The sequence below is a fragment of the Chrysoperla carnea genome, chromosome X (genome assembly GCF_905475395.1).
Source record: "Chrysoperla carnea chromosome X, inChrCarn1.1, whole genome shotgun sequence".
Classification (NCBI taxonomy): domain Eukaryota; kingdom Metazoa; phylum Arthropoda; class Insecta; order Neuroptera; family Chrysopidae; genus Chrysoperla; species Chrysoperla carnea.
In genome coordinates this window covers 6,259,484-6,403,662 of record NC_058342.1, presented here as the reverse complement: position 1 = coordinate 6,403,662, position 144,179 = coordinate 6,259,484, and the positions used below count along the sequence as shown (strand labels likewise).

The 144,179-nt window shown below is 33.0% G+C and overlaps 2 protein-coding genes, 1 long non-coding RNA gene and 1 pseudogene across 3 annotated transcripts; 2 read left to right on the top strand and 2 right to left on the bottom strand.

Moving 5' to 3' along the window:
• Positions 1-44,792: 44,792 nt before the first annotated feature.
• LOC123302115 lies at positions 44,793-67,552 on the bottom strand. Its single transcript, XR_006535489.1, has 3 exons — positions 67,540-67,552; positions 48,102-48,107; positions 44,793-45,044 (listed from the first exon to the last, which is right to left on the bottom strand). It is a non-coding gene; the product is annotated as an uncharacterized LOC123302115 (long non-coding RNA).
• A 5,521-nt stretch (positions 67,553-73,073) lies between these two features.
• On the bottom strand, positions 73,074-74,323 carry LOC123302101 (annotated as a pseudogene).
• A 5,077-nt stretch (positions 74,324-79,400) lies between these two features.
• Positions 79,401-80,342, top strand: LOC123302824 (NADH-ubiquinone oxidoreductase chain 5-like; the record flags this gene model as incomplete). Its single annotated transcript, XM_044885914.1, is given in 2 exon segments — positions 79,401-79,930; positions 79,932-80,342. Coding segments are annotated over 2 exon segments (819 nt in total), but the record flags the coding sequence as incomplete, so codon positions are not given.
• Positions 80,343-82,601: 2,259 nt separating this feature from the next.
• Positions 82,602-118,605, top strand: LOC123302823 (mucin-2-like). The gene is made up of 2 exons (XM_044885913.1): positions 82,602-83,053; positions 117,945-118,605. The coding sequence occupies exons 1-2, from the start codon at positions 82,602-82,604 to the stop codon at positions 118,603-118,605; spliced, it is 1,113 nt and encodes a 370-aa protein (XP_044741848.1).
• The last annotated feature ends 25,574 nt before the right edge of the window (positions 118,606-144,179 follow it).

Sequence of the window (144,179 nt, the reverse complement as noted above, 5' to 3'; positions counted from 1 at the left end):
AAAAGTCAGATTCTGCGTACGCCAATCATCCGAATCCAAATCTGGAAATACTACACACAATAAGCACAGGATCCAAACTAAGAAATGGGACTTCACAATATTCGCAAAATGAAAAAAAGACCTAGAATTACAATTGTTAACTGAACGGACACAAGAAGTTAACTGAACGGACACAAATTTAAAACTGTTTTCTTTAATATTATTAAAAAACAAAACAAAAATTTGAACCATACCGAATTTATCCATATTTTTTCTATCCCTTATATTTTGAAATCAATTTTATATTATTAGAAATACTTTTTACCCCGTTGACTGCGCAACGTAGTATATTGTATACATGTATTAATAATATATTTGTTGGTTCTTGTTTTTAATATTTTTTATGTTTTTGACATTGAAATTCCTTAATTGTTTTAATATATTGGCACATACAAAATTTATAATTTTGTTGGATAAAAATTAGTGTATAAGAAACAAAAAATTTGTTTGAAAATGGATTCAACACCCGAAGCATATTATTTTAATAATAAAAAATGTATTGCAAAAAAAATATTTGAAAACAAAATATATATTTATTTAATTTCCTTAAAATAAAAAAGTATAGACTGACTACAATTTCAGTGCGAAATAGAAGATAGCACTCAATGTTTTATAATTTAGACAATAAAATGAAAACTTTCTCTCAGAACAATACTTCAGCATAATTCAGATTATCTGACAGAAGTAAATATATTAAAAAATGCAAAATATAAGTTGGATAATAATGAAACTTAAAATATGAAAAGAAATTTATCTGTTAATTTAAATTCTCTATAGTATAAAATCATTATCAAATGAAAATAGAGTAATCAAATCGAAATTTATAGATAACTCTAACATTGTCTTTACCTATTCACAGCTCTAAAATTTACAACTTTTGTAAATTTGAAGGGAATTATATAGAGGATTGTGCCAAAAAAAGCTAAATGATAATTTAAGAAACTCTTCTCTAGCGATTCAAGACAACAAAAGCAAATACAAACGTTATTTTCGGAAACGGTCAATTTTACTAGATACTAGTGCAAATGTACAGGAAATTAAAGGAAAAGTCGGAAGACAAATTAATATTTTAGGAAAATTTCTTCTACTGTGAAAAGAAAGTGCAATTCAATTTTCAAAAGGAAATGCACAAGCAAATACATATACATATACATTTTTTCTAAGTAGTCAAAAACTTGTACTTTCATATTTTTGATGGCGTTTTAGGAATCAAGTCTATAAATGACCTTAACTTGAACAATACTTATTTAAAAAATAAAATTTCTAAATATTTAAAAAATAAAATATTTTATAGTCAATATATTTATAACCTAAGAAATGGGTGGAACCGCACTTTTACATCATAACCTGAGATTTTTACTATAATCTACATTATATGATTATAATAACAACCAATAAACAAAATTTTTCTCCGTTAAAATAAACGATAGATGCATTTATTTGCACGATATTTGTTATTCTTAGTCCCTTTGGCCTCTACCAGAAACGTATTTTAAAAGTGAAGAGGTGAATCTATAGCTGCAAGATTTATTGATCATTTGAAAAATGAAAAAAGATCATCGTTTTTACTGGGGTACTTTCAGTAAGCGCCTGTTTAATCAAAAGTATCATATTCGAGATTTGTTATAGCCTTGCAATTTTTCGCTCTCAAGATATGAGTATTTTTGTAGGGGTTGGCAAAATATGATTCTTACAGAATGTAGGATTCGTGCTTCGAGTATCCTCATCGCGAGAAAGGAAAATTATACAATTTTAAAACGCAAATCACCTTAGAGAGTAAAAATACTGCTTTCTAAAGAAATTTATACTAATTTTCATTTTTCAAAAAATCCTGTAGTTCCATTTTTGATCCAAGACTATATTTCAGCAGAATATTATCAAATTTAATTGGTATAAAATGATACCATTTAGACCGCTTACCAATTGGTAGATTTCTACCTTTTATAATTTCGAAGACAACATCTTAAAATTAAACTACACTATTTACTGGCCTGCAATTTTCAGAGCTTTTTCCGAAATTATTAAAGACAGAATAGTCCCGTTGGATTAGTTAGTTCCAAGCTTATTAGCTTACTGTGTATGATATCGTACCAAACCCATATGATAATATAAAGTGATAGTTATTTTTCTGAGAAATATAATTTTACTCTTACACTCACTGAAAAATAAGGCACTATAGACGGATAACTCGATGTAACGTGTAAATTTTCAATTTTCTTTCTCTTTTAGTTTTGAAAATAGCTCTGGAAATTTGCTTGCGAATGATATACGGCAGAATGAAATTTTTGAATTTTTTTGCATTTTTTCAATCTATGTACTCTAGAATTTTGGGAAGCATGAAATATTGTTTCCTGTCTTCAGTATACAATTTATCTTTATTTGCCATTTTTCTTCAACTATCCAAAAATGAGAATAGAAGCTAATGAGCCGAAAAAGGACCAAGCATAACGTTTTGTATTTTTAACGAAAAAAAAACTGTATTTTCTTTTCAAGGTATTAAATAATTGATACAAACCATCATTACACGTATAAATTATAACTGAATTTAAATTATTTTGTTTAAATACGTTTGATATTTTAAAAACAGTTTCGATGAACGTAGTATTTGTTACATCAAACATTAGAAATAATAATAAAACGAAAACGAGTACACTAGTAATGGTATTCATATTGTTTTGTTTAGTATACTTCAAATGTTAATAATCTTTATTTGTTCGTTGATTTCTATTTTATAGGTAAACATTCATTAATAATTGAATACTGTTATTACTAAAACAAACATCTTATCAAAATATTACCTATTTAAGTATTGAAATCAAATTATGTTCCAATTTTATTGTGAATCAGTTTGCATCTTTTATTCTATTTACACTACCACTATGACATACGCCGAACAAAGGTACTTCGCTTCGTATCTGAGTTGCATAATATCAAAGGTACCTTTATTTTTCAATAAATTGAAAACAACGTTTTTTAGTTTACAACTAGTATCTAATTCTGGTCTTTTTACTTAGTACAGTTAATGAATATAAAGTCAGGGTCCAACTTGTTTTTTTTCTTTATAATGAACCGATTTTGATCTTACACGGCTTATTTTGTTTGGTATTCAATCACAGCAAATTCTTCACGTTTATTAGACAATTTGTTCGTAAAGTTCAGTGCCTATACTGATGGTTGTCACTTTTTCGACCACGATGCAATTATTTTAAAAATAAAACAATGAAATCACAAGAAACTAAGGCAGAAATAATTGGAAAACGTCATGTAAATGTAGAAAATCTTGAATACGCACTTATCATTGGAAGATTGGGAGTTAGTATATCAAAGTAGGGATATTGATAACAAACTTAATTGTTTTATTAATATTTTCACCATTATTATATTTTGACGTATCCTTCCTCTTTGATTAAAATAAATAATTACTGTAGACCGGAATGGATCACTACAGACATGATTAAGTCATCTCAAAATCTTAAATTATTGAATATACGTAAAAAGAGTTCATGTGATGCTAGTTTTACCGCCTATGCTAGGAAATGCAAAATTATTTATGAAAAAGTCATTATTTTGGCTAATATCGATAGCCAAAAAATTATGTAAGATAAAAAGTAATCCGAAAGATATATGGAATCTCATTATGGATGAAACATCCAATAAAGATAAGAGCAAGTATAAATCTGAATAGAAATGAAATAAGTTAGTCTTACTCTATCGTACATAAACTTAGTGAAAATTTCATTGTCGTTGGAAGTGGTATTAAAAAAGGTAATTGTTATTGTTTATAACATGGACGAGATTTGGAATATGGATAGAAATTATTATGATTTCATTTACTTGATGTAAATGAAATAATAATAATTATTTCTACCCATATAATCCGGGGAATGAAGCTGAAAATAGAGTACAACCTCCGAAATCCAAGTAACTGAAGCTCTACATACCACTCTCTTCAAAGTCTACCCTATGCCGATATATATATATATATATATATATATATATATATATATATATATATATATATATATATATATATATATATATATATATATATATGTATATATATATATATATAAATGTGTGTGTGTGTGTGAGCTTGTGTGTGAGCACATGCTGTGTGTTATATGAGTATTATATACGTTTTGTCATCATATAGGTATATATTATATATATACAATATATATTTATATATATTATATATTTACTTATATAAATTTACTTTGCTCCAAAAAGCTTAAAATATTTTTGTTTGTTTTTGCGAGTTAACTTCCGTAATTTTTCATCGATTTTGATTTCTCAAAAAGGATTTTGAAGGAAATTTTAAGGACTTTGTCATCTTTAAGTTTCATGTTTTTATATCCCTTAGTTTTAAAAAGGTGAAGGGTCAAAGGGCTCAAAACATGGAGTGCTCACGCGGGTATGCGGGCTTAGAACGTTAATATCTCCGTTAAATTTCATCTTAGAAAAAAAAAAACATATGAAAATGTCTGTTAAAAACAGGCCTACATTTTTGTTGCAGAGTATGTTTTTCGTATCTGCAGTAGTTTTTAAGTTATTTCGAACAAACCCAGTGTAACTTCTTGATCACATATACGAGACTCCAATGAAGTGAACTGCGCAAGGAAATTGATTTATTACAATTTAAGTGGAAATGGTACCCACGCTGTGTGAGATTTTTCTTTTAAAAATTTGAATAGCCCACGTTATTTCAACTGTAACTCACTCAATTTTTGTCCGATCGACTTTTAATACACCTCTTTTTGAAGGTATTTTCAAGCACTACAAAAAACCATTTGCCTATAAAGCTGTAAAATTTCATTTACCCGTTTTTAAACGTCAAACAACAAAAAAAAAAAAAAATAATAATCAATAAAAAAAAAAAGATTTTTTGATACGGTAGTACTTACTGGTCGTTGTATTTAATAAATCGATTAAGACTCATTCTCTTTGTTTTTTTATTGGCTACAATTTTGTTCATGAAAACTATGCTAAAAAAACGCCCAGTTTTTCAGTGATTCACGAAAAACCAACTGAAAACATGCTTTTTTTATGTCAAATCTGCGCGCTTTCTATTGCAAATAGCTCAAAAAGTATTTGGTTAATAACTAAGTGTATATGACATTTTTTGCTCAAAATTGGTCACTCTATCGATTCCAGGGATTATTTTGACCAAAACTATTTTCACCCCCGAGAAGGATTGGCAACCACCCCCAGGAAGGAAGCGCCTTTCGGCGGGATATAGATTTTGAATAGGGTGGTAAGTAGAGCCTATTCCCAAAATTTCAACAAAATCGATTCATATACTTGGATTTTGGATGTTAAAACCTTCATTCCCTGGATCTCCTATCTTTACTCATCATTGAAACTTTCCATCAATTTCTATTACACTTTATAAAGATATTTACAACAATTTTTATAAACTGGAAATAATAAGTTACCAGTTACTGAATTCTTGCGAATGCAACTATTAATAATTACTATTTTTATGCATATTTTATATGTTCATTTATTTTTGTAATAATTGAGACTCTCTGTGTGAATCTTTTATCCTTGGATTATGAAAACATTTTTTTTTTTAGTTGAAGGATGTTTTTCGTGAAAATTTGTATACGCGGATAACATACATAATATTTATAATGGAAATAAATGACAATAAACTCTTGTCCTTAATTAGAAAATTGGTTTATACGTTACTTTTATACCTGATTTACCTCCGAATACAATGTAGAGTGTCATGGTATCTTGAATGACATCACCACGTTCATAGTTGTTTGTGTATGCATTCTATTAAAATGTAACGTGACTGAATGTCTAATTTAACTGCAATTTTTTATTACAATAATAATAATCCTAATGTTTTATGAAAAATAATGTGTTTCAACTTATTTATTCCTATTAAAACCTATTTCTTTGTAGATTTTTTTTCGCAATAATACTTAATTTTGTGTTTATTTACTTTTTAAAGAAAATGCACTTTCCGCATGGACCTTTGATCGCCGGAATAAGAAATTTATTTATTTATTATCTTATTTTAAAGGAAAATTTTTATGAACTGGTAATTAAAGAAGATATTTGAATTGAATTTTTGACACTTCCCGCGTAGATTTTTAACCGCCGGAATAAGAACTTTTTGTTGATATATTTAGTATATCTTTTTTTTTTTACTTTATATTATGTTCCGTTTGTTATTTTTCTTCGTGGTTTTCCTGTAAACTATCAAACAAATGTTGGATTATTTTTTTCTTGAACCAAATGTTTAAAGCTGGCCACAATTAAAAGTGAAATACGATGTAAAATTGTTTTATTTGAATAAAGATTATTATTATTATAACAAATTATATTGAAAACAAAATTTTACCTTATTTTCAAACAGCTACATTCCTGCGAAAAATTATCGAATTGGGAAGCGCAATAGCTTGTTTAAAAACTATATCTTTAGTTTTCGAATCAATTGCTCCAAATGCTTATCTTCTCTTGCCGCTTTACACGGAGGGTTCAAAGGGTCAGAAATGTTATCCTGAAATTTTTAATAAAGATTAGAAGCCTACCAAAATTTTAAAAATTATTTTACAACTAATTTGTTATGACTTCTCGAAAGTTGGCCACATATTGATCCAAAAAGCTTGTTTGGGAATTTTATATAGCTCATTTTCAAGAGAAATTAACAAACTTTGAAGTAGATTCGGATAGAAGAACAAAATAACATATATGGCTGCATAATTAAAAAGAAAAAACTAGGAATGGTAACACAAGTTTAAATAAAAATTGTGTTGAAAAATTATTATTAGTTAAGAAATTATATATAGTAAAAACAAATTTTTCAAATATGAATGAACGAAATGAAATACTTAAGTACATCAACAAGGATTCGAAATAAACATTAGTCGTTAAATTTTGTATACCTTTATTTCAGAATTCAGTAAAAAGTAACGAAACTAACTTCTTGCTGCATTTTCCTACCCAATAAGAAAAACAAAACTTCTACATTTGCTAGTACGTATGTGCATTGAGCTCAAATCGTTAACGAGTAATAATTCAAACTAAATGCGTATACTATAAGAATCTACATTTGAAATTTTCTAAATACTTTACATTATCCAGAATAAATTTAAACTGATAACAAACGAAATTAAACAATTGACTGAGTTAACTGTTGAAATACCATGTATAGACAGTGTTGATTTCTCTGTCTCATAATTCATTTATAAATTGTCTTTTAAGGTAGTACCAGCATGAAATCACTTTTCGACAGATTTGGTCGAATTTTTTTTCTCGGGTTTATAATAGCTTTATTTATGAATTCCTAAAATTTCATAATTTTTGACCGTTTAGATCGCGAGATATTTAAAGACAAAGTTCGCGATTTTGAGGGTCATGTCCCATTTAAAGCATGTAAAATGTCCGGTCTCTCCAACTATTTTTTATGATATTATTATATATTGAAGAAAAAGTAGAAAAAATGTTTATACAATACAATTCTAAAAAAAAAATTTAGAAATTAATTTTCACTTTCGAGATATTAATTTTGACGTAAATTGATCGAAATTGGGACGTTGGCATAATTATTTCCCATTTTAAACGGTCAAAATTTCTGAAACTTTGGGAATTAATAGTAAGCATTATTAAATTCTTAAATTTAATTTTTCGTTAAATTCTGTCGAAAAAAAAATTGTACCATTGCTTTAACATAGAAACTGCAAATACCATGCTGGAACATCGTTAAGGCAAACAATACATTGCCTTTTGCCTTTTTTTTTAAATAAGTCCAATAACAGAAATATACATTTCATATGTATGTGCAAATCAATTTAAGTTATGTATTATGTATTGACACAGGAATATGTTATACAAATGTACAATAACAAAGAAAAGTAACAGTTATGGACAAAATGAATTTTCGCTAACTACTTCAGAAATTTTTATGCTAATAAAATTTTTTAAATGGCACATTGTAGCAAAACCATAGCACAATATTACCAACTTTTTTTTTTCGGAAAAACCAAATCAATTTGCTGACAAAAAAAAAAAAAAAATTGTTGGCTCCCATTTCTGTATTTTTTCGAATTTTTCAATTTTCTCGACGGCACATTGTAGCACAACTCTAGCACATTATAGCATAACTTTTGATTTTTTAAAATTCGAAAATCACCCTGCTAAGTTCCACCAAAAAAAATTTATTTTTGGATGCCATTTCTGTATTTTTCCGAATTTTCGAATTTTCTCGACGGCACATTGTAGCACAATTCTATCCAATTCTAGCACTTTATCCAATATTTTTTTTTCGAAAAAACGAAATCACCCTGCTGACAAAAAATTTATTTTTGGCTGCCATTTCTGTATTTTTTCGAATTTTCCAATTTTCTCGACGGCACAATGCAGCACAACTCTAGCATAATTTTATCCAATATTTATTTTTTCGAAAAAACGAAATCACCCTGCTGACATAAAAAATATTTTTGGCTGTCATTCCTGTATTTTTCCGAATTTTTCAATTTTCTCGACAGCACATTGCAGCACAACTCTAGCACAATTTTATCCAATTTTTTTTTTTCGAAAAAACAAAATCACCCTGCTGACGAAAAATTTAATTTTTGGCCGCCATTTCTCTATTTTTCTGAATTTTTCAATTTTCACAACTTTTCTTTTTTTTAAATTCGAAAATCACCCTGCTAAGTTCCACCACATCCATATAATACTACAATTTACGCATAATATGTGCTCTCACAGGTAAATAGTGATGTTTACGAAAAAAATTTTCGAACAAAAATTGTTTATTTTTTTTTAAGAAAAAATTTTTTTTATTTAAACTTTTGTTCTATCTCTAACGGTTCACAAGATGGGTCATACGAACCCAAGACCCAATTGACCTATGTTGCTCATTTACGAACTCGATCTCACTTTTTACGTCCTCAGAACGCTATAAAAATTTCAGCTTGATATCACTTTTCGTTTTTGAGTAATGACAGACGACAGACAGACAACCGGAAATGGACTAGTTAGGTGATTTTATGAACACCTATACCAAAATGTTGTTCACAGCATCAAGCGTTACAAACTTGGGACCAAACTTAGTATAGCTTGGTATATTTGATATACATGGTATACAAATTAATTAACGTTAAAAATAAGTAACTGGGTGGATATTTAAGATGTTGTGTCGTACCATATCCATTAAGAAAAGATTACATTCATATTTTCAATGAAGTGAAAAATAAAGAATCTTCCAATACAATAAAACATAAATTTGTTTGATTTCAGTAAAAATTAGTAAAGTTTCACAATTTAGGAAGAATAAGAAAAATTAATTTTTGTTATAATACGCAATTCAAGAAAACTCCGTAAGTCATTTTTAAATCACTAAAGAAATGGTTCAAAGAAAATATCATCCATCCTTTATAATATGAATGATGTCAAATTTTCCCAAACCTAAGTAGGCTGCCCTCGAGCATCCATACAATTTCAAAAAATGAATTTAGGCCAAAACTATTGTTAACAATCAATCGTGTGTATTATTCCAAATAATAAATGAAGTGATGGTATTAACTGGTTAGTAAGCAGATGTTTCGTGGTGATCAGGAGTTTTTTAAGACTGACTTAACAGTTGAGACTGACTGCTGTCCACTTTCTAACTGAATACTGTCGACGGTTACTATTACTTATACAGTTATACATACCTTTACGTTATAGAATTTCTTTTTATATATAATTTTATAATTAATAAAATCATTTAATTACAGGAAGATGAACATAAGTTGTTTTTTTATTTTAAAGTATAATAAAAAAACAATGTCTTTTTTATTTCGGGGATTAAAACAAACTTGTATATAATAAAAATGATGCCATCTATACTTGATGTTAATAATTACATAATTTTAAATATATTGTTAAAAGTTGCGCGAATTATAATTACAAAATTTTAAATATATTGTTAAAAGGTAGGATATTTCGCGTCACCTACCCGGCGATAAAAAAGAACGAATGTTAGTCAGCTTTTTTTATGTGGCTTATGTGAGTTTTGCTCAACTTATTTGTCTTTGGATTTAAAAGTTCCACTGACACTGGAGTACGTACATTTATGGTCTTCTTCAAAGGTTGATATTGGTGGTGGCATTTTAACACGAACCAACTATTCAACTCTAAATTTTACTTCTTGATGTGATTGTTTTAATCTTACGTTGCGCAATAACACTGATTTTTTAAGTGTATCACCGTATCTGAACTAGGAGGTTTTCCAAGTTGATGATGTCTGTTGTGTTAAGAATAAAGTCGATTGGTTTTCGACATTGCCTTCGCATAAATATCAATGAAGATGTATTATTTACTTATGATGAATGATGTGTTATTGCTTTACGCACTCCACTTTGAAATAAAAAGTTTGTATACTTTTCTGCTTTGAAGGCTTGGGCATGGTCCGAGCATATCCATATGATAAAAATAGATTTTCCAAAATTTTGATAACAACAACTGGTGTGGCTCTCCTACTTAGATAGACTAAGCAGAACTTGGAGTAAGCATCTGAAATTACGATAACATATTTGAAGGAATTCATGGACAAAAACAGGTCATATAAAGTTTATCTTATACTTTTGTTTCTTACACTGACGAGTTAGGAGCATATATTTAAGTGTTATTTGGTTTAGAAATGTGACACACGTCACACTTTTTTGTATAATTAATAACAGTCTTATATAAGTTTGGACTATAAAATCTCTTAGCTATTTTTATGAAAGTCTCCATAGCACTATTGTGACAACCCTGTAATAATCTATGAAAATAATCCAGTACTTAATGTAAAAGTAAATCAGTAAGGACAAAACGCACGTTAGAAATTGCAAAGTTTGATACATTTAAACCCAATTTGATCGTATCGTAAATATGTCTTAATTCATTAGAAGCTTTCTGCGCTTGTTTAATATCCTAGGTTCTATAAATTTGTCATGTACTGTCTCGTCATTACAGTCCTTATCCCATTGTAAACAATCTACAAAGTCAATCGGCTACATTGCTGTTATTCACATAACAATAGATTTAAAACCAGACAATTTATTAAATTTTTAGTGGCGAGTTGAATAAGTACATTATCGCATTGTAATATGTTCTTAAAATAAACTTACGATCCTATATACAGAGTTTTATTGTTCGGCACTGTTAAGTTTTCTACAGCAAAATTCTATAGAATGTAAACCGTCTTGAAATTTTGGATATGATGACACAGCCCAACACTTAACATTTATGCGTGAGTTTTTATGATAAAAGGGTGTTCGTCATAAAAAATTGGGAAATCTTAAAACTGGTGCAGAGGTCAAGGCTCCTTTAAATTCTTTAATAGCATTTATATGGACTTCTTCGATTTTAAATTTGACATCCGACTTCTTTAAAGCATTCAAAGGAGCAACGATAGTACTAAAATTTTTAATATATCGTGCAAAAAGGCTGTCATCCCAATAAAGACTATTGCAATTGTTTTAAACTACAAAGAATACGCATGGCGGTTATAGCCTGAATCTTCTCGATATTTGGCAAACGCCCCGTAGAGGATACAATATGCCCAATAATTTTTAGACGCTACATAGAAAATTTTGCTTCCTTGGAATTAACAGTTAAATTTATCTTTTTAAAGCGTGCTAAAAAAGTTTCTTTATGTGAACAATGATCATTAATTTACTTCGAGAAAACATCATCGTAATAAATAGCACATTTTTCTATTAACCCGCAAACTCTTAAATCTAAGCGGAAAAGTGCCTATGAGGATATAGACATTCCGAAAAAAAATAAAGTTAAATCGATATGTACCAAATTGGATTACGATAGCTGTACAATCGTTGCTTGACTCTGCCAAATATATTTCCTAAAATGGCTTAATTTGGTTAATTGAGATATTTAAAATTGGATCAAACACAATAATAAAACAATAATAAAAATGCTAATAATAAAACAATAAACCTTTACCATTCGATAACCTTGATCCTTTTTTCCTCCCAAAATATAAATAAAAAACTGGCGCAGAATATGCATTAATATAAGGTCAAAGAATATCTAAATCAATCAATTCTTGTGTATGTTCGCTTAGTATATTAATTTTGCCTGGTGGTAAAAAATTTCAAATTTGTTAAGTTTTAATGATATAAATTTTATTTAAAAGAAGTTAACATATTTTAAATTTAAAACAAAATGAATATTTTCTTTTAAAGAAAGGAAAAATTTTATTTAAACAATATAAAGAAGCTATCGTTTTAAATAATTATTATTGTAAACATTATTTATACAATTTTTAAAATAAGAATTATTTTGAAGCAAATGCAAAATTTGAATTTTAATATAAAGAACGTAATGGACAAGAAATATATATAAGTAACATAAATACTTACGTTAAAAGTTATCATAGTAATTTTGCAAAATGATGAATAACAAAAGTGACTATAACTTCAGTATTACTAATTTGTACGTATATTTGTATCTATCGTGTTCACCAACATTATGTACCCAACAAAATCATGGTTCGAATTCTTTTTGAAACAATTAAGGGACCACTAAGGTCCGCCAACCAATTCATGAAAAAAAAAACACATCATAGTAATAGACGATATTGGTTAACCGTAATTATTCCAAACAAGGCGGCACATGTCATGTGTAAACCAAAGCACCCAACGTAGCTGGTATCCGTTTCAAATTTATTATCATAACGAAACTCTGCGGTACAGAAAGTTTAACGCGACAAATCATTAACAATAAAGTTAAACAAACGTATGAGGTATAATGTTATGATTAGTTTAAAAACGTGAGCTACGCATATTTCAAATTAAGAAAACTGAATGATAACAGGAATCGAATCTCCTATTATCAAAATAAAAATCGTTCCAATCATTCAAGATGATTGAAGTATAATGTAGATTCCATTAATAAAATTTTCATCCTCTACTTACAGATTTGATTATATTTTATACAAAGTAAAAAGCAGATATCGAAATGGTTTCCTTAACCACATGCATTCGTTAGAAGTTTCAACATGATGAAAATTTAAATATGATGCATCCAAAGTACTATCCCAGAAAGTTTTACTTTCCTTAGGATTAAATACTTTACCTATAATTAGCTGATGATAGGTCTTTTCTTTATTTTTAATTAATTTGTTATACTTGGTTTTTAATTAACATGCTACTGTTTAACAGTAACATGTTCTAGTCCAATATTTGGTTCAAATTTTAATTTCTTGTACTGTTTAAACGTGACTTTCAAATGGCGTTTAGCCAGATTACTTTCTTTGTCAAAAAAATTACAACGATATGTAAGTTCTTGGGTAAATGTGGCACAAGTGTGGCACATTTCCAATTAGATTAGATTGTACCAAATTCTCGTAGATGTTATCACAATCGAAATAAGCCCAGTTTGTTCCAGTAAGTCAGAATCATGGTCAGTATCATGGTTTCACAATAGCTAACCGCTTTGTGTGGATCCTAATTGACACATGAAGAAAGAGTTGACGGTTTTTCTTCCTACACTGTCTGCCTCGAGTTGTACGATAAACGTGACCTATATAGGAAAGGGATCGGATAACGAAACAGTATTAGTGACATGAAAGTCATCGATAAGTTGCAAACCATTGAAATTACACCATTTACATTAAGTTGTTAATACTTTTTCCACTTTTAGTACGATATGTTAATTGAGTCGGTCGATCATTAGTAGTTTTACCATTTTCAAGTACAAAATTATGTTTTACGAAGAAGCTTCTTTTCGTCCTTTAAAATTACAGATCAGGTCTTACGATGTGTGGTTAGGCAATAACTGTGTACCGATGCTTTTTTCAGGAGGGACTTATTTTAACTTACCTACTCTAGAATTAAATTCACCATCAATAAAAAAAATCAGGATTATGCATTATTATATTGAAAGGAGGCATTTCCAGCATTTCCAAAACATAATGAATATCGACATCAGACTAAAAGTATACTACACAAATTATTAACTCGAAAGACACAGAGGATGTTAACTACAATCCAGCATATTCTTGACTGAACATGAAAAAGTATACTTATAATAGATATTAAGAGTAGTAGACCAGGTGAAATTACTTTGATGAACCCAAGTTTCACTAATACACCACACAACAACATTCTTATTATTCATATTCTGAATCTCTTTCATGTTATCAAAAATACAATTTTAATCTTACTTGGGAACTTGGACAATTAAAATAATGTATATGTTATCTTTAAAATTTTGCAACGTTTTGTTGGCCTTTATTTCCAACCTCGTCAAGCAAGCCACAGTTATTTGAGAACACAACTAATTACATTTAATTAAAATTTATGAAATGGAAATAAAAATATAGTTACTTTTGAGAGCACATCATCATTAAAATTTAATTAAAAAATTATTATTGAACTGGTATAATGAACTAAAGATTTAATTTTATGATGATGTAGTATCAAAAATAATTATATTTTTATTTTAATATCTGAAACTTTAATTAAATGTAATTAGTTTTGTTCTTAAATAATTGTAGCTTGCTTGAAGAAGTTCAAAATAAATTCCAACGAAGCGTTGCCAAATTTTAAATATACCATACACATTATTTTAATTGTCCAAGTTCCCAAGAAAGATTATAATTTTTATTCTTATTTTTCCACAAACGTCTATCAATTTCGCAAATTATTTCACATTTAAAAATCAATTTATTAAAGGACGTTTTCTTCTCTTTGGAGCGAAGGTTTTTTCAGGGTTGCGATTATTTTCGATAATAGTCTGTGTGTGGGAAGTGTTCGTTTCAAATTGAGCGTTTGGAGACAATAAAGTGGGCATCGTAATAGTTCCATATGAATGCCATAGGTTATGTAGCGTTGCCTGATGGCGTGTCGTTTTTTCTTTCTGTTCTTTGTTTCATTACTATAGAGTTGGACCTAGAAGATTCACTATCCGGAGGATGAAGCACATGTGGAAGGTAAAACGATGTTAGAAGCATCCAGTTCGATAGTAAATGATGTACTGGGAAACAAATGCCCAAGTAAACAATTCGATTATGTTTCACGATAGCGTTTAAACCACCCTGACTTCCCAGGTTCTCCTGCTTGTCTTTTTGTCGCTGGACACGAATATGTTTTAGAAAATCTTTTTATCCCCTTTTTAGCCCCTATCATCGATCCCAAGTACCATGGTCGCTGATGAACCAATAAATTTAGTTCATCGCAAACATCTATTGGATGCTATTGTACGATCCTATTGGAAGCGATGGCACAGGGAATATTTGTCGGGGCTCCAATTACGTCAAAAATGGAACAGTTCTGTCAACCCAGTTAAGACAGGATATGTAGTCATCATATTAGAAGATAATACTCCCCCTCTTCATTGGCCGTTGGGTGTCATAGAGGAAGTGTTTGAGGGAACCGATGGCATTGTAAGAGTGGCCAAGGTACGCACTAAATTAGGCGTGTATACACGACCTGTTGTCCGCCTTTGTCCGCTGCCGACTCAATAAGAGTCAAACTTTAATTGTAAATTAAAATAATTTTCCGTCGTTTTGTCCGTTAAAATTATGAATAATTGTATATAATTATATAATAATAATAAAATATATTTGTTTATAATCTTACAGCGATTGTAATAAATAGAGTTCAGTTTGTAATTAACAAAATTGTAATGTCTTTTAACATGTATCAAAAAATTGACACAAAACAAAACTGGTTGACGTTTTGCTAATACTAATTAAAGTTTAATTACTCGTCCAGTACAAATGCACGGAACCGAAAAGCCGACACTGTAAATCTAAAAATGTCATTAATTCTTTCAACACACTCAATATTAAATAGGTGATACAGATCATTAGTATTGGAAATTTCACTTAGGTATTTGTCCAAATATTGTAATCTATAACTTGTATATAAAGGACAACGAACAAAGAAGTGGTTTAAGTCATCCGGCTCTTGTAGATTACAAATTGGGCAATTTTGAGCACTGTTCAGTTCGTATTTGAGACCATTAACCAGCAAACGGAAACCGGCTCGCAGTCCTAATTTGGCAAATTGTTCTGAGCTGGACGATGGGGCAACGAAACTCAAGCAACGAGTGTGTATTGCAGTTGAATAAATGTCGATACATGCTGCTGTAATTGGATGAATTCATTGAAATTAAATCATTTTCATGAAGCTTTCGTTTGTAGCCTTCCAGTACAGTATTCATCGATCTTAAGATATCATCGATAATTATATATATATATATATATATATATATATTTTTTTTTTTTTTTTTTTTACTCATTCTCATTAAGATAATTTGGTTCAATATAGGAATTTAGCTTTAATTTTTGCGTTAGTGTCGTGGCGTTTTCATTATTCCTACAGTAATGGTTTAAAAGACCTGATCCTTTAAAGGCTGGGGGAATGGTGACGCCACTGATCCATTATTCAAATCAATTATATCGATCATTTTTAATAATCGATCTTGTTTACAGATTTATATCTATTTTTAATAAAAAATAACAGATTATGCAATTTGAATAAGCAAGTTCGAGACACTCAGTTTTTGACCTCCATGAGGACAAGATATATAGTTTTTGCGCTGCTTGAGAACACATCCGTCGTTGTGAACTCAAAATTTTCTATAAAATTTAATAAGTTCCGTATATGTGTATAAAGTTTAAAAATTTCTGTAAAAATTTCTGACTTTAAGTGATAAGTGCTCCTACGCATATCTTTTAACCGTCACCACTCCTTAAAATTATCCTGTATTTCCCTAATTTTATAGAGGCGGTTAATTATTGAAGCCACGTGGAGAAAATAAACCGGTAAGTGTTTTTACATCCTGCTATTTTTTTATTTTGTGCACATTTTGTGGAACTGTTGCTTCCGCTGCACAGTCCACTTGCTCAGCATTTTCGAAGTCGAATTTAATCGACTTATTGCTAGAAGATTGTCGGCTTCACCACCATGAGTCTCCCTACTCCGTTGAAGACTACTTCACGATATTCGCCCGAATTGAAGCGATGTTAAATAGTCGCCCATTATGCGACCTGCCTGCTGATCCCTCCGAGGCATCCTCGTATTTAACAAAGTTTATGGAGACGTTGGTCTCGTGAGTATTTAAACACTTTAATTCAACGAAACAAATGGAAGATACCTGACGCCAACCCCGAAGTTGGGAATGTCATACTTATCAAAGGGGATCTAACTCAGTTTCTTGGCCTATAAGTCCTATAATCAGACTCTATATGTCTGCCGACGGTATATATATACGGTTTTTTTGAGAATTTTGGCACAACTTCGAACATCAGGGTTTAGGTTGATTCGCCTGGTCATCAACAATATATCTTATGTTATTGACTGCGAAATGACGTGTACAGTATGTAATTCAAAAGAAAAAGAAAACTTGAAGCATATTCTCTTGGATTGCCCGGTCTACTCTTTTGTCAGAACTGAACTCCAAAGATATGTGGGAGCTGATCTTGATTTGCCGACTCTGCTATCTGATACTTTGGAAATATCTCGACTTAAAAAGATTTTCTGTTTTATGAAAACTATTTTGTGTACTAGAGCATTTATTTTAAACGAATAACTAATCATTGTTAACTAATTGTATAACCTATTCTTTTATTTTATTTATTTGTGTTATATATTATTATTATATATATTAGAGTTATTTACTTCTTTATTTATTCATTTATTTAATATTATTATTATATTTATTTCAACTTTTTTTTTTCTTTTAATGCATCTGCATCAAGTATCATAAAATTTATTTTTTAGTGTCAGTTTGTTTTCTCTCGAAATTTTAGGTTTTCGTTTAGTTCTATATAAGGATTAATATTTTTGTTTTATTTATTTATTTATTTTTTTTTTTTTTCATTTATGTATAAATTTCGATTGTTGTACCAAACCTGTATAAAAGTTGTATTACTTAAAAACACAATAAAGAATATTATTATTATTATTATATACGGTCGCAAGGCTGCTGCCCCTGCGTGAGTCGCTTGAATGATTTATAACGTCATTCGCTCCCCCCCTTACCCTTGTTTCTGTCTCACCCATGGGTGTTTCGAATTATTTTTATTTATTTTTTGTTCTCAGTTTCCTTTTTCAATTTTTCAATAAAATTAAAGTTTCTGTTAGTAGGCTCAAATTCTATCGAATTTGGGGCGGCGATTTATGTTTGAGCCATTTCAAAATACGCGGTATTATTTTATATCTAATAGTATTTTTCGTTGTTATTACATTGGTAGTGAATATCACTGACCATGTATAAACACATCTAGCTCCGGCCTGCATTAAACACCGACGCATTTTTACTTATGTAACCGAACGAACATCCGATCGCTTGGTTCCTTCATAATGTAATTAATTTAATCGTATTCAATCTTTAATTTCTGGAGAAGAAATTTTACGATTTTTTTGTAATGATATTTGAGTGCTAACACGTGCCGAACGGGGTTATTTTTAGTGTTTCAACATTAAATTCAATTTTAAATAATCAGTGTAACAAACTTAATGTAATGTGCTGTTTGGATTTTCTTCGTAATGTTTTTGGATTTTCTTGGCAAATTTTGAGTGCATGGTTTTTTGTATGGTCGAAGTTATCAACGTGGTGCCGTGTATAACGTGCACAAAGCATGAGGTTCATTGACCCTGAAATTCCCCTTTATTCCAACTCATTTTCCCAACCAAACGTCATCGTACTTCGTACTTAATCATTTAGCCATCAAAAACACGTGAGTATAAATTTCATTTTTTTTACAGTCCATTAAGTTCGTCCGTCTCATTTTTGTTCGGGCTTTGCCCCTACACTATACCAATAATACAAAGTATCACAAATTATGCTTTAGCATACACACACTACATTTATTGATTCGAAATTGTTATTTTCATTTTTGTTGATGTACATGTTACACAATTTTCAATTAATAATAAGATGAGAAAAAAAAATTTAAACTCTTTTTATGGGAAAAAACAATAAGGAAATTAAATAATTTATAATAATAAGGTGAACCAAAAAATTTGTTAATGTCATTGCACTACATTTTAAATATTTCGAAGTAAATTACTGCTATAAATCCCTCAACAACTACTAATTAGTTTGGAATACTACTTGTCGACTTCAAGTTTAATGTAACAATCCCCAACGATCGATATGTATAATTATATGAAAACAATTTGCAATACCGTATTATGAATGCTCTTTGTTTACCCCAGTGTATACCATTACAACGAATATAAGGTATAAAAAGGAATGAATTATTCATGCAACGGGTTATTACGTTGCGTACAAGAAGAATGAAATTGTGTATTGCCTACGATACTTTCATTTACACTTTTCAGTATCTTATATTTTGTGGTTTAAGAAAAAACTGGTTTTCATCACAAAAGCCAGTTAATGGGCGACTTTGAAAGGTATAATTTTTTGAAATGCGATCTGCATTAACGTCCATGACTTGCTCACACCCGGAAACACCTTTACTCGCAATTATCTCTTGTTAAGGCCGAAAACAAATGGAGAGAGGTTATAATATTATTCTCCCCGAGACCCTTTCCGAGTGACACAAGGGCTAAAAACTGTAAATTGTTGTATGAAGAAGCCACGGAAGTTGAAAAAAAGTAGCTACTGTCAAATGATCCAGACTCCGATAACATACACTAAAACCGGCCTAGGAATTAAACCGAGCTTGACCCTTAAGCGTAAATAGTAGATTTCCATTATCTTTTAATAAACTTCAATTAAACAAATCGCAACAATCAACAATATTTGTACAAATACTCCATCCTAGAGTAAACACATTTGTATTGGATGCTAAAAACTAATAGCACTTCACTGTAAATTTATATTGATCATGACAATGATGTTAGCTTATAAAGAAGATTTTCTTGGCAGTAAAAAAAAGCTATGATTGTTCTAAGCCATATTCCAAAAATTTGCAGAAGAAGCAAGATCGCTAAAAACGAAAAAAAAAATTGAATTTGAAACTCAAAATCAATGTAATTGGCAAACGCGCAACTGACCACAATATTTGTTCCTTTCATATACAAGAATATATGTTTGATTTGAATAGAAAAATTGAACGGCTCAAGAAAAAAGATACCTGACCCATTGAACAAAAAAATTTTTGTTTTCTTTTTAAAAGACACTGACGAAAAGCACAGTGATGTCCATTTTGTTTAATTATAAGTGGAAGGGTAGCAGAGAGGAACTTTTTCACATCTGAAAAACATTAGCAATTCCCAAACATGCAACGGCATTGTGGATGTTAGCTACGAAATGGATTTCAGTGCATAAAAAAAATTTGTTTTAACAAATTTAAGTATAGTAAACGAACCTTTTTCCTTCGAAAAACTGTTTGGTGGGCGTATCGACTTGCTGTTTTTTGCATTGTCTTCAGAAAATTATTCTAAAAAAAGTCTCTATGGTTTAAGGCGAAACTTTTTAGTTTTAACCATTGGGTTGAGGGGTCTTTGAGTCGCAAAGTAAATCAGTTTGAATAAAATAACTTTTAAAAGATTTAAAAAAGGTTAAGTTACCCGTAATTTAAGATATTTTTTATTTATAAACTCTTTTTTACTCTCCTTTGGAGGGTTTGAAAGGGGGTTTTCAAATTTTCAATCAAAATGTTTAATTAACTCCTCCTTTTTTAGCTTACATAAGTATACCTTCGAAATCCTAATTACCATTTATTGTAAATCAAGGCTTTTAATGACTATAAAAGGGTTTTTGGGGTCGCTGATCTCAAATTTTCAGCTAAAATGTTTAGTTGTCACCCCTCCCTTCCTTTAGCTTACATAAGAGGACCTCCGAAATATAAATTACCTTTTTTTTTTAATTTAAGCCGTTTAAATGCATGTAAGAGGACTTTTACAGTTGTTGATCTTGAATTTATGATCCAATTGATTCACTTTCTATCCCTCTCAATCTTTAAGCTTACATAAGTAGACTTCAGAAATAAAAAATACCATTGTTTTGAAAATTTAAGCCTTTTTAAAGCATTTAAGGGAGTTTTTAAAAATAAAAATAAATGTATTGCCTCCAGATTTGATATCAAAGACACAAAAATAAATAAAAATTATATGAATTTAAAAATGATGGGGAAAATCTGGAAATTGGAATTTTTTTGCCATAAACAAGAGAGCAGCGACATAAAAAAACTCCCTCACATCCCTTAAAAAGGATTTAAATTTCAAAAATATTTATTTCGAGTTCTACTTTTGTGGGTTAAGAGAGGAGAGGGGGTAACAAATTACACGTTTTGACTGAAAATTCGAGATCTGCAATCTCAAAAAGCCTTTTTTTCGTCAAGAAAAGTTATAATTTGCAAAAAAAAAAATGGTAATTGTAATTTCAGATGATCCACTTATACTAGTAAAATACGGGGGGAGGGGAAACAAATAAAAAAGGAGGGGGGGAGTTGCATGAAATAGTTTATATATAAAAATATCTTAAATTTTGGGCCACTTTAGTATATAAACCCCAATGGCGTGGGGGTTAAAACTTGTCGATACACCCAGCAAACAATTTTTTAAAACGAATAAATACATTCTACGTTCGTTTATTGTACTATTATGGTCATAATATATGTGCATATATTTAAATTAATCCGCAGCCTGAATTTACGCTGTAGTTCCACTCACGGCTACATATTAAGGCAATAACCAAACGTTGTAAATTTATATCGTTTTCAAGAATGCAAACCGAGCGTGATATAAGTTTTGTCTCTACATTTTGCATCTCTCGCCAACACGTCACTCAGCTAGCTTACGGAATTCCCATTGGAGTAAGCTGTAACTCGTTATCCCATTTCAAGATTTTGGACAGGATATTTCCCTCAGACAGCCATTAAATAAAATCAGATAATTTAAGGGAATTAACTCTCATGTCTTCCTTTTTATGTCACTGTTTTTGGCCCATGGCAGGTGTCTTGTTATTCATTATTGTCTACACTTTCAGACCAAGCACATCCAGGTTGAATTGGGCATCACCGACTGGATGCTCTGACACACAATAATTTTGCTGGTCCCGTTCACCTGGCGAGCACCAATTTATTTTATAATACTTCCCTTTAACAATCTGTGTCGCATCTAGAGATGAGTCATACTTTCGTTATTTATAGGAATATCGATTTGCAGTTTAGCACAGTGACGCAAGGTGATGAGGCACTTTTTAAAAATACTTACCGAAATTAGAACAGCTTTAACAACTTGACTAATAGGGCCGATTCTTGATATTTTTCCTAGCATCAAGGATGATTTCAGTCAGGGCTATGCGAAAATGGAATAAATAATTTGAAATGTAACATTATGAAAAAATTAATGAACTGAAACAATAATCACCGCTGAAAGGCTTTGAGCAATGACAGACAATTTTTCTTGAATCAATGATAATGGTAAATAACCAGTTTACCATGAATCGTGTATAACCAGTATACAAAAGTGATGTAATTGATATAAGATTCAAATTATTTTAACAAAACCAAAAATAATAATAATAATAATAATAATAATAATAAACCCCCACGGGGACCACTGGTAGCCCTAGTTGTTCGGGAATTGGCGCTCCCGGGACCCGAGCCAACCCACTTATGATGGTGAATAAAAGGATTAAAAGCCTCGGAAAACAGCCGCTGCCTGGGGGTTATCGCCAGGGCACATCTGGAGCCACCGCTGGATGTGACAGTATGCGACCCGGTGGTGGTGGGTTGATGATCAGGCGGCCACCCATCACCAAAGAAGCTACAGCCGACGACGAACGAGACACCCGTGATGATTTGCCTGTGGATGTTCCATTACCGCAAACGGAAATGGCCACCGCAGACAATTCTTCCAGGAGACGCATGAAGTGGACAGACGAAATGAATCAGTTCATACTGCTAACCTACCTGGAAGTGACCCGACTTGAACAGGATAAAACCGGATACAGACAAAAACTATACCAACAATTCACACAAAAATACACAAAGCTTACACACATCACAGAACAGCGACTCGCCGATCAACGCCGGACAATTATCACACATACACTCATTCCCCTTACAATACAAAATCAAATTAGACAACAAGTTCACCACCAAATACACACCATACACAACACAGGCATAATACACATGGACACACAGACAACACAAACAGCCGAAAATAACAATAGTAACAATAGCAACGATAACACATCCATCACACATATCCAAAACTCACTTAACACTGCATTGGCGGAATTCACAAATTTAGACCCCACACAGAAACACAAACTACCAAAACTACACCATTCACGCAATCTCACCAACATAGTCAACACGCTTAACAATTACATTTTACCACAATACTTATCACAGGACACAACATTTACAGATTTACACAACATCATTTACTGCGGAGCTGTTGTAGCAGTTAGGTGTAATGGTCTCAAGGTAACATCACCCTTAAACACACGAAACACACGCACTTCACAAACACGCGTACCGGCTTGGGAAAAGCGTTTAAATTCTCGTATTACGAGTATAAGGCGGGACCTAGGCCGGATCACACAATACATACAAGGAACGCGTACACAAAAACTCACCAAACACATACAAAACATCAAAACAACATACAGAATACACTCCAAATACGATGTACATAACACCGCTCTAGAGGAATTTAGGGATACCCTACACCAAAAACTCACTGTATACTCTGCACGACTCAAACGATACAAAGCTGCACACAAACGAAAAATACACAACACTCAATTCCAATACAACCAAAAGTTTTTCTACCGATCACTCACACACAACAACACACCACAGCACGATACACAACCACCCACAGAACACTCACTTTTTACATATTGGTCTGGTCTTTGGTCCGAGGAAGTTCAGCACAATGTTGAAACCTGTTGGATCGGAGACGAAATCCACAAAACAAACAACATTACACTCATGACAAAAACAACAATTACTACAAAAGACATACACAACGCTACACAACACTTACACAATTGGAAGAGCCCTGGCGTGGATCAAATACACAACTATTGGCTGAAACACTTTACATGCACACACGAACACCTCGCAAGACATTTTACAAAATTCATACAACACCCTCACACAACACCTCCTTTTCTAATGAAGGGCATCACTTATATGATACCGAAGGATAACGATGCAATAAATCCAACAAAATACAGACCCATCACATGTCTATCTACACTATACAAGTTAATCACTTCATGCATCACACAAAAAATTTACACACATATTACAGACAACAACATTCTCGCAGAGGAGCAAAAGGGCTGTCGGAAACTATCAAGAGGTTGTAAGGAGCAACTCATTATAGACTCGGTGGTGACCGAACAGGCCAAACACAACAACAGAAGCATGTACACAGCTTACATAGATTACAAAAAAGCATTTGATTCCGTGCCGCATTCCTGGCTTCAGAGAGTATTGAATTTATACAAAATTGACGAACACATTATACAATTTTTAACACACGCCATGTCGTTATGGACAACCACTCTAAATTTAACACACAATAGCACGACCATCACCACAGATACCATACACATTAGACGAGGTATCTTCCAGGGAGACTCATTGAGCCCCCTTTGGTTCTGTCTCGCTCTTAATCCACTATCACATATACTCACAGATTCGGGATGCGGTTTCAAGGTAAAGTTCGACAAAGAATTCCATAAAATATCTCACCTTTTTTACATGGATGACTTGAAACTGTATGCCTCCACACAAACACAATTAACACATTTAATGCGACTGACTGAAATATTCTCTGCTGACATCCGGATGGAATTCGGTACTGACAAATGCAAAACACAACACATACATGCTGACCCAGGAACGCCTGTTTTATTTGACCTGCAAAATGGTGGTGTCATTAGCCCCATGGAGGAGGGACAATTTTACAGCTATCTTGGTGTGCTGCAATCACAAGGCATCCCACACACAGATATAAAACAAACACTTACACAACACTACATACAAAGAATTCAAAACATACTCAAAAGTGGTCTTGATGGTAGAAATACCGTTAGAGCCATCAACACATACGCTACACCATTTCTCACATATTCCTTCGGAATCATAAAGTGGACAAACACAGACATTAAAAACATACAAATTAAAACACGAACAATCATGACAAAACACAGAATACACCACATACACTCATCATCAGCCAGGTTGGTTTTACCACGGTCTTTAGGAGGACGTGGTCTCACAGATATCCAACTATTACACGATCGCCAGCTCCATAGCCTACGCGAGTACTTCCAATCTAAAACACACACATCACACTTACACAATGCCATAACATCCGCAGACAAGTCATACACGCCACTTAACATGCACACAACACAACACTCTCTTCCACCAACCAAAACACAACACACATCCACAAACATGCAGACATGGAAAACGAAGGTTTTACATGGAAGGTATTTTCATGAGCTTAGTCACGACTGTATTGACCGAGAGGCTTCGCAAGCCTGGTTGACCAAGTGTAATATCTTTCCGGAAACCGAGGGCTTCATGTTTGCAATACAGGATCAAATCATACATACACTGAATTACAAAAAACACATACTCAAAGATAACGCACAACAAACAGACCTATGTCGGCAATGTCGACAAAAACCAGAAACAATACAACACATTACATCAGCATGCTCACGTCTTACCCAAACAGATTACAAACACAGACACGATCAGGTAGCAAAAATAATACACCAAAAACTCGCCATAAAACACAAACTCACAACAGACAACTCACCATACTACAAATACACTCCATCTTCAATTCTCGAAAACAACACGCACAAATTATATTGGGATAGAACAATTATCACAGACAAGGCGGTACACTACAACAGGCCAGACATTACACTTATACACAAACACACAAAAACCACATTCCTCATAGACATTGCAGTACCCAACACACACAACCTTCAGTCTACACACACTGAAAAACTAACAAAATACACCGATCTAGCTGTCGATCTGAGGAATCCATGGTAAATGACAACAGTTGTTGTCGTTCCGGTGATACTAAGCTCAATAGGCGTCATACCAACAACACTTCACAACAGTCTGCATACACTTGAACTACACAAAAACACATACATACAATTACAAAAGGCAGTTATAATTAATACTTGCCGTATAGTGAGAAAGTTTCTCTCTATGGGACACAGCACTCTCCAAACACAAACATTAACCACTGCTCAACAAACAACAACAAACACAACATACTCTCCGACTAATGCAAACACACTCATGCCAAACACGGAAACTTCACACCAGCACCCACACAACACACAGTTACACACACAAAACATAACGCAAGAAATATACCCGACACAACACAGCACATCTACAACAACACTCACACACGCAACATCAGCACATTCTCCAAACCAAACACAAAACAATACACAAGAAACAAACTCATCACAACACAACATCATTACTTACACTACAACAGCACTCATACACGCACCACCCCCCACTTTATCGAAACGAAACACATAACACACCACCCATTGCTCGGTTAACAAGCCTCACACAAGATCAAATATCAAGACCATCAGATGTCTCAAACAAAACACAAAACACTTCACAAGAAACACAACATAGTATAACTTTATTAACCACAACACCCATACACGTACCACCACCAATAAATCAAAACCTCACACAAAACACTTCACCCATTGTAAGACTCACAAGACTCACACATGGCCAAATTGCACACTATTCAAAACCGACGGAGAACGTCCCAATCGCTCATCGAACGCGAAAGCGAGCACAACACAATACAACACCACACACATCACCCAAAAGGCGAGGTCGCTGAACACAATAAACATACATACATTTATACACACTACAAGAACAAAAATACCCTCACAAATATACACGCACACTCACACACATTCTCCGGTTCACATGACAGACCAGAACAAGGAAAAAACAGTTTACAGTCACTTGACTGTGTCCGTGCGGTAAACTAAATCGGGCTCAGCCCTGCTATGAAATAGATGAGACAATAATAATAATAATAATAATTGCATTATCTTCTGGAATTTCTCGTTCCCAACTACCAGGCAGCTCTCTGCTACTAAGCCTGATATAGTGATCCAGGATATCTCATCTAAGACTATGTACGTCATCGAGTTCTCTGCGCCTGCAGAAACGACCATAGTCACGAAGGAGGAGCAAAAACGGACTAAATATCTTGATCTCTTACAAGAACTACGACAACTACACCCTGGCTACTCAGTCAAAATGGTTGTCCTCATTATCGGTTGCCTAGGCGGAATTCGTCCCACTCTCGAGACGAATCTATCTCAAATTCCGGTCTGCAGGTCTCATCTTCGTCACCTTATCTCTTCTATGCAGAAGGCTGTCATTATAGGCACCCTTCGTACATTGAGATCGCACCAGACTGTCTTCAAGTAACAGCCCTTAAAGTTTCTTTCTTCTTTTTCCTTTTCTATTTTTTAGTAGGTTCCACATCGCTGCGGTGCAGGAACGGAGCCTGCTTGACCAGGACATCAGACAGACTTACTTACCCCCGACTCGGAAGACAGACGGACAAACGGACGTCGCGTTGACTGACGGACGTACAGACTACACGGCCACAAGTCAGTGAACTTTCTTCAAAAGACGTAGCTGCCTTGTGAAGATTTATGTCTCTCAAGAAGATGGGAGGCTCTGGGGTGTAAATCCTGTATCCTCTCTCCCTCCTTGGCAGGCATGAATTCGTTAATTTCAAATTTTAAATAATAATAATAATAACAGGTCATAAAGAGTTCTGACCCTCTAATGGAACTCGTGCGCGATGATGAGTTACAGGGTAAAGGAGCATTCTTGTTCTCTGCAGCACAACATGCAGCGTCTAAATTGGGCCTTGCTTTTGATCCGTCTAATCGTGCTCTTGATGATAACGTGGTCCTTCTCTCCAAATCTCGACTTCGTTCAGCTGTGAAACGTGAAATACGCTCCCTCTTCGAAGATCATCGCAATCGTGACCATCAGGGAATGTTCTACCGTCATCTAGACACCTGTAGTCTTTCCGTCGATCTTACGTTCTATTTTCTCCGATCAGCTGGACTCAAGTCCGAAACAGAAGGCTTTATCATCGCTGCCCAAGATGGTGTGATAGCGACGCTAACTCACCAAAAGTATGTATGAAAGAAAGCAGTCTCCACCACTATGTGCAGAGCGTGCAAATCTCAGCCGGAGACGCTGATGCACCTCATCTCGGCATGTCCTTCTTATGCCACGAACACCTACATACATCGCCATAACGCTGCCCTCCGCGTGCTCTACTACTTCTTGAGACACAAGTATGAAGTGGACCCTACGCCAGTCCTACCATATGCTCCAGGCGAGATCGAGTCCGTCGTCAAGAACGAGAAATGCATTATCTTCTGGAATTTCTCGTTCCCAACTACCAGGCAGCTCTCTGCTACTAAGCCTGATATAGTGCTCCAGGATATCTTATCTAAGACTATGTACGTCATGGAGTTCTCTGCGCCTGCAGAAACGAACATAGTCACGAAGGAGGAGCAAAAACGGACTAAATATCTTGATCTCTTACAAGAACTACGACAACTACACCCTGGCTTCTCAGTCAAAATGGTTGTCCTCATTATCGGTTGCCTTGGCGGAATTCGCCCCACTCTCGAGACTGTTATCAAAGGCACCCATCGTACATTGAGATCGCATCAGACTGTCTTCAAGTAACAGCCCTTGAAGTTACTATTTCAATTTTTTCTTTTTAGTAGGTTCCAAATCGCTGCGGTGCAGGGATGGAGCCTACTTTATCAGGACATCAGACAGACTTACGTACCCCTGACTTGGAAGACAAACGTACCAACGGACGTCGCGTGAACAGACGGACGTACAGACTACACGGCCACAAGTCAGTGAACTTTCTTCAAAAGACGTAGTTGCCTTGTTATGATTAATGTCAAGAAGATGGGTGGCTATGGGGTGTAAATCCTTGGCAGGCATGAATTCGTAAATAGTCAAATCTAAATAATAATAATAATAATAATAATCGTAATAATAATAATATACATGCTAACATATAACTTAGCATACGATACAGGAAAAACAATCCAGAACTTGCTGTTACCTGAAAGAAAAGGAAAACAGCGCAAATATCAATGCTAAGAAAATATTATAGACTCAAAGAATGTCAATACATTAGCATCCGTAGTTAAACGCTTTAAAAGGAGAACAAAATATGCATGAAATACAACATTAAAAGCGCAAAACAATACGCTACAAACAGCTGAAAAAATATTACAAAGAATTTCAGCTAAAGCATACAGGCTGAGGCGATATATAGAAAAAAGCAATCATTACTTCCAAAATTAACAATTCACGGAAAACGCAGCTAAAATTTACGCTAAGATACTAGGAAATAAAAACATAATTAGAGGAACACCTACCGAGTCAAAAAGACAACAATACTGGAAAGACATATGGGAAAATAAAAAGAAACATAATTATAAAGCATCCGGGATTCAAGCGGAATATGATGAAACAGAAAAAATAAAACGAATGAATTGGTCAGACATCAATAAAACCGAACTCAAACTATGCGTTCATGAAACAGCTAACTGGAAACCGCTAGGCATAGATGAGATTCCAAACTTCTGGTGGGAAAAACTTGAAGCATTCCATGAAAGTTTTGCAGAAGCATGCAATGAAATAACAACATGAACACAAGACACTCCAACGTGGCTAACGAAAAAGGAAACCTAATACCAAAATCAGAAGAAACTGAGATGTCCAAAAATTTCTTTGTTGTCCGATAACGTGTTTGAATACAGTATACAAGATTCTAACAAAGATTGTGTCTGAAAGAATATATGGCCACCTATTTGCAAACAATTTATATCCAGACGAACAAAAAGGATGCGTCAAAAACTCATATAGATGCAAAGATAAACTCTTGACAAGTAACATGATATATAAAGACAACAAGTAAGATATATAAAGAACAACCGAAAGCAGCTGTCGATAGCCTGAACCGACTACAGGAAACCAAATAACAATATTCCACATGAACTTGTAGAAACGTTGCAGATATATCGAATATCTATTCACCAAAACAATAACTACGCGGAAGACTGACTTACACCTGTTTTCAAAAACATCAACGCTAACCATTAAAGACTAAAAATCAAAACCGGCATCTGCCAAGGTGGTTCTCTCCCTCTACTCTTGTTCTGCATATCCTTGCTCCCTCTCAGCTCCATCCTAAACAGCGCAGAAACACCTTGAGAAATGAACGGCAAAAGGTAAATCACCTGTTGTACGTTGATGATCTTAAGTTAAAAGCGAAATATGAAGAATAGAGAGCAGTGCAACTAGAAAAAATACAAGAATTTAACAGAGACATCCACATCCAATTTGGATAGGACAAATGCGCGAAAGTAACGTTTATTAAAGGGATACTGAAATCAAAAGAAAACATAGTATTAGGCGAGAATACCAACATCAGAGGTATAGATCAACATGAAGTGTATAAGTATTTGGGTGGCGAAAAAAATGATGGGATACAACATAAAAAGATGAAAGAAAAGTTGCAAAAAGAGTATTATAGAAGAACAAAAAGATTTCTCTAGACTGAGCTGAATGGCAAAAACGAAATCTCTACAAATATAACCCTTACAGTTCTCGTCATTCCATATAGCTTTGACATCAGTAGACGCAAGCGGAACTGAAGGAAATAGACAGGCGAACACGTAAACTGTATAACAGGAACGATGCAATTCACCTTAGGGCTAGACAGGCTATACCTACCAAGAACAGAGGCTGGAAGAGGAATACACAGTATTGAAACCAGCCATGCCATCGCTCTGAAAGGATTAAACTACTAATGAAAAATAATGATAAATACATTAGCATGGTCCGACGCCAAGTAGAGAACAAATATTAAAAGTAAAAAGAACGTAAAAGCTTTACAAGAAAAAATGAAAGAAATGAAGAAAAAGGCGCAAAAAAAAAAACGGAAAGAAAAAGCATGCATGGGCAGATCCTAAAAGAGACTAAAAATGAAACTATTAACAACACTGAAACATGGAAATGTCTCACTCATGAAAATCTGAATTGAGTGATTGATGGAAATTAATTTGTCCCTCTATTAGTCACGATGCTAATGAATTAAAGATGGCGGCGAAGTTGCGTGCTAGAAATATAGACTAATTAAACGCGTTTGGCTATAATGTAATTTTTTGATAAGATAGTAAGTATATACTTTTGAAAACAATTTTTATGCGATGAAAGTTTTTAAGTCATTGATCCTACAATTACTACCACAAATCACACATACTATGGTTGAAATATATTTAGAATCCATAAAGTTAAATTAAGGATCAATTCGAATTGTACACGCCGAAAACACAAACACGAGGATAATAATGTCGAACAAACTCGAAAACTGAAATATTACTTCAACGGGAAGACGAAATAAATGAAATATATATGCATTGAACTCACACGTTTAATGAAGGTCTAGAATCGTTATGACGAATGGATTCTAAATTACAAAAATTAAAATTAATGAATGAATAAACTAAACGGATTCCAACCTAAACATATGAAAAGGTATCACTACAATGAAGGTTGCGACCTTTTTAAGAGCTGGTGCGTTTGAGACGCACGAGTGAGCGGCTTAAACAATAATTTATTTAATATAAATATTATCGAAGATAATAAATGAGAACTCTAGGATATGTCGAAATAAATTTCGATTTTTGCCCCAATTCCTAGATCAGTTTTTTGTATTTTTAAAATACGTATTTTCGACTACCAAGTAGTCATCATCAGTAAGAATTAGCTAGTGAATGTTACTCTTTGCTAATTTGGTGGCGGACTGCACAAGCAGTCCGTGCAGTCCGCCACCAAATTAGCAAAGAGTAACATTCACTAGCTAATTCTTACTGATGATGACTACTTGGTAGTCGAAAATACGTATTTTAAAAATACAAAAAACTGATCTAGGAATTGGGGCAAAAATCGAAATTTATTTCAATAATTTATTTATCATAGAATCAAATCAATCTACGAAAATGCTAGAGAAAATTGAAGACAAAAAACAAAAATATAAGCATATAGAGTAATTTATTACAAGAAAGATACGTTTTTTTCAGAAATTCATTGGCGAACCTAACCTAAAACATTCGCGAAAGTCAAGAAAACATTTTTCTGGTAATAAATCAAAAAGTCGAGCTTCAATCCGAAAATATTAAGTAAGAAAGTTATAATAATTGAAATTATCTTTCGATTTATGTATTTTCCAAAAAAATTACTGCCTTATTTATGGAGAAAAACTAAAAAAAACAATTAGGAATCGCATTTTTTTATACTTCTTTTTAAGTTTTTGTTAAGGCCACCTTGAACCTCTTTAGCTGTTAACAATATTGCTTTTGGCCGCCTGAATTTTCATATTTTGTTTATTTATTTTATTTGGCACGAAATTTTCAAAAATATTTCTGAAATTTCGATTTTTATAAAAAAGGCGTTTTTGTAAAATCGTTCGTCTACAACTCTCCGACATCGCAGAGCATTTCTTTGCAGTAGGTGCAGAGTTCTATTTCCTCGTAAGGAGTTGTACTATCATGCACATGTATTTAAAGTGTTTTATATAAAAAAATGTCATCGCAAAAAATACAAATTTTTCAGATTGGGTTTTTTTTGCTGAAATATTTTCACACTAAACGACTGCTACATGATAGTTAATGCTTTTTTACGGCTGTATAACCGTCTCAAAGAAATTTTTTCGATAAATTTTTTAAGGCCCGAACTTTATCATTTTATTGTACTATTGTTAAAATAAATTATATTCTTGTGTATAGTACGAATGGTAATAATAGAGCATAAAATAATTGGAAACACATTTAGTCTAATAATTGTTTATTCCAATAATAACTTACAAACAAGTTGTAATAGGCTACGTTAGCAATGAAATATTTTCAATTACCGGTCTACTAAGGATGCTCGAAGGGCGAACTTTGTAGAATGTCTTACAGAAATTTTTATGACAACCTCTTTTTGTTCCGAAAACTTTGAAGCATCCGATAATCGAAGAGGAACGTTTTTAGTAGGAGCAGCTTTATTATTTAATTCTCGAACATAGCCGGAATAACACTTTTAATAAATATCTAAGGACTCAAGACTTTGAAATAAAGAGTATTTACCATCTTTCCGCCTTTTGCTAGCATCAACAAGTGACAAAATTACACCCTCACCGATCCTCGCCTTATCTTTCTCGTTATAAGTTGTGTCACGAAAAACAGATGTTGTCCTCCGGGATTATCATCGTTTATTATTGGAGCCGAAGTATGAATTTGCGTATAACAAGTATATAATCAATTCATTAATATATTGTAATAACATCAAATTCGAAATTTGATTCAATTTACCCTAAAGTACTCACTTATAATCTTTTAAAATATTTCTAGTAGGTACTCACTTTTAAGTACATACAAAGAAAATATTGTTTATTATATATTGTTAGGCCCTGGACGGCGTTATCCTTAAAAACGTGGTTCTAACACACTAAATCATTCATATTATTATTAAGTAATAATTTTTATTAATAACCTAATTTAAAAATATTGGCATAGTTTCGATTATTAAGTCAGCAAAATTTATATTGTACCTCATATTGAATATTATATCTAATGTTTGATAGCAGCATGGATGACTCTGATTATATTTACTTGTCAGCAAAATTAATATTTAATATTTTAATTTTTACGTCACAATATTTAATATTTTGACCTAAAAATTTTGTATTTAAAGACATTGGAAATTAATTAGAATCATACAGTAATTATTACAACTTTGAACTTCACTTATAACTTAATTTGTAATAATCAATACCAGTGAATACTGAATCATATATTTTAAACTTCATCGAATAAATTAAAAATAAACAAAATACAAGTATTAAACGAACAACAGTGTCAGTAATCATTTTTTAATCAACAATTGGACTTCAACATTGCTGCAACAATTTACAAGCAGTCACACAACATAATTGGTGTGCAGCAGTGGATTCAACACAGTTAGAGAATTGGCAAGTGTTCAATTTCGACTTCAAACGGTTCACTCCAGTGATTTGGTTGAATAACGAACCTACAGGTTAGTAAAATTTTCACTTTACTTTGATGTTCTCAAGATCTTTCCTGGTATAAAAATTCCCAAAATTTTTTTTTTTGCAAGTTACTCCCTTTCGTCAAACAATTTTGCAAATTTAAATTATCCTACTTAACTTTTTTTTAAAACTTGCTTTGTAACTTTTTGGACACGACGTACCCCTACACGGTCAGACAAGTCAATCTTAAAACAACAAACTTAATAACGCGATTCAAAATAATGTTCTTAACACAGAACGACTCCCCAATAACGCGATTCAAAGAAAAAAACCCTTATATGATCTTGACACAGAACGAGCCCCTAATAATGCGATACAAGCAAATAATCCCCTGTATGTTCTTCACATAGAACGACCCCCCATTAACGCGAATTGTTATAACTCCTTAAAACAAACGTATCTCGCACAGATACAATTACCCTACACGTTACGACCCTCGATAAACCCCATATACTCGCTCGATGAAATCAAACTTTCAGCGAACTGGACTAATACGCATCTTATTAACAAGCGACTTTTTAATATCCCCCAAAGCATGAAAAATTTCACTATTACGAAATCCAAACTTAAAACACTTATCCCCAAATTTAAAAGCCATTTTCCAATCGCGGTTCCAAACTTATAATAAAAAAAATTTTATCTATTTATTTTACTTATCAGAATAACTCGATATTTATACATTTCTTATTTTCTTCCAAATGAATCTTCACAAATTTTATTATACGTTACCCTACCTTAAAAGTCTAATTCCTATTCCCAAACGAGAACATTAAATTATGCAGAAAGTTTTACTGAATTTACTCCCCCCCGTTCCATTATATCTTATCTTATATTTTCCCTCGCCGGGAATCTCCTTCGATTTGTGGAGATTAATTTGAACCACTCTCATTGATTTTTGGTCAATCACCCCGATGACTGTCGAATTGAGGTTTGCGTCTCCACATGACAGCGATTAATCTCCACATAGCATTCTAATTTTGGAGCTTCGCCATTTCTTTATCTTGAGTGTCAACGACACTTCAAATTACGATCCGCCCTTTATGCGTATCGAAGAGGAGAGGGAGAGTGTTCCCTGGAACTTTCCCAGTAAGAGAATATTAGACTACATTCAAGATTTTACCACCGAGGAACAATCAAGGTTTTACCATGAAGGCCTGGATTCGTCAAGTGACGCATCACCCGAGCCAGGTGACATTCCGTATATATTATTTTATTTGAACAAAAATCCAGATTGATCGGTCTGCTCAGCAGAGTATGCTCAACAGAGGCACGGTGGCACTTTCCCGGATACTTAGCGGAATGTTAAATAAATATCTTTGCAAAAAGAGTGAAAATATCCCTCCTGCACTGCGAATTATCGGTCAATATCTCTATGTGTTTTGATATCAAGAAGGACTGCAACATGACCTGGAGATCATCCTTAAGAGGCTATCACTCTGGGGTCTGCGCGGGATTTAATCAACATTTTTAAAAGCTTTCTTTTCTCCTCGAAGATACTTCATTTACCAAGTTACTGCCACTGTAAGTCCTCGTGTTGGACGCAGCTTTAGTGTCGACAAAGTTTCTACTTTCTATTGTGGAAGCAATATGACTCACATACAAGAGCGTCTCCAACGTGACGTGAACAAATTACTTCAGAGATGCGGCTAGAATAGGTTTCACGATATCGACACTGAAAACCATCGGTATGCACTTTTGTAGAAAGAGTCCATCGCCCGATGGCAAGGGTTTCATAAAAAATTAATAGTTAATAAGAGCGATCATATTTTTAATAGCCAATTTAATAAATCCAAAAAAGCAGTATTTCTAAAATAAATCCAAAATTTTTAGTTTTGAATAAAATAAATTAGCCGAAAAAATAACAAGAAATTAATGCCCCAAGAATACCTCTCTGACACATAGGAAAATGTCAAACAAATGAAATGTGTTTGTCATTATTTTGAACTCAGAATATCCAAAAATATTCCAAAAACGCATAAAGACATTATTCCAAGTTGTTTTAAAAATTTTCAATTTGCAAAAATAAAAATAATTTGATGATTCAGTCAAAATATGAAATGGGCCATTCTCATAAGAAACAAACTTTTTTTTTCTTAATTTAAACAGCTTTATATCCACTACCCCATTCAGTGTATAGTTAACAGGGTTATATTGTAAGATACTCGATTACTTGATTTCCATTTTTTGTGGATATTTAACAATTGGCAAGTATTGGAAAAATTGAATAAAAAAAAAACATGCACGTAGTATTTTAGTCTCTGGAGACTATATACATACACTTTATTCACCTCACGAATATTTTATCTAGCCTAAAGCATACATAAAACAATACTACAACAGACGCTATTTGCTATGTTGTATTGCTTGATGCACCTCTATTCTTCAGTTTTTGTTCACAGGGTGTAAATCATTTCTAATGTGAATTAGATCCCAGTTCAAGGGTACTGTTCATCATATCTGGCACCAATATCCAAAATTTGTAAACTTCAATGTCAAAGTAAGTCATTTACTAACAATGAATGTGTAGCGTTTTTCTTTAATACGGAAAAATATTTTCAGTTTCCAGAGGACCTCAGTTAGAAGTGTTCTTAAAAAATAATATTGTTAAGTCATAAACCCAGATGAATTTAAAAAATCTGAAATGACTGATTTAAAAGAAAAATGGTTTTTTAAATATTTAAAGGTAAGAGGAAGTCTTCTATATTGGATCACTTTCTTAATTCCGACCACATTTTAAAACAATAAAAATTAATTATTTTTTGGTGTTATGATACACTTTTCATAAATTTATGCATACATTTTCGATTTGCAAATAAAAAAATTTCCCTGGAAATTTTGTTATTACTACAAAAAGAAAGTTTTGTTCAGAAGCTTTAAAAAAATGCAGTTAAATTTTAATTTAAGCGAAAACATCATTAAATGAATTAAACGAAAACGTAATTTATAGTGGTCGGAATTAGTCACTATGATATTGTTATATTTTCGGTACATAGCGGGCAGAATTATCGTAATTCGACCGTTTTATTTGTGTAATATTTAACGTTATTCCGATCACCTATTTAAATTCGACCACAATTACTCTGTGCTACTCTTCGTTGTTTTTTTTCGATCACTATGAGCAAATTATGTGTTCGGAATAAGATCAATTATTTAAAAATATCGAATATATTAACTAAGTGGGCAGAATTATGATAAATACCACACAAAAATTGTGGTGTGTCTTATGATTAATAACATACGAAAATAGTGCTTCAATTTAAGTATGTGGTCGTAAAAGCGAGAATTATCCTAAACAGATATTTTTGGAATGAAATTCAGTAGTAATAATAATGCATTTTATAAATAAATACTATTTTAATATTGCCGTTTCTTTTCTAAAAAAAGCTTAATATTATAAAATTTAATATAATGATCATATTAATAATATTATATTCAAAATTTCCGAAAACCTCCATTCAAAAAAAAAAAAACTATTAAAACTTGAATAAGCGATATATTCCACGGTAACTTCTTTTATACCAGCTGAATTTAACTTTGAACTTAAACTTAAAACGCCGTAAAAATTCAATCTATACATATTTTCTTAATACTTGACATACTTCAGGATAACGCAAATAAATGGAAAAAGATGGTGTGGAGATATGGCTGACTTTCTTAGAAATTATTCCGGTATCTACCTTAGTGCAACCCTCATGGAATTCCATAAAAAAGAAACATAGACAGGATAGCCGGTATTTAATGCAATGATCAGATACCCACCAAATAACACATACAGTGATTCGGTTTTGGACAAGGAATACATACAATTTTTAATTTATGTCAATACATAACAAAATAATAAACAAATAAGAACTATTAAATTATACAAGCCAAAAAATTTTGGTTTTTCTCACGATCATTATTTTTCAATACTTGCATACGGTGACGACATAGTTCTGCTCGGTAAAGATGCTGCATCTTTGAGAATTGTCTTGGATGCAGTAGGATCAACCGCTGAATAGATGGGATTAAGGTTTCAACCATTGACTTGAGCCATGCCCCCCTCCATCTTCATTGCGAAGTTGATAAATTACGTGTGTGCACTTGTGATAATATATATTAATTACTTACTGCAAGAAATGAAGCATTTGCCCCAGGAAAAGTCTCCTCTTCAGTAGATTTTTATTGGAGCCGGTGGAAAATGTTTGTCTGAGTGTACTCAAAAATGTTATATACATGAGTGCTTGTGCTTTTTCGGGTTACGTCTTTTTTAGTGTTACTTATCCATTTGTTTTTTCTCGACCATTAATCGACTGGAACGTGCAACTCTGCTTGTTTTCTTTTCCGTTTTTAAATTTTACTAATTAAGATTTTATTACTGTAACGTTGGATCCTGGGTCATAAATTCCTGTAGTTTCTAATAATTCGTTCAGTAATACCTGAACTTTGATTAATGGTAGGAAATTTAGTTTGTTTTTTTGTGTTCTGTATTAAGTTCAATATCCAGTATGGAATTAGTAGATATATTTTTATTATCAATTTTATCTTTTTCTTCTTTGTACCGACATAGTCTTACTGGATGGAATCGGTCGTTTTTATCTTTTCACTCACAAATTTTGCCATTTTGTCATTTTTCCTTGTCTGATCTTGTAAATTTTCTAATATTTTTGTAATTATTAATGAATATTTTATTAGTTACCTTCTTAATTCAGTATATATATAGTTCTTGTGAATTAAATCCTATCTATTCATTTTTCTCTTACAAATGTCGGCAATCCTACAGAAATAAAATTTATTAAGGTAATGATGTCTTTTTTTTGTTTGTTCCATGTAAAAAACGTTCTTTTTTTAAAGCGTAATCTAAAAGTGACCCATTAAACAATTTATACACCGGGACCTCTTTAATCCGAACCTCTTCTAATCCCAACATCTCTGTAATCCGAACGCGCCATCTCCGCCCGCGCCGTCTCTCGCCAGTTTTCACTCGCCGTCTCTCGCCAGTTGCTTACCGAGTGTAGAGCACACACGCGCATTTGTTATTATAATTCGTCCGTTAATTGTGATTTGTGTTGCTATTGCGTCGCTCGTGCATCTCGGCAGTTACATATTTGTGTTGTTACATCATGACTTCGACATCAAAGAAAAGGAAACTCGTTACCCTGGCTATTTCCCAAAAATGTGAGATTTTGGATGAACTCAACGAAGGTATTTCTTTGAGTTTTCTTGTGCAGAACTATGGTGTGAGCAAATCTACCATTTTTGATATAAAGAAGAAGGAAGAACAGATACGATGCTGTGAGAACTGAAAAGGCTTTATGTTATGAGAACTGAAAAGGGTCCAGGTGCTCGAAAGACAATAAAAACGCCAGAAAATCCACAACTTGAAGATGCATTGTTCACGTGGTTTGTAGAAAAACGACGTTAAATTATTGCCAGGAGATGTTTGGATGGAGAAGGCGAAATACTTTCATAAAAGGAGGATAAATTTCTGCCAGTATAGGTTGGCCGAAAAAATTTAAAAACAGACACGGAATATGTCAACTAAAAATAACCGGGGAGAAGTTGTCAAACAACGAAGGCGATGTGAAACCGTTTCAGGGCAAATTCATGGCTATTATCAAGGAGAACGATTTATTCGCAGAGAAAATCTATAATACGGATGAGTCTGGTTTGTATTGGAGAAGAATACCATACAAAATTCTGGCATCTGATATAGAAGTTAAAGTCCCAGGTTCTAAAATTTCCAAAGAAAGCATATCAGATTTGCCCTGTGTGAATGCTGTTGGGGCGCACAAGCTGCCTTTATTGATCCTTGGGCAGGCACAAAAGCCATGTGCCTTGCATCTGCACGAAAACTACCAGTTTAAAGAAAGCTACATTACATGGGGAAAAGGACGGGTGACGAGACCTTTATTTCTAGCGTGGCTTAAAAGATACTTGTCTCTGAAGTGCAAAAATTCTTATTTAAGAAGAATCTACCGCTGAAAGCGATATTCCTCATGGATAATGCGCTGGCACATCCGCTAGATGGAGACCTAGAATCCATTGATGAAAATTTCACAGTTTTATAAATGCCATCTAACTGCACACCTCTCATCCAGCCAATGGACCAAAACTTTATTCGAAATATAAAGGCGAATCACAAGAAAAAATTTTTGCTGCAAGTTTTTGCACAACAGGAATTGGAATCTGAATTTACTGTGTCCGATATTCTTGAGAAGACAACTATGAAAGACGCTGTTTTCTCCTTGGCTGAAAGTTGGCATCAGTTGAATACGAACCTAATAAAAAAAATGTTGGTTTCCCTTGTGGCCTTAATTAAACATCGAAGAACATACAGACGATGACTTTGAAGTCGAATATAACATTCCTTTAGCTGTTTTCGTTAATATAGACTTTTTTGAGGCTGAAATTAATTACTAAGCAATGATGGTCGAAATGAAACTGAAGCTCTTACTGACGACGAAATAATAAGGCAAGTAACACAGGAATATGACGACAAAAGTGAAGAAATGTTGCACATTGAACCTGTAGCGAGCGTTCAAGCGCGGTATCCGAATTAAATACATGTCTTGAATGGACTGACGTAGTGAACATTCATTTTCCAGAAAAAATTATTTAATGTAAATTGCGAGACAAAGCCTTTTATTTGACATGAAATACCTCGCGGTAAACTAAAATGTTGAATTTCTTTAAAATAGTTTAATAAATGTAACGTTTACAATCGAACATACATTTAAAATTGCACGATATTATTATTTTGTTAAAATATATCCCCTTAAGGACCCACAATAAAAATATTCAGCTAGATTATAAAATTGTTATTAATTAGCTATTTATTAGTTAGCTACTTAATTATAATTTTATAATCTAGCTTAATATTTTTATTGTGGGTCCTTAAGGGGATATATTTTAATAAAATGCATAATACAGCCCACAGAAATGCTCATCTTAATTTGAATAACGATACTATTAGTTTTATTTCATAAAAAATATCCATAAATTCTGTGTACTATAATCCGAACGATCCTCGAATCCGAACGGAGAGTTCGTTTTAAAGAGGTCCTGGTGTAATTTATTGTCTGCATTTTTAAATACCATCGCTTACATGCAAAAGTTTTTAAAAAACATTTCCCTCCAAATTGTTCTTTCTGAATTGAGTGTGTTTCTTATTAAAATTGAACTGTGCCATTCTTTGCAATTTTATTCTAGAACTAATCATAACATTTAAATTTGGTCACTGTCTTTCACATTCACTTTCATATGTTTTTAACTATTGTTCTACACTAGCATTATTCCCATTAAATATCTTAATTACAAATTTTTAAGACATTTTACTTCAATGTGAACTTTTGTGCATTGAGTTTTCCTCGCAAGATTTAGATAATTTTTTCAAAATTTTAATTAAATTTCCATCTACTTTTTTGTTGTGGACATCATCTCTTGTTTTTGTTTATATATTATCTTTACAATTGCTTTTAACATTTTCAAATAAATAAAACCATTCATTGCGCGTTTGTCCATACTTAGGTAATTTTGCGAGTTCTACATGATATCTTATTGACCATCTATCACTTGGATTATTAAACTTTGCATTCTTTTCAGTTGATATTGATTCGATTGCTGCAAATTTGATTTAGTACTTTCTGTTGTCATAACTTCAAATTCAAACTTAAGCTTTTCCAAAGTGTAATTTATGCGTTGTGTTTATTTCAATTTTCAGGATCAAATTTCTAACTTAAAGTGTTATCCTATCTCTCACCGTTTAGGATCTAAATTGTGCATTTAAGAAATCCGAAAAACTAGGTCCAATCTGATATCAGAACATGATGTCCCCAATCAAACTCTGCAACTTTTGTGCAAGTTCTTTTTTTATTGGTTATCTACAAACGAGATATTTCGGAATGTAGATTAAAATGACCCACCTTGAATATTTGCTTGTATTTTTTACATAACTTAAGAAATTTATATTATTCGATGTTTTTCTCCGAATATTAAGCATTTTCAAGTTTTTGGACAATTTCGTGATACATGAAGATATTAAAATAATTATTTAATTTACTATTAATGTCTCTACTTTCAAAGACTTTCTCAATTTCATGACGTTTATTAATTACTTCGCACGCTTTTTATTGTGTTTCTAGAATATTTAACTTCAAAACAATAGCATCGTGATCAGAGAATGCGAATTTCTCAGCTTATGCGTCTTCAATATAAGCTGACAAATTGGGAAGATTGTCTAAGAAATTATCCACCAAACTGGAAGGGTTGGTGGTAGCTGTAGTTTTCTTATCTGTTTTGCCAATTAACTGCCTATTTAGCAAATCAACAAGATTCTAAACTTTCTCATTATGAACATCTAATTGATTAAAACTCAATTCACCACAGGCAAGACATTGTTTTCACTCTATAAAATATCAAAACACTATTCTAATTTACTACAAAAATTATCAATATTCCTACTTGGTGGTCCATTAATACTAAGCAATATAACTGATTTACTGTGAATTAAGGTTTCTATCGCTGCGCATTCAAAACTTTTTCAATGCTTAGTTTATTTATTTTTATCATCATTTATTTTTAAAGTAAAAATTATGCGCATTACCAACTGTGCACACTACCAATATATATCTTAATGAGCGCGCTAGTACAATAAAAGGTCCCTGTAAGAGCAGTTGTAAGATTCAGGATCAACCCATGCGTAGAACTTCTATATGAGATCAACCTATGTGCAGTACTTATATATAAGGACTAAATGTGCGCATTTACAAAATATAAGGCTCCTGTACTCGCAGTGGTAATTATTTGAGATCAACATGTGCGTACTAACTATATGTAAGTGCAGTTGTAATATTCAGGATAATGGCCAGAACTGTTATATGAGATCTATCCCGGATATTTATATTTGTTGATATTTTTATTGTTTTTGTTAGATTTTTTTGTCATACAACTTATGTGAATAACCATTATTTCAGTATGCCAACCGCAGGTGGTTTACGTCAGGCGGCTTTTCGGGTGGTTTTACGTCAGAACTTAATGATTAACTCAATGTTTTTAAAAGTGCACTAACAAGTGAAGAATTTATAATTACTCTTAGTGGTGTTGTAAAAGCTCAAGTAGAAGTGCAAATGATAGAATTTAAGAATGAACTTAATCAATTAAAGGAAGTCAATATGAATCTTCTACAATAAGTTGAAATATTAAAGGGGCATGTAATTCATAACAATCAAATTACACGAGAGCCCTCCCAATCACAATCGCTATGTCCCCAGTCCGTACCGAATACCAGCAAACAATATTCACAAGCTTTACAACAGGCGGCAAAGAAAAATAGACTTGACAAAACTAAAACACCCGATGCGATAACACCGAAAAATATAAGCGAAATAGAAAACAAAAAACCCGAAAATCTAGAAATAGAAAATGATTTAACGGAAGTAATAAGTAAAAGAAGAAAAATTGTGGTTAAAAAATCTGCAACAGAGGATATATTTAAAGCAGCAGAACACAATCTATGGATATTTGTTGGAAGAGTTGCACCACAAAATAAAAAAGAAGATATCGAAAATTACTTGAAAGAACGTATACCTAACCACGATTTTGAAGTTTCACAATTATAAACCAGAGGTAGTAATTCATGCTTCAAAATTCGAACCAGCCGCGAGCTAAAACTTTTGGCCAAATGGAGTTATTGTTAAGCGGTATTTTTTTCGACGACAACAGTCGGGAAATTTTAATCAGTAAAGAGATCGGTCTAAATATCTTCACCAATGTAGAATTTTGTGTGAGAATAGTCATGGACTCACAAATAAGGCTACCGATAGTAGTAAACAGATACATTTCAAAGTATTATTCCTGAATGTTCAGGAGATTTATAACAAAATCAATGAGCTTGAATTACTATTAGCGAACACCGATCAAACGGCGCTACAACCCTGTGTGGGCCTTTGCCTCCTCAACAATCGACCTCCATTGCGTCCTATCTTTTGACTTGGAACCCCATCCTACGACATTCATGATTTTGAGATCATCCGTGACATCGTTCATCCCTTTGATTTTGGGTCTCCCTGCTCGTCGCGTGTTGTACATTTTAGCATTTAATACTTTTTTAGGCATCCGGGAGTCGTCCATGTTGAATGTGTCCAAACCACTGTAATCTTCGTGACTTGATGAAACGAACAATGTCTTGTTTTTGTAATATGTCGTCAATTCTTGAATTGTATCGGATTCTCCTTCGTCCCATACTTTGACGCCTTCATATATCTTTCTGATGACCTTTCTTTCGAAACTTCTCAATCTTTCTTTATCGGCCTCTGTCAGCGTCGATGTTTCACTAGCGCCACCGCCATACGTCACTACTGGTCGTATTAATGTCTTATAAAGTTGCATTTTTGCAGTGCGCTTTAGAAGTTTGTTCTTCAGCAGACTAATATTTGCATACCTAAATCCATCTTGTATTCGTTCTTGGGTAGATGTTGAACATTTTGCATTATTATCAATCAGATTCCCAAGATACTTGAAGGATGTAATTCCCTTGAGAGTTCTGTTGTCAATTTCAATGTCTACCATCTAGGCATATACATGTCTGTAGTATGACTGAATACATCCGTTTAGTAATGCATCTAAGCGAGATGTAATATATACATGTATTGAACATTAGTTGGGAGACGCTTGGAGAGTGGAAGTTTTTTAGATAATTAATAATATTTGTATGCAACAAAACTCCCACTCTCTGCATGCATACAACAAAAGTCTTGTGTATCGTATTTGTAGCCTTACAATATATGTATATAACACATCTCGCTTAGATGCATTACTAAACGGATGTATTCAGTCATACTACAGACATGTATATGCCTAGATAGTACAAAAACAGTTGGTATACTATGTAATACACATACCAAAAAATTTTTTTTTTGGGCCTATCATTTTTGGAAAAATTTTATATTCCTCGTATACATTGCTGTGAGATCTGACAGGGATAGTACGGGGGGAAATTTTGATTTATTTTTTCGATTAAGTCAACCGTTATCGAGATATTTCGAGTTTTTTGGAAAATTTGTAGTAAAGGTAAAAAGTATCAACTATTACATATAAAACCTTTTTGTATGCTACAACCTGTTTTACAAATAGTCATACTATAGAATAAAATTCTAGAAAAATTCTTTGCATGTAAAAACATGTTCAAATATTTCACTTTGCGAAAAACATATAAAAGCGCGAATATCACCATAATCTTGATCAGTTGTACAGTGAAAGTGAACAAGTTAATAATTAATTAATATAATAAAGTGTGTTAAATACTGTGGTTATTTTGAGGTAAGTTATTAAAATTTTCTATTTTTATATTATTAATATCTAATTTTTTGGTTATGTTGTATAGCTTTATTAAGTACAATACTCCTATGTGTGCTATTTAATACACATACCAAAAATTTTTTTTTTGGGTCGAGCATTTTGGTAAAAATTTTATATTCCTCGTATACATTGTTGTGAGATCTGACTGGGGGAATACGGGGGAGGGGGTAATTTTGAATTATTTTTTCGATAAAGTCAACTGTTATCGAGATATTTCAAATTTTTTGAAAATTTTCTGTTTTTTTTTTTTTTTTTTTATTATTTGTTACGTTGTATGTACAATATTTACAACAGCTATTTAATAGACAGACCAAAAATTTTTTTTTGGGCCGAGCATTTTTGGAAAAATTTTATACTTTTTGTATGCATCGGTGTGAGATCTGACCTGTGGGAGTACGGGGGGGAATTTTGATTTATTTTTTCGATAAAACCACCCATTCTCGAGATATTTCGAATTTTTGAAAATTTTATGTTTTTGTTATTATGATAATTTGGTTATGTATGGTATTGTATATTCTAAAAGTAAATATACTCTTTAAGTATGAAAAAATTTTGTAGGTCCATGCAAATTTTAATAACAATTTTTAGATTCGTATTATTTGATGGGTAATCTGACCGGTGGAGTACGAGGGGGGGGGGGGTGTTGTTGGTTAATTTTTCAAATTATTGAAAATTTTCTGTTTTTTTTTTATTTCTTACGTTGTATGTACAATAGCTATTTAATACACATACCAAAAATTTTTTTGGGCCGAGCATTTTTGGAAAAAATTTTATACTCTTCGTATGCATTGTTGTGAGATCTGACCTGGGGCAGTACGGGGGGGAATTTTGATTTATTTTTTCGATAAAACCACCCATTCTCGAGATATTTCAAATTTTTGAAAATTTTATGTTTTTGTTATTATGGCAATTTGGCTATGTATAGTATTGTATATTATAAAAGTAATATACTCTTTAAGTATGAAAAAAAATTTTTTGGGTCTATGCAAATTTTTGGAAAAATTTTTTACTCTTCGTATGCATTGGTGTGAGATCTGACCTGGAGGAGTACGGGGGGGAATTTTGATTTATTTTTTCGATAAAACCACCCATTCTCGAGATATTTCAAATTTTTTAAAATTTTATGTTTTTGTTATTATGGCAATTTGGCTATGTATGGTATTGTATATTATAAAAGTAATATACTCTTTAAGTATGAAAAAAAATTTTTGGGCCTATGCAAATTTTTATAAAATTTTTTCAGATTCGTATTATTTGATATGTGATCTGAGCGGGGTAGTGCGGAGTGAATTTTCATTGTTTTTTTCGATAAAACCACCCATTCTCGTGATATTTAAAATTTTCTGTTTTTTTTTTATTATTGATTATTTAATATACAATTTTTTTTGGGACGAACAATTTTGAAAAAATTTTATATTCTTCGTATGCATTGGTGTGAGATCTGACTGGAGGGCGTACGGGTGGGGTAGTAATTTTGATTTTTTTGATAAAGTCAACCGTTATCGAGATATTTAAAGTTTTTGGAAAATTTACAGTAAAAATAGAAAAGTAATAACTATTATATATAAAAACTTTTTTATGCTATAACCTGCTGCTATAACTATAGAATAAAATTATATAATCTGGATCAGTTGAATATTGACAGTAAAAGTGAATGAGTTAATAATTAATATAATAAAGTGGGGGTAGTCAAACTCGTCATCAAACCGTAACTTTGTAGTGATAAAATAATTTCCACTCTTACATAATGAACATTTTTATGAATTTATTGTTGTGGATTCATACATATTTTTAGGTTTAAAAACTCTCTTTTAAGTTTGTAACACCAATTAAAATCTAAGATTTACCTATAGAATCTTAGAACCCTAAAGAACTCTAAACTGTTTCAAGCGAAGCGAAAACTAGAATAGATTTTTGTTTGGATAAGATTGCATACTAATAAAATCAACGTTTCTATCCGTGTACTAATGAAGTACTTCTACAAAAGGGAAGAGTACCGAGTTATGATACCTGTAAGACCTGCTTGCACAACAGGCTGTTATCTGTATGACTTAGGTTTTTAAGACATAGATATTCAGATTGTTTGGTTTATATGGAACTATTCGGTTGGTGGTCTGAATGATATAAAATTGGAATAGATTTTTGTTTGGATTATGTTCTATACTATTAAAATCAACGTTTTCTATCTGTGTAATAATGAAGTAGCTCTACATGGGTGATTGTATCAAATCATGATATTTGTAAGACCTGCTTACAAAACAGGCAGTTATCTATATGATTTAGGTATATAATACATAGATATTGAGAATGTTTGGTTTATATGAAGATCTATTCGGTTTGTGGTCAGAATGATATAAAATAAGTATAGATTTTTATTTGGATTATATTCGATACTATTAAAATCAACGTTTTCTATCTGTGTACTAATGAAGTAGCTCTACATGGGTGATTGTATCAAATCATGATATTTGTAAGACCCGCTTACAAAACGGGCAGTTATCTATATGATTTAGATATATAATACATAGATATTGAGAATGTTTGGTTCATATGAGAATAGACTTACTTATAAGATCTTAGAACCCTAAACTGTTTGAAGTAAAGTGAAAACTGGAATAGATTTTTTGTTTGGATTAGATTGTATACTATTAAAATCGATGTTTTCTATCTGTGTACTAATGAAGTACCTCTACATGGGGGATTGTATCAAGTCATGATATTTGTAAGACCCGCTTACAAAACGGGCAGTTATCTATATGATTTAGGTATATAAAACATAGATATTGAGAATGTTTGGTTTATATGAGAATAGATCTGGATATTAGAGCTGTAAAGAGTTTGAAGTAAAGTGAAAACTGGAATAGTTTTTTTGTTTAGATTAGTTTGTATCCTATTAAACTCAACGTTTTCTATCTGTGTATTAATGAAGTAACCCTGCTTGGGTGAGTGTATCAAATCATGATATTTGTAAGACCTGCTTACAAAACAGGCAGTTATCTATATGATTTAGGTATATAAAACATAGATATTGAGAATGTTTGGTTTATATGAAAATCTACGCTATTAGGTTTTGGGTTCTCTATTAGTGTATAACCTTTATTATATTCATAAGCAATTGTAAATATATATGTTATTTTCTTATGTTATAATAATATATTGATAATCTTCGTGAAGTTTCGATTATCTTCGTGAATTAATAATAATAAAATAGAGCTATAATTATTGTTTATAAATCATATGATTAAAACCTATTTTTCTTATATCATTTCTAGGTTTCGTATAGTGAAAAATGGTTTGTTCTATGTCTGCTTTGTTAGAGAAAATAAAATCTATCGACACCATGAATACTGATAAATTCAAGATAGGAGATGGATTGAAAAATTGTAATATTGCAGTTCGAAGGATATGTAAAAAATTGAAAGCTGTAAAATCTAATGGTCAAAAGCAGAATTTGTTAGGAACTTTGGCTCTTGTAAAAAGTTATCGTTGCAACCTTAAGTGTATGTTGAAGCATGGAGAGGGTGTTCAAAGTCGAAAAGAGACTGCTATAAAAAGAGTAAAGTGGGATGATTCTGTATCTGCATTCAAAAGTCGAATCAGAACTGGTATTATAAGTAATCTTAAACATAAAGATCCTAAAGAGTTTTTGAAGGATTGTAAAGCACTTTTTCGACGAAGAATAAGTAACGTTCTGAAAATTCATGAAGCTATAAAAGTTAACGTTATTTTCTGTGGAGAATTTCAAATAATGAGTGCAAATAAAGCACTTTCAGATTATAAACACTTTACAACTCCAAATGTTCCAATGTATCAAAATACTGATGTGGATGCATGGTTTGGGAAGAATGTTATCAGTCCAATTACACGTGATTTGGAAGAATTTGAGGAACGCAACAGTGGATGGACTCTCGTAAATATTATTAACCTTGGTGTTAATATAAATAAATATACACCACTGCTTGGATCTTCATACATCGAGTTACCTAATCAAATCAAATGGAAAAAGGCTTGCATAAACGTTAAAAATGATGACAATGCATGCTTTGCGTGGGCTGTGACGTCAGCATTACATCCAGTTGAGAAGGACTCCCAGCGTGTTTCAAAATATCCGCATTATTCTAAAGTATTAAAACTAAAAGGTGTACAATTTCCGATGACACTAAAACAGATTCCCAACTTTGAAAACCAGAACCAAATTTCCATAAATATTTATATACTGAAGAAACATGGAAAAACTTTTAATGTTGTACCATGCTATTTAACCAAAAACAAATTGACTAACCATGTCAATTTATTAATGATTCAGGATCAATATTATGATGAGGATGATTGTGATGATAATTTACCATCTATTCGTTACCATTACGTTTGGATTAAAAATCTATCGCGTTTGGTTTCTACACAGCTAAACAAACAAGATCATACGAAGTTTTTCTGTGAGCGATGCTTACACTATTTCTACTCAGAAGAAAAATTGAACACCCATTATGAAAACTGTAAGAAAATGAATGATTGTGCAATAAGAATGCCTAAGGTTGGAGAAAATATTATAAAATTCAAAAACTTTAAAAATAAAGAGAAAACGCCGTTTGTTATCTACGCCGACATTGAAAGTGTTTTGGAACCTTTGGATGATAAAACTCGATATCAAAAACACATACCCGCGATGGTAGGGTATTATTTTAAATGCTCTTATGATGATTCTCTATCTTATTATCATTCATATCGCGGGCATGATTGCATGGATTGGTTTACAAAGGAGTTAAAACAAATATCTGAAGAAGTGGAAACAATTTTATTGTGTTCATATGATATTGATCCTCTAAATGCTGATGAAGAGGAAGGTTTCCAGAAATCTACGCACTGTCATATATGTAATAAACCATTTGTGGATGGAGAGAAGAAAGTTAGAGATCATTTTCATCTTATGTCGAAAAGTGGTGGATATAAAGATGGTACTAATTATAGAGGTCCTGCACATGAAGCATGTAATATTAATTATCAAGACAGTCACGTGGTTCCTGTAGTCTTCCATAATATGTCAAATTATGATGGGATACTGATAGTGGAGGATGTTGCAACAAAAATTGGAGGGCGTGTTGAACTACTACCTGTTACTAAAGAAAAATATATTTCTTTTACTAAAAACATTGAGGATTCATCTATCAAGTTTCGTTTCATAGATTCATACAGATTTTTAGCTTCTTCCCTTGATAAGTTGGCATCATACTTGTCGGAATTTCCTAACATGAAGAAGCGTTTTTCTAAAGTTTCAGAAAATCAGTTTCAATTGTTGAAAAAGAAAGGTGTAATGCCATATGATTTTATTGATTCGTTTGACAAATTTAATTACACTCAACTACCGAACATAGAAGCATTCTATAATCGATTGGAGGAGAAACAGTGTTCTAGACAAATGTATCATCATGCGCAAAACGTTTGGTCAGCATTTAATTGTTCAAATTTAGGTGATTATGTAGATCTCTATATGGAAACGGATATAATGCTACTTACGGATATTTTCGAAACGTTTAGAGCAACCTGCCTGTCTACGTACAACCTTGACCCGGGAAATTACTATACACTTCCGGGATATACGTGGGAATGTATGTTGAAGTATACAAATATTGAGCTCGAATTGTTGACTGATATAGATATGATGATGTTTGTTGAACGAGAAATTCGCGGTGGTTTGAGTCAATGTATGAAACGACGTTCCACAGCGAATAATAAATACGTTCCAGGATTTGATCCATCCAAGCCTGAAGTGCATTTACTTTATTTAGACATTAACAATCAATATGGATGAGCGATGAGTCAGTGTCTTCCTTACAGTGGTTTTGAGTGGTGTGATACAAATATTGATGTTTCAATGATTTTGGATGATGCCGACAATGGGTATTTCCTAGAAGTTGATCTCATATATCCTGAAAAACTTCATGATAAACATAAGGATTTACCTTTTTGTTCTGAACATAGATCAGCACCTAATTCTAAACAGAGTAAATTGATGAGTACCCTTCATGATAAAGAGCGATATGTAATTCATTATAGGACGTTGAAGCAAGCATTAAACTATGGACTAGAATTAACAAAAATTCATAAAGTTTTAAAATTTAAACAGTCGCCTTGGCTTCAATCATATATTGATTTAAATACCAAACTACGAAAGAATGCCAATAATGATTTTGAGAAAAATTTGTATAAATTAATGAATAATGCTGTCTTTGGAAAAACAATGGAAAATATTAGGAAACATTCTAATGTAAAGCTTGTGACAAAATGGGAGGGTCGGTATGGGGCGGAAGCTTATATATCTAAACCGGAATTTCATTCTTGTACAGTTTTTAATCCAAATTTGGTGGCCATTGAGTTGAAAAAGATGGAGATATTCTTCAATAAGCCCTTGTATATTGGTGCTGCAATTCTAGATTTGGCTAAAACAACGCTTTATGACTTTCATTATGGTTATATGGTTCCAAAGTTGAGTGATGACTGCACCGCCCTCTATACCGATACTGATTCAATTATATATGAAATACGCAACCAAAACCCATATGAGATGCTAAAAAGAGATTGTTACAAGTATTTCGATACTAGCGACTATCATCCATCTAATGTTTATAATATACCACGTGTTAATAAAAAAGTGCTTGGTATGATGAAGGATGAAAACAGTGGAACTCCTATGACCCATTTTGTTGGATTAAGATCAAAATTATATACGTTAAAAACAGCAATCCCTCTAGAAAAACAGACAAAATCACTTGATGATGCCACATTAGAACATGGGGATATACAACAATCAAACAATCTTGGGCTAACAAAAAAGGCTAAGGGAGTTAAAAGGTCTGTTCTTAGTACGAAAATAACATTTGAAGATTATGTTGAATGTTTGGAGAACTTCAAAGAGATTTCGGTTAGTCAAAACCTCATAAAATCTGAAAAACTTAAACTTAACACTCAGACTCAAACAAAAATTGCTTTAAGCCCTTATGATGATAAACGATACATTATACCTGGTTCCTATGATACACTACCTTGGGGTCACTATTCTTTAAATACTACCTATAAACGAAAAGTTGAAGATATAGATGAATTTTGCATTAAAAAGAAAAAGTTAATTCATGAAGAAAACAATATCATTTGATAAGATTAGCGTTGATATTATTTGTAGTGAAATTCTTGTATATTCATTAGTTATTATCATATCAATAATCTCTATATGGTTAAAAATAAGTTTAAACTTTAATTATTTAATTAATTATTACCTCTTTAATATTATATTATAATTTTATTGTTGATTTTAAAATATCATCTCATTGAGGTGTGATTATATGTAATGTACAATTAATTTTTGTATATTCTATGCAAATTGAAATATATATATATAAACGTTATGTTTTATTTGTAGAACTTGCAGAATCTTGTTTATTAAATTATATAGTAATAAATGAAAAAATTAGCTAGAGTTTTCCTTCAGCTATAGAATTATTATCTAATAAATTAGTTATATAATATGTATAATTTAGTATTAATATCATACTGTATATCAATTTTACTAATAAATTTACAAAAATGAACGAAGCTGAGTTTCTTTTTTAAAAACACTTTTAATATCCTGTGATACAAATTTTTATTACAGATAAGCTTCTAATTTTTTTTTATGTAGATATTATTATAGGTAAGTTTCGAAGAGAAAAAGTGATGTCATATAAGTTGATATAAGTTGTACGTATAGTAGTGGATGTTGAATAAAAAAAATCATAACTTTTATTATTGGAATAATTTATTCTATTCCTTAAAACGAAAATAGATAATTGAGTTTACCATAAATTCGGATGCAATAAAAATGTAAGAAATGCATATCAAATTAAATTAATCCTCATAAAATGTTTAAATATATACACAACAAACATATATATTAGCCACATTCAAAAAATCAATCAATTTCAACAACAAAGATTACGTCATAATGTATAAATTATATACTATATACACATATGTAACAAAAAATATTGAATATTAATTTATATAGTTAGTTTTGTACATATTATAATTGTACATATTGTAGATAAGACTTCGTAGCTAAATGGATAGCATAACGGACTACCATTTATGAGGACCTTCGTTCAAATCTTACCTACACCATTCATTTTTTTAAAAAATATACTCATCTAATGAGTTAACAACTGTATCAGATAGGTTGTACTTAATTATAATATACATTAGTAGTAAGTATGCGTTAAGGGTTAGGCAACCAGCATTACATAAAAGGAACAAAAAAAGTGCAAAATGAACCTTAGAATTCCTTATGGGAAATTACATGTAAAAATGACCAAAATTGCGCTAGAATCGGCATAGCTTATCTACTTCTGAGGTATAAATCTTACGGCCCTCCTCCACTGCTTTAATATGTTTACTCTCAAACATAATTCAATAATCACGTAATCAAATTATTTTTAACTAACTAGTTTATTACAAAATCAGTTTAAATAAAGTTATGTAGAGGTTATGATCTACAAAGTTAAAGAATATTCAAAGTGGGATATATTTCACGCATGTGTAGAACTAGTGGAAAAATTTCAATCTAGAATGACAGGGTAGTTTGGCAATTATCACCAAAACATGGTCCACATCTGGTCTTACAAAACAGCCCGAGCTTTTACTGATTGTTTTCTCTACTTTTGGGCAACTTTATAACCATTCATCGGCGAAAAACACCCCTTACCACGTGATACCTCAATTGAAAGACCATAAAATTCTCCCTGTAACCATGGCATTTTAAATAAATGAAATCGACCGAGTGGTTGTAAAGATAGACTATACAGAAGATGGAATTCATACGTTCCATCATCTGTGTATCTTAAGAACAAATCGATCGCTTTCATTTTCTTTTATCATGCTTAAGAGAGAATTTTATGCCCTTTTTAATAACGTATCACTATGTAGTGGGCGCCACTTGAAATTTCAAAGTTTGTGTGTATGGGAGTGAAGGGATGAAACCTACCATTCTTTTGGTACCACTTTTGATCTTCCCCATCGATATCGGGTCAAGAGTTATTAAAGGTGGATACTTTTGAAATGAACACACTGTACAATAATTTCCAATAGAAATTATGCATATTGCAAAATTAGAAAAGTTTGAAAGTACACTAAGAAATTATATACATAATTTATGCATGTACAGAAATTTTATATTATGCAAATGCGCATAGTTAGGTCTTCTCGTGCGCACAGATTGCTCTTATATAATGGTTCTGCGTATGGGTTGATCCTGAAAATTACATCTGTGTATATAGGCATCTTATATTTTGCAAATGCGTACATTTAGACTTTAAATAGTAGTAGTGCGCATAGGTTGATCTCATATAATAGTTCTGCGCATGGGCAGTCCAATATTACAACCGCTATTACTTATATTTTCAAGTAATAGCGCATATTTCGACCATATATATTGCGCACAATTGTTAGTACGCATAATTTTAATCAGAATTAATATTATGTACACATTTTTAATTCAGAATTAAAATTATTTACATAGTTTTAATATACATATTTAAATTATGCCCATAGTTATTGTTTTAATAGTTATTGGAATTTAAATTATGTACATAATTTCAATTCTATAAAGTTTATATGTTAACATACAAATTCTTACATTTATTATTATGTCGTGAGATAATGATAACAATTTGTTTTTCGTAAAATAATTTTATGTTATTTTTATTTTTATTGTTTTTTCTTAGGTATTAAATACTTAACCTTTGTCCAAACAATTATATGGTTTCAATTATTATCTCGCAAGATAATAATAAACAATTTTATTTATGCTACAAGATAATAACAATTAAATTATGCTACAAGATAATAGTGATTGGCCGCTTTCCGTGTATCTTTCTATGTAGAAGCATTTAATAATATCTTGTATAAATAAAGTTAATTATTATTATCTTGTAAGATAATTTTGGTTCAAGGTTAAAATTATAAATATCATTTTTATTAAAATAACCGCCTTACCGAACATAAACTATACCGGAGCGGATGAAATACCTACCTGTGTCCTAAATATTGTGTGCACATTATCGCTGAATTATTATGTCCAATTTTTAGTCCAGTTCTTGTAACCGGTATTTTTCCAAGTTGTTTGAAAACAACCAAGGTTATACTATTATTACCTTACTATCTGTATTTTCAAAAGTTATGTTATTAAGAAAAAATTATATATAGCGGAATAAGTAATTTATTGATAAAAATCAAACCTTGTATTCCAACCAGTATGATTTTAGAACCAAACATTCTACTTCTACTGCTATATTTTATTTCTAGGCGAATTTTTGGAGAATGTGTTTTGGGATGATTTTTTGATCTTAGTTCTGCGTTCGACACCATTAATCACGAATTCTTCCTGAAAAAAACTACTTCAAGTAGGCTTACGCGGTACAGCAAATGATTTAGTACGTTCCTATTTGAAATATAGAAAGTTTTTCGTTGACAAAGATCGCCATCATTCAAAAACCCAATTTACAAATATCAGGGTACCATTGGGAAGCTATTCAACTGACGATTCAACATAAACGATTTAAAATAACACATACCACTTGGTAAATTAATTATGTATGCAGATGATGTCACTTTTCTAGTGAGCGGAAAAAAAATCGACGATGCAAAGTTGGAAGCAGAACAGATAATCCAAATGTTTAAGAATTGGTGTAATAAAAATGTTCATAATTTGTTAAAATACTGGCCTAGCATATGATTTTATATTATATCAAGGTGCTACAACAGGCTTAGATGAAAATCTGAAAAAAATTACGGTTTTACGGCAGCGGCCGTAATGAACCTTTCAAACCGGTTGGATGGAAAAGGATACTTCCTTTACTTTGATAATTATTTTTCTGCGTATCCCCTTTTGAAGCACCTTACTACAAAAAATATTTATGTGGCATGCACCATTCAAATGAACCGTTTCCAAAATCTTCCTTTTAGTATAATGAAAAAAGAACGAAGAGGAAATTCGGAAGAATTAGTAAATCCTGATGAAGATGTTGCATTGGTAAGATGAAAGGATAGTCGAAGTGTCTTACTTGCTTCGACATTCACTGGTATTGGTGTAGAAGATGAAGTAAAAAGATGGGATTCGAAAGATAAAAATACATTGAAGTTGATAGACCTGAAATAGTCAAAAAATATAAAAATGGAATGGGTGGGGTGGATCTAATGGATCGCTTTATCAGCTTATATCGAATTTACATGAAATCTCGGAAATGGACAATACGAATGATTTTTCACGCGGTGGACTTAGCCATTGTAAATTCATGGATTAAGTATCGAACTCGTGCAATTGAATTAAAAGTACCCCAAAAATATATATTAGACCTACTTCATTTTAAAATGAGAGTGGTTGAATGTCTTATAAAAGTTGATGCAGCTCTTTCAATTCGAAAAGTGGGTAGACCAGATTCACAGGCATCCAACAGATCTCGTTCTGAAACACCAGATGTTGCGTCTCCTGAACCTTCATCATCGACTAAAAAACGAAAATTCGAAGCTCGGTCCGTCAATGAAGTACGTACAGATACGGTTGATCATCTTCCTAAACATGATGGAAAAAACCAACTCACCAGGTGCAAGTCGGAAAACTGCTCAGGTAGAACATTTTTCCAATGTATTCAATTTAAAATACATTTGTGTATTACCCGGGAAAAAAATTGTTTCTAGAATTTTCATTTAAAAAAATAATAACATAATAAATAAATCAAGGTGCTAACTTGTGTAAAATAAACCAAAAAATGTAATTAGTAACTACACTTAAATACAAATGTACAAAATATTGAACATTTCAGAAAATAAAGAAAAACAATATTTTTTTAAATTGTGTTTGATTTTTGTATTAAAAGGTGATGTTTTAATGCCAAATTTAAGGCGAAATAATGTTTTCCTACCCTCCATTAAAAGTGGTACTATACGTATGCTAAATTTTTATGTAAAATATATTGTACACCAGTAGTGAAGAGATTAAAAACGCATATGTTCTTCTTCTCGTCTGATTTATTCAATTTGGTGAAGTATTTTGTTTATAGGGATAGATGCTATAAAACGAATTGCAATTATTGTAAAAAAAATTGTTGTCTCGCTCTTCGATGTTAAATTTATAAATAATTATATTTATTATTTCAATAATATCAATGTTTATTTATTCACTTTAGTGAAGTATTTAGTTTATAGAGATAAATGCTATAAAAAGAATTACAATTACTGTAAAAAAATTTTGGTGTCACGATCTTCGATATTAAATTTATAAATATTGTAATATCGTGTATTAAAGAAAGAGGTTATTTAAAGAAAAAATTGTGGCACCATTTTGCATTTACTATGTGCATTTTTTGTGCAATAGACTGTACTTGCATGAACAGATTTTAACTTATTGGGGTATTTATATATATGAATTGTTAGTATATATGAAAGAAAATAAATAATATAAATACTTCAAAAATAAGACATATAAGGTTTATGACACAAGATTGACACTAAACTACAATTTTGTCCACAAAATTAGTTTCTTTGAAAAAAAAACCCGATTTATATGGGTTTCAAATTGTATTCGAAGTTACCGAAAGCAATCCAATCAGAGGCTAGACTAAATCACTTTTAAATAAAATTAAAAGGTTATTTAGCTGAAAATTAACGCCGCAACAACATTAAATGTAGTAATAGTTGTGATGGGCTAGCCTCTGATATTGAAGATCTGATAAATGAAATTATCATTATAGTACCACAATGGGTTCTATAGCCTAAGTGAGTTCTTCGTGTACTGCCAATATAACCTAACCTACATTTAAACATTTAAACTTTGGTCCTATCTCTAACGGTTTACAAGATGGGTCCTACGTACCAAAGACTCAATTAACCCATGTTCATCATTTACGAACTTAACCTAACTTTTTACCTCCTGAGTACGCTGTAAATTCAGCTTGATATCTTTTTTCGTTTTTGAGTTATCGCGTTCACAGACGGACGGGCGGACAACCGGAGATGGACTAATTAGGTGATTTTATACCTATACCAAGATTTTGTTCGTAGCATTAATATTTTTAAGCGTTACTTGGGACTAAACTTAGTATACCTTGATATATATTACATATATACATGGTATAAAAACACAAGTATATTTTTTAATTATTTGGCTAGTTAGCAAAATTAACATGAATTATTTGGATTTTAAGTCAAATTCGATATACTAATTTTTGTTTTTAAAAATTTCTCCAAATGATTGTAAGGTATACAGAAATGATAACGCTTGAGAATAGTATCTCATCTACGTCAATATATAATTTATATAATATATAATATCAATTTTAAAAATATACTAATAGTTGTTAATAATAAAATACGAAATATTTATAGTGGCATACTTGTGTTATTTTATTTGGTTTTCTTCAAATTAATGCTCAAGGATTTCCAAGTATGCCTGATAAAATATAAACTGGGCGTGGCAACTTGGTAGTGATGAACTTCCCTTCCAGAAGGTTTGAGAGATACATACATTGACATTCTAGTTACATAGACTTTCATAGAGTTTCAAACGATTTTAAGCGTGTCAACATCTGAGTTAATTTCTTAGGTCAAATCGATGGTAGATTCGTAACGAAAAATGTAAAGGGATAAGTTTTTTTTAAGTCAAAAAGTGAAAAAATTCAGTGTATGGAGAGATAGGCTATGCTTAGTCTTTGTACTAAAAAGTCGAAGGTTACATATGTATAACGGCTAGACATGCATTGGTTAATATACATCGATAGATGACTCTACGCACATATAATATATATTTTTATTATATTGTACCACCATAGGCATGTATTTAAATATTTATTTAATTCTACAAACACATGCATATTTACAAACATGTATAATTGATGCAATATAATACGCGTATACATTCTGTATTTGTTATAACCTAATTTGCGCTCTCAAGAGTAAACAGTGATTTAAATGAAAAAATGTTTCAAAAAAAGTTTGTTATTTTTTTATAATGAGCATTTTTTGCGTTTAATCTTTTGTTCTCTAACGGTCTCTAACGGTTTATAAATTGAGATCCTACGGAAGCAAGACTCAATCGATCTATGTTGCTCATTTACGAACTCGACCCCACTTTGTACTTCCCAAGCACGCTATTATCTTTATCGATCTCTTTTCGTTTTTGAACTATCGTGTTAATAGACGGACAAACGAAGAGGCGGATAGACGAATAGGTGGACAGTAGGACAAGCGGAAGCGGATTCTTGATGTGATTTTATGAACACTATTACCAAAATTTTGATCGTAACATAAATATTTTCAAGCGTTACAAACTTGGGACTAAACTTTGTATACCTTGATATACTTAATACATAAATGATATATAAGTAATTTTTTATACCCGGTTTATATGATATGTTCATCAAAGTATATCAACTTTAGTCCTAAGTTTGTAACGCTTAGAAATATTGATGAAACGGGCACAACTTTGATATAAGTGTTCATAAAATCACCTAATTAGTTCATTCATGTTTGTCTTTTAAGTAATTTATCTTATTTTCTAATTTAATTTTATATGAGTATAACTACATTTCCTAATTATTGTTATTTTTATTATTATTAGTATTCGCTAAGTTATCGTAGAAATCAAATATAGCAGTAGTAGGAGAATGGTTGACTCTAAAACCATGCTGGTTGGATTACAAAGATTGATTTTTATAAAAAAACAATATTTATTCGGCTAAACATATTTTTTTCTAGAACTTTTGAAAATACAGATAATAAAGAAAATCGGTCTATAGTTTTCAATATCACATGCTTGTCGGTTTTTTGACCTATGATATAACCTTGGTTGTTTTCAAAGAACTTGGAAGAATACCGGTTACAAGAACTTTATTAAAAATTGGGCATAATAATTCAGCGATAATGTGCACACAATATTTTACGACACAGGTGTTCTGACTCTGGTAAGGAGGCTATTATTGAGGCTTCTATTTCAATAAAAATGGTATTCATAATTTGTAATCTAGAACTAAAATTAAAATTATCTTACAAGATATTCATAATTAATTTTATTTATGCTACAAGATATAATTAAATGCTTTTACATAGGAAGATATACGAAAGCGGCCAATTATTATTATTATCCTATAGCATAAATAACGTTAATTGTCATTATCTTGTAGCATACATAAAATTGATTATAATTATCTTGCGAGATAATTATAATTGCAACCATAAACTTGTTTGGACAATAGTTTAGTACTTAAAACTTAAGTAAAAAAAAAAAAAAAAAATAACATAAAATTGTTAACTATATAAATAATTTTAATTCTGAATTAAAAATGTGTACATAATTTTAATTCTGAATTATAATGTGTACATATTTTAAATCTGAATTAAAAATGTGTATATAATTTTAATTCTGAATTAAAATTATGCGTACTAACAACTGTGCGCAATAAATAAGGTCGAAATGTGTGAACTTGTAAAATATAAGGTCCCTGTAAGATCGGTTGTAATATTCCGGGACAGCTCATGCACAGAACTATTATATGAGATCAAGCAATGCGCACTGCTTGTATAGTAGCAGTGCATTTGCCCTGTACGCGCACTTGTAATATCGAGAATCAACGCATGCGCAGAGCTATTATATAAGATCAACCTGTTCGCACTACAAGGCCTTACTATGCGCATTTGCAAAATATAAAACTATTATATACGCAGTTGCTATATTCAGGATCAACCCCTGCGCAGAACTATTATATGAGATCAATCTGTGCGCACTGAAAATATACATGATCCAAATATGCGCACTTGTAAAAATATAAGGTCCCTGTATTTGCAGTTGTAATATTCACGATCAACCCATGCGCAGAACTTTAATATAAAGTCAACCTGTGGGTACTACCAAGCGCAGTTGTGATAATCAGGATCAACCCATGAGCTGATTTAATATAATAGATCAACCTGTGCGTACTACCACTATATAAAATCTAAATGTGCGCAGTTGTAAAATATAAGTTTCCTGTATGAGAAGTTGTAATATTCAGGATCAACCCATGCGCAGAACGGTTATATAAGTTCAAAATGTGTGCTCTACCAATATATTAGGCCTTTATGTGCGCACTTGCAAAATCTAAGTTCCCTGTATGCCCAGTTGTTACTTTCAGGATCAATGCACTGCACTATTAAATGAGATCAACCTGTGCACACTTACCATAATCGGATTCAACTCATCCGCAAGACTATTATGTGAGATCAACTTGTGCGCACTACGAATATATAAGATTAAAATGTGTGCACTTACAAAACAGAGCCTGTATGCGCAGTTGTAACAACAAAGTTCAAAGTTGAATTTACCAAAGATACAATAAGCTCATAGGTTTCGTCAAATTCACAGAATATATGAACACTTTTTTTAATATAATTCCTGAGTGCAGTTTCAAACTTTTCTAATTTTTCAATATGCATAATTTCTATTGAAAACTATTGTATAGTGCACCTAAAGAATGGTAGATTTCATCCTTACACCCGCATACACACAAACTTTAAAATTTCAAGTGGCACCCTCTACCTAGTCATACATCATTAAAAAGGGCATAAAAGTTTCTCTTAACCATGATAAAAGAAATTAAAAAGCGAGATGGGTTGGAGTTTGAAGCGGCCAAATCTCGGGCAGTTTTGTTATACCAGATATAGACCATGTTTTGGTGATAATTGCCAAACTACCCTGTCATTGTAGATTGAGATTTTTTCACAAGTTCTGCACATGCGTGAAATATTACACGCTTTGATATTCTTTAACTTTGTAAATTATAACCCCTATAACTTTATATATCGGTCGTAAGATTTATAGCTCAGAATCCAGGGGAAGTCAATGAATTTTTATGATAACTGTTTGACTGCATTGCTTAAAGCCATGCTTATAGAAGTTAAAAAAAGTTTGTGCGATCTTGGGTCTTGGGTCTGTACTACCTATTTTGTAAACCGTAAGAAATTCAACAAAATTTTAAATCTAAAAAATATGCCTTGTAAAAATAATCAAGTTTTGTTTAGTGTTGTATTATTTTATGATGTATGACTTTCCAAATTTTCCAAACTTTCTTTTGTACTGAGGATTGTTACTGTTAATTGTATTTTTAGTAGTTTGTATATAGACTTTTTAAAGAAAAAAGTTTACTTTTATGACTGGAAACGTGTATATGGGAAGGTGATCTATAATAATACCCCTAAGAATAAATGTTACTTATAGCCAAACTATTCTAAATATGTATGTATAACGTTGAAATATTTTTGGCTTCTTTATTCACCTGCTGCAATATTGGCATGCCAATTTCCTGTGATTTCTTCAAATTTTGAGAAATATTCAATGTTTCTCAAAAGGGATTGTTTGACTGAGCTTGGAAGAATATTTGAGTAAAATGATTCCGTTGCGTCATTTACCGAATAGTTCTTATAATATATAAATTATTCTTTTATTGCACCAACGATTAGCATGCTAACAAAATCACTAGTAAAATCACCTAAATCAATAACTTCAATTCCCGCCGCATGAAGGGGGATCATTTTACTTATTAAGATTTTAAACACAAAATGAAGGTCATTTTAACGTATATAAAGGGATCATTTTACCCATAACGACATATTTTTATTATTTCAAATATGTCGTTATGGGTAAATTAATATTAATATTAATATTAATATTAATATTAATATTAATATTAATATTAATATTAATATTAATATTAATATTAATATTAATATTAATATTAATTTTAATATTAATATTAATAATAATAATAATAATAATAATAATAATAATAATAATAATAATAATAATAATAATAATAATAATAATAACAATAATAATAATAATAATAATAATAATAAACCCCCACGGGGACAACTGGTAGCCCTAGTTGTTCGGGAATTGGCGCTCCTGGGGCCCGAGCCAACCCACTTATGATGGTGAATAAAAGGATTAAAAGCCTCGGAAAACAGCCGCTGCCTGGGGGTTATCGCCAGGGCACATCTGGAGCCACCGCTGGATGTGACAGTATGCGACCCGGTGGTGGTGGGTTGATGATCAGGCGGCCACCCATCACCAAAGAAGCTACAGCCGACGACGGACGAGACACCCGTGATGATTTGCCTGTGGATGTTCCATTACCGCAAACGGAAATGGCCACCGCAGACAATTCTTCCAGGAGACGCATGAAGTGGACAGACGAAATGAATCAGTTCATACTGCGAACCTACCTGGAAGTGACCAGACTTGAACAGGATAAAACCGGATACAGACAAAAACTATACCAACAATTCACACAAAAATACACAAAGCTTACACACATCACAGAACAGCGACTCGCCGATCAACGCCGGACAATTATCACACATACACTCATTCCCCTTACAATAAAAAATCAAATTAGAAAACAAGTTCACCACCAAATACATACCATACACAACACAGGCATAATACACATGGACACACAGACAACACAAACAGCCGAAAATAACAATAGTAACAATAGCAACGATAACACATCCATCACACATATCCAAAACTCACTTAACACTGCATTGGCGGAATTCACAAATTTAGACCCCACACAGAAACACAAACTACCAAAACTACACCATTCACGCAATCTCACCAACATAGTCAACACGCTTAACAATTACATTTTACCACAATACTTATCACAGGACACAACATTTACAGATTTACACAACATCATTTACTGCGGAGCTGTTGCAGCAGTTAGGTGTAATGGTCTCAAGGTAACATCACCCTTAAACATACGAAACACACGCACTTCACAAACACGCGTACCGGCTTGGGAAAAGCGTTTAAATTCCCGTATTACGAGTATAAGGCGGGACCTAGGCCGGATCACACAATACATACAAGGAACGCGTACACAAAAACTCACCAAACACATACAAAACATGAAAACAACATACAGAATACACTCCAAATACGATGTACATAACACCGCTCTAGAGGAATTTAGGGATACCCTACACCAAAAACTCACTGTATACTCTACACGACTCAAAAGATACAAAGCTGCACACAAACGAAAAATACACAACACTCAATTCCAATACAACCAAAAGTTTTTCTACCGATCACTCACACACAACAACACACCACAGCACGATACACAACCACCCACAGAACACTCACTATTTACATATTGGTCTGGTCTTTGGTCCGAGGAAGTTCAGCACAATGTTGAAACCTGTTGGATCGGAGACGAAATCCACAAAACAAACAACATTACACTCATGACAAAAACAACAATTACTACAAAAGACATACACAACGCTACACAACACTTACACAATTGGAAGAGCCCTGGCGTGGATCAAATACACAACTATTGGCTGAAACACTTTACATGCACACACGAACACCTCGCAAGACATTTTACAAAATTCATACAACACCCTCACACAACACCTCCTTTTCTAATGAAGGGCATCACTTATATGATACCGAAGGATAACGATGCAATAAATCCAACAAAATACAGACCCATCACATGTCTATCTACACTATACAAGTTAATCACTTCATGCATCACACAAAAAATTTACACACACATTACAGACAACAACATTCTCGCAGAGGAGCAAAAGGGCTGTCGGAAACTATCAAGAGGTTGTAAGGAGCAACTCATTATAGACTCGGTGGTGACCGAACAGGCCAAACACAACAACAGAAGCATGTACACAGCTTACATAGATTACAAAAAAGCATTTGATTCCGTGCCGCATTCCTGGCTTCAGAGAGTATTGAATTTATACAAAATTGACGAACACATTATACAATTTTTAACACACGCCATGTCGTTATGGACAACCACTCTAAATTTAACACACAATAGCACGACCATCACCACAGATACCATACACATTAGACGAGGTATCTTCCAGGGAGACTCATTGAGCCCCCTTTGGTTCTGTCTCGCTCTTAATCCACTATCACATATACTCACAGATTCGGGATGCGGTTTCAAGGTAAAGTTCGACAAAGAATTCCATAAAATATCTCACCTTTTTTACATGGATGACTTGAAACTGTATGCCTCCACACAAACACAATTAACACATTTAATGCGACTGACTGAAATATTCTCTGCTGACATCCGGATGGAATTCGGTACTGACAAATGCAAAACACAACACATACATGCTGACCCAGGAACGCCTGTTTTATTTGACCTGCAAAATGGCGGTGTCATTAGCCCCATGGAAGAGGGACAATTTTACAGCTATCTTGGTGTGCTGCAATCACAAGGCATCCCACACACAGATATAAAACAAACACTTACACAACACTACATACAAAGAATTCAAAACATACTCAAAAGTGGTCTTGATGGTAAAAATACCGTTAGAGCCATCAACACATACGCTACACCATTTCTCACATATTCCTTCGGAATCATAAAGTGGACAAACACAGACATTAAAAACATACAAATTAAAACACGAACAATCATGACAAAACACAGAATACACCACATACACTCATCATCAGCCAGGTTGGTTTTACCACGGTCTTTAGGAGGACGTGGTCTCACAGATATCCAACTATTACACGATCGCCAGCTCCATAGCCTACGCGAGTACTTCCAATCTAAAACACACACATCACACTTACACAATGCCATAACATCCGCAGACAAGTCATACACGCCACTTAACATGCACACAACACAACACTCTCTTCCACCAACCAAAACACAACACACATCCACAAACATGCAGACATGGAAAACGAAGGTTTTACATGGAAGGTATTTTCATGAGCTTAGTCACGACTGTATTGACCGAGAGGCTTCGCAAGCCTGGTTGACCAAGTGTAATATCTTTCCGGAAACCGAGGGCTTCATGTTTGCAATACAGGATCAAATCATACATACACTGAATTACAAAAAACACATACTCAAAGACAACGCACAACAAACAGACCTATGTCGGCAATGTCGACAAAAACCAGAAACAATACAGCACATTACATCAGCATGCTCACGTCTTACCCAAACAGATTACAAACACAGACACGATCAGGTAGCAAAAATAATACACCAAAAACTCGCCATAAAACACAAACTCACAACAGACAACTCACCATACTACAAATACACTCCATCTTCAATTCTCGAAAACAACACGCACAAATTATATTGGGATAGAACAATTATCACAGACAAGGCGGTACACTACAACAGGCCAGACATTACACTTATACACAAACACACAAAAACCACATTCCTCATAGACATTGCAGTACCCAACACACACAACCTTCAGTCTACACACACTGAAAAACTAACAAAATACACCGATCTAGCTGTCGATCTGAGGAATCAATGGAAAATGACAACAGTTGTTGTCGTTCCGGTGATACTAAGCTCAATAGGCGTCATACCAACAACACTTCACAACAGTCTGCATACACTTGAACTACACAAAAACACATACATACAATTACAAAAGGCAGTTATAATTAATACTTGCCGTATAGTGAGAAAGTTTCTCTCTATGGGACACAGCACTCTCCAAACACAAACATTAACCACTGCTCAACAAACAACAACAAACACGACATACTCTCCGACCAATGCAAACACACGCATGCCAAACACGGAAACTTCACACCAGCACCCACACAACACACAGTTACACACACAAAACATAACGCAAGAAATATACCCGACACAACACAGCACATCTACAACAACACTCACACACGCAACATCAGCACATACTCCAAACCAAACACAAAACAATACACAAGAAACAAACTCATCACAACACAACATCATTACTTACACTACAACAGCACTCATACACGCACCACCCCCACTTTATCGAAACGAAACACATAACACACCACCCAATGCTCGGTTAACAAGCCTCACACAAGATCAAATATCAAGACCATCAGATGTCTCAAACAAAACACAAAACACTTCACAAGAAACACAACATAGTATAACTTTATTAACCACAACACCCATACACGTACCACCACCAATAAATCAAAACCTCACACAAAACACTTCACCCATTGTAAGACTCACAAGACTCACACATTGCCAAATTGCACACTATTCAAAACCGACGGAGAACGTCCCAATCGCTCATCGAACGCGAAAGCGAGCACAACACAATACAACACCACACACATCACCCAAAAGGCGAGGTCGCTGAACACAATAAACATACATACATTTATACACTCTACAAGAACAAAAATACCCTCACAAATATACACGCACACTCACACACATTCTCCGGTTCACATGACAGACCAGAACAAGGAAAAACAGTTTACCGTCACTTGACTGTGTCCGTGCGGTAAACTAAATCGGGCTCAGCCCTGCTATGAAATAGATGAGACAATAATAATAATAAGGGCAGGCAATCCCTAACCTCACGTCCGAGCCTAACACTAAGACACGTGCCATACCCGGTAACCATCAATTCCGCTCAAAGTGATGGGCTAACGAGGTGGGTCCGTGCTGACTTAGCGGAGCTAAATGGACAAATCCGAAAATGTCAAAGTTGAGAAGCAGATTTTTCGGTCCTCAGGCGGGTAGTAGTCGACCCAGTCCTACAGAACCCCGCCCCCTTCAGGTGACGCTTCTACCTTACCTATAGGGGGTAGCTTTCACAGATATGAGGGAGAGCAATCAAATTTGGCTATGGATCCCAGGCTAGTCCCGGAGACTAGAAGTGCCGCTGACGACGAAGAGCCATCTAAAGGCACTTCTCAAGAAAGTCGAGCAAGCACACAAAACAGTCGTCTTCAGCGCTTTCAATGGACGAAGGCACTTAAGGCTGACCTGCTCACTTGCTACGAAGCAAGTGAACCATCGAGACGTGGCTATATGGGCAGGATGCACACCCTCTGGTGCGGAAAACATCCCGAACTTTCCCGTATGAAATCGCAACATCTGCGCGATCAAGTATCCCGTCTCAAAAAAACCGGATTTGACAAACCCCGAATAGGAATTGAGAAACGATGCAGGACTACGCAAGCGGAAGTGAATCGAGGTGATGAGATAGAGCCGGCTGCTATTGGTGTAGTTCATTCTACACGTGAGACATTAGTCGCTGAGACGCAAGATGGAATATCTCAGGATGAGCCAGTATTAGAAAGTGAGAGATCTGATACTGAGACACAGGATCGGGTATATCAAAATACCCCACCTTCACCTGTGTTAGAGGCTTCACCACCTACGCCTCCGATACCCGGAGATATCCCAGCACTACCTGTGTTAACGGCGGAAACAGCCACGCCACTCACTTCGACCACGGAAGCGAACGTAGAGGAAACTCAGATCCTTCCTGCTGAGCCACCAAACACTCGTTTGGAGGAGCTTAAAGAACGGTTTCAAAATATTCTGTTCAAAACCGATAATGACCTTTCCAAACGCAAACGTCCCAAGTACCGCAAAACGTTTGCCAAAGAACAAGACCTTGCTTTAATCAACCAGATCGTCGACAATCATCTAAATCACACAAGTAGCCTACTCGAAATCGATAGCTCAGTCTATGCTGCAATGTGTGCCCTTTCTCCTGCCCCCAAGTCTACTGAGACAGCCGAGGAGAAAACACGCAAGCGTATAGAGCAACTTGACTCCAAGTTGACCCCTCTCCGACAGACAGTATCACGTATCGAGTGTGTGTTAGAGTACCAGAAAGCTGGTAAACCCTTCACCCCAAAGGTGCGAGGGTGCGAGCCTTCGCGCGTAAACTCAGGCACCAACACCACACACTAAACAAGGGTATCCTGCTCACTATCAAGCAGCGAAACATTGAAAAGATACGTGCACTAGCTCTCGCTCGGAAAAAGCTAGTTAAACGCGAGAAGTGTATTCGAGAGAACAAGATCTTTGTATCGAATCCTTCCCGTTTATTTACAAAACCCCCTTCTCTCGTCGAGAATCCACCTTCGATAGAGCAAATCGATGGCTACTGGCGTGATTTATATGAAAAGTCGACTAGTGTAGATAAAAATATAAGACCAATCAAACTGTTCGAAAGGTTCTGCAACGCTCGCCTAGCAGAACAAGCGGTCCTAACATCTGTTACCGCTGATGAAGTATCCCTTGCTTTGAAAGGCAAGAAGAATCATTCGGCGCCTGGCATTGACGCTGTATCCAACTTCTGGTGGAAACGTTCAACTTCCACACATGCACATCTTGCTAGGCACTTTACTTCATACATCCTTGGGTACGGGACCTTTCCAACGTGGTTCGCGGAAGGACGAACAGTTTTGATTCCCAAGAAAGGAGGCCTTTCAGTTCCGAGCAATTATCGCCCGATTACATGTCTCAATACCGTGTACAAAGCGTTCACCTCCATTCTTAATGAACGCATACTCACAACCATAGAACCGGTTTGGCAGTAGATATACGAGCAACGCGGCTCCAAACGAGGTATATCAGGTTGCAAAGATAATCTTCTTGTTGACAGATGTATCTGTCAAGACGCCCGTCAGTATAAACGCGACCTGAGTATGGCCTGGGTGGATTATAGGAAAGCATTTGACACTACCTCTCACTAACTAATATTGGTGCTGCTCAAATGTTTGAAAATTCACCCCGATATCATCAGATGCATCGAAGAGCTGTTGCCTTTGTGGAAGACCAAATTTACCATTAGATGTGGTAAACGTACTGTCTCGACAGATCTAATGCCCCTTTCCTTGCGCTTGCGAGAAAAAACTGGTTACCGTTGTGGTCCCCCGACAGATAGGAAGCATCAGGTAACTCATCTATTCTGTATGGATGACCTGAAACTCTATGCTTCTTCTGAGAGCAGTCTATCTCAAGTTCTCAAAGCTGTCCATCAGTACACGAAGGCTATTGGCATGGAATTCGGACTTGATAAATGTGCCGTCATTCATTGTAAGAGGGGTCGTGTCCCTGATTACGATGCAGACGTGCAGCTCACAGATGGAAGTATCGTGAAACATCTCGATGAAGAAGAGCTCTACACATATTTGGGTGTCGGTGAAAACCACATTCAAAGTGTGTCTACTGTCAAGGAAGCTCTTCGCGGCAGGTATAGGCACCGTCTTCGACAAATCTGGCAATCAGAATTGTCTGGGATCCATAAGATCCGTGCTACTAATATGCTTGCAATACCCATCCTTCTCTATTCTTTTGGTTCCATCAAATGGACAAAAGAGGAGCTTAAGGAACTTGATAGAGGCACTCGGAAACTCATGAACGTCAATCGTAGTTTGCACCCACGTGCTTCTGTACCGCGTAATTACCTCCCACGCCAGCAAGGAGGTAGAGGTCTCCTATCCGTTGAATGTCTACATGATAGGGTAGTTTTAGGAATAGCTTGTCAGGTCATAAATAGTTCTGACCCTCTTATGGAACTCGTGCGCGATCATGAGTTACAGGGTAAAGGGGCATTCTTGTTCTCTGCAGCACAACATGCAGCGTCTAAATTGGGCCTTGCTTTTGGTCCGTCTAATCGTGATCTTGATGATAACGTGGTCCTTCTCTCCAAATCTCGACTTCGTTCAGCTGTAAAACGAGCTGAAATACGCTCCCTCTTCGAAGATTATCGGAATCGTGACCATCAGGGAATGTTCTACCGTCATCTTGAAACCTATAGTCTTTCCGTTGATCTTACGTTCTCTTTTCTGCGATCAGCTGGACTCAAGTCCGAAACAGAAGGCTTTATCATCGCTGCCCAAGATGGTTTGATAGCGACGCTAACTCACCAAAAGTATGTATGTAAGAAAGCAGTCTCCACCACTATGTGTAGAGCGTGCAAATGCCAGTCGGAGACGCTGATGCACCTCATCTCGGCATGTCCTTCTTATGCCACGAACACCTACATACATCGCCATAACGCTGCCCTACGCGTGCTGTACTACTTCTTGAGACACAAGTATGAAGTGGACCCTACGCCAGTCCTACCATATGCTCCAGGCGAGATCGAGTCCGTCGTCAAGAACGAGAAATGCATTGTCTTCTGGAATTTCTCGTTCCCAACTACCAGGCAGCTCTCTGCTACTAAGCCTGATATAGTGCTTATAAATTTAAAGGGGAAATATATTAAAAATTATATTAAAAGGGGTTTTATATTAATTTTTTAAGGGGAAAAATTAATAATGTAATTGTTTAATATATTTAAATTTATAATAATATTACCAATAGTTAAATTATAAGATTTTTAAATAGATCGGATTTCTATTTAATTTGGTTGTTAAAATTTCAAAGGGGTGAATTTTAACAAGAATATATTTAAAAATGCCATTACGAGGAGAATCATCAGTATAGGAATACCATTTTTACGTCTTTAAGGACGAGGGTCACAATTTTTATTTATTTATTAAAAAAGATACAATATTTTAAATTATTGTCTCACATTTTTGAGTATTTTTTTTTAAAGTTTTATTTTGGCTTATAATTTATTAAATTTATGTTTTACATGTAAATTTTTATGTGATTAAATATAATTCTTAAAGAATATAATTATTATTCGCAGTATTTAATATTAATAAAAAAAGAAATTTTGAATTGGTAATAAATTTTAATATAGGATAAATTTGTGCCAGCATCTGCGGTTATACAAATTATATAAATAAATAAAATCAGTTTTTAGTTAATTGATTATTTAATATAATAAAATATTAATTTTAAGGCTAAATTTTAAATTAATATTAAATTAAATTAAATTATTTGAGGCTAATGAAATGTTATAATAAACTAGGATTAGATACCCTATTATTAAAATTAAATAATATAAAACTTAGGTAGTAATAGATATATTCTTGAAACTTAAAAAAATTGGCGGTGTTTTAGTCTATTTAGAGGAACCTGTTCTGTAATTGATAATCCACGATAAATTTTACAAAATTTTGTATAATTTGTATACCGTCGTTATCAGGATATTTTATAAAAAAATAATATTCATTAAATTATATATAATTATATTTCAGATCAAGGTGCAGTTTATAATTTAGAAGAAATGGGTTAAAATAAAAATATTTATATGAATTATTAATTGAAAAATTAATATGAAAGTGGATTTAATAGTAAATTAAAAGAAATTTTTTAATTGATTATAGCTCTAAAACATGCACATATCGCCCGTCGCTCTTTCTCTTTAAAGAAAGATAAGTCGTAACTTAGTAGATGTACTGGAAAGTGTATCTAGAATGCAAATTAGAGCTTGAATAGTAAAGTATTTTGTTTATAAGAATATTAATTTCTGTTTTATTTATAAGGTTCTAATTTATTTAGAATTTTATTTTTTTTTTTAATTAGTATTTATTTCTTTTTTATTTATTTGAGTTCGAGGTACTTTACCTCGTTATCGTTATGATAAATTAATATATTTATGTTGAAAGAGATATTTACCAGTATCTTTAAATTATTTAATATTTTTTATTGGTTTAAAAATTTTTATATTACGATTAATTATTTAATTAATAGTTAAATAAATTTAGTATAAAAATTAATAGTAGATTATACTACTATCTTATGCTTTCAAAGCATATGCTTATATCAAGCTCATTAATTAATAAATTAAGTTATCTCAAATTTTATGAACAATAGGATTAATTAGGAAATAAAAGAAATATGAAACAGTTAAAATTTGTCCAATTAAAATATAAGGGTCTTCAACTGGTCGTGCTCCAATTCAAGTTAATAAAATTACAATAGCTACTATAGATCAAAATAAAATTTGATTAATAGTATAAAATTGTAATCCTTGAAAATTACTTGTAATCCTATAAAACAAAATGTAAAATTATTAAAATTGCAATTGATAATGCTAATGCAATTACTCTTCCTAATTTATTAGGAATAGATCGTAAAATTGCATATGCAAATAAGAAATATCATTCAGGTTCAAATATCATATGAACAGGAGTCACTAATGGATTAGCTGGAATGCAATTATCTGGATCTCCTAATATATAAGGTGAATTTAAAGTAATAAATAATAAGCTTATTAATATAATAATTATTCCTACTACATCTTTAAAAGAAAAATAAGGATGGAATGGAATTTTATCAAAATTTCTATTAGTACTTAAAGGGTTATTAGATCCTGTTTGATGTAGAAATAATAAATGAATTATTACTATAGCAGCAATTACAAAAGGTAATAAGAAATGAATAGTAAAAAATCGAGTTAATGTAGCATTATCTACAGCAAAACCTCCTCATAATCATTGAACTAATATTGTTCCTAAATAAGGAATAGCTGATAATAGATTAGTAATAACAGTAGCCCCTCAAAAAGATAATTGACCTCAAGGTAAAACATATCCTATAAAAGCTGTTCCTATTTCTAAGAATAAAATAATTACTCCTACTAATCATGTGATGAGTATATAAATATGATCCATAATATAATCCTCGCCCTGTATGTAAATAAATACAAATAAAGAAGAAACTAGCTCCATTTGCATGTAAGGTTCGTAATAATCATTCATAATTAACATCTCGACAAATATGTACTACACTATTAAAGGCTTAATCAATATTAGCAGTGTAATGTATTGCTAAAAATAATCCTGTTAAAATTTGAATACCTAAGCATAAACCTAGTAAAGAACCAAAATTTCATCATAATGAAATATTAGAAGGAGCAGGTAAATCAATTAATGCATTGTTTTCAATTTTAAATAAAGGGTGTTTAATACGTAAAGGTTGATTCATTAGTAAGATTGACGTAAAGGTCCATAATTAATATCTGTAATTTTAACTACAATAATTATGTTAAAAATAAATAAATAATTATTAATAATGTTACATTTATAGTAGGATTATTATATAATTTAATTAAATTGTTTTCATTTTCTATATTATTAATTAAATTAAAATTAACTGTTTCTAAATTTGAAATTAATCAAATAAATTTATCATTAAAAATTAAAATAATTGATATAATCATAGTAAAACTAATTATTAATAATAAACATAATATATTAAAAGAAAATAATTCATTTCTAGCTAGACTAGTAACATAGAAGAATAAAACTAATATACCTCCAAGTATAGTTTAGAATAATACATAACTATATCAATAAGTATATGATATAAATCCACATAGTAAACTAATTAAAATTGTTTGAATAAATTTAATCCTATAGCTAAAGGATGTTTAGTTTGAATAAAATTTAATGAAAAAATAATTCTAAATAAAATAATGAATTGATTAATACAGAGAATAGTTTAATAAAAATAATAATTTTGGAGATTATAGATAAAATAATAATTTTTTCTCTGAAGTTTTAAAAGAATATTCTTATTTTAGGTTTACAAAACCTATGTTTTTGTTAAACTATTAAAACTAATGTTTAATTATGTTAATTTATTTTTATCAATATTAATATTTATATCTGGAATATTGTAGTATATGTGCTAAAACGAAAACATTTATTATCTACTTTATTGAGATTAGAATTTATTGTGTTAAGATTATTTGATTTATTATTCTTAATATATATAAATTATAATTATGAATATTATTTTACTATAATTTTTTTGGTATTTAGTGTTTGTGAAGGAGCTTTAGGTTTATCTATTTTAGTTAAAATAATTCTTACTCATGGTAATGATTATTTTCAAGCTTTTAATGTTTTAGAATGTTAAAAATATTATTTATAATATTAATATTAATCCCAATAAGTTTTATTAATTCAATATATTGATTGGTTCAATTATATTTATTTTTAATTAGATTTATTTTTATATTCTTAATTGTTAATTCATATATATTTATAAATTTAAGTTATTTTATAGGAATGGATTTATTATCTTATGGATTAATTTTGTTAAGATTATGAATTTGTACTTTAATATTAACTGCTAGTGAATCTATTAATCGTTTTGATTATAGAAAAAATTTTTTTATTTTTAATTTATTAATTTTATTAATTATGTTATACTTAACTTTTATTTTTATTTATATTTTGAAGGAAGTTTAATTCCAACTTTATTTTTAATTATTGGTTGGGGATGTCAACCTGAGCGTTTACAGGCTGGTGTTTATCTATTATTTTATACTTTATTAGCTTCGTTACCTATATTAGTAGGAATTTTTTATATTTATAACAATGAAAATAGTTTATCTATTTTATTAAATAATAATTATAATAATTATTTTTTATATTTATCTTTATTATTAGCATTTTTAGTAAAAATACCTATATTTTTAGTTCATTTATGATTACCTAAGGCTCATGTAGAAGCTCCAATTTCAGGTTCAATAATTTTAGCGGGAATTATATTAAAATAAGGTGGTTATGGTATATTACGTATTTATAATTTAATTATAGCAATTGGTTTAAAATTTAATTATTGATGATTAACATTAAGTTTATTAGGTGGATTTTTAGTAAGTTTATTATGTTTACGACAAGTTGATTTAAAGTCTTTAATTGCTTATTCATCTGTTTCTCATATAAGAATAGTTATTGGAGGAATTATGACTATAAATTATTGAGGTTTTAGTGGTTCTTATACTTTAATAATTGCTCATGGTTTATGTTCTTCTGGAATATTTTGTTTAGCAAATATAAGTTATGAACGTACAGGTAGTCGTAGTTTATTTATTAATAAGGGAATAATAAATTTTATACCAAGTATATGTTTATGATGATTTTTATTAATATCTTCGAATATAGCTGCTCCTCCATCTTTAAATTTATTAGGTGAAATTAGATTATTAAATAGAATAATTAGTTGATCTTGATTAACTATAATTTGATTAAGATTATTATCATTTTTTAGTGCTGCGTATACTTTATATTTATATTCTTATAGACAAAATGGAGATTTATATTCAGGGTTATATAGAAGTTCAAATGGTACTTTACGAGAATATTTATTATTAATATTACATTGAATTTCTTTAAATATATTAATTATAAAAAGAGACTTATGTATATTATGATTATAAATTTAAATAGTTTATAAAAATATTGATATGTGGTGTCAAAGATATGATTAATTCATTTTAAATAATTCATTTATCTATTTGTTTAATTTTTTCTGAATTATTAAGTTTAAATTCTATAAGTATTATTATATCTATTTTGTTAGATTGAATATCTTTATTATTTATAAGATTTGTATTTTTTTTTTCTAAGGTTTTAGGGCCGCATCGATTGCTAAGATCATTAGCAGCCCGTCCACAGGTACGCGGCAAATAACAAATAAAACAGAATAAAATTTTTTAAACAGGAATTGACATCACAAAAACAATAAACGCAACTCAAATTCAAACACTTTCCTTCTTCTTTCTTTTTCCTTTTTCTCTTTTTCTTCCTTTTTCCTTCTTTTTTCTTTTCTTCATTGGAGAACACAAAACCAAATTAATGTTTCGTTTCTGGCCTGGGTCTAAGCCTTGGCTTGACGGACATTATGTAATCGTCATCGATGTGCAGGTACTCCTTAATGTAGGCCGAGAACTTATCGATGTAATTCAACAGCCTGGTGTCGGATAATCTATCGATTTCGTCCCTCGACCTAGCATACTTTCCCCTGACGAGTCCTGATTCCAGGATTGTACCAAAAGTGCTTACTAGTTCCAGATATTGCATGTCCCACGTGTAATCCGTGGGTAGGCAAACACTATCCGGATCCAGCAAGCACTGTAACTGGTCGAACGAGAATGATCCAACAGCGATAGCTGTCGGCTTCGAACTTGACATTGTAGCAACTGGCTGGACGTTGAATGAACAGCCAGTTGATACGCTACTCGGTGACGCGGCCATCTCACGATCGCTCGAAGTGCTCACATCCCCGAGAGAAACCGACCTAGAAATTTTCTGCTGTTTTGCAGACCTTTCAGGAGATGCTGGTAATTTCAGTCGCTCCACGACCGGAACCAACTCCTTCTTGGTCTGCATTTCGCTCATTTTCCTTTTTTGGGAGATAGATATTTTGGGACCCTCTGGTGTAGTTGTAAGAGTCTTCACTATCCCCTCTTGCTCCAATTTTTTATCGTTCTTCGGGACACCTTGTGTCGCCGTCCTTCCGTGGGGCGGCCGCTGTTGTTGCTGACGTCCCTTCTTTTTTCCTGTTACAGCTTCACCTGCAACAGGGGTTGCGTGTCCGCGCACTTGTGCTGAGAAATGTGTTTTCACCACTTTGGCAATCAGAGCCTCCATATCCTTTGACAGCGCAGTAGCTGGCCGAACAGTGGCCGCAGCGCTGGCGTATGATACGCCGGCGTTGCTTCCACCCGAACCAACCACCCGGCGACGTGCCTCTGGATATGCAAGCCCATCTTGAACCTTGACCTTCTGAATAGCGACCTCCTGCTTGTAGGTCGGACAATTTTTGTTACGAGCCGTGTGTGCACCTTTACAGTGCACACACTTGAAAGGTTGGACGCATGAACTGCCTTTGTGTGGCAGCTTACCACACACACAAATTTCTTTTTTATTACATTTCGATGCAAGGTGTCCATATTCTTGGCATCGAAAGCAACGCAGCGGTTCCGGTACATAAAGATGGACCGGAACACGTAGATGGATTCCAACATCGATGTGGGAAGGAAGACTGGTTCGATCGAAAGTTAAGATTAACTTTGGTGATTCCACCAGTGCTCCTCCCCTTCTCCACTTAATTCGTTGGGCCGCAATGATACCTTGCGGACCCAACTCCTTCTTGATCTCCTCAATTGCACAGTTGAGGAGATCACTGCAGTGCACAACCCCTTTGCTGTAGTTCAAGGTGGGATGAGGTGTGATGTTCACCTCATCGTCTCCCAACCTTGGAATCGTTAATAATTTTTCTGCCTGTTTGGCAGAATGAACCTCTATAAGGAGGTCGCCACGCATCTTCTGGACGCTTTTAACACGTCCAGCCGACTCATAGACCACCCTTGCTAAACAGAAGGGACTCGATTTCTCGAAGGACCCTTCCATCTTCTTCACAACGAAGAACCTCTTGGAGTTCTTCGTTATTCCTTCGGGGGCAGCCAATGGCATTGGTTTACCACCCTTACACCTTTTTTTTCTAAGGGGATTTGGTCCCCCCGACGTTTCAGAACCAACCGAGACGCCGCTCGGGGCTCGTAACGTGGGATCCATCTCCGAACACTTCTCGCCTGGTTTCGGACGGGACAGGCAAAGTGTTCCACCTGTAACACCGACCGGTACTGGGGATCCGATCCCCTGCACCGTAGATTTAATAATTTTCTCGTTGTCTTGCATTAAAAATTACATTTTTGGTTTGGAGGGGTTTTCCTTCCCCACGCACAAAATAATTTGGTCCGGGAGGAGCAAGCTCCTTACCCATCGGTGCAGTAGTGCCAACCGATGAGCATTCCCCTATCCGCCACCCGGGGACCCGCCCAGTAGGAGTTGGCTTCTCCTCTGTTGAGTACTACAGCAAAGTGCAGCACCCCCCAGTGCTGGGAAGGTTTGTATTATTTATTTCATCTATAGTAATTTTTTATAGAGATGAATATATACATGGAGATGAAAATTTAAATCGATTTATTATATTGGTTTTAATATTTGTTTTATCTATAATGTTTTTAATTATTTCTCCTAATTTAATTAGAATTTTATTAGGTTGAGACGGATTAGGTTTAGTTTCTTATTGTTTGGTTATTTATTATCAAAATGTCAAATCTTATAGTGCTGGTATATTAACAGCAATATCAAATCGGATTGGTGATGTAGCTTTATTAATAGCAATTGCTTGAATATTAAATTATGGTTCATGAAATTATATTTTTTATTTAGAAAGTATAAAAAATGATTTGGAAATACAATTCATTTCTTATATAGTAATATTAGCAGCTATAACAAAAAGTGCTCAGATTCCTTTTTCTTCTTGATTACCAGCTGCTATAGCTGCTCCAACACCTTTTTCAGCTTTAGTACATTCTTCTACATTTGTTACAGCTGGTGTTTATTTATTAATTCGTTTTAATAGTTTATTTGTTAATACTTATTTGTCAAAATTATTATTATTTATTTCTGTATTAACTATATTTATAGCTGGTTTAGGTGCTAATTTTAAATTTGATTTAAAAAAGATTACTGCTTTATCTACTTTAAGACAATTAGGTTTAATAATAAGAATTTTATCAATAGGGTATCCAAAAATAGCATTTTTTCATTTATTAACTCATGCTTTATTTAAGGCTTTATTATTTATGTGTGCAGGTTCAGTAATTCATAATATAAAAAATAATCAAGATATTCGTTTAATAAGAGGTTTATTTACTTGTATACCTTTAACTATTTCTTGTATAAATGTTGCTAATTTAGCTTTATGTGGGATACCATTTTTAGCAGGTTTTTATTCAAAGGATTTAATTTTAGAATTGGCTACTTTATCAATTTTTAATATTTTAATATTTATTATCTACAGGATTAACAGTTTGTTATACTTTTCGTTTAATTTATTTTACTATAAGAGGTGATTTTAATTTTAGTAGTTTAAATTCAGTTAGAGATGAATATTGAGTTATATTAAAGGGTATATTAGGTATATTATTTTTAGCTATTATAGGAGGATCAAAATTAAGATGATTAATTTTAAATACTCCTGTAATAATTTGTTTACCTTTAGAGTTGAAAATTTTAGCTTTATTAGTAAGTATTTTAGGTGCTTATTTAGGTTATGAATTATATCAATATAAAATTAGATGAAATTTAATTATAATAAATAATTATTATATTTTGAATTTTGTAGGTAATTTATGATATATACCTACAATAAGAACTATTGGTGTAAATTATTATAGTTTAAAAATTGGTTATAAAATTGTTAAAACAATTGATCAAGGTTGAAATGAATATTTTGGAGGTCAATCATTATATAATTGAATAATAAATAGAACTAAATTAATATATGTTATTTATAAAAATGATTTAAAAATTCATTTAATAATATTTGTATTATGAATTTTAATTATTATTTTATTTATTTTATATTTAAATAGCTTATATTAGAGCATAACATTGAAGCTGTTAAGGAGATAATTTTTATCTTTAAATATTTAAAAAAATATAAAATTTTATTTTTACATTGAAAATATAATGTTTTAATTAAACTATATAAACTTTAGAAATAATAACGGAATTAAACCACTAAAGATAAAAGTTAGCAGCTTTTTCTTGATCAACATATTTCTTTAATTGGAATAATAAATTCAATTATATCATTAACAGTGATATGCCTCTATTTTGGCTTCAATTAAAAGTAAGGATATTATATATCTAAAATTAGGTCGAAACTAATTGCAATAAATCGCTTTATACTTATAAGATAAATTGAATAAATCAATACTTTTTAGATGCAACCTAAATGTTATAATTAACTATTATCCTAATTAACTCAATTTAAAGCTCCTTGCTGAAATACGCTCCCTCTTCGAAGATCATCGGAATCGTGAACATCAGGGAATGTTCTACCGTCATCTAGACACCTGTAGTCTTTCCGTTGATCTTACATTCTCTTTTCTCCGATCAGCTGGACTCAAGCCCGAAACAGAAGGCTTTATCATCGCTGCCCAAGATGGTGTGATAGCGACGCTAACTCACCAAAAGTATGTATGTAAGCAAGCAGTCTCCACCACTATGTGCAGAGCGTGCAAATCTCAGCCGGAGACGCTGATGCACCTCATCTCGGCATGTCTTTCTTATGCCACGAACACCTACATACATCGCCATAACGCTGCCCTCCGCGTGCTGTACTACTTCTTGAGACACAAGTATGAAGTGGACCGACCCTACGCCAGTCCTACCATATGCTCCAGGCGAGATCCAGTCCGTCGTCAAGAACGAGAAATGCATTATCTTCTGGAATTTCTCGTTCCCAACTACCAGGCAGCTCTCTGCTACTAAGCCTGATAAAGTGCTCCAGGATATCTCATCTAAGACTATGTACGTCATCGAGTTCTCTGCGCCTGCAGAAACGAACATAGTCACGAAGGAGGAGCAAAAACGGAATAAATATCTTGATCTCTTACAAGAACTACGACATCTACACTCTGGCTACTCAGTCAAAATGGTTGTACTCATTATCGGTTGCCTAGGCGGAATTCGTCCCACTCTCGAGAAGAATCTATCTCAAATTCCGGTCTGCAGGTCTCATCTTCGTCACCTTATCTCTTCTATGCAGAAGGCTGTCATTATAGGCACCCTTCGTACATTGAGATCGCATCAGACTGTCTTCAAGTAACAGCTCTTGAAGTTTCTTTTTTTTTCTTTTTCATTTTCTATTTTTTAGTAGGTTCCTCATCGCTGCGGTGCAGGGACGGAGCCTGCTTGACCAGGACATCAGACAGACTTACGTATCCCCGACTCGGAAGACAGACGGACCAACGGACGTCGCGTGGACTGACGGACGTACAGACTACACGGCCACAAGTCAGTGAACTTTCTTCAAAAGATGTAGCTGCCTTGTGAAGATTTATGTCTCTCAAGGAGATGGGAGGCTCTGGGGTGTAAATCTTGTATCCGCTCTCCCTCCTTGGCAGGCATGAATTCGTTAATTTCAAATTTTAAATAATAATAATAATAATAATAATAATAATAATAAGGGCAGGCAATCCCTAACCTCACGTCCGAGCCTTACACTAGGACACGTGCCATACCCGGTAACCATCAATTCCGCTCAAAGTGATGGGCTAACGAGGTGGGTCCGTGCTGACTCAGCGGAGCTAAATGAGTCAAATCCAAAAAAAGTCAAATTTGAGAAGCAGATTTTTCGATCCTCAGGCGGGTAGTAGTCGACCCAGTACCCAGGGGGTAGCTCTCACGGATATGAGGGAGAGCAATCAAATTTGGCTTTGGATCCCAGGCTAGTCCCGGAGACTAGACGTGCCGCTTACGACGAAGAGCCATCTCAAGGCACTTCTCAAGAAAGTCGAGCGAGCACACAAAACAGTCGTCTTCAGCGCTTTCAATGGACGAAGGCACTTAAGGCTGACCTGCTCACTTGCTACGAAGCGAGTGAACCATCGAGACGTGGCTATATGAGCAGGATGCACACCCTCTGGTGCGAAAAGCATCCCGAACTTTCCCATATGAAATCGCAACATCTACGCGATCAAGTATCCCGTCTCAAAAAAACCGGATTTGACAAACCCCGAACAGGACAAGAGAAACGATGCAGGACTACGCAAGTGGAAGTGAATCGAGGTGATGAGATAGAGCCGGCTGCTATTGGTGTAGTTCATTCTACACGTGAGACATTAGTCGCTGAGACGCAGGATGGAATATCTCAGGATGAGCCAGTATTAGAAAGTGAGAGATCTGATACTGAGACACAGGATCGGGTATGTCAAAATACCCCACCACCACCTGTGTTAAAGGCTTCACCACCTACGCCTCTGATACCCGAAGATATCCCAGCACTACCTGTGTTAACGGCAGAAACAGCCACGCCACTCACTTCGACCACGGAAGCGAACGTAGAGGAAACTCCGATCCTTTCTGCTGAGCCACCAAACACTCGTTTGGAAGAGCTTAAAGAACGGTTTCAAAATATCCTGTACAAAACCGATAATGACCTTTCCAAACGCAAACGTCCCAAGTACCGCAAAACGTTTGCCAAAGCACAAGACCTTGCTTTAATCAACCAGATCGTCGACAATCATCTAAATCACACAAGTAGCCTACTCGAAATCGATAGCTCAGTCTATGCTGCAATGTGTGCTCTTTCTCCTGCCCCCAAGTCTACTGAGACAGCCGAGGAGAAAACACGCAAGCGTATAGAGCAACTTGACTCCAAGTTGACCCCTCTTCGACAGACGGTATCACGTATCGAGTGTGTGTTAGAGTACCAGAAAGCTGGTAAACCTTTCACCACAAAGGTGCGAGCCTTCGCGCGTGAACTCAGGCACCAACACCACACAATAAACAAGGGTATCCTGCTCACTATCAAGCAGCGAAACATTGAAAAGATACGTGCACTAGCTCTCGCTCGGAAATAGCTAGTTAAACGCGAGAAGTGTATTCGAGAGAACAAGATCTTTGTATCGAATCCTTCCCGTTTATTTACAAAACCCCCTTCTCTCGTCGAGAATCCACCTTCGATAGAGCAAATCGATGGCTACTGGCGTGATTTATATGAAAAGTCGACTAGTGTAGATAATAATATAAGACCAATCAAACTGTTCGAAAGGTTCTGCAACGCGCGCCTAGCAGAACAAGCGGTCCTAAGATCTGTTACCGCTGATGAAGTATCCCTTGCTTTCAAAGGCAAGAAGAATCATTCGGTGCCTGGCATGGATGCTGTGTCCAACTTCTGGTGGAAACGTTTTACTTCCACACACGCACATCATGCTAGGCACTTTACTTCATACATCCTTGGGTACGGGACCTTTCCGTGGGACGTGGTTCGCGGAAGGACGAACAGTTTTGATTCCCAAGAAAGGAGACCTTTCAGTTCCGAGCAATTATCGCCCGATTACATGTCTCAATACCATGTACAAAGCGTTCACCTCCATTCTTAATGAACGCATACTCACAACCATAGAACCGGCTTGGCAGATGATATACGAGCAACGCGGCTCCAAACGAGGTATATCAGGTTGCAAAGATAATCTTCTTGTTGACAGATGTATCTGTCAAGACGCCCGTCAGTATCAACGCGACCAGAGTATGGCCTGGGTGGATTATAGGAAAGCATTTGACATTACCTCTCACCAACTCATATTGGTGCTGCTAAAATGTTTTACAATTCACCCCGATATCATCAGATGCATCGAGGAGCTGTTACCTTTGTGGAAGACCAAATTTACAATAAGATGTGGTAAACGTACTGTCTCAACAGATCTGGTAACGTATAAGCGTGGTGTCTATCAAGGCGACAGATATAGCCCGCTTTTATTCTGCATCTCCCTTATTCATTGGGCCTTGCTTTTGATCCGTCTAATCGTTATCTTGATGATAACGTGGTCCTTCTCTCCAAACCTCGACTTCGTTCAGCTGTAAAACGAGCTGAAATCCGCTCCCTCTTCGAAGATCATCGGGATCGTGACCATCAGGGAATGTTCTACCGTCATCTTGACACCTATAGTCTTTCCGTTGAACTTACGTTCTCTTTTCTGCGATCAGCTGGACTCCAGTCCGAAACAGAAGGCTTTATCATCGCTGCCCAAGATGGTGTGATAGCGACGCTAACTCACCAAAAGTATGTATGTAAGCAAGCAGTCTCCACCACTATGTGCAGAGCGTGCAAATCTCAGCCGGAGACGCTGATGCACCTCATCTCGGCATGTCCTTCTTATGCCACGAACACCTACATACATCGCCATAACGCTGCCCTACGCGTGCTGTACTACTTCTTGAGACACAAGTATGAAGTGGACCCTACGCCAGTCCTACCATATGCTCCAGGCGAGATCGAGTCCGTCGTCAAGAACGAGAAATTATCTTCTGGAATTTCTCGTTCACAACTACCAGGCAGCTCTCTGCTACTAAGCCTGATATAGTGCTCCAGGACATCTCATCTAAGACTATGTACGTCATCGAGTTCTCTGCGCCTGCAGAAACGAACATAGTCACGAAGGAGGAGCAAAAACGGGCTAAATATCTTGATCTCTTACAGGAACTACGACAACTACACCCTGGCTACTCAGTCAAAATGGTTGCCCTCATTATCGGTTGCCTAGGCGGAATTCGTCCCACTCTCGAGACGAATCTATCTCAAATTCCGGTCTGCAGGTCTCATCTTCGTCACCTTATCTCTTCTATGCAGAAGACTGTCATTATAGGCACCCTTCGTACATTGAGATCGCATCAGAATGTCTTCAAGTAACAGCCCTTGAAGTTTCTTTTTCTCTATTTTTTTTTCTTTATTTTAGTAGTTTCCGCATCGCTGCGGTGAAGGGACGGAGCCTGCTTGACCAGTACATCAGACAGACTTACGTACCCCTGACTAGGAAGACATGCGGACAAACGGACGTCGCGTTGACTGACGGACGTACAGTCTACACGGCCACAAGTCAGTGAACTTCAAAAGAAGTAGCTGCCTTGTGAAGATTTATGTCTCTCAAGGAGATGGGAGGCTCTAGGGTGTAAATCCTGTTTCCTCTCTCCCTTCTTGGCAGGCATGATTTCGTTAATATCAAATTTAGATCTTAATAATAATAATAATAATAATCAGAATAATTATAATAATAATAAGAGCTAATCATCCCAAAGGTTGGGCAAAGACCTCCTCCACAATACACCACTCTATTCTATTGAGAGCCTTCCTTGACCAGCAATCTTCCGTAAACGATGTCAACTCGTCCTGCCATCGTTTAATAGGACGGCCTTACCTTCGGATAAAATTATACGGTGTCCATACAGTAGAACGCACAGTGTCCATCTGCAGTCTCTAACTCATGAAATGTGTCCCGCCCATCTCCACTGACTGCGACATCCTTAGCTTTAGTTTTCCGTTTAATTTCGTGGCAACTTATCTTATCGGCTCTCCGTATACCCAGAGTTGAGCGCTCCATGCTTCTTTGATACGTTAGAAGCTTTTTGTAATTTTTGTTTGGAAGCCGTACGTTAAGATGATCCGTCCTTGCTTTTGATTCGTTTAATCGTGATCTCGATGATAACGTGCTACTTCTTTCCAAATCTCGACGCTAACCCACCAAAAGTTGTATGTAAGGAAGCAGTCTCCTGCACTATGTGCAGAGCGTGCAAATCGCAGCCGGGCACGTTAATATGGGCAACACACATGTATCTAGAACCTTTACCTTGAGAGTTAATGGTAATGAGTTGCTTTTGAAAACATGTTTTAATGCCCAAAATCTCTTCCACGCGTTACACGTTCTTGCTTGCACCTGAGCTACGGCCGCATTTTCAAAAGATAGAATCTGCCCTAGATATTTAAAACTTTTTACGGTTTCTATATCGGTCCCATTAATTGAAATTTTTGTGCTTAATTTAACATTTGACATAGCCTTCGTTTTATCTATATTTATTTGTAAGCCTACTCGTTTGCTTTGCACGCTAATATGATTGACCGTAGTTGGCAGTTGGTTTTGGCTAGATGTAAACAAAACTATGTCAGCTGCAAATCTTAGGTTAGACAAATAAACCCATCTATTTTGATCCCGTTACCTTCCCAATTTAAAGCGTCAAATACAAGCTGAAGCACCGCGTTGAAGAGCTTTGGTGACAGAGGATCTTCCTGTCTTAAGCCGCGTTTGATGGCAAATTTCGGCCCACTTGTTTCCAATCTCTATTGTGCTGTCATGTTGTTGTAGATTTTTTGAATTAAACGAACGTACTTGTCTTAATTTCAGAGTCATATAATGTTTTATAGAAATTTGTTGCCGTGATAAGTATTTGATTTCGATTTCCATCTGTAGTACCTTGTCTGATGAGGGCCGGTATCCACATTTTGGAGTCGAATAGATTCTTATTCAGTTCTTTTATGTTTACACTGTCTTCCAAATTTTCGGTATTTGTTTTTTGGTTTGCTGGTCTGATTTCCTTCCGAATTTGTTTCTATACTAGTTTGTTTGTTTCTATTAAATCGACTTTCTATGCCGTTGTTTTATTTGCCCGGTTTTGGAGCGATGTTCTCTTTTCTATTAATAGTTTGGTATTTCTCCAAAAGATATTGCTTTTTGCTTGGTTTGCTGTTTTGAGCAGAGTTTTGTTTGCAACTTGTAAGATGGTAGATTCCAAGTGGTTGTAAATGTCTTCAATGTTGTCATTTTGCGTTATATCTATCTTTGTAACAGCAGTTGAAAGAGCTTGCTGATATTGATTTACTGTTTCTTTTGTAAGCATCATCACCTTATTAATATTTAATGGAGTTTTACGTCGACGATTTTTCATAACTTTGACAGAGCATCGTTATGGTCTATGGTCTGAAAAGAAATTAGAGTTGTTCAGTACGTTTATATCTGTCAACGTATTGAGATCGTTTGCTAGAAGAAAATCAATTTCATTTTTTACATTTCCATTTGATGATTTGCAAGGCCATTTTCTTTGTTCGCGTTTTTGGAAGAAAAATTGACTATTTTTAAATTATGTCCGCATGCGAATTGGATCAAATTGTTTCCCCGATCGTTCCTACTTCCGATTTCATATGGACCTACTGCCTGAATGTTGTTTTCTCCGTTGGTTTTTTTTTCAAGCTTTGCGTTGAAATCGCCTATAAGAAAAATTGTGATGTCTTAATTTGCGATAGCACGTTGCGTATTTGGTCATAAAAATTAGTTATTTCTTCTTCGGGATAATTTTCAGTTGGTGCGTGTAGTTGGATAATGGTGCAGTTGATTGAATTATTAATTTTCAGCTTTAAGATCGCTATCCGTTTCGATATGCCTTTAAATTCCAAAATATTGTTTTTTCAGCATTTCTTGACAAGAAATACCTTTTCTTTCGCCAAAATAGTATAGGATGTAGTTTTTATATTCAATTATTTGCTGACCATAACGCCGTACTTCACAAATGCTGATGATGTCCCATTTGATATTATTTAAAGCATTCTCGAGTTCTAGAAGTTTTGAATATCCGCTTAACGATCGTACATTAAATGTGCATAAGTAAAAGTGTTTTGTTACGTATTCTGAATGATGATTACGTATTTCGTATTTGTAATATTTATTTGTTCCATCGTATGTTTGTTTTGTAGATACTAGTTCCGTGTTTTTATTTGACTCGTTCCGTTTCGGTCGCTTTTCGTCATATTAGCCATTCTGATTTATTTTCTCAATTCGTTTTTTGATGGTGGTTGTGGTAAAGAAAGTTCAAATGATGCTGTACTGATATTTTGCGTGCTTAAAGTAGTCGTGGAATTCGATTTCGGTCACATAAAATCTTTAATAGTGCGATTCTTGATAGAAATATTGGTTTTTTTGGAGTAGTTTGATATTTTAGATCTTTTAAGTTCATTTCTATTTGGAGATGTTCTGATTATTTCTGTCTACTTGGAGGTCGTGCGTTTCTTGTTGTCTGTCCTAGAGGTTGGGATTTTATCGGTTCTATTTTGTTTTTCTCTTCTTGCTGCCAGACCTTCTGGGGAAAAATCTTCCTTGATAGCGATATTAAAATCTCTCAAAAAGTTTTTGTTTTTAAGTATTTCGATTTTCATTCGCCAAGAAACTAATGCGACCATAATTGGGCGACGTGTGTTGTTCGATTTTTTTGCCTAATCTCTTGATAAAATCTATATCGCGTATCTCAAAATCGATTTTCATCATATTTTTAATTAGATCAATGATAATATTTTCTAGTTGGAAATAATTAGTCTCAGTTTCCTCTATACCGAAGAATATAAGGTTTCTCTTTCGCAATTCTTTATCTATGTATTTTAATTTGTAGTCGTGTATGCATAATTTTTGTTTAATAATTTCTTGTACTCTAGAAGTTTTTCGAGTTTATCTTCGACACGGTCACTTACTAATTTGATACTCTTGATATCTTTTTGCATTTCTAAAAACATTTCCTTGATTTCTTCAGACATTTTATTTAACGACAATCATCGAGTAGATTTAATTGTTATTGGGATCATTTTTTAAGTCGATAAAGAACATTGGCAGTGGTGCCTTCGTTTGACTATGTTTTATGTTGGAGACGTTTTCAACAACGTACCCCAGTTCGGACAAATCTTCAATAATGTCTTCAGATGCTGTGGTGCCGTGAACATTTCTTAAGACTACACAGAAGGGGCGTTCTTGTTTCAATCGATGAGTATAAAAGCTTACATTTTTCGATCGAAAAGTTTTTACCATATCCTTGTAGATACTGATGTCATTAGCAAGTCCGAATACACAAAGATCCTGTTGAAAAGCCTTAAAATTGGTAACATTGGCTACAAAGATTGGTTGAACTTGCTGTTTTTTCGGTTCATCAATTAAATTATCGTTTACCGGTGCCGTCAACAATGGATCGAGTCGGTTTTTTGGTTGTGAAATTAGAGGGTCCCGCCTCCTCTTCTTTCTGTCTAACTCCAAGGTCCACGTTTATTTTTTTTTGAGACAACAGTAAAGTCGTTATCTTGCCATGATGGGTGCTGCTGGCTTGCAGGCATGGTATTTATTGGCGTAATGATATCAATATTATTCATTGTCTTAGAGTCTTGATATGACATGCTTTACCTTCTGGATGTGTTAGCATATTCTTTCATATAATTGTCTGTATTACTATTTTAAGCATTGACGTTCGCGCTAATTTTTAAGAATTCTGGCGTCTTTTGATGGTTTGTACTAACTTCTAGAAGATCATCAAGGAGTGATTTTGATGTCTTGCGAGAACATATTAAAGGTGGTATAAAAATTAAATTTGTAGAATCATTTGGCATCCTTTAATGAGTTCACAATAATGAAAAAAAAATTTCAACTATTGCCAATTTCTTTTAAAATTATTTATTTAACTATTGCTAATTTTTTTTTTAAATTATTTATTTAACTATTGCACATTGCTATTAAAACTGTGTCAGTTTTTTTTGCTTACGGTGGAATTTTTAAGCAATTAAAATAATTAAATTTATTAATAACAATTGGAAAATAGACAAAAAGCGTCTGCCTACTTAGACAGGTGGCGATGGAATATTTTACTAGTGCGCACATTTAGACCTTATATATTGGTAGTGCGCATAGTTGGTAATGCGCTTAATTTTTACTATAGAATTAAAAATATGTACATAATTTTAACTCAATAATTATATCTTAATTTAATTGTTAATTGAAACTATGTACATAATTTTAATCAGAGAATTAAATGAAAAATTAAATTATCCGAGTTAAAATTGTGTATATAATTTTTATTCCAATTAAAATTATGTATAATTTGAATAAAATTCATATCCTAACATAAAAATTCATCCTATAATTATTATCTTGTGAGATAATAACAAAATTTTTTTTAGGTATTTAATTTTATGATTATTAAAATTATGTTATTCAATAGTAAAACGGCGTGCCATATATTACTATATCATTAACTGATCTTAATTTAAATACGCCATTATTTGATCCTGTTGGAGGAAAAGATCCAATTTTAATTCAATATTTATTATGACTTTTTGGTTACGCTGAAGTTTATATTTTAATGTTACCTGAATTTGGAATAATTAGTCATATTTTTGCCCAAAAAAGAGGTAAAAAGAAAACATTTGATTCATTGGCAATAATTCGATATTAGATTACTGGGATTTATTCTATGAACTTATCATATAATTACTGTTGATATATATGTTATTACTCCAGCTAACTTTACATCAGCTACAATATTTATTGCCGTTCCAAATGGAAATAGATTATATATTTGACTAGCAACTTTACATGGTACTCAATTAACTTATAGCCCAGTTTTACCATTAATCTTAGGGTTTGTGTTGTTATTTACTGTGGGAGAAATAACATGTGTAGTATGAGCTAATTCATCGCATTATGTGGTAGCTCATTTCCATTATGCATTATCAATAGCTTTATTTGTTATTTTATGTTGCCTATGTAAATTGATTCCCTCTATTTACTAGATTAACAATAAATTGTTTTTGATTAAAAATTCAATGTTTATTGGAGTAAATTTTACATTATTTCCTTAATATCTATTAATAGATCATTAAATTTCTTTTATAAGAGTAGGGGAAAGCTGCCGCAGTAGTTTAAAAAAATGTTTAAATAATCAAAACTTTTTGTAGCGTGATTATAAAACTGTAGTGTTTCGAGACAAAATAACTTTATTGATTACCTAAATCATTGGTATTGTAAAAAAATCGAAATAATGCCCAAGAAAAATTTTATTTACAGTTTTGTTTGCCAGGTGGGATTATAACAATTATTATACCAAGAGGGACAATTGTTTCAATACCTAAGGTCAAATGTTACAAACCACGGGCAACTGTAAGTAAAATTTGCCATATTATATGGGACAATTGTAACACTACCAAGAGTGATAGAAATGTCACACGTCAAGTGTGGCTGTAACATTTGCCACATTGGAAGGGACAATTATTACACCACCCAAGGTGGCAGAAATGTAAAACATTAACTGCGACTGTATATAATTTGAAATAATAATTATTGAAATCATTACATTTGATGAAAGTATATGAATTATTATTTTAGATTGAAAAGAGTTAGCATACCCCATTCAAAAGTACAAATGGATTCATATTTGAATGGATTTTTTTGCATGACATTTGTTTTTTACATTTTCTTGAATGAAATTTTTTCAGTGTTTTTTTCTCTGAACCATCCATATAAATTAACGTTTTGTCTTTTTCTGTACCTTTCCCAACTCTAGACACACCATTAAATTGTGTTTCGGGTAAAGGAGGTATATTTTTATTTGATCAATGCATTGTTTGATATTCATTTAGTGGTGGTTCACAAGATATGTCTGTAGCAAAATCAGGGACAAAATAATTTTTATAAAAAATTTTGTTATTAAAAAGGTATATCCCCGTGGATTGACAATCATGTTATATTAGCAACAATTGCTGATGCTAATAGCGCAGTATTTACCAATTCGGGAGAATCCTAAATACTTATACGTTATCCAGGATGTATTCTCACCCAGAAATCAGCGGTAGCGTTTAATTTGGTTATAAATGGACCAAAAACTGATCTGCCCAACGGTTGAAGCTTATGTGATGTATGTAGAGGGCAAGATAATCTTGTGCTGAAATTGTCCTTCCAAAAATTAATAATAGGAACACTAATGTGAGAGCTATGATTTTTCAATATTACTAATCAACGATTATCTTGACTTAGTTTTGTATTTTCAACGAAAAGTTACATGTATAACACAAAATCTTGTTTCTGTATCCAGCCACTTAGGCAAGAAGATTCATTAAAACCAACAGGACCATGCGGTATTATATATATATGAAAATTTTCAGCTAAAACCTTGCGTGGTTTATGAGCTGTAGTTATCCCTGTTTCATCAATACTATATATATTTAACAATGCAAAATTCCAACGATCAAATAATGCCCCTAGATAAGTATAAAATTTATGAACATTGGTTTATTAAAGTTCAGATCGCGAGCCAGGCTCATTTCTTCGCATGAAAACCGTATTTTAATAAACACTTCTAATTCGTTCCATTTGATACAAAAATTTAATTTCTTTACTTTGGCAAAATAATATGCTGGCTTACGTAAATCTCTGTTAGTAAAACTAAAATATAATTTCGAATCAGTAGTACAATATTTGACAAGTTCTTTCTGTTGTTCAATGGTAAAAACCTTATTGTATGGATTATATTCTGTCCATAATTAGTCTGGTCATACTGTTTAACATATCTTGTGAGCGTCATATGACACATACCAAGCTCTTGTGCAACGGATCTTCTGGATCTTTTCCATATAATGCACGATTAATACCAACTATATATGTGTCCTTGGAAATAGTCGCTCTAGTAGTACTTTTTGCATTTTTATACACCATAATTGATTAATCTAAAAAGATAAAAAACATCGAAATGTATTAAATTATTTTTAAATAAAATATTTTAAGTAATTGAAAATAAAATTGTATAAATGTGTCACTTATACATAATATTTCATATTGTTAGCCAGATTTTATGTTTGTAAAAATCAAAAATCCACTTGCATAACGTTAAAGTATAAATTTTAACGAATAATTTAATACCACATAAAAATAATTATATTTAAAATAACCTTATTCATGCCAAAAATGAGCATAAAAAAAATTTATATACTTTCGTTAAAAAAGTCTGAACTGAAAGTTGTCAGAAGACTGACACACATGATGTGTGTGTTATTTATACAGGGTGTTCTGTTATTGACTGCAGATCGTTGGCCCACAGAATAAGCTCATAAAGACGAAGGAAAAAGTTATTGACCAATTTTGGATCTGAGCCCTAATTTAGGCGCTACAGGTATGGCAAAAAGTGATAAATTTGTTCATTCACTGACTATCATTCGATAACCAGTGATAATCGGTAGATATTAGTAAATTTCATTTAATAATACCTGTAGCGCCCAAGTTAGTTACTTTTCCTTCGTCTTTATGAGCTTATTCTGTAGGCCAACGATCTGCAGCCAATAACAAAACACCCTATATATACGAGTATACGTGTTATTTATCATAGCACGCAAATTGTATATAACAAAATTTGATTATTAGTGATGGATATTTGAATGTTATTTATTTAACAATTGATGCTCTATACTAATTGACACACCTCTGTCCTTATATATTTCTTTTTTAATTTATGAGAAAGCTTACTTTCTTAACGACCTATTTTATTTCCTACTCAAAAACCAACTTCAATTAATGATTAAAAAATTATCCACTTGCCGAACATAGTTACTCTAGACTACCTATTTTAACAAATTTCTTATATGACAGACTAGTGCAATAGCTTTAAGCGTTATATATAAGACGATTCTTTTGTTCGAATATTTTATAATTAATGGCAACATGATCTAAAAATTTCTTTACAAACTAGAGCTTCCCTCTTAACAGAACATTTAATTTTCTTCATAGGTCATACATTAATATTATCAATTTTAAATATACTTACAATTTTAAGTTAACATTATTTTTTAATACCAAAAACAAATCGTTTTTTTATAAGAAGGACAATTGAATTAATTAAAACTATTTTACCGAAATGACTTTAACTTTTATTGCTCTACCTTTCTCACGTTTATTATATTTGTTAGACGAAATTAATAATTCTTCATTTACTTTAAAAAGTATTGAACATCAATGATATTGAAGTTATGAATATTCTGAATTATTAAATTTTGAATTGGGTTCATGTATAATCCCTACATACAAATTTGGTTATTTTGATACCAAAAAAAATTAAAATGATCCAAAAGCTAAGGAATTCTATTAATCAAATAATCATCCTTTTATACGTCCTTTGTGAAAATTTCATATCGATACTCTGAACGGATTACTAGAAATTAACTATCAAAGTGAGTTTTTTTTTTTATCAAAAAAGGGGTTCATTTCTCATAAACCGTACAGAGAATCGATATGAATTTTTCACAAAATACCTATACAAGGGTGATAAATTAATAATTAAAAGTTTTTTTTTATACATTTCAACTATTTATGGTATTTTAGGTGATTTTATTAAATTGAATATCAATATAAATAGCAACAAAAGCAACACAAAAAGTACTATTATAAAGTCTATTCTACACAAATTTTCGACAACAAATAGGCAACAACACGACATAATCGTTCTCTCTATCTTCACTTGAATGTCTATTCCAAATGATAATTCAACAGCTTCTTGGTAACAAAACACTTCAAGAGCATATCTCGACTCTATTATTCCTATCAGTAAACTTTCTGTAATCTCTCTATCTACTGCCGTTATTATATCTACACATATTGAAGTAATCCAACTGTATTTCTAAACCATATGCCCCCGTGATGTCCATATCACCACACTTAAAATCATCCAAATACACAGGCTCCCTTCAAACTTCGCTTTCATTATTGGTTTCGCCCAACTGGTCACCTTCCGCTCGATGAACATCAGCAATATATGACTTTCATCCCCTCTCTCACAGCGGATCCCAGTTACAATCCCTTTCTTGTGCGTGTCAAACATAGTGCTCCCTCGGGCCTTACGTATGCCTTGTGTCCGTCCCTCAAGGTGAGACATCATTCTATTCCCAATTGGTTGATCCAGATACCTCTAACGGTATGAACTGACCATGTTGCTCAGTGAAGTGTTAAGAGCCGACTTAGACACTGATGTACCTCAGTGAGGACTACCTTAATATAACTTGATTTCAGGACTTCCTGACTATGACTTGATTCAGGAATTATTGTAAATTATAAAACTTTACTTCAAACAAAAAACAATATATTCTGAAGTAAAATAGAACATGAGTATTACAGTAAAGGGTTCCAATTGGTTCAAACTGATGATAATCGTTACATTAACCCAATATGGCTCACACTTAACTACTGTCTTTTTTAAATTCAATTTTCGTATATCAAAAAACGATCTTATTTTTGAAACTTATATGATAATGAATAAACATAATTTGTATAATTCCCTCTTCACTGTACACTGATCATAATCTCAAGCCAAATTTGTGACTAGAAAAAACAGAGGGCTGGCTTCGAGATATCGCCATTAGTGGCTTTTTAAGGTCCAATAGTGCGTGACCCTTGCCAAATATCAACATACGGGACGTGACTGTGCTTGTTGGACAAGCACCACGGTCCCCACTTTTAAATCAGGCCTTTCTTTGAGTCATTTTGATCTCTGTTGTAAATTAGTGAGTTACTCTTTACTCCATTTTTTCCAGAAAACTTGTTTTATTTTTCGAATTTGATTCCAAAAAGATTCGTTAGTTGGGACATTCCCGACATCAACTTCTGGCAGTGAAGTGAGAGTGCCGTTAATTAAAAAAGTGGTGATGAGTGCGGCATTTAACTCCCCTTATGAGAGGGTGGAATTCTTTTGAGGTGGAATTTAACGGTCTAATCCCCGATACTCAAATTGCACCCCAATGACTCGTAAGGGGAGGTATAAAATACCAGCCCACTACATCCCCGGCCAAGTTATCATAAATAATTGAGGCACTCGTCTTATTGTTTCACAATTTATGTATATTATTCAGCTTATAATGGGCTCCATAAAAATTGGTTCCATTATCACTAAAGCTTTATTTTGAAAAAGGTTTTGCTCGACATGTCTGAGACTAACTCAAGGTATAAGGCTTTCAGTACCATACAAACGAGAAGTATATATAGCCCTTGATTCTCAGGGGGTTTCCGAACTCGAAATTAATTAATATTAATAGGACCACCATAATCCAAACCAACATTAAAAAAACGGGTGCTAAAAGGGCGCGCGTAAGGTACCCGAACTGAAAGCAAGTCAGCCATGATTTTATCAGCCGGTATAGCAACAAATCTAAAGCATCGAATGCAATTATGTGGCATTTCGCCCATTTAGCACCCATACCCAAAGTCGCAAAGGGGTCATAGTTGCTTGAGCTCCTCCATGCAAAAGTTCTTCACGTTCTCGAATAATAATAAATTTCGTTACATGAGAGTCGTAGGGTGAAATTGTTTGTAAATCCTTGAATCGCTTTAATTTGAAGGCAGTGTTTTAATCTTCCACCAACACGCAAAATACCTTCATTATCTACAAACGGCCTCAAAAACTGTAATTTGGTGTAATTTAATTTTGAAGCACAAAACAGATATTCAGACATTTAAGAGATCAAATAAGCTTTCATACTTTTGATCGTTCTGTGATTTTACTAAACGATATCATTTCTACTAGGCCTATGAATGCAATGGAATATAAGTAGAACACCCCACTTCTCACACAACTTGAACACGTCGCCAGAACGGAAAGTTCCACTGCTGTACGTCAATAACTCCGCGGATAGTCCACGCCCAGCAAATACTTCCAATAATACTGGAAAAGTTTTCTCCAAACTTTCATCGACAATAGGTCGCCACAATGGAAATCTACTAGGACCGCAATCAATTAACTTAAAAAAGTTCTAGTGTCCCATGTGTGTTGCATCCAGCGCTATCCTGTACCAAACGTTCTGGCATCCAAATCCGATGTACAAACAGATCCTACAAGCCTTATGAACCCCTTAAGTTTCCTCCCCCATTATTCCGTAACTCGGATAGCAGCGATTTACCACATAAATACTTCTGTCACCATCAAAGTTTTGTTTACCATGGAATTTCTCAATTAAGGCCCTTCGTCGTTCAACGTTATCTACAACACAGCAACCCAACGGTTCAGCATATCTCTTTAGCTACTCTTTTGGAACCCTTGTCAACACATCGGCCTTGTTAAGTTCTGTTCTCAAAAACTCCATTGTGATCACAGCCCGTATTCTTTAAGCGCATCTTCCAAATAATGAATCTTCGCCTCACTAAAGCCTCTTCCAATCCTTGAATTTTAATGCGCCGATCATTGGTTAATAGCGATGACATCCTGCCGTAAACTTTTGCCGAATCAGTTATCACTTATATCTGTTAGAGATCCCACTTGTAAGCAAAATTTACACCTTTCGATACCGCGGCTAGCTCTGCCAAACTTATGCGCCCTACATGATCGGACCCTGCATCCTCCACCAGCAATTTGTAAACTTTCAAACTTAGTATATTTTATCGAACAGTTAACATAAATTTATTTTTGTTTTTTGCCATTTAATTTTATTTATATTGATATATTAGTATACAAATATTAATAAAAAGTCGAATTTATATATTACTAATTTTCTCAAGGTGCAACTAACGAAGAAATTTACAAAATCCTGCACGTATGTTTGAAATATGTGTGTACACCGTGGCGGATTCTAAAAGAGTGAGCTCTGAGTCTCTTTGGTAATGTAGTAAGCTTTTGGCTAGTTTTTAAGCTTTTCACAACAACTCGATGTTGACAATTAATATAATTATTAAACTAATTAAGGAATTTTCATGCTATGAAGCTCGTCTTGTTTAACTTCTTTAGAAGCGTTCACACAAATATTTTGATTGTTGTATTCGGTTATTGTGAGGTCATGAAATTAAAATTTTATGATAATTATTTAAATCAACGAAGAAATTATTTAAAGAATTTCATGAACTTTTAATTTCAATCTACTGATAAGATTTAATACTTTATTTGACTTACAATCAGAGGGACTACAAATTTTTGTATTAATAATTTGTTTACTATTTACAATAGGTTTACTATTAGTATTATTTGCATTTGTTACAATATTTTTAGGATCTGCATTGTAAAAAAAAAAACATTTTTTTTATCATGAAAAAGTTCATCATTTGAATGTCGACTTGATCCTAAATCTTTAGCAGGAATATCTTTTTCTCTAAATTTCTTTTTAATCTCAATTATGTTTTTAATTTTGGATAGGGTAATTGCTTATTAATATTACTAATTATTGTAATTTAAACTGTTTCAAATACATTTCTTTGAACCACAATTACATTTTTTTATTATCATAATTTTATTTTTAGGTATATATCATGAATGAATTTGAATTAGCCACGATAACAGTTAATTATAACGTATAGGTTACATCTAAAAAGTATTGATTGATTCAATCTTGTAAATAAGTATGAAGAGATATTTTGCAATTAGTTTCGACCTAATCTTGGATAATTATTATCCTTACTTTTAATTGAAGCCAAAATAGAGGCATATCAATCACTGTTAATAATATTTCCAATAAAGAAATATTTTGATCAACAAACAGCTGATTGCTTTACTTTTTTTGGTTTAATTCCATTAATAATTCTTAAGTTTAATGTCTATGAAGCTAGCGTAGATAACTCCTAGATTTGTTAAAAAATTTACGCCAAATTTTTTTGCTTATATGCTAACTTGAGATTGAAATCAGCGTAGCCATAGCTATATATCCGGATCTCTTACACTTACCAAAACAGGGTTTGTGGCATTATTTGCTACTTATTTGGTATTTTTTGGCAATGAATTCATTTTTTTTTGCTGCTACCATTACTGAGTAACGAAGATCCTAATGACTCAAAAGCCGAAATCAGCGTAGCCACCACTGCATTACTGGGCCTGAAGCACAAAATAAAACGGGGCTTGAGGAATATTTTTTTTGATAATCCATTGCAATTTTTTTTGCCAAAGAATTGTTTTTTGCCGCTACCATTGTCGAGTATTCATCGCCCTGATGACTCCTGATGGCCCTGATGATCCTGATGAAAACTACCGATGAATTATTGAATCTGCACCATCAATTCAAACGTTACTTGCGAGAAATTGTTTTGCTATTCTTTGCAATTTTTTTATCAAAAAATTGTTTTTTGCCGCTATACAACCCGTCCATGTATTCCTTCCTGATAACCCCAAATACGTGTTGATCCTCTGACTACATCAGTGGGAGTTGTCGATTCCTTTGTGATTAACTGTCTTCCTGGGTGTACCCGTTACCAACAATAGCCGGCTCGCTCCCTCACACAGGATGAGTCGCGTAACTGAGTATGAATTGTTTTATTTAATAACTGAAGTCGAAGGATATTTATTCCACATTACTTATCATCTCCAACACGGACCTAGCGAGCCGGATCTGATCGATGAACAAATTGGTGGATTAAATTTTTATGGGAATCTAATCAAATAGTTTATGGGGAGAAAATTGCATTAAATCGGCAGGTTGATTGGTTTGGCCATTACACGCATGGGTGGATGGTTCAGTAACAATATATGGTAATTTTGGTTCGGCAATTACACGCATGGATGGATAGTTCAGAAACAATACGTTACAAGTTTTGGTTGCCATTACATGTACGGGTGTAACCATCTGCACGTTTGGCATCATAGTTGGTTACTGTTATGGTCAGTGAAGTTAAACATTTCAAACAGTTCAAGATGATCTCAAGGTGAAAATACGTTTGGGTAATTTATTGTACAAGAATGATATGATTATGCTTCGTAATATGTGTAGTGATCCTTAGGTGTCAACGTTTTTTTTTTTTTTTCAATTTTAAACAGAAACTATACAAGAAAACATTGAGTGGTTGGAGCTCAAGTATGGATCAACAATCCCGTAGTTCAACGATTTACTGCGTCATCTTTAAAGTTGTTGCAAATAAGGTAGAACGGATAACGAAGAACGAATTGAATTGACTCGAAGTTAAATAAAAAGGCGGTAATGATTGTTTACATCTACCACGTAGCATAAATGATACAAAATGATCTTTACCTAAGGTTTTTGTCAAACTTAAGGGTACAGCGTTTGTTCCTTGACGAGTTGAAACCAATTAAAGGCCGAATTAACATGTGGTTCCAGAAGATGTTATTGTAGATGTGATATTGGCACAAGATGCAGGTGTAGTGACCAGATGTTGTTAGTTGTTAGCTAATTGATTCCAACTCGTGATGTTAAGTGTATTCAAGACCCATGAAGCCAGTCATGGCATTATGGAATGGCGACACCTTGTTGAATTTTGATGCTGTGGCACAGCTTGTTATGTTTGGTCGGACCAATCCAACTTAAAATTATTGGAGATGATGTTTGTGGTGAGTACTCGATTGAAATTTACTCCTAATAGTAGGTGAATATTAGGTGTTGTATTATTCGATAGTGATCTGAGGCTGATTTGCAAGCGGGGTTTTTTAGAGCACCTCAACCGTGTTGTTCCATAATCCCCTACGCTAATACGTAGAAATCGCAGGATAATATGCACTGTAGTGATTCCTGTTACAGTGTCCCATCTTTGTTCTTTGCTTGTATTATTGGTGTTGATATAATATTTATAAAAAAAATACGTGGCGAATTAAATTCTTACTTATAGGACCATTCAACGATTTTGATTCTCAATGTCTTTGTCGACGCATTCACAAAAGCATACGGTTGTTGTGCATATTAACGCACTTCATACAATTGAAGACAAACTACAGTTCGTTTGTTATGTTCAAACTTAGTAAATCTTGAATTAATTAATTAATGCAATAATCGATACGGCAAAAAATTGTTGCGATCAAAAATCATTTTTCGAAACATTTCAAGTGGTTACTAGGTAAAGTAGAAGAAAATTTTCCTGGGCAAAATAGAAAAAAATGTGTGGTGAAATTCTAAACTAAACAGGCTACATAAAGCGTGCGATAAATAAACTACACACTCAGGACACTCAGTATGTTGCCACACAAAACTTTTTAATGTTTGGTTGCTTAGCTTTCGTTATTTGACTCAGCCGATCAGAAACATTCAAGAAACGAGCAGTTTATATTATATTTTGTTAATATATGAAATACAGTCAAATTTTATGTAATAATAATGGAATCAATCAAGAATATACAGAGGGCAATATACATAGTAAAAATATTTTATTAAATAACTGAAGTCGAAGGAGTTTATTCCACATTACTCATCATCTCCAATATGGACCTAGCGAACCGGATCTGAACGATAAAGGAATTTATGGATTGCATTGTTATGCGAAGTTAATGAATTGGTTTATGTGGAGACAATAGCATTAAATCGGCGAATTGATTGGTTTGGCCATTACACGCATGAGTGGATGGTTCAGTAACAATATACGGGAATTTTGGTACTGAAATTAACGCATGGGTGGATAGTTCATTCACAATAAATTGCAATTTTTTGTTGCCATTACATGCATGGATGGATGATTTTATAAGATTTTTCGAGAATCTACGCGTTTGGCAGTATAGTTGGTTACCGTAATGGTTATTGGATGAATTGCAATTGTTGGTGGGATTTGGAACATTACATTAGTTCAGCGTAGTATTATTTGGAATTGTTGAGTTGGTTATTCGAATTCAAGGAGACAAACTTGGTTGCACTATAAAACGATTTCAATTAAGTATGCCACATTTATTTATTTCTAAAATTGATCTTGTTAAAAGTAATTTTTTTTTAATTCTAGCGACTAGTTTTGGAAAAAGCTAAGAAAACATATCATCCATCGATCGTTTTGCCATAAGACCAATATTAAATATGACTACTTTTGAAGTCGTTTATATATTTAAATAATCGGGCCAAATTCCTCCCACCCCCTCTAATATTTGAGACGTGATTGTGACCTTGTCCAACTTCATATAAAAAAAATCAAGCTTCTTTTAAAAAATTGCCTTGATGCTCGTACAACCTTAATCGCCCAGGGGTAGCAACAATTTTAACATCTAAAGCTGGAGCTGTTCAAGAATATAAAACATCAGCTGCTATAACTAAAACTGGAATTTAAATTTTTATAGGCGGCGATACAGTTTGATTCACTGTACCGCCGCAAATTTTGTTTCCTTTATTTATTTTTCTGTTATTGGGTATATTTATGGTCCTGGCTATATCGAAAATACTGGGAGATTGCTAACAGCTTTACTTTTTGAAATATACAGTCTTCTAATTTTGTACTTAAAAGTACAAAAAATTAATACATTATGTTATAAAATTTTCTATTGTACAGTATTAAACAATCTTTTATAAGATTTCCTTGAAAGAACGATATTAGGTGATCTCGTTGAAAACTCAAGCAGTAGCCTGCCATCTTATGCGATTCTCACCACCCCTGATAACGCCATTGCATTGTTCGAAAATCCTGATGGAATATTTTACGCTGCTCCTCACCTATGCCATCCTGCTCCTTACTTATGTCCTCACTTTGTGGAAATCGGTCTAAATGCGAGTATAGTAAGTGAATTTTTATGCTCGCCTTGCACTTCAACAGAGTTTCTTCTCGGCTAACAGATTTTTTTCTCAGGCAACTAGATAAAATGTAATGTTGGTTTCCGGAGTAAGCAAATTTTTTTCTTTTAAACGAGATGCTGATGTATGTCGTTCGGGTTCACAAGTTTAGCAGAAGATAAGGTGGAATATGAACACTTATTTCGATTTCCAGGATTAATTCGGTTTATTTTCACAATGCAGAAGTAGCAATCGTCATGACGGTTTCGAAGTTCTCGCCAAATCATAAGTGTTGCGAACCTTACTATATCTCTTTTACCACTGAACCATAACCGTAGGCATGCCACACATTTTTGGCATACAAAATGAGGAACCTATGGGTTGTCCGGACTACACAATTTTTTTAAAAATATTGATGATACGCACGCAGTTTTTACAAAGTCCGATATAGGTTTTCGAGATTTTGCATATAAATATTCACCACAAATATAGCAAAAACAATTGGGATTAAGGTTTTAAAGTATATTTCAGTGCCAATAAAAAAAAAAACAAAATTTAAGTAAAAATAGTAAATAAGGGTAGTTAGCTATAACTCAAAAACAAAAGCTGTTAGGGAAAAATTTTTGATCAGCAAAAAACAACTTTTTGTTTTTTGTATTTAATACGTCATTTGTATAAATTTCAAGCTTACAACGGATTGTCGGTACGGCTTATGATAGGTTAATTATTAAAAACACCCGTTTTTACATGGTGGTATATGCAGAAGTCATTATAGATGTTGTCAATAAGTGCTTTCGTCAGAATTCCTCCAGTTTTAAGCTTTAAAATCATACCAAAATTATGAACTCTGCACCAAAATTTTAAACTTTTTTTGATAAGAACTCTGACTGATAGTTAATTTCTTCAAAAACGTACAGACAATTACCTTTTGCGATAGAAATTTAAGTGGAGACTTCCCCCTCAGATTTTCAGAATTCATGCAGACTTAGTTCAACTTCATATGAAAAAAATTAAGCCTTTTATCCAAAAATGCTCTGGCGCTTGTACATCATTAACAAAGCAGATAAAATTTGCACGTTAAAAATATTTTTTGAGTTGGAGTAAAATAATAGGAAATTAAAAACTTCTTCTTTTTAATTTTGTTTTATAATTACAGGTATATATAATATGTTACCAACAACATTTATAATTTTAAAATTATTTTTTACAAATAAATCTAATTTCGTATGGAAATAATTCATAACCTAAAAAAGCTCCTACAATTCTTACAAATAATGCTTAAGTTTTTAATTCTAAAGACAAACAAATTATTATTGGTGTATTTGAAATAATTAGTCGGTATGATTTATTTTAATATTAATTTTTGTGTAGGTATGCCAGAATAAGAACATTAATTATTTCTCTGTAAATAAGAAATATTTTATTATTTCAGACAAAAATTACAATTTAATGAAAATACACCTGTAAAGAACAAAAAACCTTGTCCATAAATGATTTTAATATCTCAATTTTTTTCTCTTCCTTAGTAATATTGAACTGTTTGGCATTCTCCTTCAAAATTAGTCATGCATTGATCCGCGTTCGAATTTTTACTACAAATTTTCAATTGTAAATTCTTTAGCTAAATTTCTATATTTTCTCTTGGTCTCTTCGAAGCAACTTCTTTAATAATTGTATCAATGGTTGTTCTGAAACATAAGCACTTTTGTCAACATCTACTTGTTTATCCTACATACTTCTTCTACATAATCGTCTTGAAATTGTATATTCCCTTCGTCATTATAATAAGTGTTTTTTAATTCTTTAGTAAAGAAAATCCAAATTCTTCTTACTTTCCATAAACTTTTTCTTTACTTTAACAAATGTTGATGTGTTAGTGGGCTCCTTCGAATAGACGCTTTCGAAGCATAACGTTTAGGCAAGGCCCATTGTCAGCTACGAGTCAAGTATTTGATATGGTCATAAACACTCAACTCTACGTCATACACACAATTTCTTCAAATTTATCCACTGGTGTCGCTTTTCTAATTGGAGCAGATTATATCCCTCCATTCTCTCGTATGTGCATTCCCAACCAATTCGTGGGAATCCCTCTGCAAGTAGCAGTATTTTCGGATTCGTAGTAATTTTCTAATTGGAGCGAATTTATATCCCTCCATTCTCTCGTATGGGGATTTCCAACCTATTCGTGGAAATCCCTTTGCAATTAACAGCATTTTCGACTGATTGATTATTGGGCCTGTTCAGGACAATCCTCATTCCCCGTTAATTTCAATGGTAACGATCGGTTCAGTAAATAACCACCTTAACCCTTTGGGAAACTGAAGAAGTTTCTGTTCCTATTCCCTCTGACCTCCAGGATTTCATGGCTCAAAACCACTTTCAGCGCACCCACTTCCGGGATTATACTGGTCAGTATGTTGTGCTGTTACACTTCAAATCCCACAACATACCACCATTACACAATAAAGAACGCGCACACGCTTATTTTATACACCTCGCAAAGCGTCTAATCAAATTTTATAAAAAATATTCCTAATTTTTTCGAGGAATCCATATTGTAACTTAATTTTTCTGTGCTTATTTTTGGTTGTTCGATAGTTAGCCCTTCGAATTTATATGTTTTTCTTGTATTAAAGGCATAAGGACAAGTAATAATTTGTGTGAAATATCAACTTCAAGGTTTCCATTCTTGATCAAAGTCATTTTCTATTCGTTAAACTGCATTGTGAAAATTAATTATTTGCTGTTATGGAATTTAATATCATCAGCAAGTGATTTACGTTGCCTTTTAACCACCCAGGCTGACCAATTTCCTACAACCCTTCCCTCCCCGCGTATTGTTGGCTGTTACGCATGCTAAAGGAGAATTAAAATCAAGTGGAAAAACATTTTTGGAATCAACAAACATCTAAAATCTATGGACATATTTTTATGAAAATTTTTTACAGTCCCTTCTGAATCTAAAATTGATGTTAGTGCGCAGATAGTAGATTTCAAACATTTATTACAAAAATCAGAAAAAAGAACGTACAATATTATTCCAGTTTAATATTCAATAACATTATCTTTGCATTATCAAAAGCACTAATGTCAGATATCCGAATAAAATAAAATATTGCTGACTTATGCAATATCATTCAAATGTTTTGTGTAAATTCACTTGCGATCACCAATCACTTTCGGAGCACTGAGCTTCACATACACAAAGCTTCGTCCAACATATTCCCAGTTTAACACATTTGCAAGATAGCATCGCTTGCGGCAAGTTTAGGAGGTAAGTTGTACAAGTGTTTTGACATTTCTGGAATTTTTGTACACACAGGTTATTATGATCCTCTTGAAGAGTGATCATTTCGGAAAGAAATCATCGAACTTGGAACCTTTTTTAATAGCTTCATAAGAAACTTGTACTTTATAGTTTTAGAATTCATTGCTTAAAAAATTTTATCACCCTTTGTCGCTTTGCACGGAGTGTTGAGAAGTTGAGAAATGTTTTCCGTAAATTTTATACGAAGTTTAGAGGCGTGCCAAAATTCTAAAAATTATTTTACATCAAAATTGTTGAGAACAGTCGAAACTTAGTTTTTTTCTTCTTAAAAATGAGATATAAAAACTTTGCGTATGAGGTTTTTGGACCAAGATATTCGTTTTCAAGCAGAAGTGTCATTTACAATCCTTTATCTTTTTCGTACCTCTTGTAAACTTAAACTGCTACCATCTTTTATGCCTCGGCATATTATTATGTAAAAACTTTTATCACTCTTGCACCTTTCGTCATTTAAATATGTGAAAAACCAAAAATTATCCTTATAATATTCACAAACATTAACCATATACATAAACACAATAAGGCACAATTATTAAAGTAGTACAACACGAGTAAAAAATTAACATTTTAATAAAAGCTTATTGCTTTTTTTGGTTGGAATGTGAATACCTTGGTCCCTAAACTTCGAACGGCAACAATTTCTAGGTCATTTTCAAGAAAAATAAACAAAAAACTTTTAAATGGTTTTAACAAATTTGATGAAAAAAGTTTTTTTAATATTTGTACGCTTTTACTTTTTGCATCATTTCAAGCCTCAAACCTAGATAATTTTCAAATGAGCATGATAAGATTTTAAAGAATGTCTTTTTTTGTAAAATGGCGGCCAGATGAAAAAACGTCTAAAATATGGAACAATTATATTTTTCTACATGTTTTTAAAACGAAAAGTGTTAAAATATTTTACAAATCAACATCTTTTGTCAATCGATTTTAGTGATCCTATTTGAAAATTTTCCTTATCTCCTTTACTAGTTTGATATATCGGGAGGAATTTAATACTACTTAGAAATCCTTACATATTATCTAAAACGTTGATAAATTTCCTGTAGAAACATGTATCGGTTTTTTATAGAATATTCTACAAAAAATGTTCACGGCTTGGAAAGCAAAATCCGAAATTTCGAGAAACAAGGGAATGAAATTTTGTTGCTGCGATTTGATTACAATAGTTTCTCATTTTAAATGTTTCAAAAATGTTACTACTAAATTAAGTTCAGAATTGTTTGCTTTAGCATATAAGTGATATATACATACATTTCGATAGGTACCAGATGGAATTTATCGTTTTCTACGAAATATCGGTGAGATTTACCATCATCTCTTCTTGAGTATACACAAATTATTACCACGCAGTGTATCGAACCGACTGGTGTACAGTGTGAGAGGTATCTCCATTGTACATCTTTTATCAAGAAAAAGAGGTGTTAAAGTGTTTTATATGTTGTATTTCTCTAAACTACTAGAAACGATTCCCGGTCAATACACCCCATCCTTTACTACCGTTGATATTGTTATCATCGTAAATCTTGTAAAAGTCACCATTTATCAAATATTGGACGTGTATTAGTTTTCAATTGAATTAGTGTGTGCTTATATTTCTTCAGTTATTCGCTCTCTATATTTTCTGGTTTATTTCATACGATCTTCGTATTTTTTTCTCGTGTAACAATAGTATACGAGAAACAAAACATTCGAGTATCAACTTTGTCTAAATCGATATTCGTTTAGTATACTTTACGTCGTTTTTACCTCTATACATAAGTCTATTTGTCAAGTAGTGATTATTCAGTTTTAAGCAGACCCCCATTAGAAATTTACAACGTTCACCGCAAGACCACCCAACACTAGCCCCGCGCATCACGTGTCCAACAATATTTTATGTCGGTGTATTGATACATACTTCTCGTCCTTGCGTTTGTTTTTGGTGGGGAGTTCCTTAATATGTTCAATATAGTATTATTAAAGAATTTACGATTCCTTGCATACTTTTTTTAATTCTAAAATTAAAATATAATAATACTGGAATAAGTGAAAATATAATATTAAATTTTACCTTATTTTTAATAAAATTACATAAAAATTATTTTAAAACAATTTCTTACTGAACAATAGTTAAACAAGTGAAAACAAACAATTGACTGAGTTAATTGCTGAAATACGATGTATAGACAATGTTGATTACTCTGTCACATTACACATACATAAATGTCACACATATATAACTGATATTCCCATATAATACATACTATACAATTTGCGCATATTTTGCGCTTTCCCGGGTATACAGTGATGTTCACGAAAAAAAGTTTCAAGCAAAAGTTGTATATTTTTTTTCTAGGAAACATTTTTATATTTAAACTTTTGTTCTATCTCTAACAGTTTACAAGCTGGGTCCTACGGACCCAAAATCTAATTGACCTATATTGCTCATTTACGAACTGGACCTCACTTTTTACGTCCTAAGCACGCTATAAAAATTTCAGCTTGATGTCTCCTTTCGTTTTTGAGTAATCATGATGATAGACGGGCAGACAGACGAAAGACAGACAGACAACCGGAAATAGACTATTAAGGTGATTTTATGACCACCTATACCAAAATTTTCTTTTAGCATCAATATTTTTAAGCGTTACAAACTAGGGAGTAAGCTTAGTACTTATACCTTGGTACATTTCATATACATGGTATAAAAAGTACTTGATCAATAAATTAATCAAGAAATAATAAAAACTACTTGATAAAACTTGATAAAATTGGGTTTTTAAAAATAAAAAGTTACTCAGGATTTAGAATTAGATGATTGTTAATAAAAATTAAATTTGTTGAGTTAATTGGTTGAGTATCGTTTGTTGAGTTAATGTAATTTTTGTATTAATAGGTAACAAATTTCTTTTTTAATTAATTGTACCCAGCACAAAATTTTTAATTTTAATTTTATTGATGAAATTTGATGTGCTACTCATGTAAACATAGTGAGCTAAATTTTCTAAAAATTCCACGTTTTAAATTAATTACTAAATATGGTAAAATTTTAATATTATATTTTCATGAATTTTTTTGCTTAGTTAGACTTTTGTTTATGCCTGTAGTTTTGATAGTTTTAGAATATGAAAAAGTATAAAAATACATGAAAAGTCGTTCTTTAATTCTAATTTAAGACAAATGATACACACAAATTATCAGTTTTTAGACTTTTGTTAATTCCTGTAGTTTTTTTTTTTATGGTTTTAGGATTTTGTAAAAGTATAGAAATATTTAAGACAACCTATACACACAAAATCGTTTACTTTTCTAGCTTACGTAAAATGATATGAAAGATTGGATATGATCAAAAGTTTATGTTCTTGATATTATTAAATGAATGAAAGTGCCATAAATCAGACCTGGAGTTCGCCTCTTGAGATGTAAATATTTTCTCCACGATGCGAACATCCACCGATACATTTAAACTTCAGTTTTTGCTTTTCAAATGCAACCGCATTTGAAAAGAAATTACCAGTTGGTCTTCTTTATCGCAAGTTTATCTTTATGATGATTTAAAAATAAGCTTAACCACTTTTTTCCAGTCATACCTGATTTACCGAAAGGATTCTGTGAATGATTTCTAGCATGTACGCCATACGGCGAAGATCAGTTCTTGTTAAACCGTGAAACTTGCTCTAAATCATTGATAGGTATTCTACGAGCTGATGATCAAGTTTCGGCGCCCAATATAGTTTTTCGTCCTTATTTAGTAGCTTATGTCACTTTTGGAGATCACTTTGTCATAGACGAAATAAGGTTGTAGAAAGGAAAAATTAATCTGCGGAAATAAGTACAAAGTGGTACAAAATCCATTGAAATTCTATCCATTGATTTCATATATAGAATACGCTTGCTACCCCCTGTAGAAACCTGGAACATCCAATTGACAACGTATCATAGGCGATTTTTGATTTAGCTATATCGTCGGCATGATATAGGCAGACCATACCCTTTTTATAAAATTGCTTCCATTCAAGGTCAGCACGCATGACTTTCCAGCGATATACAGAAGAAAGCAGACCCGATATTGTATAATATAATATCTCATATCTCAAAATCTAAGTTAGTGGTTTGTACGAGATTCGTTTCAAATGCCGTTTCTCAATCAGAATTTACAAGGTTAAAAGCGTTTCGAGCCCAAACTACAATCTTATACATAGAGGTTAAGAAGCGTCCACACTGTACTTTTCAAAGAAGTGTAAAATAACAATTTATTTGTTTAAACAAATATTTATGTTCAAATTTCTCAGATAAGTAACATTTTTTATTACAATGTTTTATGTGACTATATGTTGGTTTCATTTACTCAGGTTTGTTGTATCAGTATTTTTAGAATTAATAATGTTTTTTTTGTTTATATAAAGGTGAAAAGACTATTCATAGGAATGTAAGTCTATTCATAGGCATGTTTATTGTGAATAATTTTAACAACGAACTTTAGTAAATAATGAAGTAAAAAGAAATTTATACAATATCGAGATCATTCGAACCGCTTAACGTTATTTTACTAAACTATAAATCTGTGAAAGAAATGTGCACGAGAAAAAAGTGTTGGAAGAATTATGAAAGTATAATTATGAATTATGATAGTATAATCCAACGTCGTAGTTTTCTTTTACCATAGCACGTTTATTTCTTAAAATAATTTTTTAGTATAGTTTTTTTTTTTTTTTCATAGTATAATAGTATGTTTGATAATGAGGTTTGCTGTCTTTTTCTTTCTGTATTTTTACTGATTGTTTTACTATTTAACAATTTTGTTTGCACTGCTTTTTTCATTCACCAAATAATTTTTCCTTTCTTTTTCCTATGTACTAATTTGGAATGCGAGAATGAAAAGTATTAGTTTGCAATGAGCTAAGCGATCCATTCTAAATATTTCATTCTTATTGAAAAATGTACTGAAGAATATCTTTCATGAAAACATCTTCAAGGGTGAAGATTTTCTAAACATTTCGGCATCTGTTCCGAGCTTAATAGATTTTTATCTAATTCAGTGAAGCACATTAGTAACACTACTTTTATTTGTTTGTTTGTTTTTTAAACTGGCGTCTGCATCCGCTATAGTGCCATTAACACAAATTCTTTTTAGAATCAATGTAAAATTTATGTTGGGATTTTTGCCACAGTAAAAATATTATAATTAGAATTAGAATTACTTATATGTGTGTATTTTGAAGTTATTGTGGCATTTACATTTGGTCGGAATACTTAAAGAAGACGGGGGTTTTAAGGAATATGAAACCTCAATACTTAATAAGTTGCGATCGATGTTAATAAATCTTACATCGATTTTCCAACAAACACACACTCAATTTGACATGTGTTTAAACATCTTAAGTTCAACAGGAAAAAACGCGATATTCATTTAAATTGTACACCTTTTTTACAGCAAGAACTAAAGTCTGAATCAAGCCACATAAACTACGCAGAAACACAAAAGCATGTGCAGTTTATGTTGAGAATAAAACATAATTATAAATTATGCTCTTTAAAAACTGAAGATGGAGAAAGATGTCTCTCCGTCAAGAACACTATGTTAAGTAAGTAAAAATGAAAGAAAAAATTCTGAACAACCAGCTGAGATTGACTGGTTCACTATCAACCTTGGTGATATTGTCAATACCCACATGTACATTAAAAATCACCATTGCAAAGGGTACGTTCTAGAACGCGCCTTAAAATGGTTCAAACATAAATCCCCTCCCCACAATTGACAGAATTTCCACTTACCAAAATGAAAACGAAAAATTGAGAGAAAGAACGGACTAAAAGGGAAATGAGTCTTAAAACCATTGAATAAAAAAGAAGAAAAATCAAAGCGAGTGGCAATAATTATGAAGTGAATCAATCGAGAGATTCACGCAGGGGCAACAGCCTTGCGACTGCCCAAGTGATGATTAGCAAGCCTCAAATCGGCAACACTGGGTATATCAGCGGGAGAAATAAGTTAATAATACGCCCTATATCCCTATATCCTATATATTAAGCGAGTGTACGGGATTGATCTACTTGTTTGTACAACGTCCCCAACTTCGGGTCTAGCAGCTGGAACTTTCCATTTATTACGTTGGAGAAATGTGTTTAAATACTCGTGAGATCAACGATTCCTAAAACTTGGACTCAATCTCACTGATTCAGTCATCGGTCACGAACAGGCTGCTCGGATAGGGGATAATGTTCGGGCAATGAAATCAGAAATTTACCCGTGAAAAAATGTGTTTAGGCCTCAAGTAAGAGGATGTTTTGTACGGATCAGCAGGCTGATCACATAATGGGCGACTATTCAACACCACCTAAATACGGGCGAATATCATAAAATAGTCCTCCAAAGAGTAGCCAGAGTCGTTCAACATGCGTTTAACAACGATTTGGCGGATTTGAAGCTGGCTTCTCATAAACCTCCGAACCAAGGCGAGTATGCTCAATAGAAATTCCAAAATTATTGTAAAAAAATTAAATTTCTTTTAAAAGGCGTGAGGCGCCGAGAAAATTCGGGCTATGAGCTACAAAACGATCTAGCGCTGCTAAGTTACATTGACTAGTCAGTTCTGGGGGAAACTCGAGATGAACATACTTTGTAGAAAAACGCACAGAAATTCAAACATATCCTTTGGTTGAACGACGCTTTCGGGAATCACCGGAGCAAACTACGTAGGGACTGACAAAGCTCACTCCGGTGTGAGACAAGGGTCTGGACGGTGTTACGCAAAGTCCTGGTAAAGCAGCTATTTGATGTGCGAAATGTGTAGCACGAAATCTATAACAAGTTGAACAATTGCGAAAAATTTTTCGGATGGGATCCCGAAGCCCTGAAATCCAATAGAATTGACTGCTCTGGGCCCAGAATAAAGAGGTCACAGATGAGCTTGGTACCTGAAGACAGTTTGTAATGGTTGAGGCGACCACACACTCTAATTAATGAAGGCAAATTCAAGAAAGTATTGAGACTGAGATGAATTGAAGATGAGCTGAGACTACCTTTTAGAGCTTGATGGCACGAATTTTTGACGAATAATAATAGCGTTGAGTGGCATAGATAATACCGATCCTCGCGGAGTCTAGTTCAATGACGGACATCGGATCAGAGAGGGGAGCTAGTCCAGGCGACGACGTGAATCAAGCGCATCAGCAGGATTAACGGAAGTGTGAACATAAACCAAAAATAATCGATGCGAGCATAACATATAGTCAGTAATTTAACGAAGCCACTTTGGTTTTTTCAGCGATTAGGTGTGATACTATCGAGTTTTCAGTATCACAACAAAGATAGAGCATAGCAGCGTAGCCACGTTGATCGTGTCAGAATACCGTGCGAAACATATGGACCTACTTTCAGAAGGGACAATAGAGCGAGGAATGCGAATCTGAGCTATAAGATGCATGTGTTGTTAATAGATGTCTCAAATTTTAAAAATATTGGGACGTACATGCTCGTTCCAACCAGAATGGTCTAACTATAATTTTTGCAAGATACATTTTAAAGTGAGTGCTAAAAATCCTAACGGGTCACACTCTGGTCAAAACTCTTTCAAATACCTTGAACTGAAACAAAAAACTATCTGTGGTAGGGTCCCAAAGCATTCCAAGTACTTTGAAGACTCTCTGTTTCGAACAGGAAGGGGGTTTCGATGTGAGCTATTGGAAGATCAGCTAATACAGAGGCTCGTTGCTGGTCCATTTTCACAACTCGAAACCACCCCTTCCCAAGACGTGCTGATATGAAAAGCCTTCCCGACGTGGGAGAATCTGTCGATACCCTTGTCATATTGCACAACACAGGAATATCGCGCTAAAACGGAAAGAAAAGAGAATGTCAGTAATGTCCCTCTGTAATTTGGGACCAACCAAAAATAATGAATTTAATGAAATTTTATTGTAACCAGGGTCCGATGCATTAAACACCACACGTAATTCGGTGGTCGTACTAGTATTCTCTAACAAAACAAATTTCAGCGTAGGTACGATAAACACCCTTCATAATTTATTAGTGTAACAGAATGCATGTTATAAATTGGTTGAGCATATTATTAAATATTTTATGCGAATAAATAAATTTAAACACTTAATTTTTTTTTTGCTTCACCACTTTATTATATTTTATTATTGGGAAAATGGAGTAAAAATCCGAAACATTTCCGAATAATAAAATATAATAAAGTGGTCAAGCAAAAAAAAATTAAGTGTTTAAATTTATTTATTCTCAACCAATTTATAATATGCATTCTGTTACACTAATAAATTATGGAGGGTGTTTAGCGTACCATTCATAATAATTTTTTTTGCTGTCAGGTAACCCGAAAATGATGAAGTTTCGTTTCGTCATTTCTTTTTCAATATATTTTGTTTTTATATCTTGAATGTCTACCTGTTCTTTCAAGAGTTCAAATTTTTCATTTAGGTTATTGTTAACATTTTTATATCGTTTTTCAGATCGCATAAAAACTCTCTCAGTTCAGCATCCATTGTATTAATCACTCTTTTAAACTAATAATTATGATAATAAACGGTACTAAATTTTTTAGCATTATTTAAATATTATTATTTATGTTTTATCACTTTTATTTCAACAAAACAAAACAAAGTTTTGAATACCCATGCTCAACCATTCATGGTAGTGAGCATGTCCGAAACATGTCCACATAATATAATAAAGTGGTTAAGCAAAAAAAAAAAAAAAAAAGGAATACCATAAATTGAAGTTCACTACCATGAATGGTTGAGCATGCGCATTATATAGGAGAAAGAAACTAAAACGATTCTCGTATCGGAATTGGCCTCAAAAAGAAAAAAAAAAGAAAACAATTCTTAAAGATTTTACCAAGACGAACTCGCTCCGAGAAACGAGCCATGGCAGGATCGCGCAGAGGAAGTTAATTAAATTGTCTTTTGGATCGTTGGAGAACGGCGCGCAAATTCAATAACAAAAAGGACTGAGATCACTACTGGTTACAGTGGGCAACTTAAGTTGGTATGTAATATAATACCATCTAGAAATGTCAACAGGTTGTTTGTGAGAATGTTTCGTGGGTTGGAATAAACGAAACAAGTAAATGGTTTCACTGGAAGAAATTAATAAACACGTGAGTTTTTCTCTTTTTCTTTTCAAAATATGATACGATTTTTTTATTATTCTGGTTCCTGTGCAAATTTACATACCACGTCGTTATACCTGAATGAGGTAATTGGATCGCACGTGTGACCTTGGGACTACCTGTATTGGTGAGTTAGGTTCAACGTTTACCTTCATTGGGTCGAATAGATGCTTGGGATAGGCACTGTAAATAATAATTGCTAATCGATTTCAAGGATATTTATATAATTTTTTCCACAATAACCTTTTTATAAACAATTTTACAATTAACAAGTAGTGATAGATAATACAATAATTAAAAACGAATGCTTTCGAAAGCTATCCAGTGATTGATAAACGGGTATACAAACAAATAAAAATAGCGGCGATACCTGGTGATTTCAAAAAAATTGTAGGCACAATTTATTATTATTTTGTTAATGATTGTTTGTAGTTGCAGATGATAGAACAATTAGGTCTGGGGTTGATTGCCGTAACAGTGCGGGCTAGGTGTATGGATATTTGAGCCAGTCTGGGTCGTCACCACCATCACTTAGTCTCGTGAAAAGGATTAGTGGCCGTCCCTTGTCGGAACAGGCGGCTGATGACCGACACCAATGAGACAAGGGTCCACTGTTGTCCAACGGTTGATGAACGAGCCCGGTATTTAAATTCTCCGTGGTGTCGCCTCACACGGTAACTAAACTAACTTAATCTAATTCAATAATTTTAAAATAATACTGGAAAATAACCTTAAAATTTTTTTTGCTGGAAAATGTTCGTCTCGTGGCCAGGATAATTATAAGAAACGTAAATTACGTATCCGCAGTAATTGAAGACGAACCGGTGTCGAAAAACCGGACAGCCAGCAGCGAAAACAGCAGCACACAGATGAACATAAACGTCCCAAGATTGATTCCAAGTCGCTTTACGATTGTGTTGGTTCAAACGGGTTTGTTGGATTCCAAAAAAAAAAAAAAAAAAAAACAATGGTTTTATCACGCGGTAGCCAAATCGGTTAATCGGCAATTCAATAGTACCGCCATGTGTACCACGTCGAATGTTGAAGCGTATTTTATTCGTGGTTTCTGTTGATTACTTAAGCGGAATATCGTCTCGATACTAAGAATTTATGTAGATTGTTTACCGATTACGTTAAACAATAGTCATTGGTCTAATGACAATTTATATTGGTCATTAGACAAATATAAATTGTCTTTTTAAAATAAATGTATCCGTGTTAGATTTTTTTTACGAGTCTCAATGTCTTGACTGTGTCAGCGAAATCGATCAATTAAAAAAACTCATTGTCATTGTCGCTGTTGCTGTTGCAAAACTTGTTATTTTCCCATCATTGGATGTCCCTTTCCCGTATGGCCCTTAATGTTGCGTGATGGACACCACACAATGGAATGTAGAATAGATTTTGAATTGGTTTTAGTACGGTGCTTCATAAAATTACTAAAAAAGGTGGAGTTGTGGTAGAAATGTTATTTTATTTAAGATAGGAAAGGAAGTCAGGGACTAGAGCTGCTTTCCTGATACCTTCCGTATGAGAGTACTTCCGAAATTGCTACACATTCCACTGAAACATGCAAAAATATTCAGATTTGACTACAGAGAGAGAAGCGCAATGGGTACAATAATAATAATAATAATAATAATAATAATAATAATAATAATGATAATAATAATAATAATAATAATAATAATAATAGAGCCATCAACACATACGCTACACCATTTCTCACATATTCCTTCGGAATCATAAAGTGGACAAACACAGACATTAAAAACATACAAATTAAAACACGAACAATCATGACAAAACACAGAATACACCACATACACTCATCATCAGCCAGGTTGGTTTTACCACGGTCTTTAGGAGGACGTGGTCTCACAGATATCCAACTATTACACGATCGCCAGCTCCATAGCCTACGCGAGTACTTCCAATCTAAAACACACACATCACACTTACACAATGCCATAACATCCGCAGACAAGTCATACACGCCACTTAACATGCACACAACACAACACTCTCTTCCACCAACCAAAACACAACACACATCCACAAACATGCAGACATGGAAAACGAAGGTTTTACATGGAAGGTATTTTCATGAGCTTGGTCACGACTGTATTGACCGAGAGGCTTCGCAAGCCTGGTTGACCAAGTGTAATATCTTTCCGGAAACCGAGGGCTTCATGTTTGCAATACAGGATCAAATCATACATACACTGAATTACAAAAAACACATACTCAAAGACAACGCACAACAAACAGACCTATGTCGGCAATGTCGACAAAAACCAGAAACAATACAACACATTACATCAGCATGCTCACGTCTTACCCAAACAGATTACAAACACAGACACGATCAGGTAGCAAAAATAATACACCAAAAACTCGCCATAAAACACAAACTCACAACAGACAACTCACCATACTACAAATACACTCCATCTTCAATTCTCGAAAACAACACGCACAAATTATATTGGGATAGAACAATTATCACAGACAAGGCGGTACACTACAACAGGCCAGACATTACACTTATACACAAACACACAAAAACCACATTCCTCATAGATATTGCAGTACCCAACACACACAACCTTCAGTCTACACACACTGAAAAACTAACAAAATACACCGATCTAGCTGTCGATCTGAGGAATCAATGGAAAATGACAACAGTTGTTGTCGTTCCGGTGATACTAAGCTCAATAGGCGTCATACCAACAACACTTCACAACAGTCTGCATACACTTGAACTACACAAAAACACATACATACAATTACAAAAGGCAGTTATAATTAATACTTGCCGTATAGTGAGAAAGTTTCTCTCTATGGGACACAGCACTCTCCAAACACAAACATTAACCACTGCTCAACAAACAACAACAAACACAACATACTCTCCGACCAATGCAAACACACTCATGCCAAACACGGAAACTTCACACCAGCACCCACACAACACACAGTTACACACACAAAACATAACGCAAGAAATATACCCGACACAACACAGCACATCTACAACAACACTCACACACGCAACATCAGCACATTCTCCAAACCAAACACAAAACAATACACAAGAAACAAACTCATCACAACACAACATCATTACTTACACTACAACAGCACTCATACACGCACCACCCCCACTTTATCGAAACGAAACACATAACACACCACCCATTGCTCGGTTAACAAGCCTCACACAAGATCAAATATCAAGACCATCAGATGTCTCAAACAAAACACAAAACACTTCACAAGAAACACAACATAGCATAACTTTATTAACCACAACACCCATACACGTACCACCACCAACAAATCAAAACCTCACACAAAACACTTCACCCATTGTAAGACTCACAAGACTCACACATGGCCAAATTGCACACTATTCAAAACCGACGGAGAACGTCCCAATCGCTCATCGAACGCGAAAGCGAGCACAACACAATACAACACCACACACATCACCCAAAAGGCGAGGTCGCTGAACACAATAAACATACATACATTTATACACACTACAAGAACAAAAATACCCTCACAAATATACACGCACACTCACACACATTCTCCGGTTCACATGACAGACCAGAACAAGGAAAAAACAGTTTACCGTCACTTGACTGTGTCCGTGCGGTAAACTAAATCGGGCTCAGCCCTGCTATGAAATAGATGAGACAATAATAATAATAATAATAATTTGCAAAACCCCCTTCTCTCGTCGAGAATCCACCTTCGATAGAGCAAATCGATGGCTACTGGCGTGATTTATATGAAAAGTCGACTAGTGTAGATAAAAATATAAGACCAATCAAACTGTTCGAAAGGTTCTGCAACGCGCGCCTAGCAGAACAAGCGGTCCTAACATCTGTTACCGCTGATGAAGTATCCCTTGCTTTCAAAGGCAAGAAGAATCATTCGGCGCCTGGCATGGATGCTGTGTCCAACTTCTGGTGGAAACGTTTAACTTCCACACACGCACATCTTGCTAGGCACTTTACTTCATACATCCTTGGGTACGGGACCTTTCCAACGTGGTTCGCGGAAGGACGAACAGTTTTGATTCCCAAGAAAGGAGACCTTTCAGTTCCGAGCAATTACCGCCCGATTACATGTCTCAATACCGTGTACAAAGCGTTCACCTCCATTCTTAATGAACGCATACTCACAACCATAGAACCGGTTTGGCAGATGATATACGAGCAACGCGGCTCCAAACGAGGTATATCAGGTTGCAAAGATAATCTTCTTGTTGACAGATGTATCTGTCAAGACGCCCGTCAGTATCAACGCGACCTGAGTATGGCCTGGGTGGATTATAGGAAAGCATTTGACACTACCTCTCACCAACTCATATTGGTGCAGCTCAAATGTTTGAAAATTCACCCCGATATCATCAGATGCATCGAAGAGCTGTTACCTTTGTGGAAGACCAAATTTACCATTAGATGTGGTAAACGTACTGTCTCAACAGATCTGGTAACGTATAAGCGTGGTGTCTATCAAGGCGACAGCCTTAGCCCGCTTTTATTCTGCATCTCCCTTATGCCCCTTTCCTGGCGCTTGATTAATATCTTGTAGACCAGATATTTAAATAAAAATTTATTTATTTAATTAAATTTACAATTTAATTTACACTTGTACAAAATTAAAGTAACAACAATTAAAAATAAATATTTTAATGAAACGAATTATTTAACAATCCGAACGTATGTCAAACGATTGTAATAATAAGTATTATTGAAACAAAGATATCCGAACCCGAACATACGTCAAAAAGTTTGGATACTAAGTATTATTTTACATTAGATAGTTTACTTTATATATGCTTTTAAAATACTGCTTAGTACTTAAGAGATGTATTTTAAAAGATCCTTTTTGTATATGATCCTTTGTACATCACTTTAGACCGTCCAGATGTTTTAACATTAATATTATTAAAGGTCAACTTTCTCGTTATATTTAAAGGACAGTTTTCTGAGAAATATTTGAGTATAGCAATATTTAAAATAAACTTTCTAAAATAACTCTTCTAATTTATGTTAACTAATAAACCTTTTCGTATTATGCACATGTTGCATTATATTTTGGTTTTAAGTAAAAAAAAATATAAGTAATAGGGAATATATAATTCCTCCCTTCTTAGAATGAACTTCCGTTGTTTACAAGGTACTTCGATCAACATAAAGCATTGGTATTGATATTCCAACCATTTCTAATTGAGTTCGATAAATTGCAGGTATTGGCACAGTTTGTGTTTTATGAAAATCCTTGGACCATACTTTAGAAAATATAAATTATGCCAGTTCCAAATCTGTTGTATTTTCCAAATCTTCTATATTTTCTAGGTGTAGATGTTTATTTTTATTGAATAATATTTGTTCCACTTCGATATTAGTATATGTAGTTTCCAATGTTCCATATAGTATACCATTCATATCCATATAACATTGTTTCAGGGTAATATGAAGTTTACCAACAAAATTGGTAATGTTTTTTCCACATGACGAACTAATATTTAAACCGGTATTTGTAAAAATTATAAAATGATTAGTAATTAGTTCTAATATAATATTCATTTCTGTCTGCTAACAAATGCAGTGTCCAATACGATTTTCCAGTATTTCCATTTCACATGTATTAAGTTTTCTGTTATGAAGTTGTGTTGGGTAACAAATGTAGAGTCTAGTTCTATTCTTTTGTAATTATTATTTCTTATAAATGAATATTCGTTGGGATTATGTAGGATTAAATTAGTTTCGGGATTTATTTTACTATAATTTGTAGGGATAGGATATATAATCGTTAAGGTAAAGTTAGCTGAATTTAATGCTTTCTATTTTAATAACTCATATACATGTTCTAAGTTGATTAGAATATTATGTTTATCTAACTAATTTTAATTAATTTCAATTCGTTATAACTCAAAATTTGTCTAGAAATAACGTTTTCTGTAGCTACTCGAATACAAGTAATTATGTTGTCTATGTGCTGTTGACCAAAATATCTAGCTTGAAACCGAATTAAAAAATTATGATTGTAAGATTTGTTATTTATTTATTTATTTTATTTTTTTCTTAAATTCAATACGAATAGTCCTTTAGCAGTGCTAATATCTTTATATGTCGTTATCTGTTGTTTCACATAATTCAAATCGATTATTTTTTTCTCACTTTAATTTTTGCTTTATGATATTTTTGTACTTTCTGGGCGTTTTTAATTTTAAGGGTTTTACGTTTACTATTTATTACTTTGTTTTCTGTATACTTGGGTACTATTTTATTTCGTCTATTCTTTGTTACAAAAACATTTTCACCTACTGCCAAAAGTGGGAGATCAATTCGGTCTTTGTTTCGGACTAATTTTTGCTTTAATTTATTGTTCTGTTTAGTAATTAAATCTTCCATAATTTGTTTTTCCTCTGTATATTGATTAGCACAAGTAGAATGTATATTATTTGTGTTAGGTTTTAAAATCTGATTATCTCGGAATCCTCTTATAACTTCGAAAGGTGTAAGCTTGGTACTTGAATGTGGCATTGCATTATTATAAGTTAATAAAGCCATATCTAATTGCTCGACTATTGTAAGGTTTTTATGAGTAGTTTTAAATTTAGTTATTAATTCTACTAAGGTTGAATGAAATCGTTCAATTGGTGAGTTTCCGGTTGAGTTTTTAGCACAAGTAGTGTGAGTACTAATTTTATATAGATTCAGAAAATCTTTAAAATCACTGCCTTCGAATTCCATGCCGGGATCATGAATTATGAGATCAGGTATGCCGTGTCTTGATAAATAATTTTTAAGCGCATCTAGAGCATATTTAGAATTTCTAGCTTTCATAACCGTAGCTTCTCCATATGAACTAAATTTATCTACGATAGTTAGAATATTTGTATTATCTACATAAAATAAATTTATGTGTAAAATTTCAAATGGTTTGTTTGCCTGTTGTGTTTGTGTCAATTTGATCTTTAGTGGATGCCTTTCATTTTTATTTAATTTACAGATATCGCAATTATTTATATATTTTTGAATTTTTGACTTCATATTGTCAAAATAGTATAGCCTTTTAAGATGGGTTAGTGTTTCATCAATCTCACGATGGATTGATAATTCATGATAGTTTTTTATAAGTTTTGTTTGTTCATCAGATTTTTCAACATCCTCTAAGAATTTAGTGCACCGAACGATATTTAATTTTGAAAAATATTTTACATATGTGCTTTGAATAACGTTGAAAATCTTATCTTCTGTATAGATAGCATTTTGTTTATCGTTAACAATTTCTGTCTTTAAAATTTTAATGGCTGTGGATTCATCTATTTTTGGTATTGCTAATATAATACGTTTTTTTGTTTGAAATAATTTAGTTAGTTTTCTTTCATATTTTGTTCCTAATTTAATTATTATTTGCTGTGGAAAGTTATTTAATGCTCGTTTGGATGCTTTTATATCGCGATTAAGGTTTTCTTCGGCTGAATGTTCAATACTATTGCTATTTAAACTGTTTATTTGAACTCTAGATATTGTGTCTACGTTAGTTTTTCTCTTAACAGTTTCATTAGTTTCATGGTCTATATTAAAGTTATTACCGAGTAACTTTATTTTCCACCTTGTAAAATTTTGATCATCAACAGGTACATCTAAAGTTTCTGACTGTTCTTTTTCAGGAATTTTAGTAGTTGTATCAAATGAAATAGAGCTGTAGGCATTAGTATCATGTAAATAATATTGGTCACTTAGATAACTGTCATATGGGTTACTTCGAGAATTTTCGACGTTATCATAAGCGGTAATATTATTAATTTGATTAAATGATTGTTTGGTATTTCCACTCGAAATATCCATAGGTTCAGTACTTGGTAGTTGTGATCTATAAGTTGGTGAACTTTTAAATCGACTTTGTTGGGGTGGAAAATGGTTTTGATACCAAGTCGGTTGATTATACTGTAAGGGGCGGTAATGAATCGAATTATTAAATGTGTTATTTTGAAATGATTGTTCTGGTCGTAATTGCATACATTTCGTTGAAAAGTTGGGTATTTGATAGTCATTTACAAAATTGTGTGTAAGAACACTATTGTTATACGGATAATTATTTTGTATTTGCCTCGGTTCAAAATTTACATTTGATCGAGAGATTCTATATCTATCTTGATTAGACTGTTGCATTGAAATTTCATTTACACAAATATCATACGCTTCCTTGATTGTTTTTGGTCGGTTAGATCTCACGATATACCCTAAATTTTGATCTAATCCTGCTATAAAGGATTTTAAAACAATATTCAAGTATACTTCGTTTTGTCCGTTTATGAATTCTTGAGATTTTGTTCGATCTACTGAGTTTAACAAAACGGTTTGTAAATCAACTACTTCTGTATAGTAATGTTTTAAATGTTTATTTCCTTGATAAATAGTATTTAATTTATGAAGAATTGATTCTATAGTTCGTTTGTCTGAGAAATGTGTTATTAATATTTCTTTGATAGTTTCCCAGTTAGAAGGGGTCCCACATGCAATGAGAGCATTTCGAGCTGGTCCTCTTATTTTTTGTTTTAACCAATTAATCAATAAAGAGTTGTTCGCATTTTCTCCTTGGAGAACGAAATCTCCCATTTCAATGAATGTATTTAACATTCCTGGACAACCTTCGTAGGTGTCCATATTTTTTAATATATCAATTACTGTTATACTAGTAGCCATATTAGCTTTGTTATTTTCTAATTTTAATTTTGAGTTATTATGTATTTGGTATTATTAAAAAAATATTTAAAAAATTTTGTTAGTATTATTTAAATTTGAATTTTCTAAATTATAATTAAGCTATATTTTATTTCATAATTGTTGATAAATCTTCGTCCGTATTTGAATCGGAGCTAAGATTTTTTTTGAATAATCTAATTTTTAGCTTATTCTTTACTTTAAATTTAGTAGGATGTTTAGGCATTAAGGTGTAGGTATTCGAATATTCAACAAAGAAAAATTTACTTACATTTGAAATATGAACACCAACCACATTGTTACGTTTAAATTCCAGATAATTCCAAAAAAGAATACCATAAATCTTCGATATGCCGTCGAAAATGGATTTAACCAGTTCCAATGTTGCTTCCAATCCAGTAAATTTTATTTTGTACTCTGGTTGATATTAAAAATTTATTTGGAGTGTAGATACGTCCCAAAGACTTAAGAGCCACTCGTAGAATTTACACAAATTTACGATGGACGCGATAATTTTCGAAATTAATTTTTTTCTCAAATTATCCTATCGGCTGCGCCATTAATATCTTGTAGACCAGATATTTAAATAAAAATTTATTTATTTAATTAAATTTACAATTTAATTTACACTTGTACAAAATTAAAGTAACAACAATTAAAAATAAATATTTTAATGAAACGAATTATTTAACAATCCGAACGTATGTCAAACGATTGTAATAATAAGTATTATTGAAACAAAGATATCCGAACCCGAACATACGTCAAAAAGTTTGGATACTAAGTATTATTTTACATTAGATAGTTTACTTTATATATGCTTTTAAAATACTGCTTAGTACTTAAGAGATGTATTTTAAAAGATCCTTTTTGTATATGATCCTTTGTACATCACTTTAGACCGTCCAGATGTTTTAACATTAATATTATTAAAGGTCAACTTTCTCGTTATATTTAAAGGACAGTTTTCTGAGAAATATTTGAGTATAGCAATATTTAAAATAAACTTTCTAAAATAACTCTTCTAATTTATGTTAACTAATAAACCTTTTCGTATTATGCACATGTTGCATTATATTTTGGTTTTAAGTAAAAAAAAAATATAAGTAATAGGGAATATATAATTCTTGCGAGAAGAAACTGGTTACCGTTGTGGCCCCCCGACAGATAGGAAGCATCAGGTAACACATCTATTCTATATGGATGATCTGAAACTTTATGCTTCTTCTGAGAGCAGTCTATCTCAAGCTCTCAAAGCTGTCCATCAGTACACGAAGGCTATTGGCATGGAATTCGGACTCGATAAATGTGCCGTCATTCATTGTAAGAGGGGTCGTGTCCCTGATTACGATGCAGACGTGCAGCTCACAGATGGAAGCATCGTGAAACATCTCGATGAAGAAGAGCTCTACACATATTTGGGTGTCGGTGAAAACCACATTCAAAGTGTGTCTACTGTCAAGGAAGCTCTTCGCGGTAGGTATAGGCACCGTCTTCGACAAATCTGGCAATCAGGTCTACATGTCTGGGATCCATAAGATCCGTGCTACTAATATGCTTGCAATACCCATCCTTCTCTATTCTTTTGGTTCCATCAAATGGACAATAGAGGAGCTTAAGGAACTTGACAGAGGCACTCGCAAACTCATGAACGTCAATCGTAGTTTGCACCCACGTGCTTCTGTACCGCGTAATTACCTCCCACGCCAGCAAGGAGGTAGAGGTCTCCTATCCGTTGAATGTCTACATGATAGGGTAGTTTTAGGAATAGCTTGTCAGGTCATAAATAGTTCTGACCCTCTTATGGAACTCGTGCGCGATCATGAGTTACAGGGTAAAGGAGCATTCTTGTTCTCTGCAGCACAACATGCAGCGTCTAAATTGGGCCTTGCTTTTGATCCGTCTAATCGTGATCTTGATGATAACGTGGTCCTTCTCTCCAAATCTCGACTTCGTTCAGCTGTGAAACGAGCTGAAATACGCTCCCTCTTCGAGGACCATCGGAATCGTGACCATCAGGGAATGTTCTACCGTCATCTTGACACCTGTAGTCTTTCCGTTGATCTTACGTTCTCTTTTCTCCGATCAGCTGGACTCAAGTCCGAAACAGAAGGCTTTATCATCGCTGCCCAAGATGGTGTGATAGCGACGCTAACTCACCAAAAGTATGTATGTAAAGAAGCAGTCTCCACCACTATGTGCAGAGCGTGCAAATCTCAGCCGGAGACGCTGATGCACCTCATCTCGGCATGTCCTTCTTATGCCACGAACACCTACATACATCGCCATAACGCTGCCCTCCGCGTGCTGTACTACTTCTTGAGACACAAGTATGAAGTGGACCCTACGCCAGTCTTACCATATGCTCCAGGCGAGATCGAGTCCGTCGTCAAGAACTAGAAATGCATTATCTTCTGTAATTTCTCGTTCCCAACTACCAGGCAGCTCTCTGCTACTAAGCCTGATATAGTGCTCCAGGATATCTTATCTAAGACTATGTACGTCATCGAGTTCTCTGCGCCTGCAGAAACGAACATAGTCACGAAGGAGGAGCAAAAACGGACTAAATATTTTGATCTCTTACAAGAACTACGACAACTACACCCTGGCTACTCAGTCAAAATGGTTGTCCTCATTATCGGTTGCCTAGGCGGAATTCGTCCCACTCTCGAGACGAATCTTTCTCAAATTCCGGTCTGCAGGTCTCATGTTCGTCACCTTATCTCTTCTATGCAGAAGGCTGTCACTATAGGCACCCTTCGTACATTGAGATCGCATAAGACTGTCTTCAAGTAACAGCCCTTGAAGTTTCTTTTTTATTCTTTTTCATTTTCTATTTTTTAGTAGGTTCCACATCGCTGCGGTGCAGGGACGGAGCCTGCTTGACCAGGACATTAGACAGACTTACGTACCACTGACTCGGAAAACAGACGGACCAACAGACGTCGCGTGGACTGACGGACGTACAGACTACACGGCCACAAGTCAGTGAACTTTCTTCAAAAGACGTAGCTGCCTTGTGAAGATTTATGTCTCTCAAGGAGATGGGAGGCTCTGGGGTGTAAATCCTGTATCCTCTCTCCCTCCTTGGCAGGCATGAATTCGTTAATTTCAAATAATAATAATAATAATGAAAAGTACTGGATTGAAGTGTCAAAGTGAGCTCATAAATTTTTTGTTTTAAAATAAAATATCTAATGAATTTTGAATAATCAATTAATAAATTTCGAATACATAATTCAATAATATAAAGTTCGTGTATTAATTAACTGTTAGTTTGTGTTAATTTTATGTTGGGAGGTTTTAAGGAAGGAAAAAAAAATTTTGGATTTTTTGGTTAGAATACAAAAAAAAAAAAAAAACAAAAAAAAAATTGTGTGCTGTGAACTTTTTATTTCTTCTCATTTAATTTAATCTCAAGTGTTTCTTATTCAGTTGTGTGTGATGTTCCGATAGTTTTGATATAAAAGCAACCCTTAATATATGGAAAATAGATTTGATTAATCATAAATATTCATGTGTTTTTGTGTGACTTTGTTGTGATATCCCGGTGTGAGTCTAGTTTGCATAACAAAATCTGTAATTGTGAACCATTGATATAGAGAGATAGTAGCGCAATCGGTTTAGGCGCTGATTATAAATACATTAATTTGAGACTTGGAAGAACCTACACTGGTTCAAATCTCGGTATAGCCATATCTCCATATAACCAATATATAAACTTTTTTTTTCTGCTGCCATCATTTTTAAAGTGAAAAAGAATCATAATAACAATTAATTAAATTCATAAATAAATTATTAATCTTTAATTTTAATTTATAAGCAATAAATAAAAATTTTTTATTTGAATTTATACTTTTTATAATTAATAAAAATAAATTAAAATAAAAATGTCGAACGCCGAGATATTGGAGGCCATACTGACCATAAAGAGCGATATCAATAACATTAAAACCGATATTTATAATATTAATGAAAATATAGCTAAAAAAATGGACGAAATAACACAAAAACAAAATAATCTATCAAATAAAGTGGAGGACTTAGAGCAACGTTTAGAAGCAATTGAAAACACTGTTAGAAGAAATAATATAATTATACATGGAATTGAAGAAAATCATGAAACTGCCCAAATGCTCGAAGAAAGAGTTGTAAGAGTGCTTCAGGAAAATTTAAAAGTGGAGTGTTCAGTTAAAGATATTGATTTTGCTTTTAGAATCGGAGCAAAAAATAATAAAAGGCCTATATTAGTAGGTTTAATCTCTGGGCGAATAAAAAGGGGTATTTGGGAAAATAAGAAACAACTAAAAGGAACAGACATATTTATATCAGAAGATCTGCCCTTAAAAATCCGGGATGAGAGGAAAAAATTAATACCGGCAATGTTAAAATTTAGAACCCAAGGTCATCATGCAATTTTGTAGCGTAACAAACTTTTCGTGGATGGCAAACTTGTTGAAAGCGAAGGGGTTAATACAACTAATAAGAGGTCTGACAATAACAAAAAAAGAAGTCATTCAGATGAAATCATTAATGTAAACGAAGTTAACAACCAAAAAAAACAATCTTTCGAAATCCTTAAACCAGCTGTTGAAAAAGTAAATTTGAAACCGTCAACTTTAGACCACTTCTTAAGACCAAGAGCCAATTCTATGGACACAGGTTCAGGAACTTTAGTGACTCAACGATCAAAAAACGGAATATAATAGCCAATGGAGAAAGGATGAACGTAACTGATGACGAAAATTTAAGGCATGAAAACGGTATCGATTTAACGGAAACGGGAGAGGAATTAAAATTTGTTTTCTGGAATATTGAAGGTTTGAGAAATAAAATTGGGATTTATGATCTGAAAATGTATTTAAAACAATTTGATATTTTGGGTCTGACGGAGACATGGACAGAAGAAAACGCAAAATACGAAATAGAGGGATTTCAGGGTATTTTAAAAAGTGAGGTTAGAGAGGCAAGAAAAGGAAGACATCCTGGTGACATAGCAATCTTTTACAAGAACTATTTAAAAAAATACATACAAAAAATTGAAAGCAGTTTAAAAGAGGTACTATGGATTGTTTTAAAGAAAGGAAAGTTGAATTTATTAATTGGCACTGTATATTTACAACCCGAACAATCCACTTTTACGAACCCTAACTTCTTCAATAAGCTTAGCGAAGAGATAACCGTTTAACCGAGAAATATCCAAATTCAGATGTAATTATGGGAGGTGACTGGAATGCAAGGATGGGGAGGAATCAGGATACTATTTTGTTTGGAATCGACAAAAATGATCATATTAGTTTTAAATTGGACAACATTCCACAAAGGCGTAGCAAAGATACTATTACAAATAAGTATGGAGAGAAACTTCTTGAGTTCATCAAAGGGCAGGATGTGGTAGTGTTAAATGGTAGGGCTAAAAGTGATAATAAAGGTGAATTTACATTTGTATCACAAAACGGTGCAAGTGTGGTAGACTACTGTGTCGTGTCTAATAGTCTGTGGGGTAGTGTAGACATGAGGGTAGGGGATATATCCGAGTCCCAGCATTTTCCACTAGAACTTAAGATGAAAAATGTATTCGAAAAATGTATAAAAAATCCTCCAAAAGGTATGCCGCTAAAAATATTTAAATGGGATAAGAATAGAGCCGATACCTTTGTAAATGAGATGAATACTTTAGAAACAGATTTATATCTAAGAGGAATGAAAGGAAGGTTGGAAGATGGAGACATTAATAATGCAATAAATATCATGCAGAAATGGTTGGAATATTTGGGATCCGAAACGGAGATTACTGAGAAGAAAAGGAAAGCTGCTATTAGTAAAGGCCGACCGGTTTGGTTCGATTGTGAATGTAAGAATAAAAAAATTGAAATGAAGCAAAAGTTGAGAGACATGAGACGAAATCGGGAACAGATATTTGTAGATGCTTATTTATCGAGTAGGAAGGAATATAAAAAACTTTGTAATACAAAGAAGGCAGATAATGATTTGTTGTTTATAGAAAAAGTAAACGAAGCAGTGAATGAAAGAAATGACAAAAGGATATGGGAATTAATAAAAACCAAGAAGAGAGTAATGGATAATAACGACATAGATCCGGACGCTTGGGTTAAGCATTATCAAAATCTCTATGGCGAAGAGCAAGAAGGTTTCATGGACGTAAGTGATGTAGCAGTGAATGAAAGTAATGTAATCCTCGATCGTGAAATAAGCGTATCTGATGTGATGCTTGTCTTAAGCATACTTAAGAATGGAAAGGCGGGGGGACTAGATGGAATTATAAATGAATTTGTGAGCGCAGCAGCAAAATATTCATTTGTTTTCATAGAATTTTTGACAAATTTATTTAATCAATTGCAGACAAATAAAATATTTCCTCAAAAGTGGGTTACTGGTGTAATCTGCAATATATATAAAGGAAAAGGAGAAATACATAACCCTGATAATTACAGAGGTATAACCTTAACACCTAGTTTAAGTAAAATTTATACAAAAATTCTATCGATAAGAATAAAGGAATGGGCTGAAAACGAAAACATCATTAGTAAATTCCAAGCTGGTTTCAGAGGTGGGTTTGAGGCTATGGATAATTTACTTGTCATCAAAACACTGATCAATAAAACATTAAAGACTAAAAGATATAAGCTATATTGCCCCTTCATTGATTTCGAAAAAGCGTTTGATAGAATTGACAGAAACATTTTATGGAACAAGCTATCAAAACTAAAAATGTCAACGCATATGATAAGCATATTGAAATCAATTTATAAGGAAACTACATGTTGTGTGCGCATAGATAGATTTTTTGCTACAGAAACCTTTAAAACATATAAAGGTCTCCGGCAAGGATGTGAGCTTTCTGCCATCTTATTTATTCTGTTTATAAACGATTTACCAGATTGCCTTGACAACTTTGAAACCTTTTCCCCATGCATAAAAGGCCAAGAAGTGAAGATATTGCTGTATGCCGATGATGTAGCTTTATTCTCACAATCTATTGGGGGAATGAAGAGGTCCTTAGCAGCAATAGAAAACTACTGCATTACTTGGGAAATGACCATCAACGTAAAAAAAACAAAAGTGCTTAGAGTTTGTCAGGGAAGGAAGTATAATCGGAACGAAGTTTTTAGGATCAATGGCAATTTAATAGAGAATGTCTCAAGCTTCCAATATTTAGGAGTAATGATAGCATACAATGGCAGTTGGAAATTAAACCAAAACGAGATGATAACAAAAGCCAGTAGAGCACTCATGATTTTAAGAAAGTTTATATACAAATATGAACAGTTTCCAGTAAGCTTGATATTAAAAATGTTCAACTCTATTATCACACCGATCCTGACATATGGAAGAGAGGTTTGGGGAATTGAAGGTTGTTCAAAAGAGTTGGTTTCTTTTACCTACAACTTCTACAAAGAGCTTCTCGGAGTATCTAAATCAACCCCTAATTGCGCAATAGATTTAGAATTAGGTGTAATGCCCATTGAAGGATTTGTGCTGCAACATGCAATCAACTTTTACTTTAGAGTAGCATTTTCAAATAAAGCATTACAAAAAAGTTGCATGCAGGGGGAATGGGACAGCATAATTAAGGCTAAACTTTGTGAACTGGGCCTTAATTTAAATGAAATGTAAGAAGGGAGCTACAAAAGAGTTCAAAAATTAATTAAAAGTAAAGTAAGAGATTTATGCCTAGTGAACACCTTAGCAGAAGCCAAAGCAAAAAATTCTTTGGAATTTTTCATGATGTTAAACCATTATGATAGAGGCGCAATGTACATCGACATAGCAAATAGAAGCGAAAGAAGAATGCTCGCAAACTTCAGAATGTATAGGTTCGGTTGGGAAAACAGAAGAATAAACACTAACGGAGAAATTTGCGTTTTATGTGGATGGGGCATTGAATCCATAAGGCACATGATTGAGCACTGCCAAGGAACTGAGGGAAAAGAGAGGGAGGGAATCAGTCAAAGAGGATACGAAAATGCGATGGCTATGCTGGAGGTTAACAGTAAAGAGGATATAAGGGCGATATGCGATTACTTGGATTTAATCATCAAAAAGCGTAAAGCAAATTTATGAGCTAATCAAGGAGAAAAGTAGTAGTAAACACAGTATCTTTTTATTTTCTGTCTTTTTGTTAAATTTCTGTGCTATTGAAGCAATAATATGTTGTTATTTTGAATTTTGTAAAAGCACTTATGTTTAATATAATGTAAAGAGTGATAAGCCATTTATTGGCAAATCAAATAAATAAATAAATAAATAAAAATAAAAAATAATAATAATAATAATAATAATAATAATAATACTGTTTTCAAGTAACAGCCCTTGAAGTTTCTTTTTCTATTTTTTTTTTCTTTCTTTTAGTAGGTTCCACATCGCTGCGGTGCAGGGACGGTGCCTGCTTGACCAGAACATTAGACGGACTTACGTATCACTGACTCGGAAGACAGACGGACCAACGGACGTCGCGTTGACTGACGGACGTACAGACTACACGGCCACAAGTCAGTGAATTTTCTTCAAAAGACGTAGCTGCCTTGTGAAGACTTATGTCTCTCAAGGAGATGGGAGGCTCTGGGGTGTAAATCCTGTATCCTCTCTCCCTCCTTGGCAGGCATGAATTCGTTAATATCAAATTTAAATCATATTAATAATAATAATAATAATATTTTATTCGTTCTCTTTCGATATACAATGTATACATAGAATTCGTAGAAAAAAAAATAATCATGTAAAAAAAAAGATAATGCGGTGATGGCCGACTTTTCGTAGACTATCCCGGTATTCACCTTAAACATCGTGGAAAACCATCAAAAACTCACGAGTAGGATAGCTGACATCCGTAAAAGTAAGAATGTCTAAAAAAAAATTAATATGAAATTTGTTTACCTGTAAAAACAAAAAATAATATATTAATTAAATTTCTTTTTCCGGTGATAAAAAAAATCTACCGGAAAGTGTCAAGTATTATTAAAAAATTAAATATTGATATCGGTGTATACAAATTTCCACGGTACATGTTATATAATAAAAAAGAAAAAAAATTGATTACCGGTGTATAAAAAAATTTCCACGGTAAATATCATTTAATTAAAAAATAAATATATAAATTAATCCATTAATATAAAATTATCGAATTCCGGTGATTAAAGATCAACACGGAAAGTATCAGAAATTAAAAATTATAAATACAATTACTTAATACATATATTAAGTTTAAAAATTACTTTTTAGTCCTTCCTCCAATGAATAGAAACACTGCTGTTGCAGGTACCTACGAACTGCTCTGATCGGAGCCATTCTATTATCTCTCATAATGTCATTAACGGTTGACCCTTTACTGATTTTACTAAAAAAAATAATTGCAAGATACCTCGTATTTTTTTCAAAAATGAATATTTACACCTGGGATGAACATATTCAGATGGATTTCGAATCATATAACGATTGCCCTGATTTATATTAAGTTCGAACACATTTCTATTTTGGATAAAAAATTTGTAGATTTCAAAAATATAATGTGAGTAAAATGTCAGTATTCTGTTGTTCGAAAAAAATATTTTACAATTTTCAGTTTTTTTTTAAGTTAAAAATAATTCTAATTGCTCTTTTCTGTATTATAAATATTTTTGAGGCATTTACTGAAGCACCAAATATTACTTTGTCATATGTCATAATTGAAGCTAAATTTGCATAGTAAACGGACAGTAGTGTCTTTTGGTCAACTCTTGATCTTAACGCTCTTAGTTGAAAGCACACTCTGGTCAATCTTACTCTGGTCAATCTTACACATAAGATGTCAATATGAGATTTCCAATTCATTCCTGAGTCTATTTCAACTCCTAGAAATGTCGTTTTACTTACAAACAGACTATGCGTAAAGGTGACACCACCACCAAAAAACACAATTGCTCTTTTGTTAGAAGCAAATCGATTTCATGGCACCAGCTGTCCATTAATTCCATTACATTTTTAATGACTTTCATAAGCTCATCGGTATCTTTCTGTGAAACAACGATGGTCGTATGATCGGCAAAGAGTGCAACTTTACAAAATAATTTACTAAATGAATTTGTTAAGTCATTAATAAATAGGAGAAACAGCAATGGCCCAAGAATAGACCCTTGTGGGACTCCAGACCCGATTGCGCTTCAAAAAATGTATGTCGCAAGTATGATTCAAACCAACATCATGCTAGCCTATATTCAGGGGTTAAACCACCGTTCATGTCGGCAGCTAAAGCCTATGTTTGGAATACGTCTCTCTGCATTTCGGCTCCTCAACCCTCTCGCAGTATCGGTAATGACATCTTGCACTTCATATGCCCGAAACCGTCAAAGTGTCTTACTGGGCACAGCTCGAATTTTGATTCATACCCCTAGTGGTAACTCTTCAAAGAAGTTTTTAGGTAACAGAATTTGCAAATGCTGTCCATATTTTTTACATATACGAGACTTCAAATATAGAAATGAATTCCAACCAAGAGTCTATATCGCCATGAAACTCAGGTAAAGTTATTCGCGCTAAAGCTATTGTTATGTTGAACATGTTTAACTGAATATACCGATGTTGATTCAGTTAAAATGTAATGCCTTCAATTTATGATACTGCAGCTCGATTGAAAATGTCAACTGGTCATATGCAATTTGAACTGAAACCATTTGATTCGCTTCCGTTTTCATGTATAGAATTAAATTTCAAAATATCGTTTTGAATGCTTTTATGATTTTCAATAAAGGATGGCAGCCTTTTGTATAATAATTCACATTGCAAGAAATCGGCTTGCGAAAGATTTTTGACTGTATCATAAATGGAGCCCATTTGTGCAAAAGCACTTTCACGATGAAGAATAAGATTTTCCTTCACCGCTTCCATGCTTTTCCCATATTGGAGTGAGCTATCGCTAACTTCTGCGATAATGGCGCGAAAAGACGAATAAATATTTGAAATGAACTGTTGATTGACTTGAGAAAACAGTCAAATTAATTTAAATGATTAAAATATTATGAACGGCCAATAAGTTGATAATTTCAATCGAACTACAGAACCACTGAGAGAACCCTTTTTCAATATCGGAAAATTTTGAATAAATACAATAAATTAAAAGTTATCAGCAACCAATTACTCGGACACTCACTACAAATGAGTTAACAAGTGAAAATTGTTTTTAGAAAACCCGAAGACAATAATTAAAATTAATGATAAATGAATAAATTGACACCGCGGTCCAATAATTAAAAAAAACATGAGGCGAGGCAGCCAAACAGCATGTATGGCCCTCTTGAATATTTAAATTTTCAGAAAAACTTAATTTAAAAATGAAATTGATTGAAATCGTTGAACAGTGTACAACCCAAATGTATTCTAATTTTGTTTAAAGGAAATTTAAATTAATTTAATATATTGAATTAAACACTAAATCGTATGCGATTTAATTAAATAATTGTAAAAGTTTGTGCGATAAACAAGCCTGTTTGATACCGAAATGAATGTTGTTCAAACTCTGACAGTTAAAGAACACAATGTAAATATTGTGAATTGAAAGATAGATGGCTAGATGGCCATTTGTTAGTCGATTAATAGAAGTGTCCACGCCAATTAAAATGACGGCATACGTTGGTGGTTGAAAATACGGGTTAATTTTGTATTTGCAAAAACTTGTTGACTCAAACAAAATAGCAATGAAATATTGACAAATTTTGAATAATGCATTTATTGAAACATTGTATTGTGAGATTAATTATGAAATTATCCAATTCTGAATCCGAGAATACGGTTTGAAGTGACCAAAACATGTTGAGACAAATGTTTTCCAAACAAAAAACAAACGGACGGTGGACTGTATTAATGAAATATGTACTCACGTGTGATTCGATGGTTATGTTATATCGTGCACAATGAGGTTTGCTTGGAAAAATAGATTCGACAATGAGAATTATAGGACACAATCAAACCTCCATGACATGAGTTTCTAGAACGTTGTATATGGTATCACGATGATAATTTCAACCAAACACAAACTGTTTAATTTTATAGTTCAAATTTTTTAAAGATAATTACTTTAATGGAATTTAGTTAGGTATGTAAACTATTGAAAGATTTAATTATTGATTTTACTATCGAAAACATACCGGCTTGCACGTGGAACCAGACTAAAGGATTGACAAAACACATCACTTTTTAATCAGAAATTGTGCAAATCATACAAATATAATTTATGTAGGAAACAACACTTTTAATTGATTATAATTTATGTTGTAGAAAAGAAATGATTCTCCAACGAAGAAAACGATTGAATTAAATTAAAATAAAATACATACTTAGATAATCGGACGGCGCGAGCCGTCCGATCCAAGCACGCGAAAACGTATGTTTGATACAACACGGAAGCTAAGTAGTTCGTATTGGCTCAGTGATAATCGCTACCAACCTAGTCATAACTAAAATTACTGTTGATTATAAAGGAGTGCGTTCAATGACACGCTTTGAAATGGCTCAAACATTATGCATTTTCAATTTTTTACTTTGTTGCTACCAACAAATAGGCGGTGGCTGGAAATGAACCTCCACCAGAGGCATCTCGAGCGAGTATGGACAATCAAAAAAGAATCCTTATAATCATAATTATAAAGTAAAATAAACACTTAGAGAGAATGATGCATAGTTTAAAATGCTAATACAAAAACTTGATCTGGGTAATTCATATTTAAGAAACGATACGCAGTTTCGCAAGTTCTCAAACGATAGCGACTCTGCACATTTCTGTCCACTGGAAAAAAGAAAACAGTCTACCAAAAGTTTTTGACTTGAAATAAAAAGAAAATTTGCAAATAATTATTAATTTGAAATTGTTGAAATTTATTGCAACTAAATAAATGTATTACTAACAACATTTTACACTTAAAATATATTATAAATATTTGTGATACGACAATTTTTAATGTTAAAACTAATATTTGAATACAAAAATATTTAAGGTTTTAAACCTTATAGAACATTTTATTTTAAAGCACATTTGCATATAAATATAAATTGATTACAGATTGGAATTTCTAAATACAAGAAAAATATACAGTAAATCGTATGAACATGCACCTAACAAATTAATTGCCGAAGAAAATTGAGTTAATTAAAAATATTTAAAATTATAACAACAATCAATCAAAAAAGAAAAAAATCTCAATAACCGCTTGGATGGAAAAACATATATCCTTTTAATGCAGTAAATGAAGTTAGAAAAGATCGCAAGATAACAACAACAAAAACTACTAAAATATTAGTAGTAAAAAAAAAAAAAATACAAAGTAAACACTTTAAAAAAAGACCATTACCGAGAAAATGGTACGCAAAGTAATAGATTATAAAGTACTTATTCATTTGATTAGGTTAGTTTAGTTATTAAGCATGAATTATAAATTCAAAGCATTTAAAATGCAAACATGATTAAATCCATAAAAAAGTGTAACGGAAAATGTAAGTAATAGGTCATTACTGCATAGAATATTAAAAAAAATTTAAAACTATACCAGGCTGAAGATATTTTTTTTTTAACCTTCGAAACTATTTTGTTTTAGATAAATTTTAGATAAATGATCTTAAAATACATAAAACGAAAAATTATCGCTGAAAGCCAAAATATGGAACAATGCTTTCTTGAAAAATGCTTAGACCTAAGAGACATTATAATAATAATAATAATATTTTATTCGTTCTCTTTCAATATACAATGTATACATAGAATTCGTCAAAAAAATAAAAAATAAAAAATATAATAATAATAAAAGATAATGCGGTGATGGCCGACTTTTCGTAGACTATCCCGGTATTCACCTTAAACATCGTGGAAAACCATCAAAAACTCACGAGTAGGATAGCTGACATCCTTAAAAGTAAGAATGTCTAAAATAATTAAATATGAAATTTGTTTACCTAAAAACAAGAAATAATATATTAATTAAATTTCTTTTTCCGGTGATAAAAAAAAAATCTATCGGAAAGTGTCAAATAATATAAAAAAAATAAATATTGATACCGGTGTATAAAAATTATCAATGTTCTGTCGGAGCTCGAATTGAAAAATAATAAGGAACTAAAATATCGCTATATCATTTTCGAAAAAGTGAGTACTTTCAGTTTTCTCACTTTAAAATATAGGCGATTAATTGAAACATAAATAATAAAAAAATACAATTTTCAGTGGTTAGTGTTATGTATTAAATAAAAGTTAAGGGAAACAGTAGCCTTGGATCATCTATCAAAAATACCAAATCGTATACAAGTTTTGGATCGAAAATTGGGATTTTTTCAGAAAATATAATTACAACATTACATTTTCAAATAATTTTACGTTATCAAAATTATTAGTAAATAATAAACAAAAAATTTTAGATAAAGAATAATCAGGTGTTTACCAAATTAATTGTGCAGAATGTAAGGGCGTTTGTAAAGTTGCTGATCTTGAATTTATGATCAAATTGATTCAATTATCACTCCTCATTGCTCTTTTGGCTTACAAAAGTAGAACCCGGAAATAAAAAAATACAATTTTTGTGAAAATATCAACCTTTTTAAGGCATGTAAGGGAGTTTTTTCACTAACAAGCCTAAAAAGGCTTAAATTAAAAAAAAAGAAGATATTTTTAGTTTGGGAGGTCAACTTATGCAAGGGGGGTTGGTAAAAATTGAATCAATTTGATTCTAAATTTGAGCTCAGTGACTTTAAAATCTCCCTTACATGCCTTCAGAAGGTATAAATTAAAAAAAAAAAAAAAATGGTGATTTTTATTTTGGGGGTCAACTTATGTGGGCTAAAAGAGGGGAGGGGTAAAAATTTCACGAGCTACCCCAGAATTACCCTTATATATCATTAAAAGTCTGAATTGGCAAAAAAATGGAAAATTGAAACAATTTGATCATAAATTCAAGATCAGTAACTTTTAAAATCGTCTGAGATGCCTGAACAAGACTTAAATTTGCATAAAAATGGTAGCATTTATTGAAGGGATCTACTTAAGTGGGCTTCTTTTGTTAGCCATTAGGAGTAAAACATCAAACATTTTGACTGAAAATTTTATATAAGCGACCCCAAAAATCCATTTATACGTTATTCAAAATCTTAACTTGCCATCAAATGGTCTACTTAATTTTGAGAGTCTTGCAGACCTCCAGGGGTCAGGAGGAGGTGCATAAAGGAGCTTATTAATAAAAATATCTTAAATTTTGGCCTTTTTTAGCATTTTAACTTATTTAAATTTTTTAAACGTTATCTGATTTACGTTACAACTTAAACGTCCCGTCACCCGTCACCCCAGTGGTGCGGGGGTTAAAATTAAAAAGTTCCGATTTAAACCATATAGACTTCGTTTAGAATAATTTTCTGAAGCCAATGAAAAAAATCGGAAGTCTATACACCCAGCAAAAAAGTTTTTCGAAGGAAAAAGGTTATTTTACTGTACTAGATTCTTAGTTGGCGTTGCAGTCTATTATTTGAAATGAACAAATAATTGGACAACTATATGCAAAATTGCACAAATAGGTGAACATATATTAATTTTATGGAGCCATGACTATATAAATCCAAATAACAAATTCATGTTTTCTTTTTTTTAAATAATATGTTTTTTTTTTGTTGTTAGTTCAGTAAGTTAGTAAAATGGTATCTATCTCATCGCTTGTATCAAAGATAGATACAAGCGATCAACAAAAATCATAACAAATATAAATCAAAATTATGTATAGTTACCCGCTTAGAAATTTTATTAGTGATTATTATTAATTATAATACAAATAATAGTACGTTTCGAATTAGGGGCCTTATTTTTGTGAGCGATAAAGGCACGTGTTTATTATAGTGAGTAAACCCGATTCATTTTCCTTAAATCCAATTATTATCTTTACTTATTATAGTAACCACATGGTACTCGACAAAACTAAGATGAGTAGCAAAATTTCCTTTAACCAATAAATTCTTAATTATTTACGGTTGAGAATCAGCGTAGAAACTACAGTGCATTTTTTAAATCGATATAAAATTAGAAAATCATAGCACCAGTACCCAACAATGTCCATAAAGATATTATTATTATTATGTTAGAAAATGAGTTAGAAACAGTAATTTGATGAAACTTATTGGACATAGTATCTTCTTTCAGTGCCATGTGGTTCGTTATACATTTTGATGTTTTTACATGATTTATTGTTCAATTTTGATATTTATGAATTCATTTTATTAAACTTTTTACTTTCATTTTCTATTGAATATTATTATCATTATATCATGCATATATGTAATATGCAAGGTATACTAAGTTTGGTCCCAAGTTTGTAACGCTTAAAAATATTGATGCTACGAACAAAATTTTAGTATAGGTTGTTCCGTAATTTATGTTAGTTAGTGTACATAAATTACGAACACAATATATTATATAAATTAATGGTTCTATTTCTTATGCGGAGATTGATCAGAGCGCGGAGTAATTCCTAACGTACTTGTTTGAATATTGATAGGAGTCCTCTTTCGACTTCGGATCTCGTACTGAACTGATTAAAAAATAAAATAGTAACAATAATGGAACTTAGATTCTGTATAACTTATAATTAATTTTCACGTGGCGTATTCTAAAAAGTATTTGAGCGAGCTGAGGTATTTTTATAAAAACAAATGATCTGGCATGTTTTTGATTTAATCCAATTATTGGGTTTTGGGGTTTACAGTTTTAAAGGTTTTAATTTTACTTTATTATGCATCCTTTTTCTTAACATTTAATTTCAATTTGTTTGAATTATCTAGATTAAAGTTGATTTAGAATTTGTAAATTGTTATTCAGTCAAACACTTAATGTGTTGAATTTGTATACTTTATAAATACCTTTGTAACTGATTATGGTTTACATAAAATACTTTTGAAATTTATAATTATCTTATGATATTATATTTAACTCTTTCCTTTCTTGGGTATTTTTGTTTTGTAGATGTGAGATTTAAATCCACAAGGTAATATTTCGGTAAGTAAAGTATGAAGCCTTTGCTTTTTGGCACTAAACATTCCATCCAGTTACGATCAATTATTCTCTGGATCTGTCGGTTTTGAATATCAGGGTGGCTTTAAAAAGAACAATTATCCCCAAAAACTGTATGGGTGGGCCTAGCACATTTCTTAACTCTGAATCCTTTAAGGATTATTCCCTTAATTAATGAATATTCAATTCATTAATTATTTATTCCCGGAAATAATGAATACTATATTCATTATTTACTTCATCCTCTTTTCTATAACCCCCATTTAGGGTAAGCTACCTTTTTTTGCTTCATTTGGCAGCGAGCCAAATGGAAGGATGTTTAGTGTTTGATAACCGGAATTTACCGTAAACTCATTGATATACCATTTTCGTCGGTTATCAAACTAAATAATTTTTTTTTTATCTACACTACATTTTATCTTCCTGTTTCTATCTCAAACCGTTAATATGAATATATGTTATTGCCATTACTTATGATTTTTTAATTTTTTTTTTTCTCTTTTTTACCTTAAAATTGAGATTTTGCTTATTTAAAGCACCTTTGTGCGTTAATATTCTAATAAATGACTTTGAAGTTATACTATTAAAATTTTTTTTGTTTTTTTTGATAAATACCTGGTGTATTTTCTTTCTCTCTTTTAGGTTTTTTGTTGAACATTTTATGTACAGTTTTTTTCTTGTAGGTTGGATATTGATTTGTTTCCATAAAGTTCATTAATCTGGTAGTTTAGCAGCAATATGGATTCGTCAATTACGGAAGTACAAACGCAATCGGATGGACCAGCAGTACCTGTCCCAGGCACTAATCCACGTAGACGACAACATACGCCATTATCTACCTTTAGAAGTGCAAGAAGGCGAATTGATGATTTGGTAAGTTCTCCTTTAAGACAAACTTCATTGTTTCTGCAAGGAACCACAAAATTGTTACGGAATTTATCTTTGGCCGTTAACCAACAACAGAACTATGTTGCTGAATTAACTGGAAATGCGCAAATGCAGCTAAACCATAATAATCACAGTAGTAACAATAATAATGAATCTGTTCGACCGCATGATGTCATTAAGGAAATTCCTATATTGGATGTATTGAACTATGAGTCGATTTTGAATTTTGTAATAGAAGTTGATGAAGTAGTTTCACTTCGCATTATTAAAGAGTCTATTTTAATAAGATCATTAATTGCGAAAGTTAATGTGCACTCACGACATAAGTGGTCTGAATTTATTGTACAAAATTTGCCTTGGAATATAATCCGAAATAGTCTAATAGCTTGTATCCCTTATCCGGAAATTCAAATTTTAGTAGACCGTTTTGTGCGACGAACACAGAGATTAAATGAAAAATTATACAATTTTTGTCTTTCTATTCGTAAATATGCTAGAGTAATTTGTCCGTTATTTCCGAAAGAGGAAATAATTAGCATTATATTTTCTCATGTAAATTCGCAGACATATGATTTAGTTAAAACTATGGATATGCCACGTAATTTCGAAAATTTAGATTCTTTTGCTATGAAAATCGAACAAATACAAAACCGTGTTGCTTCCTATTCGACTGTTTTGCCAAGTACTAGTTTTCGATCATCTACAAATCGTTATGATATGAATGCTTCAACTAGTAATCATAGAAATGCTATTACACAGGCTGCAAATTTTTCAAATAGTCCATCATTTAAATCATTCTCGTATTAACTTCACTAACTGTGCGTATTGTAAAGCGTCTGATCATCTTATTTCAGATTGCCCTACAAGGCCTCAAAGGCGACAAACTTCAGTAGCAACTACAGAAATTGATTCTCAACCTTTACCAAAGAATAGTTCGAGTGCTTCAAGAAACTAAATTCTAATTTCCCTAATCTTTCTATACATTTGTCATTGGTTTATCTTAATCTTTCTTGTATCTCTTTATTAGCTCTTTTAGATTCAGGTAGTACATGTAATATTATTTCACGACAAGCAGTCAATTCCTTACACAAAACAATAAAAATTAATTTGGAAACTGTTTCGTATACGGCAACGTTACCGGGTTCTAATTTTATGCAATTTAAGCAAGCTTGTAAATTATCTTTTAAATTGGGCTATTTTTCTTGGAAATCTACCTTTTTAATTGCGGATAATATCCCTTTTCCTGTTATTATAGGAACTGAAACTCTTACTCGCACGGGTATTTTAATTAATTTTGCGACCTCAAGAATCAAATTTCAATTTGATTCAGATGTTGAAGTTCCATTTGTATCTTATAAAAGTGATTCAAAATTATGTAATCTAATTTCAGAGGTTCAAGAGGTGTTATCACAATCTCAAACTAAACGCTTAAATAAGGTTTTATCTATGTTTTCATCTGTTTTATCTAGTAAACCAGGTTTAGCTCGCAATTTTGAATATAAATTAATTCTAAAAGATAGCGAACCTGTACGAAAATCTCCATACTATTTACCTAAAGATAAAATGCAGCTTTTGGAGGCGCATATTCAGGAGTTAGTGGATTGAAAAATTCTTTCTCCATGTATTTCTCCTTGGGGAACACCGGTAATTTTCGTTCCAAAACAAAGTGGTGTTCGTTTATGTGCCGATTATAGGTTCGTGAACCCTAAAATACAGTTTGAACCACTTACGGGCGTGAAAATGAACTCTATCTTTGATTCCTTTAGTTCGACTAGGTATTTTTCAAGTTTAGACATGAGTAAAAGCTTCTATCAAATTCCCTTAGCTCCTGAGTCTCGCGATATTACTGCTATTGTAACTCCTTTTTGCCAGTATCGCTTTAACGTGGTCCCTTTTGGTATGGTAAATTCCTCTCAAGCACTTAATAAGTACTTATTACGTGAATTTTCTGACTTCCGGAAAGAAGGTTTTTTCTTGCAGTATTATGATGACTTGATTGTTTACTCAGATAACTTGTATGAGCATATTTCTCAGTTGTCAAGAGTGTTTAAACGTTTCCAGGAACTAAATCTAACAATTAATCCTGAAAAAGTTCTTTTATGTATGACACGCTTAAGACTTTTAGGGCATGTTGTCAGTTGTATGGGAAAATTACCTGATCCAGAAAAATGTGCAGCGATAAATACCCTACCTTTTCCTAGAAATCTTAAGGAAGTGCAAAAGTTCGTGGGTATCTGTGCTTTTTATGCTAAGTTTATTCCAAACTTTAGCTCTATTGTTAGTCCCTTTAATGGTCTTAAAAAGAAAAACGCAAAGTTCAAGATCGATCAAAATCATCATACAGCCTTTCAACAACTTAAAAAAGCTTTAATATCTCCCCCTTTATTACGTTTCCCAGATTTTAATTTACGTTTTATTGTTA

Bases quoted from the DNA above. Each gene is read 5' to 3' on its own strand.
- LOC123302823 (XM_044885913.1), top strand. From the start codon at position 82,602: ATGAAATCGCAACATCTACGCGATCAAGTATCCCGTCTCAAAAAAACC. The intron at 83,054-117,944 runs GTTTCAAAATAT...TATGGGACACAG, and splicing joins TTGGAAGAGCTTAAAGAACG to CACTCTCCAAACACAAACAT.